Raw genomic sequence first — 117,751 nt, 5'->3', positions numbered from 1 at the left:
AGTAAGCCCCACTGTAGTCAATGGGGCTTACTCCCAGGACAGTGTGGCTAGGATGGCAGCCATGGCTGGGATGAGCGAGACTCTCCCACATCCTTCTCCAGGTTGCCTGGACGGGTCTCGCGCGCCCGGCCTCCCAAGGACAGACTGCCAAAGAAAGCCCTGCTGCTGTGCGGAGCTGGAAAAGGGTTGTGCGCATGGGAACAGGGGTGTTGCAGCACCCACACTGTGCACAGTGCCGGAGGGTGCGTCTCTGCATAGGGCCTTAATGTGCATCCTTGATGCATTCTCTGTCTTACAGGAAGCGCCCTACCTGGGCATGCGTAAGACTGGAACACATTTCTTGGCAAGCATCCACTTAAACGTACCCAAGGAGCAGTAATATGCACAATGCATCAGGCCTTTACTACAGTGGTTCCCAAAACTGGAGGTCAGGATTCACTGGCGGGTCGCGACCTGATTTTTGGTGGGTCATGCAACTGACAAGGTGGTAGCTGAACAAGGAAAATGAATTGAGCCCTATGGAAACGGAAAGGAGCAGCACAGGCATGTTTACTCACGAGTAGGAGAGCCTGCCTTGGAAGGGCAGGCCAAGGGGAATGCAAGCCACCAGAATGATCCCGATTCAAGGCACTCAGGTCCCAAGAAACTCTTGAGAAGAAAGTTCTCCCCCCCCCCCCCAGGCTGACGAGGAAAATGCACTGAGCCCTATGGAAAGCAAAACAGAGCACATGTACACATTTACACATTTACTCATGAGAGTAGGGGAACATGCTTTGGCTTCTTTTGAAGCCACCAGTCCACAAGGCCACTAGTCCAGAATGATCCCAATCTGACGAATGTGGAACTCAAGAAATGCTCCCAAAGATGCCTCCTTCACCATAGTGAAAAATGATAAAAACAGGCTTGAACAAAGCTAGGTAGGTCCCAATAGAGTGTCATTTTAAAAAGTGGGTCCTGGTGGTTTGGGAACCTCTGCTCTAGTACTTTGAGCTAGGAAGACCACATTTTGGCCCAGCGGGGCACTTGTGCCTTGTCCAGTGGTGTGGTAGGCAGAAATTCAGCCCGTGATGTTTTGTCCATGCAGGGTCTGATTATCTTGTAATTTTTTTTAACCATTCTTTTTATTGACATTTTCTGCTTGCCATGCAACTGGTACAGAAGCAATTGCAGGAAAAAGAAAAAGGTGACAATCCCAATCCTACACTGACTTCAGAGTTGGTTCAGCCATGAGGTGGACCAAAGCAGCTGTTACAAGCAGTGGGCTGGAAGAGATGGCAGACCAACGAGAGGTGCCCTGCACCCTACAGCTGCCACCTTCATCACGCACCCGGCCCCTTCACCATGTTCTCCAGTCCTCTTATTGCTGAGAGAAGGGGGGGCAGCAGCCCACCCCTTCCTCCATCACAGAGTGATGGTGGAGGCAGGAGTAGCAGGGGCCATGATGATCCTATTCTGATCACTCCCCTTGGAGAAAGTGTTCAGAATAGGCTGGACAGGTTGCCCCACCCCCTGACGTTTGCCTTCTCTGCATGGTCCACCCAGCCTTTTCGCCTGGAGTGGCACCCAGTGGGCACAAGTAGGCAGCAGTGGGAAAGGTAAGGGTCAGGACCACTGGGTTGTGTTGCCCTGCCCACTCCTGAGTCATTTGGCTCTTTCTTTAAACAGACTGGGAATTTTAGGATAGGAAGCTGCTGCTGTTTTGAGGGCTGAGACACCAGGACTTTACTACTTGATGTCCTTAGCAAATGCATGGAAAGAACTTTTATAGGCATGTTGAAAAAAGGCAGAGAGAAGAGAGGGTAGACCTTCTGAAAAGCAACAGATAAGTGTTTCTCATCAGATCTCTTGAATATGTGAGTTTTGTCCTCCAACTCATTGAATGCAGGGCACAAAATGATACGTGAAAATAATAGCAGGGAAACAGATTCCTGTGGTCCATAATTTACCACAATGTCCTGGGCTAGCCCTGTGAATGGAGGGGGTGCAAGGTCTCAGAAGGTGTTCATGCTGGATTGTGCCCAATGATGCGCAACTGTGGCTAAGATTGGGATTTACAGAGCCCAGCCCAGCATGGATCAAACTACATTTGCATCAAACAGGAGCCTCCCTCCTGGGGCAAATAGTTACTGCAAGGTTCCAACCTTGATTGGAGTTGTGGCAAGGGAAAGATCATCCAGATCACCCTCCCCTTGCAGTTCATAGCACATCAAAAGAAGTTAAGAATGTTTAAGTTAAGCATGTAACGTACTGGAGATCTGAGCCATACAGTTCCTCTGTGCAGTTATTGAGGAACAAAACAAGTTATTAAGGGCACAATCCTAAGCAGGTCTACTCAGAAGTAAGTCCTATTGTGTTCAATGGGACTTACTCCCAGGAAAGTGAGGTTAGGATTGCCCCTTTAGGAACAAAACAGTGTGCTGTGTGGCGATATGAAATTACCTTTCTCGTTGTCAGAGTTCTCCACATACAAATAATCTGGAAATATTGACCGTTCATGTGCGTGCATGTATATACACATGCGTGCACACAGACACTTTTCCATGTATTTTCAAGCCAAATAGCAGCCAAGGAATGGCAGCTGTTTCAGTACAAGACAGGAAGCATTTTTCTCCCCAAGGTATCATGAAGCCAAACAGAAGAAGCCTTCAGTTATGATAAAGGCTCATTATTTGGAAAGTCTTTTTTTTTTTCCTTCTGTTAGCAAAACATGAGGAACAAATGGCTGAACTTTTTGCAACGAGGAAACTCTTGCTCTTACTGTGTGAACTGCAGAGGATAACCAACAATCGATAGGCCTCTTTGGGGAATTTCTGAAGACCATTTTCAAGTGTTCTGAAAGGGGGCAGGGAGGGTTGTGGTGGTCATCTCTGGGGTCAGCTGTATTGAAACCAAGTAAGATGGCTGGCTGGGTGTAATGGTTAGCAATGCTGAGAGTATCCATCAGTCCTACATACAGCAAAGCCAAGGTGTGCTAATAACTTTACTACAACAAAGAAAGAACAGTCATTTCTACAAAGGTAGAAGCAACAAGACAGAACACAGAAGCTAAACAGAAATCTAATCAAAGTAGGAGAGAGCAATCCACAACTATTGACACTAGATCAGTGGTTCTCAAACCGGTGGGTCACGACCCACCAGTTTGTGTAACACTTCTCCCATCCCTTTAAGGGGTGGGGGAAGAGGAGGGAGGCAGCGATGCAATCCCCAGGATCGCATCGCTAAGGGGGGGTGAGGGGGGGTGCTTTGCACTTCAACAAGGCAGGGCTGCAGCAGGTGCGGGGAGCCCTGTTCAGCACTCTCCGAGGCTTGGAATGTTCGCTAAAAGCAGGTGCAAAGCACTTCCGTTTTGCAGGAGGTGCTTTGCACCCGCTTTTAGCAAATGTTCCAAGCCTTGGGGAGCACTGTGCAGGGCTACGCAGGGCTCCCCGCACCTCCTGCAGCCTGCTGCAGCCCTGCCTACATAACGTGAGTACAAAGCATCCCCCCTCGCCCCCCTTAGCAACACAATCCTGAGGATCGTGTCGCTGCCCTAGCCGCTCCCCCGCAAGAACTTACTGAGGGAGTAAAGCTCCCTCAGCGTTTGAGAACCTCTGCACTAGATAGTAAATTGGCGATTGTTCCCTCTCCCAGTAGAGATGAATACATATACCCACACACCTACTGTATAGGTCAGGCCTGTATGCTGTCACTCAACAGTAAGGACTATCTAGTACAGGGGTTCTCAAACTCCCACCCACTGTGACCCACCTATTCTGCAGGAGGCTGTTGTGACCCACCTAATTCTCTGGCACTGGGCCTCCACAGGCTTCAGAAGGCCTCCATGGGCCTATAGAAACAACCACAAGTTACTTTCATGAACTTGGAAGTGAACCAAAAGCAGGGATGTGCTGTGCTGGGGTAGCAGCTGAGGCAGAACTGCCCCATCATAATCAGTGGAAAAGCATTGCAGCCACCACACCCGTTTACCCCTGAGGAGGCTCAATGTACACCCAAGAAAGTGGGTGTACAGAGAGCCTCCTCAGGAGTAAGCAGGTGGGGCAGCTGCGATGCTTTTCCATGGACAACAATGGGGCATTTCTGCCTCACCTGCTGCCCCACACTACATGTCCCTGATCAGAGGTGACTTTCTGACTGTTTCTGGAGGCCTGTGGAGGCCAGTTGTGGTCTCTAATTGCATCTAGAGGGCTCCAATTTGTAGCCAACCAGACACAAAGGCAGATGGGAGGGACCAATCCAGGACGCACCAGACATCTGGTTGTGACCCACCAAGTGGTTCTCAACTCACAGTTTGAGAAACTCTGATCTGGCAGTTATGAAGCATGTAAGAAAGACTAACCAGACTGGATCATGGGGGTGCAGCTGTAGCACAATGGTAGAGTACATTCTTCTCATGCTGAAGGTCTGAACAAGAGGGGGGTAAAGGGGGTAATTTGTACCTGGGTCCAAGGTCAGAAAGGGGGCCCAGGAGACAAAGGAGGGGGCCCAGAAAGTTCCTGGGATCTGACATTTTCCAGTCTCACCCAGACTTACTGCCCGCATGGGATGCACATAGCACATGACAGCAACTACTGCCAGAAGCCATACGCACCAGGCCCAGGAATGTGTATTTCTTAACAGTGTCTCATCTGGGAGGAAGCTGGCCTGCGCTAGGAGCTCTTTGGCTTGTGCATCTGCTTGCCACGAAGGAGTGTAGAGGAGCTCAGGGACACAGCTGCTGCCCACCCCCACTGCCATCCCCCAGCCCGTTTCCCCCCTCCCTCTTTGGGAAGGGGCACAAAAGAAACTTTGTACCCCCTGATAAAGTTCCTCTCGGAGGCCCTGGTCTGAACCTTCAGCATGAAAAGTACGTGCTCTTCCATTATGCTACAGCCCCATCCCCATGATCCAATCTGGTCTCTAGTATCACCAGGTAGAGCTTGGAAAGTCTCCTATCGGATGCCCTGGAGAACTCCTACCAGTCAGTGTAAACAATACGGAGCTCAATGGCCCAGGAGCCTGACTCAGTAGAAGGCAGCCTCATATGTTCCACAGAGTGCTGCATTCCTCTTGCATTTATGTTTTCCTCCTGATAACAGGTGCTGTTTTTTCTTTGTAATTTCTGGCCATCATATTAGGAAAGTTTGCATGCCTGCTCCTTGGAGCTCACCCAGGTTTTGTAATACCCCTCTGCTGTTGCTGTTTTTTCAAGATCCAGGAGATTTCGCTGAGATTTTTGGTCTCTGAGCTACTGCATCTAAATACCCATAGGAGCTAGATGACTTTTTATGTGATATAGCTGGTCACTTTGGGGCAAGCTGGCCTGGCTACTCTGGTGCCCTTGACTGGGGACAAGATTGGGGACAAGAGGCAAGCTTTATGTCTCCCACCCACTTGCTTCTCCTTACCTGGTTCATCCAACCCCCAAAGCCATATCTCTACCTGCTGCCACCCCTGCAGTCAGGGTGACCCTCCCTCCTTCATGAATATTTGGTTCCTCTCCTAAGTACATAACAAGAACTGATTTTAAAGCTCAGAGTATAAGTATAAGGTGCTATCACACAATTGTGAAGTACAAAAGTTCAGTAATGGTTTGAATAAATAACTTTTGCAGCAGGGACCATCACAGTAAATGGACTTGCAGAGTTGCCCACTCTGCACACAGCGGCCATCTCTGAGTGGTGGTAGTAAAAGTGGTAATTTGCGGGGGGGGGGGGGTAGCTACCCTCATATACCATAGGAGCTAATTGGCTTAAACTTGCATTCCCTTCAACTAGCACTTCAAAGGTAGTATTGACCTCATCCTCCAACACCCTTGAAGAACAGGCTGTCTCTATTCCTTGTTCTTCCAGCCACTATTCACTACTGCTCTGCTATCTGTAACCCCATGATCATTCCCCTTCTCCATGGCATGGGTAAGTCTTCATGGTGTAGACAAAGCATTATTTAGGGCACAATCCTAACCAGGTCTACTCAGACGTAAGTCCTATTTTGTTCAATGGGGCTTACTCTCAGGAAAGTGTGATTAGGATTGCAGCCTTAGGGTGCAATCCTAACCCCTTATGTCAGTGCTTTCCAGCGCTGACATAAGGGCAATGCAGCTCTGAGGTAAGGGAACAAACATTCCCTTACTTTGAGGAGACCTCCGTGAGTGACACCCAACTGCAGGATGCAGCACACGTTCCATTGGCTGGAAAGTACTGACATAGGGGTTAGGATTGCACCCTTAGTTACATACTGCTCCAAGCACACTGTAAATCTGACTATACTCAAGGTCAAGCAACCCAAGACCTCCTGTCACCTGAAGCAGTATGTAAAATGCTTTCCTTCCTTACCTGAAGATGTGCCAACCTCTGCTTCTCCCACTCTAATGTTCTAGTTCAGCAGTCTCCCCCCTCTACATTTCCTCTTCCATTCTGTTTCCCACTCCCTTTTCCCATCCAAGCAGTGGAAAGAGGAGAAGGTGCAGCAGAGGCAAGAAGGTGGACAGAGAAGAGCACCCCCCCCCCCACCAATCCACTACCTGATGCAACAGCTTCACTTGGTCTCATAGATGGACCAGCCCTGATCATCCTATTAAAGCCATATATGCAACTGGGACAAAATGCGTACACCTGTGGGCCAGGCAAAAATGGGTTAAACTGAGTGTAATAGTAGCAGACGTTGTTTGGGTGGAACTGCAGAGCAGTTAGTTTGCAGGTGCAGTCTCCCTACTTGATTACCTGGCATCTCCAGTGAAAGGATCTTATGCCCAGGGGTGTGGGGGGAAAACATTTAAAACATATACTTCATTTTCAGTAAATGAATTTTTAAGGAAGGGGGACAGACGGACAGCAAACGGTATAATCTTAGCTACCACTGGATGGTATTTGTCTCCAGCATGAGCTACGGAACACTCTACGTCATCACTGGAAAGAAACCATATCTGTAGATGATCTGTCAAAGTCTGAAACGGATAAGATATTTCTGTTTTGCTTTCACTGATGCCAGTGTTTATAGATGCCCAATGTTTAGTGTAGTGATCTGTTGTTGGCTGTAGCATGTTTGTAATACAGCAAAAGAACAGTTTTCAAGCGTTGTGTGAGGCAAACTGCAATAATCTGTCATTTCTGAAGAATATACTTCCAAATTCCTCTACTGTGATGAATAGTCAGTGTGTGAGAAGAAAATGGCATTCATTACATCTTGGACAGCAATGATTATATATACTGTATATTGCTTGAACCATATTATTGGGACTTGGACTCCCCAGTGGTTTGCAAATCACAAGTCAGCAAAAATGCATAAAGCGGCCCTTTGTTTCATGTTTTTCCTAAATGCACTCTGGAGGGCCCCCCAAGTGGCATGACTCCATGTGGGGATATAGAGAGGCTCTAGCTCTTTGACCCAGTTCCCATCTTAATTGTACCCCTAACTGCAGAGGAGTGACCCCCCCCCACCTGAAATTGTGGAGCACTCCTGCCAGTCACAATACTGACCTAGATGACCTGATTCAGTATAAGGCAGCTGTATATCTTTAATAGTGGCAGACCAACCAGATGCTTTCGGCATGTTCAGCAATAGGGCCCTAACATAATTCGTTTTTGTTCCCAGCCTCATTCTGGATGAGAAACGGTATAACAATACCTTTGACAAGAGGGCTTCCACTCAACAGTGCCATTTACATTGTGGAGCCCCATCCTTCCTGTCTTTGGCTGTCACTCCAATGTTAGGAAAGAATTTGAGTTTCAAATAACCTTTATTCCTGATATGTTTAGAGCATGAATCTTGAATCTTTTTAACTTCTCATTGTGTTTAATCATCTGTCTGGGAGCCATGAGACTGTTACTTAATTAAATAAATTTCTTGGATAATTTCTTGAATACTGAAGCATTGAACATGGAGCTCTTTCTCCATTACATCACCAGTTTTGCTTTTCTATGGTTGATCCAGATTCAGCTCAGAGATCAAAAAAATGACAGCCAGCCATCTCCTCTTCCTTCCCTTCACAATGTACACTTTAGCCAGCCACAGGAACCCAACTCTACACACACACACACACACACACACACACACACATTGTAGGTTGTGTTTTTGTATTTTAAAAAAAACATATGGTTTAATTTAGCAAGAGTGATTTTGTAGATTATGGTTAAGTAGGTAATTAGGAAAAGATGCTGTTTCTAGGAAGAGAAGTCAAAGACAGCCAGCTTAGGAAAAGTGTAAAAGTTCCTTGATAAAGAATCTGTCACATGAAGAATATTCCTCACAGACCACTTTATTAAAACTAGGTTTTAATAAACTATCCTATTGTGACTAACTTGAATGGGTTGTTTAATATTGGAGCTAGCTATTTAGACCAATCCTGAATCACTCTCGTCATTTTCTTTTGACCAATATTGAATGTCTCAACATTTTCTTTATAGATGTTTCTTATAATATCCTGAGTTCAGTGGAGTAGCTTATTTATATGAAAATAGATGAGCCTGTCTTATACTGACCAGTGATCCTACTTTTCCAACTCTGATCAGTAACAGCTCTCCAGAATCTCAAGCAGAGTTCCCCTCCCCCAGCACTGCTTCTTGAGATCTAAGGTGGAAGATGCAGGGGTTCAACCACAGAGCTTTCTATATGGTGCTCTACCACCAAGCTATGTGCCTTACTCAAGTCTGCTTCATTACAGCTAATTGAGACCTCCCCTTCCATGGTCAGTTTTTCAGTCTCAATGTCCAGATAAGTAGCTGTGTTAGTTTGAGGCAGCAAACACAATGTGTCCGATGGCAACAAAAAGAAAAACAAATTTGTATAGCATAAGAACTGTTACCCTGCACATGCCCGATCTCGTCTGATCTCGGAAGCTAAGCAGGGTCAGGCCTGGTTAGTACTTGGATGGGAGACCTCCTGGGAATACTGGGTGCTGTAGGTTTATACCATAGTCTTTCGAGACTGAAGGTTGCCAACCATAGCATAAGAGCTTTTGAAATGAAATCCATGACATGAGATTCACAGTCGACAGTTGTACAAATGTGTCTGCATAGATAGATAGATAGATAGATATGCACACACACATATGCATACATAGGCATAGAGGGGAAAAATTGAAACCAGAGTGTAAGTTGGTAGAAAATGAAAGTGGTTCTGTGATTAGCTTAGAAGAGTACAAGATAAGCATTAATTATGACTGTTCTTGTCAATTATCACCATGCCTATTTTTGCAAATTTCTAAGTTTACCATAAGACTAAGAATCTATCTATCTATCTATCTATCTATCTATCTATCTATCTATCTATCTATCTATCTATCTATCTATCTATCTATATTATTTCACTTTGCGCATTGTCTGTCATACACAAAGGATTATGCTCCAATAAGTTTGCTATTCTTTTAGCCTCTTTGTGGTTTTTGCAGTCCCTCAGAAGTCCTGTTCATATGTCATTATACCTGAACACAGTGTCCATTTTACCGAGCTAATGTGAGTCCTCTGGCAAGCCCTGCCTCCATGCTGACATCCTTTGTAGCTCTTCCCCTCTCCCACTCTCCCCAAGGACAGCATTTGTCTGCAGAGGCAGACCTGGGGAAAGTTCCTCCCGGTGATGTAGACCTCTAGGAGTTGTAGATCATGGGGAGAAATTCTGTAGAAAAATGCTAACCCTGAAGAAAATGGGCAAGAGGGCTACCAAATAAATCAGTGGTGCTGAACCACATGCTCCTGTGTCCTATAACCATGGACATTGACCATGAGAATTACAATAATGTACAAAGACGGGTAGGATAATCCAGCCAGTGTTTCCAGACATCGCCTCTCGTGTTTTGCAGCGTACACCCTACATCTACACCTGGAAACCTGGTGACTCATGCATCATAATCACTGAAATATGCATGCTGATGGGAAGCTCCTTTTCTTCCATGTAGAATCTGTAGGTCTTATTGAACTGATTTTCCCATCCTAATAATTGTTGAAGCCAAGGTGTATAATGTGTCGGTAACGCTGGCTATTGCGGTTTTGTAACTAGTACCAGGAGAAAAGAAGTCTCTACATTTATATATATTTTTGAGTAATAAGATATTATGTACCCTCCATTAATAACATGATGTAATCTGCATAGAATCCCAGTCAGATCCATCTATAGTTTTCAGCACAATCAAGACAGACAGATTTGGTGTTTTCTGCTTTTACTCATCTGAGACAGACACTTGGAATGTTTTGGCACCTTCAGCAAAAATTGTTCTGTGAAAGGGACAGTTGGCAGGTAGAAATGTTTGCTCCTGTAGTTTATTACACCTCTGAGATGTGCTAATTTGAGCTAAGATTCTTTTGCATCTGTTTAACTGTAATATAAACAGAATGAAGCAGAAGAGAGCCTGCTTTTTGTGCCTGATGATGCAACAAGGGACAACTGTTGATGAGCCCAGGAGTTTTCCAGTCATCTGGTTTTAATCCTTAATGCTCTCTGAAGTGCTGAAGTCATTCTTGGCTATTTCCTCTTCAGCGGTTCCTTTCAAGGCACCAAATCAGAGATAGCGAAAATGGTAAGAAGAGCATCTTTGACACATTTTGACCTGTTGAGTGGTTTGGTCTGACTTGGAAGGATCATGTGAACAGTTCAACATGTTGCCAAATGATTACTCAACATGCAATGGTTTGTGATACAACAGGCAGCCCAATTCTGACTAGTGCTGGCTCAGTGGGGCCACACGATCTCATCCAGCACTTGTCAGGAGCAGACTGGAGGTCTCCTCAGGGTACGAGGATATCTTTCGCCTTACACACAGTAATGCCCCAGCCTGCTCTTGGGGATCTTCACCCGCTAAATAGTAAGCACATGTTTGAGCAACCTCATGTAAAGCTTGCAGGTCCATGACAGGGATTAGCATATGGCGGAGAGCTGCTCTGGTGATGCCGTCCCCCCTTCTGGGCCTGATCCATCCCCTGTTCTGTCCACGGATTGCACTGTTACTTATGTAAGTTTGAGTCCAATACAAATACAAGCCGTTTGGACATCTCTCCTGATAAAATGGGCATCCAATTTATAAGGACTGCTGTCAGATAGAGCCCAGAGAAGCAGCCAGGTGTTTCCCTAGTATGATTTATGTCTGGACAAGTTAACATTAAGAGGCGCTAGGCCAAGATATTCAGATCCAAAACTGCAATTACTGACCATTGGCTGACCTGTTAAAATGCCTTGCATACAGTAGAAATGCTTGCTTTTTACATTGAGAATGGCTGCCCAGGATCTGGTGCACTCAAAGAGGAAAGGGTGCAGATGAAATTTCCAGCTGGTATCTCTCCTTCCCTTCTGAAGGAAAGATGTTTTTCTTTGTGCTGGGAGAATTCATCTTTCATCACTGCATCATCACTGCTTTAGAAAGCTGCATGTACAGAATATTTCAAAAAACCCAGCCTATGCCTTTCATTGGCTGCTCTGAAACACTTTCATGCCATGCTTCTTGAATTAAGAAGAAGATTCAGTATACCTGCTGCTTGACTAATCCATTTTGCTTTAACATCACAAGAGGATGGGATACGCCACAAGATAAACTTTCCATAATTACTGGTCTACTGAGGACTCCAACATGTTGCAAAGGATTCTGGAGTACATTTGAGGGGGAAAAACTTAGTTGCATGTGGCACTCAGTGACAGGTCCATTGCATTGTGGACAATTGTGTCCCAGTCAAATGTGTCCCTGTTTTGGACCCTTGCATCTGTTTTTTTTTTTTTTTTTTTTTTGCATCCTGGACATTTGTGCCCCAACGTGTGTATTTAAAGTGCAAAGGTAGGGTTAGGGTTAGGGCTGGGATAAGAGGCTTAGGATATATAACATGGAGTTTGTTGCCCAGTTATAGTGGAATGCAAATGACTGGGACATACACAAAAAATCAAGTGCAAATATCCAGGGATGCCGGTGACTGGGACATATTGGACCAGGGCACAATTATGGACACAAATACCCTAGAACTGTGGCTCTCCTCCTGAGCTTCTCCATTGGCCCCACGTGAATTGAGAGTACAGTACAACCAAGAACACACTCAATACTTCTGTGGCTGTACACTGCAAAGGAAAAGTGATAGTGGTGGATAAACTGCAGTGATCCACAAATACAGGTGAAGAGGTAGCAAATAAGAAAAGAGTCTAGTATGCTCTCTCATAGGAATGATACATTTTAAAAAAAACTGTTGGGATCACAGGGAGGCAAATAGAGTGTTTTTCAAAGCAGTGCCAGACTATGCCTTATACCAGGGTGCAGAAGGTGAAGGGTTGGTTTTAACACGTGCAGAGCCAGCCAATTATTTATATCCTGAAGACTCTTCTCTGGTCAGCAGGTGCTAAAGTGTCACTAACAGCCCAATCCTATTAGCCCATAGCACACAGCCCCACTGAGAGAGCAGCACACTGCATGCTACGGTGGGGAAGTGGGTGACCAGATGCCCAGGAGAGGCAAATAAAATGCTTTTTTACTGACCTCCCCATAGGCTGCCTGGTGGCCAGTGGGTCTCCTTTGACCCAAGCCAGCTACATAGCTGGTGTAACTTCAAGGAGAGTTGGGGGTGACTTGTACTGGGAAATGCATGTGCTGCTGCCAAGATCCTCCATCCACCTGCTGAAATTCCCTCCTCTACACAATTGTTAAAGGTCCAGGAGCCCTGAACTTGAAAGGTTGGCCATCCCTGGTCTAGTTTGACCCATTGATAATATATTGAAGACATTTGGAAGCGGGCATTCCATCTTTTTCCCCTCTGTAATGTTTCCCATTCCTCCTTTTTGAGTCACTGCTTCCTGTTTTCTAATCTAATCCATTACAATTTTCTCTCTGACCAAAGCGTTCTCATTTTTCCTCCACCATTTCCTCACTTCAAACATCAATGTCCATAAAAGTTCTTTCCAATTGCATTCCTGATATTTGGCCAGAGCATAGCGGTCATTTTTCATGAAGTCTTTAATAACGACACTAATTCTTCACCCGCAACATCATTCAGGTTTTTTGTTTGTTTAAATTTGAAAATCCTGTAGTAAGACACAGGTGCACATCCTTTGAATACCTTTAAAGCCATGAGACTTATGCATGCATATTTTGTTGCAGGATCTGGATGCAATTCATAAGAACTGTTGCACATCTATATCCCACCGGAGTGCATGAAATATATATCTTATTAGTTTTCAGTGGAACTTAAGCTAAGCTGCCTATCTTTCCTGTGCCATTGATCTTCATACCAATATCAGCATAACAGTTATCTCATGTATAAGGGATTTGGTTTATTTCATAATGTTTTGCCTTCAAAATCTTTTTCTGTTTTCCAGTGGATCCACTGCTAGCCCAGTTCTTTCTTTTTTATGAGTTCTTCACATTCCATTCTCTGGAACAAGTCATCAGAGAGACACTTTTCCCACCTATTCCAGATCTTTAATGTTTCTTTTTCTTCTGGTTTCCTGGTGAACCATAACTCTTTTATTACCTACATATGTAAAGCTATTAAAAATACTGTTACATGCATTTCTTGGCATCAGCTTTAGAATGCTAGCTGATGAATCTAAAAGGAAAAAATGACATAGATTAGAATTGTCATAGGGACTAAAGACTTAATGAGGTTTTTAATATGAATGATTTCCAAATGTTTAATAGGGAGAGAATGCCACATGCTGACGTGACTTAGCACCAAGCTGCTCCCACTTTGTTAATGACAGTGACTGTTTCCTCAGGGCAGAGGGAAGCCTGCCATTTCTTTTTCACTCCTTCACTGCAGTCTCCAGAGCAATTTGGCAGAAGTGCTTCTGTTTCCTGTTGCAAGTGAGTTAATTAATCAGACTTTTAGGAAAATGACTCCTGCATGAATACTAAAGCTATGCGGTGCAGTGCTAACTGTATCCTGGAATAAGAAAGAAAATAAATGACCTACAGTGCAAGCCTACAGGTAGGCAAGTGTGTATGCAGTGTTTCTCAAACTGTGGGCCGAGACCCACTAGGTGGGTTGTGACCCAATTTCAGGTGGGTCTCTATTCATTTCAATATTTTATTTTTAATATATTAGACTTGATGTTACCATGGTATGTGACTGCATTTGGAGAAATGTTACAGTTCTGTGCTTTTAACAGGCTATTATGCATATTCTTTTATCAATGATAGTAAATGGGACTTACTTTTGGGTAAGTGTGGGTAGGATTGTAGCCTAGGATTGTTGAAAATTTTCCAGCTTGATGATGTCACTTTCAATCATGACATCATCAAGCGGGTGGTCATGATAGATTCTCATTCCTAAAAGTGGGTCCCAGTGCTAAATGTGTGAGAACCACCGGTGTATAGGATTACAGCCCAACACTGCAATCCTATGCATGCTTACTCAGAAATAAGTCTCTGTATTCCAAAGGACTTACTTCCAGATCAGTGTTTACAATATTGCAGCCTAGTGTTCCGATACTGGGCAAGTCAGCTGCATAGCTGTTTCTGGGGGCTAGCATTTTCACCATCAGCCAAGCCCATCTGCAACTCTTTCAGCCCCCTCCCTCTGAACGATGTCATCAACTGCCAGGGACTAGAAAATTCTGATACATTAACTTCTGATCATAGAGCTTTCATTTTAATTGTAAGCCACTTTGGAAGCCAATCATGACTGAAAAGTAGAGGTATCTGTAATATATACAAAAATACAATGTGCTCTGTAGGACTAGACCCCAAGCCTCCCTATTTCTTTCAAAGTAACAGCTATGGTTTAGAAGGGCCATGTCATGTTTTCTGTGGAAAGGGCTGGTCTGTTCACTCTGCATAACACCTCCCATATTTCTCTTGAGAAAATAATATGCAACATTTCATTTTCTCTTGGCACCAATATTAGCTTGAAATGTCAAGCTATGTTTGCCTAAGGGATGCTTGGGTAATATGGATTTGGTGTTCTGTTTCAAAAGGATTGTTGGTCTTTTTGCCCTCTCAGTGATCTAAACCACTTCAGACTTCGTCATTGTGCAGTTGGGCAGAGTGTCAACTTCTTAAAGGGGAATGGGTTTCTTGAAATACACTGCCAGTCTGCTGTATATTTACCCTCTGGACTTTGTCACATAAGTTCCATGACTTTGTTCACATAAGTTCTATGGAACATAAGTTCCGTGACTTTGATGGGATGGAGTGAAGTGGGGATGGGACATGGACTTTTACCTCCTACATAGTTCTTTCTGGCTACTTCTGAGCTGGACACTATCCTGCCTTGATTACAGAAATTGATTGATGGGACCCCGTGGCCTTGAATAGCTAAATAGCTTTAAAATAAAATAGCACAAGGAATGTAATTAGTCACAATTTCAGGAAACTAGAGCCTTTGGCATATTCGCACAAAAATCATTCAAAGTTTTTGTTCCCTGAATAAAAGTAGAAAGTGCTACAACTTTCCCCCATTAAATTTGAGAAATAATAGCATTTGAACATAAAATACATAATAGAAGATCCATGTAAAGACTATATGTGGAAAGTTCCAGGATCCCCTTCTGGATATGGTCCCCTTTGGGGAAAAGACCACTGACAAGAGTATTTTAACAAGTGATGTTAAGGATGTGCAACAAAAAGCAGCTTCAAGAAGGGAGATTTCCAGTGGAGAAAATAGTGCAGGAGGCAGAGGGTTAAACTTTCCCAGCACCATCGTCCAACTCTGGATCTACGTCTCTGCATCTGCTTCTAGTGAAGAAAGGAGTGGGGAATTCCAAGCACAGGATTCAAATTTGTCATTAAATTAATATTTCATTTGGCCCTTTGTTTCCAGTGCATCACTGTTAATACAATACAGAAATAATTGTTGATAATGCAATATGGGAATTGGAAGAAAAACACCATTTTTCTCTCCAGTGTGTTCCTTTCATTTTATTTACTGACTCAGAAAATGCAACTGCCAATTGAAAATATGACTGTGCAAGCTCCCTTAAGGCATTTATTTTTTTTAAAAAAACCAAACTTGTTTCTTCACTAATACATTGGTTGAGCAGGTAATATAGAGGCATAGCAGCAGCCAGTATACAGATAATATATCAGATCAGCCTTTCCCCTTTCTCAAATCCACCAGTTTTGGCCACAGGAAAATTCATATTGCTCACAACACACTTAACAGATCTGAGGGCATACCAAGCAAATATTTTCCAAACCCAAGACATGAGGGAGGGGTGTCTGGCAAACACAGCTGGGATCTCCTAATGCTTTTTGTTTGATGCTTCCAGTGGCCACAGCTGGCAGTAGAGCAACACTGAAGAACATGTGGGAAGTTATTTAGATTGTGCCCTATGGAGGTACAACCAAAATAATAATTAGTGTTTGCTTGCTAATTCAGTCTGAACTGTGTCCACCCTCACAGAGGCCAGAGAATCATCAGCTTCCCTGTGATGAGGAGGAGAGGCCAGTAAGACATTCCTCCTCCCCCCATAAGAACATACGAAGAACCCTGTTGGGTCATAAGAATATAAGAAGAGCCCTGCTGGAACAGGCTCAGGGCCCAACCAGTTCAGCTTCCTGTATCTCACAGTGGCCCACTAGATGCCTCAGGGAACATACAACACCACAAGATATTTGCATCTCGCTTCCACTCCCCTGCATCTGGCATTCTCTTTACCCTTGCACCCCTCAGCCAAGACACCAGACTGCACTTTCTGGTGTCTTAGTTGGGGGGGGGGGGTGCAAGGGTCAGGCCAAAGGCCCATCTAGTCCAGCTTTCTGTATCTCAGGGTGGCAACAGCGGTGCACTGAGCACTGCAGCACACTCACAGGGGCACCACCAGATGTCCCAATCGCCTCCTCCTACCAGTTCTTCTTGTGCTGCCATCTTGGATCTCACAAGATTTCACAAGATCCAAGATGGCAGTGCCTGGCTGAGCCAGGAGGAAGACACAATGCAGGAGCTTTGACCTCAAAAAGTTTGGGAGCCACTGGGATATAGGTATCTTGTTGTCTTGAGTACCCCCGAGGCATCTGGTGGGCTTCTCCGAGATACATGAAGCTGTGTTTGATGGGACATTGGCTCGATCCAGCAAGGCTTTTGTTATTTTCTTATGTTCTTAAGTCCATCACAGGTTGCAAGCCATGATAACAGTACGCAACTTCCAGGTTTTAGAGTTAGCCTTCTTTCTAGATGGAAGAGCCCGTCTATATTTTTTAAGGCATTTTTTTAAATGTATGAATTATTGTCTACATTTTTCAAAAGATGCTTTGAAAAGATAGGAATACCTTCATCATGTTATAATTAACCTCATCTAGTAGTGTGAAAGCTTTTCATCATAAATACATGCCGTAGTACTGTCTAGTTAATAACTTTCTATTTTTTTTTAGTCAGAAAAATATAGCATTTTATTACAAAGTATCACCTAACCCCATTTGCTGCTGAAGGGTCTTTCTGAAGGACTGTTTTAATTTGGTTGTTCTAAACTGGATCCATTAAAGGGAGACATAAGCCTGAAATGCATGCGTCTTTCACAGGATGTGATACAAACTGTTTCTTTGTATAATACTGTATTCGAGTGCGATATGACAGCGGAACTGGTTAGTAAATACAAACAATATGGGAATATGATGGAAGAGAGAGGAAGTAGACATAACAACAGAATTCTGTTCGTATGCATTTTCCAGAAGTCTAAGCGACCAAGAGACTTCCAATAAATTGATTAGAGGCTTTGTATGGTTCATAGGCACATGCAGGTGCAGGTTCATATGGTTCATTAGGCACATGCAGACAGCCATACAATTCTTCAGATGACACAAGTCTCATGTAATAATTTGATCCTGCAAGACTCTCATCATAAGATAGCTCTTGGATTGTTCCTCCACTTAATATGTTGTTGGCAACACGTATGAAAATGCGGCAAACAAAGGGTCCTTCCAGGACAACAATTGGACACTTGAATAAGTTAAGGCTACATTCAAACTAAATACATGGGTGCTAACCAGTGACATGTTTTTCCCTCCCACCTTGGCTCCCACTCTGTATTATCTGATGTGAGAAGCAGCAGTGAGCCATTTGAAATACCCGACCTCAGCTGCCATTTCTGGGTGGATGAGGTATTTTTCCTCTAGGGAACCCCTTAGGAGTAGCAATAGCAGCAGCCAATTGGGGCATAGCTGGGTCAACCGCCAGAGCTATAAAGGAGAGAAGGAGGCTACACTGATTCCATCCATGACTGGAGAAGAAGGGCCATCCCCACCCAGGATATTTGCAACTCTTGGCTGTATATGCTTTTTTTTTTGGTGGGGTAGACTATTTCCTCAGATCTGAAGTGAGCGAAGGGTTACCAGTGACAGAACAAACCCTATGACAGGGGTCAGCAACCTTCTTCCACATAAGGACCAGACATTGGGCCTGTCAATACTAAGAACACAGGCATATTTTGATATGCCATCCCTGCCCTCCTCCTGGGCCCAATCTCTCCCCCCGCCCAGAAACACCCCCTCTCTACCTATGGACCACTTTCTTCCCCCCTCTCCTTGCCCCTCAGTGCGCTCCTTACCTTTACCAGCAGTTATCAGGTGGGATACAGAGCCTGTGGGATGGTGCAGGCTTTCCTGCCAGTGCTGCTTACACACTGGGGGCCAAAAAGTGATATACGCTACTTTTACAGCACCCAGCACTGGTGCTGCAGCCACAGGCTATAGATGGTGTATAACCCTGTGTAGTAAGAGCATGTGCACCAGTGTACAAAATAAACAGCGTCCCCAGCAAAGACTTGAGTATAATATCAAAATATATCACCTGTGTGTATTATGTGCAAAATCTTGACCAAAACATGTTTGTCCATGTGCCTGATCTAGTACAATTCACATAAAGAAGAAATGCCATTTTAAAAGTGGATGCCTTATGTGCTTGCAGAATAAGCTTGAACATACATATAATTTTTGGCTTTGCTTAATGTGAAACACACACACACACACACACACACACACACACACACAGAAATCACATGAAAATTGAGAGCAGATGTTTCAGTGCAATAGTAGCTGGGATTATAGTGTTTAGGTTGTGCTTTCATGGAAAATACCCACAGCAGGTTTTGAAACATGCTTTATGTATAAAGTAATGTGGCTACCTGAAAAGGAAATTTATGTCTTGGGCTATTTTATTACAAGAGGTAACTCATGTTGTTAGACTGATTTCAGATGAGTCAGACTGAATTTACAGATGGTTTGGATTCAAGAATATTTTCCAGTAACTGATCATTTGTAATTGTCTATATCCTCTGGGTATGACCTTTTCACAAGTTTTAATTTTTTTTCTTATGGTTCACAGAAGCAGCTCCTATCTATGGAGATTATTTTACTTTTTCCATATGAACTGCTGAAGCTTTCCAGCCATTGAGAAATGGAAGATCTTTGCTCAACTTTGGAATCAATCAGAGGTTTGAAAGTGTATGAACAAGTCCAAAAGGATGCCAGCATGGTTAAACAACAGTATCAAGGAAGCCATATAAGGTCGCTAGATGACTGGAAATTTTGCCAGAATAAGGAATTTATTTATTTTTAATACAGAACATTTTAAAAGACTACGAATTCTGGCAAGACAAATGCAAGTTGGTTGTAAGGCAAACCTAGGAAGAATTGTGGAACACACAAAACCACCATTAAATACATCAGAGTAGAAAGCCAGCCAAAAAAAAGGTAGGATCATTAGATGATGAGAGTAGAAAAGGAATACGAAAAGAGGGCTGAGACTGCAGGGAGGCTAAATTAATTCTTTGCAAGATCCTGCACTATGGAAGATATTGCCCCTCTGCTCATCTGCTCCTATTATTCATAGAGGGCAGGTCAATCAACAGTTGTTACTTATGGCAACTAAAAGAAACTTCTGTGTTTAGAGGCTGTAAAACTGAATACCAAATTCTAAGGACAGATAAACATGAAAAGCTTTTGCTTTTATGCCCTATTTGTATATTTCCTGGGGCAACATGAGTGGCCACTTGGAAATAGACAGGAATGGGAAAATCCAGTTGAGTCTAGAGCCACTGCCCCCCTGCAACTAGACTCAAAAAAGAGTCATAACAGGGGCACTTACTGAGTCACCTTTTAGTGACTCTAAAGGACTCGAGTCGAGTTGCCCCTCCCTTTAAAAAGCCCATTGCAGAAAAAACAGGGCTGCTGCTGGGCTCAGTGTGTGTGTCAGAGTTCTCTATAACTACTCCCCTGCTGCCCTTCCCACAGGATGAGAGGGGGTGGGAAGGACTGCGTGAGAGCACGGACAGAAGTGGCAAGAGGGAGGAGAGCTTGCCATGACAACCCAATCCTTTGCAGCCCTACTCAGAAGTAGTCCCACTGTAGCTGGTCATTCAATGAAGCTTCCCCCGCCCACCAGCCATGCGTTGCAAAGCGTGATTGCTATGAACTCCCTCCCTTCTTCCTTGCCTTCTTCTCCTCCTTGCCAATCGTAAGGCAAGAACCTTCTTGGCTCCTCCTCCTGTCCTCCCTCAGCCAATGAAAATATCAGAATACCCATCCTTTGTCCAGTGATCATTCTTTCCTTTCTTCCTTCCTATCAGAGATAGGAAAAGAGAGCCCAGTCCCACCTTCCCCCATTCATTGCAAGAGGAAAGCATTAACCCTTCTCTACCACCTAGCTGGGACCTTCCTACTGCTCGCCTGGTTGGAATGCTGGCCCCACAAGGTTTTTCACGCTGCGAAAACAGTAGGCAAGCACACCCAGACACAGGCAGACTTGAGTCAGCATGTGCGGGGAAGAGTGCTGAGTCAGGGGGTCCCTGATGCGAGTGTTTTTCAGAGTCTTCCACGGGCCCAACCCACGAGTCAATGAGTCACCCCAAACCACACATTTTCGTGACTCGAGTTCCGAAACCTGGAAACAGAATACTAGATTAGACAGACCCTGCACTTGATTCAGCAAGTCTTGTATATTATTCAAATAAACAGCAGTCATGCACACTACAGGACAATGCCATCTGCTTGCTCTGTTGACCATGTGATTCAAAGCAAGAGCTCTCTGCATACTCACATAGGGACAGATGATCCAAGTCTCTCTTAATCATTTGGTTTTTACTGCCCAATCCTATCCACTGCCATGTTATAGCTTGCAGTCACTCCAATGGAGTACTGCATACTATGGGGGGGGGGGGAGTGATCAGACAGCTGCAGAACGTAAGTAAAAATTATTACTTTTCTTTTGCCTGTTAGGTAGCCCAGTTGCCTATGGGTTTCCTTGGACATGTCAGCCATTTTTCGGTTGTTCGAGGACAGAAAAGGGGCAGGGAGGTTTCCAATAGAGGGGATAAGATCTTGCATGTGCCTGTGCCACAAAATCCATCCTCCCCCTCCCCCTGCCCTCCCTCTGATCCTCCCACAAAATCTCCCTCCCCGCCCATAACACAGCCTCACCGCCATCTTACCAGTACTGATGGAGGTCTCTGTATCCCTTGCTGTACCCACCGTACCACTGCCTATTTGTGGCAGTGGCCCAGAAGTGCATGACAGTGGCCCAACTTTTGCATCACCACAACAGACCATGCATTGACAGAATGTGAGTTCCAGCAGCACAAGGCCCCAAGATTGGGACCAAAAACTACAAATATTAGAACCTGGGAATCAGAGGGTGTTTTGGTGAGCCACTCTTCCCATGTGAGTGTGCAGATTGGAACAGTCCACTGGGGAAGTGGGGCAGTGTGTAAATCCTTGCTTTAAATTTCCCAGTGGATGGACTGCCCAGACATATTGTTTGAATAGGACAATGGACAGTGAGACAGCACACAGCGGTATGTGGTCTTTGTCTGGACTAGCAGTGTATCAAAGAGACAATCCATTTATGTTATGCCAGTTTTAAAGAGGTTTTCAAAATGATAACTCAGTAGACATTAAAAAGCAGGGAATGACTCTGATTTTTTGCACTGCACAAGTAGGGTTATCAGATACAAAGTGAGACAGAAGGCCTATACATTTAAACATTGTATAGAAGAGGGGAGGAAACATTGTATAGAAGAGGCAGCTTTTAAAACCCTTCCCTGTTGAGTTGCACCTGCCAAAATTCCCTCTTTTATACAATGGTTAAAGGTACAGGCACTCTGTCCCACATAGTATCTGGTAACCCTATTCATAAACAGCTAGGCAGCATCAAATAAGCACTGAGCATTTCAGTCCTTTCATATATGTTCTTGGGATGATGAACAATTAAAAAATGATAGGCAATCCCAGGCACATCTCCCTTACCAACATCCTCCCCAACCATTACCACCCCATCCCTGCTTCTCTGCTCTCTAGTCTAGTGTCCTGCCTTTATCCACCCATGACTTAGAAGAATGGCTGTTTTGCCATTTGATTAGCAAAGTCATTAATCTTCTGGCAGCACCATCCATTGCATGCGTACACAGAGATAAGCCTGGAAAGCACTGACATAAGGGGTTAGGATTGCGCCCTAAGGCTGCAATCCTAACCACATTTTCCTGAGAGTAAGCCCCATTGAACAAAATAGGATTTAGGATTGTGCCCTAAATAATGCTTTGTCCACACCATGAAGACTTATCCATGCCATGGAGAAGGGGAATGATCATGGGGCTACAGATAGCAGAGCAGTAGTGAATAGTGGCTGGAAGAACAAGGAATAGGGACAGCCTGTTCTTCAAGGGTGTTGGAGGATGAGGTCAATACTAGCTTTGTAGTGCTAGTTGAAGGGAATGCAAGTTTGAGCCCATTAGCCCCTATGGTATATGAGGGTAGCTATATATTGCAGGGTTATTCCTAGCTCTCTTCCCTCCCCCCCTCCCCCAAAGTACCACTTTTACTACCGCCACTCAGAGATGGCCGCAGTGATTTTCCTTCTACCTGTATAGGAAAAAAATGCATATGCTGTCTTTATCCACTATACATGGGCTAGAGCTTCAGCTAGTGAAGAATATGGTGGCTTTATGGAGGGCTGAAGGAAACCATTCATGTTTGCATGGTTGCAGCTGCCTGAGAGAGGCTTGCAAAGTGCAAGAGTTGGCAGCCAGGATGATGACTGTACTGTGAAGGGAAACGTGGAGAAATGGAGGGTTCTAGGAGATTTTCTCATGAAACAATACTTGTAAAAACCTCATTGAAAAAAAAGATCAGCCTGCCTGCCTATGTAAACCACCTTGAGTCTATTGAGAAGGCTGTACACAAATGCTGTATAAATAAACCAGTCCTTGGTCAACATCGTTGGCTGCTGGTGTTTACCTATGTGAACTGGATCCAGTACTGCTGAGATGGTGCCTTTCCTCACTCATACAACTTTGAACCTGCAATCCTTACCTGAGAGTAAGCCCCATTGAATACAATAGGAATTACTTTTGAGTAGTCATGCCTAGGCTTGTTCAGTAAGAGATCCTGCTTAGTATAGTGTGTATACGGATAGCCTTCACAGTGGTGATCCAGGTTCTTTGGAGTTCTCTAGCAAGTAGATCCACTGGACAGTGGCATTACTAGGAGTTGCGTCACCCAGTGTGGGAGGCCAGCACGTCACCCCCAGATCACCCCCATCACCTCCTCCCATGCAGTGGGCGGGGCAACGACCTGGGTGGTGGATGTGGTGATACAAAATCTCCCTGCCCTCTATACCTTGGCTATACAAAGGTTTTTTGGCTATACCTTTTGATAGAACACAGATATTTCAACGTGGTTTTTTTCCATTGCATTCTGCATGAAATTACACATTGATTGGTATATAACATGATGGTATTATTCTTACAAACCATGATTTTAGTGATTTTGGTAACTAGTGGCGTAACCGCCCGCTTTGCACATCACCTGGTGTGGTCCGCACCCCTCTAGCAATGCCACTGCCACCGGAGCAGAAGCCCATCAGAACATGGAAGCTGCATGCAGAGTCATGCACTGCTGGACTGCTGGCAGGGAGGCTGGAGCCTTTCCCCATATGCCAGCGGTTCCGTGAAGAGCCACTGATACAGATAGGATGGCAGGGGAGATGGGACATGGTGGGGTAGAGTGGAACAGAGTGGTGGAGGGCAGAATGAAGATGGAATGGGGCGGGGAGGGTGGAATGGGGTGGCTATGGAGCAGGGGGAGGGCAGTTTGAGTCTGGGAAGGGAGTGGGTGTGGCATCAGCAGTAACTGCCAAATCCAAATCTCCTTCCTAGACCTGATCCCATCTGCAAACCCCCCCCCCCCTTTGCAGGATGCAGCATTAGCATTTGGTGTTGCTGCACTGGAGGGGGGAGGGAGGATAGAATTTGGCTGTGAGTTAGTGGCCACTTCCAGCCCACTGACATAACTTTCCATACATTCCACATTTCATGGAAGAAAAATGAAATGACAATGAAAGCATTAGAACCTGGACTGCAAAAAGTCATGCGGCATCCATAATATTTGTCATTGGCCGTCTTAGAAGAGCTTTCCGTTACATAATTTGCTAAATAGCACAATTCCCATAGCAACCAATGTGCAGCATTGCTTACTGCTCTCCTATATTGTGTACATTTTTGTTTTGAAGCAACCATCACAGAAACAATGTCTCCATGGTAGCACCCAGGTGGAGGAACACCCTGCCCAGGAGATCTATCCCATGTCCTCCTTGTTGTCTATTGGTTTTTGAAGACTTTCCTCTTTAGGCGCAGGCGTTTAATCTTGATTAAAGATAATTTCTGTTATTTAATGGATTTTTTTTAACCACTTGCTCCAGCTTTCTGTTTTGCTGGAATCGCCACTTTTCCCCCCCACAATTCTCCAATACCGACGGCACCAGCACTAACAGTCCTGACAGTAGCAGTGTTTTCCCATTTATAAACTTTTAAGTTTATTGATTTTAACTCTCATAAGAAATAAACCAACAAGAGTCTCCAGCACTAGAGCTGAGAACACATCTACGCTTATCTGTAAGTCCTATGAACTCAGTGGGATTTGTTTCCAAGTAATCTGCATGTGTTTTTTTTTCTTTTATTTTCTGAGTAATATTTTTCCAGTCTGCAAGGGACTGATTGGACTTTTAATTAAGCACCGCTTTTGTGAGAGAACCGTGGAGTTGCTGGTTTCTTAGATTACTCAAATTCAATTTCTTTCCCAGAAAGTGTCTCAGTATTTCCTTATATGTGTGATTTAATTCCCTTGCTTTCAACATGAATTAAGAGTCTGCCTGTCACATCCATGATGTTCTGCAGTATGTATTCTGCCTCCTCCCCCTCCCATGTGACAGGATAAGTGCAAATTGTAAAGCTAAATCATGATTTGAATAACATGCAGACTTGGTCACCTACAATAACCATGTATGATGAGGTCATTTCCAGTAAACTCTTGAAGTACATTAATGTAAAAACCATCTGGTTGATGTGCACTTGCGTTTGATTTAAACTTGGAAACCTCTGTCCAAAAGGGACTACACATATATTTGGAAGTTATACTGTATGCTCTTTTTGGAGGTTTGCACACAGTTGACTCATTAGACATCAAAAGCTGGGAATGTCTCAGACGTTTTGGTTCACATTATTTACAATTCCCACTCTGTGTAAAATATTTCCTAGGAAGGTCTATTCCATTTCCTACTGCGTGTACTACAAGGAGCCCAAACAATGTACTGCCAAGAGCTAAAGCGCTGCAAGACGAAGGGTCACTCAGAGAGTTCAAATGCAGCTCTTGCTTTATTGACACCATGGTTTGATGCCCTTGAAGCTCTGATTCTTCTTAGCGAACCCATGCTGGTCTGCCACAGACCATACACGGACCCTCAGTCTTAGGTTTTCAAGTCATTCGGATCCAGTTGTGGACTCAGCTTGACATTGCTTGAGTTGGCTGAAGACACTATAGTTCCGAAAGAAAAAAGAATATCAAATACCCACAGAAGACTTCATTTTGAACAGGGGTGTGCAAGATTTTGTTTCCCCCACGTTTTTGTTGTTTGAGCCTCCCTTTTGTATCATTCATTTATTTATGGCCAAATCCTATACCCGTGATCCGCCACCAGCACTCGTGTTCCAGTGGCAGAACATGCTTCCGGCTGTTGCAAATGATGTTCTGGAAGCGTGCCTAGTTGCACCCTTCTGGACTGCTGCTGATGAAGTAGCAGTTGCAACAGGAAGAAAGCTGGTGATAGTGGTGAGTCAGCAGGGTAGGGAGGGCTGGGGCAGGAGGGGGCAGCACCCAGTGTGAGTGACATGCACTGGCTGCTGTCCCCTCTGGAGTGAGCTAACAGGTCCCTTTGTCTCCTCAGACTTGCGCCAGCTAAGAAGCTAAAAAGCTGGTACAGGTCCAAGGAGATTCGTAGGTGGTTGAGGAGCAGTAAGGCAAAATATTTTCCCTTGAAGTAATATCAGTGCAGCCCATAGCTGCATACTCTGGCTGAGAAAACCATAGGTTTGGGCTGTTATTATACTTCAGGCGCAATCCAGAGGCACCCTTGGGCTGACGCAAGCCTCTGCGCCAGCTTCCTCTTCAACTCTTATGTCGGCCCAGCTGGGCCAACGCAAGGACAAAAGGTAGGCGGGGGGCATTCTGGGGTGGGGGGAGGGCGGGCGGTGGGTGGCCCTGGAGGTGGGTGGGTGGGGAGCGGGAGGCAGTGCTGGAATCCGGCAGTTATGCCGGATCCCAACCCCCGTTCCCGGGGAGAATGGAGTGGCTCCAAGGAGACCCATAGGGGCCAGCGGCCCTTACCCTGGGGTAAGGGGAAAAGTTTCCCCTTTCCTCTGCCTGAGCTGCTTATGGCCACAATCTTGCGCTGGATACAGTGCAAGCCTCTTGGCTTGCCTGTTCGAGCGCAGGATAGGATTGTGCACTTCCACTCTTTTCATCAGGATATCCTGCTTGGTTTCATGACAGAGGGGATAGGGGGAGCAAGACCAGCTCCAGATTTTCAGGGATTCCTTGCCAAACCGTTCTCCATGGGCTCCCTCTTACCTGGGTGGGCCCTGATTGAGTGGCTCTGCCACCACTGCATGAAGGCTATGGGCACAGAAGTGGTCTCAGAGAACGTCAGTAGGCCTTTTGGAAGCTCTGTGATATCAGTAGCTACCCAATAGCACTGACCCGATGCCAGTCCTGGGCCTTGCTTGCTCTCATATGAAGTCAGTGACCACTTGAGGCATCAGGGCTATGAAATGCTCTTCCCAGGAAGCCACATTAGCAACATCCCTTCAAGTAAAAACTATTGCATTTTGCTGGCCCTTTTAATCTCTTAATTAACAACTGCTTCATCTGGCACAGTGATTAGCTGTTTTTCAGAGGGTCTTTTAAGTTTTATTTTATTACTCTCTTATTTTTACTGGTTGATGCTCATTATTGAGTAGCAGAAAAGTATTCTATAAAGTTTTTGAATAAATAATTGATCTTTCAGGAAAGTTAAAGGCAGACAAATATTCACCTTAATTCTGAAGGAGCTGGCCTGCATCCTGCCCCAAACTGCACCAGACCTACCTGCTCCAGTGAGACACCTGGAAGCTGCTGTTGTGCACACAGAGCCTCCTGTGTGCCAACAGAAGTACACAATGGAAATGCCACTTTATGTTAAGGCCCTATAGCAGGGGTACTCAATACGTCGATCGTGATCTACGGTCGATCGTGAGGCAAAATGAGTCGATCGCAGGCTTCTCTCCCGTCCACGCATCCCTGGGAGTGAGCCCCGTCCTGGGAGTGAGCTCCCTGGGAGTGATGCATCCCTGGGAGTGAGCTCCTGTCCACGCATCCCTGGGAGTGAGCCCCGTTGACTCTACTGGGGCTGACTTACCTTTCCCCTGTTTTTGCACTGGTCTGTATAGAGATCTGCTCCCCCCCCCCCACACACACACACACACACTTGTATTGGAAGATCTGGTGAGGAGGTAGATGTGGTGTCAGCAGTGGCCCCTTTAAGGGTAAGGCCTGGGCATCCAGCAGAGTGTGCTGCACAGCTGCAGCCCCTTGAAGGCAATAGGGCCCTCAGGGATATAAGAGCACCTGAGGCAGGAAGGGCTCCACTTATTTATGTGAGTCAGCCTTTTCCTACACGAAGATCATTAAGTCCAAGTACCATTCCACCATGACTGATGAACATTTGGAAGTGTGCTTGAGGCTGGCTGTCAGCAGCTACTGTCCAGACTATGCATCCTTGGCTGATTCACTTCAGTGCAAGTCATCAAAGTAAACTCAAGTAATTACAAAAAATGTTTATAGTTAATTATGTTGTGTTGTGCAATATTGGCTCATGTGGTTATGCAAGGTACACCAACATACATTGTACACATAAATGTTATATGTTATGATGGCACGAACATTGTAAAAAAACTCTGGTAGATCTCTGGCCTTGCTGGGTTTCAAAGTAGCTCTCAAGCCAAAAAAGTGTGAGCACCCCTGCCCTATAGGTTTGTTCTGTAAGTCACCTAATCCCTGTTGAGTGGGGAGCTGCAGCACCTCCTTCTGGACTTCTGTCATTATAGCACTGCAGCACCATGAAAATCAGAGCAGAGGTGGTCTCTACTTGAAAGCTGCTTCAGTGGCCCAGGGAGTTGGGGACCTGGGCATTGCCACCCATCTTCCTGGTTCAGGATTCTCCACAACCTAAATGGCACTGTACAGGGAGACAAATCTTCAATCAAATAGCTGCATGGGTGACATCAACCACTAAAAATGGCTAAATGTAGCTGTAATAGTGGGAGGAAAGATATGTAAACTGAGACTCTTATTGCTTGATGAGTCTCATTAAATTGATACCTCATTCATGTGCCAAAGAGGTCACTCAATCCACAATCACATTGTACACATAAATGTTATATGTTATGATGGCACGAACATTGTAAAAAAACTCTGGTAGATCTCCGGCCTTGCTGGGTTTCAAAGTAGCTCTCGAGCCAAAAAAGTGTGAGCACCCCTGCCCTATAGGTTTGTTCTGTAAGTCACCTAATCCCTGTTGAGTGGGGAGCTGCAGCACCTCCTTCTGGACATCTGTCATTATAGCACTGCAGCACCATGAAAATCAGAGCAGAGGTGGTCTCTACTTGAAAGCTGCTTCAGTGGCCCAGGGAGTTGGGGACCTGGGCATTGCCACCCATCTTCCTGGTTCAGGATTCTCCACAACCTAAATGGCACTGTACAGGGAGACAAATCTTCAATCAACTAGCTGCATGGGTGACATCAACCACTAAAAATGGCTAAAAGTAGCTGTAATAGTGGGAGGAAAGATATGTAAACTGAGACTCTTATTGCTTGATGAGTCTCATTAAATTGATACCTCATTCATGTGCCAAAGAGGTCACTCAATCCACAATCATTGCTTTCACCAACCGATCATGCGAAGCAAAATTATACAAGTCAGTTTCTCACAGACTTTGTTCAGTTTTTATTGCCTCTGTGCCAACAGTGCCTGCCAGTCTTCATTATGCTTGTCAGGCAGAAGATCAAAACAAGCCTTTGGAGCTGGCCTGTATGTATTTTCTGTAACTTTCATCCTCTGAAATAAAGGACACAAAGTTTTTGAGGACTGTAGTGATCTATACCAAAAGCAAATATTTGGACTAAATTCATGATAATCTGACAGCGTAGCTTCTGGAAGTTGCTTTTGGGGTTCAAACCAGTTTGCAACAGCTTATAGTGAATCAGCATTTGTGTTGTAACTGACACTGGTCAATCAGTATTATTGGCAACCTTCAGTCTCGAAAGACTATGGTATCGCGCTCTGAAAGGTGGTTCTGGCACAGCGTCTAGTGTGGCTGAAAAGGCCAATCCGGGAGTGACAATCCCTTCCACACCAGGAGCAAGTGCAGTCTGTCCCTGGTCTGTCTCCCTGGCTATGGGCCTTCCTTCTTTGCCTCTTAGCCTCAGACTGTTGGCAAAGTGTCTCTTCAAACTGGGAAAGGCCATGCTGCACAGCCTGCCTCCAAGCGGGCCGCTCAGAGGCCAGGGTTTCCCACTTGTTGAGGTCCATCCCTAAGGCCTTCAGATCCCTCTTGCAGATGTCCTTGTATCGCAGCTGTGGTCTACCTGTAGGGCGCTTTCCTTGCACGAGTTCTCCATAGAGGAGATCCTTTGGGATCCGGCCATCATCCATTCTCACGACATGACCAAGCCAACGCAGGCGTCTCTGTTTCAGCAGTGAATACATGCTAGGGATTCCAGCACGTTCCAGGACTGTGTTGTTTGGAACTTTGTCCTGCCAGGTGATGCCGAGGATGCGTCGGAGGCAGCGCATGTGGAAAGCGCTCAGTTTCCTCTCCTGTTGTGGGCGAAGAGTCCATGACTCGCTGCAGTACAGAAGTGTACTCAGGACGCAAGCTCTGTAGACCTGGATCTTGGTATGTTCCGTCAGCTTCTTGTTGGACCAGACTCTCTTTGTGAGTCTGGAAAACGTGGTAGCTGCTTTACCGATGCGCCTGTTTAGCTCGGCATCGAGAGAATGAGTGTCGGAGATCGTTGAGCCAAGGTACACAAAGTCATGGACAACCTCCAGTTCATGCTCAGAGATTGTAATGCAGGGAGGTGAGTCCACATCCTGAACCATGACCTGTGTTTTCTTCAGGCTGATTGTCAGTCCAAAATCTTGGCAGGCCTTGCTAAAACGATCCATGAGCTGCTGGAGATCTCTGGCAGAGTGGGTAGTGACAGCTGCATCGTCGGCAAAGAGGAAGTCACGCAGACATTTCAGCTGGACTTTGGATTTTGCTCTCAGTCTGGAGAGGTTGAAGAGCTTTCCGTCTGATCTGGTCCGGAGATAGATGCCTTCTGTTGCAGTTCCAAAGGCCTGCTTCAGCAGGACAGCGAAGAAAATCCCAAACAAGGTTGGTGCAAGAACACAGCCCTGCTTCACTCCGCTTCGGATGTCAAAAGGGTCTGATGTGGAGCCATCGAAGACAATAGTGCCCTTCATGTCCTTGTGGAAGGATCTGATGATGCTGAGGAGCCTGGGTGGACATCCAATCTTGGGGAGAATCTTGAAGAGGCCGTCTCTGCTGACCAGGTCGAAAGCCTTTGTGAGATCTATGAAGGCTATAAAGAGTGGCTGTCGTTGTTCCCTGCATTTCTCCTGCAGTTGTCTAAGGGAGAATACCATATCAGTGGTGGACCTGTTGGCTCGGAATCCACACTGCGATTCTGGATAGACGCTCTCTGCAAGTACCTGGAGCCTCTTTAGTACAACTCGGGCAAACAGCTTTCCTACAACGCTAAGGAGAGAGATGCCGCGGTAGTTGTTGCAGTCACCCCTGTCACCTTTGTTCTTGTACAGCGTGATGATGTTTGCATCCCTCATGTCTTGAGGTACTCCACCTTCTCTCCAGCAGAGACAGAGGATTTCATGCAGCTCAGTGACGATGATCTCTTTGCAGCATTTTAGGACTTCAGCAGGGATGCTGTCTTTTCCAGGTGCCTTGCCAAAGGCAAGGGAGTCCAGGGCCACGTGAAGTTCTTCTAGGGTTGGTTCACTGTCAAGCTCTTCCAGCACAGGCAGGCACTCAATGTTGTTCAGTGCTTCTTCGGTGACTACATTTTCTCTGGAATATAGCTCAGAGTAGTGCTGCACCCAGCGTTCCATCTGCTGCGCCCGATCCTGGATGACCTCGCCTGTGGCAGACTTCAGAGGGGCAATTTTCTTCTGTGTTGGACCTAGGGCCTGCTTGATACCATCATACATCCCCTTGATGTTGCCCGTGTCAGCTGCTATCTGTATCTCGGAACAGAGCTGGAGCCAGTAGTCGTTAGCACATCTCCTGGCAGTCTGTTGGACTTTGCTGCGAGCAGTTCGGAGGACCTGCAGGTTGCGCTCACTGGGACAGGCCTTGTATGCTGCTTGAGCTCTCCTCTTTTCCTCAATGACTGGTGTCAACTCCTCAGAGTGGGCTTCAAACCAGTCTGCCGCCTTGTTGGTCTTCTTGCCGAATATGGACAAGGCGGTGTTGTAAACGGTATTCTTGAAATGTTCCCATCTGTTGGATGCGTTTGCGTCGGCCGGGCCTGGAAGAGATTCCTCAAGCGCTTGTGCAAATTCCTCCACTTTTCTCTGATCCCGGGTCTTGCTGGTATCAATGCGAGGTCTTCCTTCCTTTTTCGTGTGATACAGTCACTTTGTTTGCAGTTTCACTCTGCTGCACACCAGGGAGTGGTCAGTGTCGCAGGCAGCACCATGATAACTGCGTGTGATCTTGATGCTGGGAAGGCTGGAGCGTCTGGTGAGGATCAGGTCGAGCTGGTGCCAGTGCTTTGATCTTGGATGTCTCCAAGAGACTCTATGTTGGGGCTTTGTGTTGAAGAATGTGTTGCTGACACAGAGACCGTGATGACAGCAAAACTCTAGCAGGCGTTGGCCATTTTCGTTCATCCTCCCAGTGCCAAACTGACCTAAGCAAGTGGGCCATGAACTGTTATCAGCACCAACTCTAGCATTGAAATCGCCGAGGATGAACAATGGCTCTTTTACAGGGATTTTCTTGACAGTGGTGGCCAGGTCATCATAGAATTTGTCTTTGGCTTCTGCTGGAGACGACAGAGTCGGTGCATAAGCACTGATGCATAAGCATCAGTCAGTCAATCAGTATAGCACATGAAACATAATGAGTTGGTATAGCCTATCCATAGCTTACAAACAGGAATTTAGTTGAGCCAAAGCTCAGGTTTGGAACCTGCTCTTTGTAATGCCAGGAGGGTCTTGGGACATATCAACTAATACAGGGGTTTTGAAACTTGTGGGTCACAACCCACCAGCCTGGGAAGCCCTCTCTCTGCCCCATTATGGGGTGGGGGCAGAGGCAGCAACACAATCCCCAGGACCAGGCTGCTGCCAGGGAAAAGGGGGTTGGATTTTACACTTATCTAAAGCCAGTGCTGGCCTCCGGGGGGTGGGGGTGGTGGTGTGTGTGTGTGTGTGTGGGAAGCCCCACAGAGCCCTCTTCAGGACATCCCAAGACTCCAAATGTCTCAAAATCATGATCAAAACCCACTTCTGATTTCATAATTGAAAACTGGAAGTTGGTTCCAATCACTACTCTGAGACATTCTGAGGCTTGGAGAGCTCTGTGTTGCAGTGGCATAGCTAAGGGGGTGCAGGGGGTAGCAGTTGCACCAGGCATCAAGTTTTAGGGGCCAACAAGCTGAACTTGACACTAGTGACCAAAACTGTGAAAATGTTGTTATGTATGAATAATACCATCATGTTATATATCATTGAAATAGTAATTTAATGCAGAGTGCAATGCAACAAACAGCATTTGAATATCTGTATTCTATCAAAAGTTATGGCAAATTAACCAGAAAATGAAAATACAACTGCCTTGTGGAACAGAAAGTGGATTTTCTTAACTCCAAACTGACCTATGAGACTGATTGTTCTGAATGCCAATGAGATGTTATTATGATACAGAATGGAACCAATGACTTTTAATTTATTCACTTAAATTTGATTTTGTCATGTGGGGGGGGCTACAAAATCTTCTTTGACCCCAGGTAACAGATATATGCCTTAGCTATGCCACTGACTGGGGGAGGCAGCAGGGCAAGTGGGTGGTGAGCTGCTGGCGGGAGGAGGTGGGTTCCTCCCAATTTTCACTTTTTTAAAAGCCCGGATGTGATGTCACTTCCGGTTGTGACATCACTTCCAGGGCAATATTTGAACTTGGCACCGGGCTACACGATCATTAGCTACGCCACTGCTGGGTTGCTCCCCACACTGTCCCCCAGAGGCCAGTGCTGGTTTTAGGTAAGTGTAAAAACCTCCCTCATCCCTAGCAGCAGTGTGATCCTGGGGATTGCGTCGTTGCCTTTGCCCTCCCCTGCAACAAATTACCTCAGTTCGAAAACTCCTTAAGAGTTTGAGAATTGCTGAACTAATAATTCAAAAATATAAGAGTGCCTCTGACCATGCATAAAGTACCATTCCCCTTACCAGTGAGGGCTGCTTCACACAGGATGAAACTAGACATGATGTAACCATGTCATTGACTTGTGCTGGCTTTTCCCCTGTAAATAGCACACATGGGGGAAATTTGCATCAAGAATGTGGCAGGGGATCATAGGGGGATTTTAACCTGACCTCCCCAGTCCTGATCCACATTTCTTTGCCATTGGGTGCCAGTTAAATAAAAATAAATCAGGCATGCCAAGGATCCTTTTATTATATCAGTGAAGGGTTTTTCCGTATCTAGTGGCAACTGATGGTTAGTAAGGGAGCCCAGCGAGGAAGAATCAGGGGAACTTATTGTAGATGTCTCTCCTTTGATACAACTAAAAAGACATTCTGTTGCATATGATTAAAGTCAGTAGGATTTTAGAATCTCCTTGTGGTGTTATTTAACAGGGACAGGGAAAAGTGATGAATTTTTCTTGACCTGGCTGTTTAACTTTTCCCCATATCACCCCCTCCCCGCCCAATACACATCACAGCAATACATCTGATCAATGTCTAACAACATGACTATTCAGTACCATCTTTATTGCACTGAAGTTATGAACAAAGGCTAATCAAATACCCTTATAACACTTGTTTGATCATCAGCATTACTATTTATCTGACAGCATGTCCACTGGTTTTGATATCATACCTTTGTAATTTAAAGATATAGGGAACATAATTTAAGAACTACAGTATCGTATTTCTGTCCCTGAAATGAAACAGGAAAAGCAAAACGGTAGGCAGAGACCATAAGGAAGATAATGCTGAGACAAAAATGCAAACTTATTGAATATACCCAAAACCTAAAATGAACTACAAACAGATTGATTGCTCCCCCTGCTGTCTATCATGGAATATAGCATAGGTTAGCAAAATGAACAAAAGAACTACTTTGCATGCAGTAGTTACAATTTTGGATGCCCTTATTGTCAAAATATTTCTCCTTCTTTATTGTTAATTTGACAACTAGGTGTAACACAAGAAAGTGGAGTCAAAAATGGACGACAATGTAGGGTATCACTTAAGGCTATGAATCTTACTGCCCCTCCCATCCTCTATCTGCACTGCCAGAAATCATGTTCTGGTAGCACAGTGTGGTTTGCGTTGTTGCAAAACACACTGTTGTGCTATGAGGCTGCTGCAGACATTGGGTGGTGCAGTCTTGTGGTAGCAGCTCATCTGGTTCCCAAGTGGCAGTAAATTGGCATTGGGAATGGGCAGGGACAGGGAGGATCAGGGTGTGGATCAGGGCTGCTGGGAGATGTGTTGGGGCAGGCAGGGAGCAGTAATTGGTCACAAAGGCACCACCAATATTCTATGCCGCCTGCCCGGTTTGCCATGACCCTCTAGGTCCACTGGGATTTGCACCAACAAAGAGTCAACACAGATCTGGATAGATCCATAGGACAACAGGGGGTCTAGCTGGAGCCTAGGGAACAAAAGTTTCCTTAATTCGAAGAGGCCTCCTGATCATCCATTCCCCCCTACACCTAATGCAGTGGGGACCTGCATGGCATGCATGGCTGTATTGGTGCACATAGTGGGGAATAGGATTGGGGCATAAGTGTGGACTATGGACGCAAGTACCAAGAATTATAACACTAACTGCTAACACCTCTTTGTTACACTTTCCAATTACCAATATTGAGACTGCAGAAGCCAAATGAAAATGGCAGGAACTGGATAATAGTGTCTCCCTAATCATAACACATTGTATTTTTATAGGTGCAGAGGAGAATTAGAAATACAGCTAAATTAAAATGCTACTGAGGTTGCAATCCTAAACTACTTGCCTGGGAGGAACACCCATTTAACTACTAGTAGACAAGCATAAGGGTGTGCTGTAAGTTCAGCTATGCTTGCGACTTTAAACACAGGTCCCAAAACATCTTTAGAATTCTGGGGACACTATTATTATTAACAGTATTTATATACTGCTTTTCAACAAAACGTTCACAAAGCAGTTTACAGAGAAAATCAAATAACTAATGGCTCCCTGTCCCAAAAGGACTCACAATCTAAAAAGATGCAAAAGAATACCAGAAGACAGCCACTAGAAAAGACACTGCTGGGGTGAGGAGGGCCAGTTACTCTCCCTCTGCCAAATAAAAGAGCACCCACTTGAAAAAGTGCCTCTTACCCAGTTACTTGGAAAACTACTCTCCATGGACCTGCTCCTGCCTGGGCATTCTCCTAAGGTTCATGGTGGGCTTACTATGATGAATGAGGAGATGAAAGGAAATGAAATAACTCTCTTGGTTGAGTCAGTTCATCACCAACACAGACGGGGGGGGGGGGCAGAGGTGGTCTCAACAGCCCTCAGCAGCTGACCAGTAATGCCAACCTCTGATACTGGCACCTGGATTTTGGATCTCTTCATTGCTCCCCTCCAATTCATGTCTGTTGCCCTGCTTTGCAGCTTCACCTGCTGTTTCTGCCTACCACCATTGTTGCTATTCAACACTAGCAAGAGTGCTGGTATTTTGACTCAGTAGCACTTATGGCACATGCTCATATAGCACATCTGTATGATGGGTAGGAAGTGATCACAGAGATTATACACATTTAGGAGGCAGGATTGGCTGATGATTTTGCCAACACAAGTAGGGGTGGTGGTGGTATTTAAAAGCATTCCTGTAAAAATCATTTACCCCAAATTCCCTGTAGTGTCACTGAACATTTTGTGCAGAGACAGCCAAAGCAGTATAAGAGACTAGATTTGAGGGATGAAATGAAATGGGTGGCATGCGCTGTGGAAAGATCTCACACCCTGTGAAATGTTACACCCTATTACTCAATTTTGGTAATCATTCAGGGCCTGGAAAAAGTGGGCAAAAATGTTACCCTATTTATTGTGAGGGCAGGAAGCAATGCCCTGATTTGGAATGTCATCTCATAGTTCAATTTGATTGGCTCCATAGTGCTTTGATGTCATCTACTTGGTATCAAGAGCCCTGATTTGCTGGACCGCACAGGCAACCAGAAGAATCCTCTTTAAAAAAATGAATGTGTCAAAGCAGCAGTTGAAGAACATTTTTCCTGTGAAAAGAGCTTGGCCATTTCGCCCAAATGTTCAGGAGACCTCTGAACTAGCTCCTCTGAGCCACACACTCCTACTTCACTTGTGGAAGTTGACAAGCCACCATTTCATTGCTATTTGTATTCCCAGCTGAACCTGTTTTGATTATTCCTTTGGCTCTCCTTTGGCTTCCACACATAGTTGACCCTACAGCCAGCAATGAAAACAGGAGCCAGCAAGCCTCCTCCCATGACTCATTTAGTTCACTCTGTCTGGGTCTGGTTGAATCCGACAAGGCCCATGCTTCAGCACATTCCATTGGAGGTGCCCAACATCTTCCAGCAACAGCTCCCCTTCCCGCCCTTTTCAAACTGTTGGGACAGAGAAGGTCAAGCACCATCTTGTAACTGCAGCCTTACTAAGAAGGATAAAGGCAAAGTCCCGTTAAGCCCCCAAGATGTATGGCTGTAGGGAGGGTTCAGTGGGGACTGGGGATCATTCCCAAGGAGCAGGTACTCCACACCCCCAGCCTATCGAGCAACCAGGGGCATCTAGCTCTGGTTTCTTTACCTTGCCCATTGAAAGCCAAGTGCTATCTAAAATCCCGAAGTGGTCACAGAAGCTGTGGAGGCTAGGATCTCACCCTCAGGCAAAGCCAGAGGCCAAAAGGGCATGGGGTCTTTCGAAATCCAACTACATATGCCTGAGGCTCTCTAGGTTTGTTCTCCCCCTCACCCCCACATATCAATAATTGTGATATGTGATAATATCATACCAAGGCAAGAGAGGGATGGTCTAGAAGCACAGAGTTCCACTTCTTATGCTTCAGACACGGACAAGGAAGAGGGTGAGCTGGGGGAGGACAGCACCCTTGAGGGGATAACCCTTAGGTTATTCCCTTAACTTTCCCCTGGCTCCTTGGCAACAAAGTTCACGCCCTGAGCCTCAGTTTTTCTGACACTGTGGCAAGCATAGACCAGCAGGCAGCCTCTTCCAAGGCTCTTTTTCCTCAGGAACTAGCCCAGCCAGTGACCCTACCCTTCCCTGAGGCATTTCAGAAAGCAGTAGTGACAGAGTGGGCAAAACCTTCTAGACTCAGGCATACCACGTGCATCACATTCATATTGCTTTCCATTAAACTATTTAATCCAGGATTTGTTTAGGTAGTGGCACGATTCTTTTCTCCCTTCTAAGCTAGCAAACTGGCTGGACTAGACTAACCAGCGAACCAAATTCATAATTGGTTCATAGACAGGGAATGGAAGCTTCAGCTGGTCCATGAATGTTTCTTGGTTTTCCATGATTGGCTTCCCAACACAGTATCTTTTAACTACAAAATGATTTTCATTTAAAACTTGCAACTACAGGTATTTCATGCTACATGTGGAATAAGAGAAAAATATGCAGCTTCCATTCTGGAAAAAAAATTCCAATGTAAATCAATGGAAGTCAAATTATTTGCTGCCCAGTTCCATCCCCTCCTGCCATGAAATCAAGTACCATGCTCAATTCTCTTTCCTTACAGAGGATGCCAAGATCATATTCTAGCTCTTATCACTGCACATTCTTCATGCCAAGCAGTGGACAAACAATTCCAGAATTCTGAAAGCACTGACTTTACACAATGGGTTGCATCCATTGTACAATATCACAGCTTCCTGAACCTGTTTTATAGAAGTTCCCCAAGTCACCTGCCAAAGCTGTTGCTGAGGAATCTTTGACAACAGCATGAAATACAGTACAGAGGAAGGGGGGATATTTGGATACTGTGAGCAGAGCAACGCCCCTTCCAATTTCCAAGTATCTCTCCCTCCACATTCAACATATCCCATGACTAGAGGTTTTTGTTTTGAGTAAGATAGGTTTACAGTCCAAGTCTTACTGAATACAATGGGCTTACTTCTGAGTCAAATTAACAGTTTTCAAACACCTCAGTGGCATTGCTAACAGTCTCTCAGCAATAGCTTTCCAGAGGGGAGCTGTGCTCAGGGAGCTTCAAGCAGGGAGAAGATGGTAGCAAGAACTTGGTAGAATTTCTGTTCAAATTGCAGGTGGAGATATTTTAAGACGTTTGCCCATATAAAAATTCTCTTACCATCTGTAATAAATGCACTCAGTGGAGGAAAAATTAATATAGACCCTCTCCCTGATTTAGCAGTACTACATGCAGGGCTTTTGTTGCATAGTGGGGAGGAATCCAAAGAGTTTATTAAGTGAGAACACTACCCTTGCAGGAGCCTAGTGAAATTTTTGTCTTTCGTCCCCCTGAGCAGATGACTGGCATGCCATATGATAAACTGCTATTGAAACACTCCATTGACAATCCACCTCATGTGGTATGGGGGTGCACAGTAGTTCCAGAGAAAAAGCAAGTTTTGGATTTTTTAAAAACAGTAGAATAACAAAATGACCCATTCTTCCTTCCATGGGCAAAAAAATTAAGGTATTTCATATTCTAAATTTCCCATTAACCTGTATGTGATCACAAGACGCATAAAAGGCAAATTCTTTAATATATGAGCCAGGCTTATTAACTGAAATACATCACTCTTTTCTTCATTTTTTATTTTTATCCTGTACATCAAGTTCTGAAATTCTATTCACAATGTTATGCTCTTGTCAGTACACAACTGCACAATAGAAAAGTTAGGTTTATAATGGAAATGGCTCTGTTTGGTTTTTGTTTCAAACATTAAAAGATTACCAGTTAAAATTTTTCAGTTATAATCATGATATACAGATGGCTTCAGAAGAAAGCTTGGAGAACTGCCAAAGTATTTGTTGTTTAAGAGCAATTTCCTGGTCTCCCCAATTTCAGTTAAAAACAAAAACTTTCGCAGGCCTCTGGAAGCAACCAGAAGTCACTATCATGAACCCTGACGTGACTTTCCAGCTGCTTCTAGAGGTTGGGTGCAGTCTCTAATTGCTTCTGGAGTGCTCCAATTTGGAGCCAACCAGCTGCAAGGTGGGTGGGAGGACCCAACCCAGGACCTACTGGACATAAGGTCACAACTGAGAAATCCTGGTATAGCTTATTCTAAAACAAAGGAAACATGTTACTTAACCATAGAATGTTACCTTCTAAGTTTTTCTAATATTTAAAACTAAACCAAATGCAGTTAGTGTGCATAAAACTGATCAACCAAAATCTGCGCTAAAATACAGTCCTATGGGAATAACAGGTTGCTGTCCTCTCTCTTTTAGTAAAGTATGTTAATGAATCATGCAATGCTTACTTTCAAAAGACTTCCATTTACGGGATTAACAATTTAGTTTAGAACTTTGTTTGCCATAAGGGGAGATTGGTTCTGTTAATGCTAGATTCACACAATAATAAAAGTATAGTGCTCAGCACCACCCTTATGTTGAGCAAAGGATTATATACTGAACTTCCAAGTCAGCAGGCTTAGAATTCCAGCTGCAAATCTGGGCCAGAGCACAAGAACCATCCCACATATGTTTATTTCAAATAATCTCCACTAAGGATAATGGGACCTATTCTCCGATAAATGTACAAAAAATTGCAGTCTGTCCCTGATTTATAATATAATTTTTGTTCCAATTTATAGGACTTTTCTGCCAAAGTACTACTTTGAGGAGATGCAGCATAAACTTAGTCAGAGCTCTCCTGTTAGACGGGAATCTGCAGGAAAGAAGATGGAGAGGAGCAGAGCTTCTGGCAGAAACTATTACAAACCCTTGAATGAGATGAAATTTCACCATTTTCTTATTTCTTGCACAGATACACAATAAACTAGGTGAGAATTCAGGTACACAGCAGCTTAATGCTGTTTCCACTTAAATTTCTGGGCCGATCTTCACATCAGGTGAAATTAAGGGTAAAGATTTTTCTGGACTGTACACAGGCCACAAGGAAGAAGGATTTGTACACCATGAAAACAATTTTCTTGCTCCTAGAAGAACAGCATGTCTGGGAACATGCAAGGAAACTTCTCCAAAGCATGCCAGTCTTCAACATGCAGGGGAAGTTTTCATTAGGGAATGTTCAAATGCACAACCCCAGCTGCAGCTCAAGTGGTACAATGGGAACTTACAATTGTACCATTCCAGGCTGCAACTGGGGGTTGAGCGTTTGAATGTTCCCTTATGAAAACTTCCTTTACATCAACTTTTGTTGGTTTAAAGCTGCTCTAACACATAATGAAGCTACTTACAGTACCTTCAGCAGGTAACGGCAGATAGGCAGAGACTGGGATAGCTCCATAGTACTTATGGGCAGCCTAGTTGAACTTCTTAAAATAGGTTTTTTCTTTGGAATAATGAACCAACCATGACCCTTAAACCAACAGAAACATCTGCATAAAACATAACGGGGCTGTGCTGTAGGGCCAACACCTATCTGCCTTTAAAAAAAGAAAACAGCACAAAGTAGCTGTGAATTCCCATACAGAGAGGAAGGGGAGAAGAGAATGGTGCAGCAAGGAAGTATTTACCCTTTAAAGAACAACAAAGAAACCAAATCACCACACCTTTGAAGGCTGGCTTCAAAATCTGAACAGAGATCAAACAGTTGCAAAACTGGGTTATATACTAATATAAAAGAATTTTTTTTGTTGTTGTACTAGCTGGAGGGTGAATTGTGTTTTCCCAGCAACTATCATTTACTGCTTGAGCAATGGAGAATCAACCTAAAAACAAGACAACGGCAATCCTTTGGTTGCAGGAATTAAGACAATTTTACTAAAAAAAAAAAAGTCTGTACAAGTTTTTTTTATGAGTTCAGTGAGGTCTTTACCTTATAGATTAGAACATTCAGAAACACAGCTGTTAAAAGTGGCATAATAAAGAGCATTGGTGTTGGACAGGTAAGAACCTAGCCCCCTTTCACACCCGAGTCCTGTACATTAAGTGTCACAAGTTCTCTGCAAGGGTCACAAGTTCTTTGCAACTGGTCACTGTCATGTCATGCAGATCAAACAAGAATAGTAAGATTGCTGGTTCTGCTACTCTGCAAACTATGCAGTGGCTGGTGTAAAAAAACAAATTTTCCAAAGGGGACTAGTTGGGCTTAGTTTGTTGACTGACCTGCTTATGATCACTATGTCTGCAGTACCCCAGTCGGCCATTCACCCCATAATTAGCCATCCATAATTCATCATAATACTGGTATATCCCAACCAATATTTTCTGCACACATTTCTACAGTAGACCATAAGAGAAACTCTTCATCATGTAAGTGAATATCAGTGATAACTAGTGCATTTACATAGTTGTCCTGTTGCAGTAAAAACTCGTATTTTGCCACAATATTAATACAAACGAATGTCAGGTTTCACAACACAAACTGTTTACAAGTTTGTACATTAGCACTGTTTTCTGCTGTTTACAAGAACAGGAGAAATAGCACTTCAACCAAAAGTTCCAGACAGTCATTAGTCGAACTTTACCAAGTAGGCCAAACTGTTTAGCCACACCAAAAAAACTAGTACTGTAGTACCTTGTACTAAACCAAGTGCTTAACAATTAAACACAGATCAGTTAAAAATGCTCCTATTAACTGGAGGATAAACTAAGGACTTATTACCTTATAGACATACTTTCAGTTTGTACGCTATTCAGTATACTCTATTCCATTTTTGAATGTGGCATAGCACTGCCACTATGCAAGTAATTAAGGAAGAAAATAATTCAGCATAATGTTTCATATTTACGATTCCTTATTTGCATAGAAAGCTACACCCTGCACAATCAGTTCTGACCATTTTGGCCATTTGTCCTATGGACGATTTACCACGTTGGCATCATATCAGGAAACCACAATCTTCCCAGGTGCTTGGAAACTTCAGAATGAATTTGATCCAGATTGTAGTCATTATCTGGAATAAGCACTTCTTCCATAATGGATAACTGGGTAAGCCTGCCTCCACACATCTTTACAAACTCAATGAAGCCTCGACAGGTAACTTCGCATTCACCAAGTCCCATGGCAGTCAGATTTTTACAGCGTTCAGCAATACGAATGAGTTCATCATCGAGTGGTTGAAGGCCATTTGCGCAAACAACCAATTCAATGAGCCTTGGGCAGTTCATTCCAATACGGCCAAGCATAGCTTTGCTTACAGCACGGCCAAAGTAAAGATGTGTCACCGGAGTTTCCTCCCTGAAGAATGCATCAAATTCTTCCTCGTAAAGGAAAAAGTACATTACAATATTGACTTTGGGGGAATGTTTAACAAGTGCATCCCAGCTTTGCTTTTTGATGGTATGAAATTCAACCTGTCCAGGATTCTCACTTACAACATCTATACGGAGATGTTCAAGATTAACATGCTTCTCGCTTGAAAGAGCCAGCAGCAGTTCGTCACTTAGTAGGTAGTAATTAAGAGCAAGCTCCCTAAGGCCATGACACTGATCAGCAACACAAAGAATTCCTAGGAATTAAAAGAAACAAATTCAATACAATGAGCAGAAAATATATATTTTATGTTTTCTTCTCCCTTTCTACTATGGCAGAACACTATTTCCAATTCTAAGATCAAGAATCATCAGAAGCTCACACACTTGAACTATACTGAATCTAGATTTTGCCTGACTTCTGAGCCGCTTAAAAAGATTTTCAAATTAGAAACTTCTATTGTTTGGCTTGCATTTAAGCAACCATTATAGAGTGAGGTCTAAGATATTTAATAGGGCAGCAAATATCTTACTATACCAGGGGTGTCCAAAGTTTTTGGCAAGAGGGCCACATCATGTCTCTGATACTGTGTCGTTGGCCGGGGGAAAAGTAATTAATTTACATTTAAAATCTGAATAAATTTACGTAAGTTTACATAAATGAATATATTAAAGATGAATTTATACGACTGCATGAAGGTCTTCCAATAGCTCAAGGCGTATAGAAGGCCTTGCACAAAGCAAAACCAGCTTTTCCTTTGCTGCCACTACTGCATCACAGATGTGAAACAGTAAGCAGTGGAGGGAGCCCTCATTCAACAGCTCACGTGAGAGGTCAAACAGTCGCCCTCACACTGAGAGCAGTTGCGTTGGGCCAGTGTAGGCTCCAACAAATCTCTGGAGAGCAGAGGCTCATTGGAGAATGGGGGTTCCCTGAGGGCCGCACTGAGAGTCCTTGAGGGCCACAAGTGGCCCCAGGGCCGGGGTTTGGGCACCCCTGTACTATACCAACACTCTAGAACAGTGATTTTCAACCTTTTTCATCTCATGGCACACTGGCAAGGCAACAAATTGGTCATGGCACACCATCAGCTTTTTGACAATTGACAAGGCATACCATACTGCCAGTGGGGGGCTCACATCCCGAATGGCCCTGTTAATAAATGATCTTCCCCCAAATTCCTATGGCACGCCTGTGGACCACTCGTGGCACACTAGTGTGCCATGGCACAGTGGTTGAAAATGGCTGCTCTAGAAGCATCCCTTACCGAGCCAAATGAGATACAATGCTTTGCTGATGATGCAGCTCTTCCACTAAGGGACCAGCAAAGCAGCTAATAGCTTTGGGCTAGTTAAAGAATCTCAACAGCACCAAGAACAAAACTGAAAATTAAGACTAAAAACTCATAACATCAGATCCATATAGACCAGGCCATTAGAAAAAATTTTGTTTTAAAGCAACCCTGTATTTTCTTGTAGGCAAAAAAACTGAAACCGAATTTTTAAAAATGTAGAACTTTTCCCAACAGAAAGAAAAAAAATTGATAAACTAATTTCATAAACTTGGGGGGGGGGGGGGAAGCAAGCTAGATTAAGAAATAGCATGAAAGTTTTCTTTGGCAAGGTAACTCTGCAGGAACATTCAATTAAATAAAATGTCAATAAAAGTAATTCAGTATCAACTATTTCATTACATAAGTTCATTACGTGTTACAAGTCATAGTAGGCATGTGCAAGTTCTCAGTTTTAGAGGCAGGCTGCCTCTGATTGCCAGATGCAGGGGAGGGCACCGGGACGCAGGTTGTGACAGCTGCCTTGTGTGCTCCCTGAGGCATTTGGTGAGCCACTGTGAGATACAGGAAGCTGGACTAGATGGGCCTTTGGTCTGATCCAGTGGGGCTCTTCTTATAAGATGAAAGCTATAGTTAAGAACATATTTTCACTGTTTCAGATCTACTACTTACCAGCAGGCGACACATGAGGACAGCTACTCATTTTAAGCAGTTTTAAGGTATCACTATTGTTGGCAACAAGGACCTTCAAGGATGGATCATCTACTGGTGTATCTTCAATCTTGATGGAAGATAATGACTTGGAATTGACAAATACTACTGTCAGTGCTGATACAAAATGAGCCTATTCAGATAAACATGAAGGAAAACATGAAGGATTATGCATAATCCATTGCATTGAAAAATTATACATTAAAAATACCTGCTTCTCTACAAAGACCTGTGCCCAAAGTGACAAGAACATAGTATGTCTAAAAAAACCCAAACTATTAATTTTTACACATCTCTGGTTTGAGCAGACTTCATGCCACCTTGTTGAGTTAAAATCAAATAGTAGTAATGGCTATCCTAACCAGGAGAAAGACGGGACTGAAATATATTAAATTATTATTTTGGAGGCATCTATTTTAACAAGTAACTCATCCACAATCCTTAACACAGCAATTCACAAGTTCAGCATTTCCCATCACATTTATTCTTGGGTTTTGTGTAGATTACAGATAAGCTTGCATACACACAGGATGGTCTCTAGTCACTACGATTATTATGTATACTGGAACCTGACATGAGTTAATATTTTCATAAAGGTAGCATAGTCTGCCAATCTAAATTATTGGCTGAACATAATAAAGAGAACTTTGCCTCTCAACACATGGTAACAATAACACAAATTATAATATTTATTAGTTCCCGAACAGCTAACTAAGAATGTCACAATGTGCCACCAATTTCAGCTTCTTCTTCAGCTTCTGGAAACAGCACATTTTGGGAACATGCCTGCAAATGTATGTTTTTGCTGGAATATTCTGACAACAAATAATAGCACAAACATTTGTATTGCTACTATGTAAAGTGTTCCAAAACAAGCCAAAATCAGGTGCTTTTTCAAAAGAAAAATGTTTGAAAATAAAATACTTCAAGAACATTGCACAGACAAATGACCATGAAATGGATCTTACTGTCCTAGCATTCAAGTATTGCTAGTCACAAACAACCCACAGATTAAGCTTGTAGCAAACTATTATTATTTAAAATACCTAAAAACTTTAAATGCATGTCCATTTTATTGACTGAATATCCTGGATAAAATTGGCTTCTGCACTGTAGTCCTAGTACCTTCCTCACCCAAAACACCCCTAATTCCCCAAGAGATTTCACATTATTCCAAATTATACTAGAAATCTTCAATTTTGAAATCTTTATTATATGCTTAATATTATCTTGAAATCTTTATTATATGCTTAATGGACTGTCTTTTAGGTGACACTGCAAAAATGCAACTCAATTCATTTCCATGTATAACTTGAAATTCAGAAGATTACCTTGGAAATATTCATGAAGCTTGGCTTTGCAGTTGAAATCAAGCCAAGTGTCTTTATAGAACAATTTACCAGTTGAGAAAGAATGTCACATGCTGCTTCTGCAGATTCAGTACTACTGTCAACCTGGAAAAAAGTGTACAGCACTTCACTTGAAGTTATTGACACAATGTATATTATATAAATTGAAACCAATAAGTAGCACTAATACAAAGTGCTAGATGTGTTGTAGTTTCTTCTCTGCTCCATTACAGTCCTAAACAGACCTAAGAATGTGAGCAGGTTGAATCTTCTCGGGCAAATTTATCCAAAGTCTTCTCTAGAGATGTAATGAAAGTTTTCAGTAACACTTCACAGGGCACAATCGTAAACAGTTGCAGCACCTGTACTGAGCTCCAGTGCCAGGTGTTGCAAACGTAAAGCACATCTGTGGCACCCAGAGAGGAGGGGCTACCAGTGCTGGGCCAGCGACAGTTCACGTTGAACCTCAGTGCTGCTCACAAAACTGGCCGGTGCTCCAGCAGTACTGGCCAGAGGTAAGAAGTGTTGGAGGAAAGCAAGGAGTGGGCAGAATGGGGGTGGGGCAAGGAACTGGCAGAACAGAGCTAAACTCCTGAACTCCATGTCAGGCAGACAGCCCGATGAGGGGTCTCAAGTCTGTGCCAGCAGAGACTTGAGAAACCCCATTGTAGGGCTTTGCCTGGGGGAAGGCGACAAAAGTCTCCTTCCCCCAACGAGACCACAGGTGGCTGCCGCGGAGTTGCAGGATGCAGTAGTAGCCACTTTGCCACCACTGCACCCAGCGCCACCGCCGCCTTTAGAATCGGATTGCCCATCACTTAATTTATTATTATACAGTATTTATAAACCACATTCCCATAAAACAGTTCTCAAAGCGGTTTACAGACAAAATCAAGTAATTAAAGACTGCCTAAACCCATCTAGGTTATGACGACAAGGGAGCTTCTGAGCACTGAAGTCCATGTGATGGAAATGGGATTTTGTACTGAGTTTAAAAAAACAAATTTATTCCAAATTCTACATGGATAAAAGGACTAAAGGCAACCAGTGTTCATTCAAATTATATCAAAATTATCAAAGAAAGTGGCTCAGTTTAATGTTCAACTGTTGGTACTTTTATTCTTAATTCTTACACCTTAGTATACTCCTACAGCAACTTCAGTATTAACTATTTGAAGTATGTGGTTAACACTAGAAGATGCATTTGAAAGGATATTCTAATCAACTCTGTTATTAAATAAAAGTGACACAGAAAAGCAACACACATTTCTACTAGAAATTCCTACTGTCAAAAAAATAACACACTAGTATACATAGTTACAAACACTTGAGTGCATTTTACCAAATACATATTCTAAAATACTACTGTATACACATCAGTTAAATATTCTCAACTATTGAAAGTATTATATATAGCAACTATTGCTTCTTTGTGTTACTCAAACAAAACAGGATTTTTACCTTGAAGCTGACATATTGCAAGTGATTAGCGTGTCTTTTAATGATCTGCTGGATGAGATCTGGATGAGTAGACTTCAAGTAAGAAGTAGCAGGCTGATTAAGCTCAAATTCAAACTTTCTCCACAGATCAGGGATATGGAACACTTCATTCCATCTTCGGCAAACTGAAGATGCACGAGCACGATCAACAAGAGGTAGGAACTGAAAGATGTGCAAGACCACGTGGTGTGGGAGGCTTCCCCAGTCCATCAGAATATAGGGATAAGATGAATCAAATGCCGAATTATAGAACACCGTCTTCTGTTTTTTTGTTCTCTGTAGTGTTTGAAGAACTGGATTTTCGGATTTAACTGTCTGCCTGACCCTCTTCATACCGAGAGCAAAATGATTTCACGTACAAGAGTTTTGGGATGTGTACAAGCTACAAAGCTTTCTGTATGTTTTCAAGTGCAGTAGATCTCTAAAAGTGCGCAGAAGGACAAAAAACACAAGTTAGAATTCTAAAGTACCTATACCTATACTCTGTAAACAAAACCACTTTTTTTAAAATGAGTAGTATACGCTATAAATTTTAACAAGATAATTCAGATTATCCACCTGTAAAGTTGATGTAGGTATTTGACAGATTTAGATGTTAATATGGACACATGATACTTCTCAAACAATTTTGCGGTCTAATACTTAGAAATCTGAGCTTCCTTACTGTGACATTAATTTACACAATATATAAGATTACTCAATGTGGGTTAGTACTGCTCTGCATGCACTTTCTCTCTCACTCTCTCTGATGGCCATACCTTTGGGGCAGAGTAAAACCAAAACTCTACTTGATCAAAATCAGTAAATACTGTATGTTATTTACTGCTACCTTTAATTTTCATACAACCAAAAGTGAAAGGACAGGCACATAGCTTAGTAGCAGATCAAAAGCAGAGTATATAAGGTCTCAGGTTTAATCCCTAGCATCTCCAGTTCAAGTATCTCTGGTAGTAGCTCAGAGAAGACCTCTGAGAACCCAATCCTGAGCTCGGAGTGCCGGCCCTGTGCCAGCACTGAGTGTCGCAAATGTGCGGTAAGGCACACCCACGACAATCAGCAAGGGTCAGTGTTCAGGGTGAACAATACTGGGCTACATGGACCATGGTTAGCTGAACCATCAGGCGGTTTCAAGCTTGTGTTCAAGCTCCATGGTGCTGTAAACGCTTATTGTACTTCACTGATTTGCTCAGTGACATATCAAGTCATGTTTATGGACAATTTAGACAACCTTTTGTGCCTGGACTAGTACTTTGGCAGATTAAAAATTCAAACACACCATGAATATCTCCCCCTCCCCCCAAAAAAATCTGACTAGAGTTACATAAATTACAACTGCATATAAAACTACTCAGGGATAACAAAATAAGGGAAAATCCAGAACCATGGTTACTGATTTCATCTACTGTATTTCTTTTCTTGAAAGAATTAAAACCTAATCAAAATTTAGAAAAAAACTACAAGTTCATGTTCAAGGATATAACAGGACACCAGCAGCAGGTAACTGCAAGCCCCTGCTAACAACTCCTGTCAGTTTCAGAAAAAATATTGATTATATTTAATTTCTCTTGAGACTCTAGCCCTTTTCCAGTGTTATCAAATGTGCGAAAGGGAAAGGTAGCAAGATGACATGTACTTGACCTTCATGCATTTGATATGAAATCTGAAAAATACCCTGTGCATGTAGCTGTACAGAGGGAGGGTTTTTGCCATGCAGTTAGGAATGCTGAAAGAACAGAGTTTTCAACTGCATGGAAGAAACACCTTATGTACAGCTTTACATACTTTTTTTTAAAAAAAAATCAGACTTTACATTTGCCATATAGAGATTGGCTACATGCAATCTTGCTCCCCCATGTGTGTTCAAATTATATGCCACCAAAATCAAAGGCCAAAGTGAAAAATTTACAACAGTCTTGTATTGTACATGTCTACTCAGAAATAGTGATTATTGAATTCAATGTGACTTAATTCCAAGTAAATGTGTATAGAATTGCAGACATATCTGTCCCTCAAATGTTTATCTCTTCCTTTGAATCTTTTGAGGTTTATTGGAAAGACATTCTACAGAGTACAGATAATGTAATCCTATATTTATTATTTGCACTTTCAAAATTGAGGTAGCATAGAAAACTATCAAATCTGACATTCTTCCAAATGAATTACTTGGCACATGTGAGGCTGCTTTGGGCATTTGTTGATGGGGAAAGGAAAGGTGGATATAAATATTTATAATAGATAATTGCCCTCTCTTTCAACAGAATTTCCATTTATATGGTTTTTAAAACTTTGCAACACTGCACATATACTAACACCTGAAAGCTAAGCCCTTACAAATTGTAGTACCATTACAGTAAAAGACTTGCAAAGTTGGCTGAAAGAAGCTGGGTACTGCTTTTCCAATTACCAGATACAGCCCAGGCTAGATTTTAAATACCATATTTAAATCTACCAAAATACAATCCCTTCCCCCCTTTACATGAAGGTGGTGCAAAAACCCTTTGAAAATATATGCACTACTCAAGCAAAAAATTGATGAACAGGTGAACTGCCATATCTGCAAATGGTCACACTTCAACATGTGAAGGACAGCCCAATCCTATCCTGCGATGGAAAAGGCAGGCCACCAGGCCTGCATTGTATTCAGCACAGGGTAGGAGATGGCAGCTGTGCAACTCTGAGTAAGGGGATTTTATTTTCCCTTATGCCATGTAGTGTGGCAGCCACTTCAGGGGACTACTCGAGTCTGCACCAGTGAAATTGCTGGTGCAAATCCAAACAGCCTGATTTAACCCTGGGAGGCACGGGAGGAGGTTTAGGATCCAGCCTCAGTGCTGAGCCTTGTCCATTCATTGGCCTGCCATCCCCCCTGTTCTGCCCTACCACCACCTTTCCAAACCACCCGTGCTGGCCTCCCTAGGCCAGCGCAAACTTGCCAGGTCTGAGGCAGGATCTGACTCCTGCTGGTGTCCATCCTCACAGCAGCCTACCCAGTTCTTGAATCATTACAGACGTGCCTTATAGCACATTTGTGACACTCCTGGATCAACGTAAAGGACTTACACCAACCCATCAAGCGCTTTGGATGAAACTCAATCTCTTCCAAACTGGAACAATCATGGGCAGATTTAAATACTTGTAGCTTACATTTAATTCATACACCCCCTGAAACTGTATTTCTCACTAAAAGCTGAACAAATGTTGAAGATAAGGCTTAGATTTCATTTAAATTAACACTGCGGCAAACAACACAGAATAACTCTTCTGCTATATAAGAACTCAAGGTCTTTTTTTCCCTAAAGGTACCTGGATACCTTAAGGTTCCCCTTAAGGCAGGGTTTTTCAAACTGCAGTGTCATGACACCCCAGTCAGAGAGCCCTGGCCACTTTTCCCTTAAGGGGCAGTGGGGAGGCAGCAACGCAATCCCCATGATCGCGTCACTAAGGGGGCTGCAGGGACTGGGATGCACTCACCAGTCCCTGCAGCAGCCTGTTGGTGCTGCAGGGAGCCCTGCGCTACGTTCTGCAAAGCTCAACAGGTCTTAAAAAGTGAAAGCGCAGTGATCCCACTCCACTTCGTTTTGCAGAAGCAGAGCGTGATCACCCCACTTTCACTTTTTAAGTTGTGGGGCACTCTGCAAAAACTCGCACAGGGCTCCCCACACCCCCAACAGGCTGCTGCAGAGACTGGTGAGTGCATCCCAGTGCATCCTGGGGATCACATCATTGCCTCCCCCCCACCCCTGCAAGAACTTACTGCAGTTCAAACTCTCCCTGAGTGTTTAAAAACCACTGCCTTACGATATCCGATTGAAGAGGACTGTTTTTATTTTGTGGGAAAATTCAAAACCTTTTCATCAATGATTAAGACAGAACCGATTTGCAGATAGAAGGATTTAATGTTCAATTCTAGATAAAATTACTCACCTAGACTAGACATGAGCACAAACAAGATAACCTTGAACAGGTTATAGAAATTAGTTAGCAGCCAAGGAAGGTTTGCAATATAAGCATTAACTGCAGTAGGAATACAGCAAAACCACTGTATCCATGGATTTGTGACCTGTGGATTTCATTATCCGTGGGTCCCCAAACCTCAAGGCAATACTCACATGGACCCTATGGGAGATGTGCTCTCACTGACTGTGGAGGGTGTTCTGAGGGCTGGGGAGGTTTCTTGGCCCTCTGGAAGTCCTTAGAAGGCATTTGGAGGGCCAGAGAGGACATGCGTGTTCTCCCACACTCTCAGAACTCCCTCTGGAGGAGACAGGAGCACAGCTTGAGAAACAGACTAGACAGATATTTCATGTGATCTAGCAAGACTCTTCAGTTCCTGTGATTTCTAAAGCCTCATTTATTTTTCTTCTGCTGATCACAGTAAAGGGCTAAGAGCTGTTGTGACCAGTGAGATTTCACCTCCTGTTGTGAGAAATTCCGTTAAGCCCATGGATTGCGTCAAGGTTGGTCAGGTCAGAAACTGGCTACGGGCCAACCTATTGGGGATCCATCTGGCTATGCCAATCCTTGAGCCTCTCAGTAGTGACGTCAGTGATAAAACCCAATGCATAATCAGGTATGGGTAGGGACACCTCTAAGAGGCTAAACATTATTTAAAAGTTTAATTTGATAACCTCTATATGTGGTTGAAAAACAAAAATGGCAAGATCACTGTTAAATCATTTTTTTCAGAGAAACCCCATTATAAAAAAATTAGGGCCATTCAATTTTTGGATATTGCCAAAAAGAACAAAAGGAATTTTGGGACAGCACTATTCAATCATTACCTCCAAAGGGGTGTGTCTATACCCACCCCCATACCGTTCAGTTGCTTGCCAACAAGTTATGTTGCCAAAAATGCCACATTTAGCTAGACAACAGCACTCAGGGGCAGGAGACCTGAAAGCCTCCAACTGCTGAATCCTAATGTAAAAGACTCTACAATGATACAACGCAACTTATGTGTTCTTTACAATACCAAGCACACAGTTTGTGTTTCCTAGCAGTATACCAACAAGACTAAGAACATGTACACCAAGGCACACGCTCACAAAAGTACACAACAGGGTCATGACCTCTTGACGCATTAAAATGTCAAGTACCCAGGATGAACTATTTAGCATAAAATGTTGGGTGTCAGGGACTACTGTGAAATATTGCTTACTTAAAACTCAGAGAACTATAGCTTCTACTTTATTCTGAACAAATTTTGAACACAAGATATTTCATAAAAGTCAGTATGTTTCAAAACAGATTCAAACATACTTTCTTCATGTGACATCAACTATAGTCTAATCTCTACTTGTACAAGCCAAGTAGCCTTGAATTAGAGGTGCACATGTACACATACGTCCAGAGAATGTGGAAGTTCCTGTCTAACACAAGTACCTTTCTGGTGTCTGAACAGCCATCCCACTGATGAGTCATCCTGTCTGTGGGAATGAATTCCTTAATTTGAGAGCAGGGTGGGGTCCCAGGAGAATGATTGACCTGTGAAGTCATCCACCAAAGAAAACCAACCTGCCAAGTCTAAGAAACCCATACAAAGGACTGAGTTAAGTGTCAGAACTAAGCCTGATGTAAGAAAATCACTCCATGCTAGTGATCTGAAACTGAAAATACCCAGAACTTATTAACCTATGAAATATCACTTACCAACAAGTGACCATTAAGAACCTGCAAAAATATTATGGAGCTAGAATTTTGCCATAGAAGAATGTACCTGCAGTTGCTTAATATTAGTTCAAATAGCTTACAGAAATGGGATACTTTTACCCTTCACCAAACAACTATTTAATGCACTTGTACTATGCATACTACTACACGCAATATGTATGAGAAATAAATTTCATAAGAAAGGTCTTTTAAGAGATTGATGGAGGTTGAAGAGAATTCATTCCAATGCCTCTGACAGGTAGTACTGTAGACTGTAATCTCATCGAGGCCAGGTTCTGTTTTTTCTTAAATTATTTTTTAAAACATCGTTTATGTCAATGAAAATACAATATAAGCAAATTATATCACTACAAGTCTATAATAAACATTGTGTACCTGCAAAAAACAAAATTCCCCAATATACAAATGCATTTTGACATATACAAAAATTCAATTGACGTGACCAGCTGATGTGGCCACGTACTATTTATTTCTTCAAACTTATTTTGTTTTAATAATTATGTTCAGAAACTGGCTTTCAAGTAGTGCTTTTCTATGTACAAAGTAAGTGTTTCACAAAGCAGATGAGCCTTGTTTAGGATGAAGTCAGTAAACAGCCTAACACACCCATGCAATTTGCCACTGACCTTCCTGACTGGGCAAGTGTTGAGTGGTATACGCCCGCCTATCCCTTATTCCACTCCTAGTCTGAGCCTGACAGGTGCTTTTACATTGTGTTTCTCTCGTGGTGCCAGCGTTGTGGATTACATTTTAGTTTCCACTAAAATGAAACATCATGTGAAAGATTTTGCCATTGGGGACCTAACCCTTAGTGACCATCTACCTTTAATCTTGGTCCTTGACCTCCATTCTGGGAGTGTTCCATCACAAGCTGAGATGGATACAAATCCAGAGTGTAGGTATAAAATTGTGGCTAACAGTGCCCTTTCCCCAAATTTCCATCGTCTAAGTACGGAACCAGCAAGCAGAGATTTTTTATCGGCCATTCTACAGGATCCGGATCCCCTTGTTCAAATCAAATCCTTTGAAGGTTTTATTGGTCACGTTTTTAAGGTTTTGAGTACCAAGCCTAAGTTGGTTAAATCCTGTGGTGCATTTGACAAAAAGGATTGGTTTGACAGTGAATGTAGGAATCTTAAGGTGTGTATTAGGGCTTCTTATTTAGATTTTAGAAAGTACAATGACTCCGATTGTTTGGTTAAATACTCTATCCTTAAAAAACAACTTATTGACAGAGAAAAAGAAAAAGTTTATTTTAACTCAATGGAACAAGCTGCATCAAGCAATTCAACAACAAAATAATAAACAATTTTGGGCAGTTGTAGCAGGTTCGTGTAGATCAGAAACATACGACCCTGCTATTATTCCATCATCTACATGGGTTCAACACTTCACAGACATTTTTTATGATAAGAGCAAATCCCCAGACACCTACCCTGACTTCATCTCTGTGGATCTGCCTATCTGGCCTCCTGTGACCCTTGAGGAAATTAAAGAACTAATTATGCAATTGAAGCCAGGGAAGGCTGCAGGTCCAGATGAGATACCACCTGAGCTTTTAAAAGGCGATCCGGAATGGTGGGCCCAGTTACTTGCCCACATCTTTACAGTGATTGACAGTTCTGGCCTATTGCCTAATGTCTGGCTTACAGCGACAGTTATTCCTATCCATAAAAAGGGTGACCCTACCACACCAGGAAATTTTCGGCCCGTTAGTTTGCTTTCTGTAATAGGTAAGATTTATGTTAAATATCTATGCAATAAACTTACTCTCTGGGTTACTTCGCAAGGCATCTTAGGCCCCGAGCAATCTGGCTTCTGTCGGGGCAAATCAACTTTGGATAATTGCTTGATCCTATCTCATTTGGCCCATAAGCAGGTTAGGATATGCAAGGCTCGCCTTTATGTAGCCTTCCTTGATCTGAAAGGTGCCTTCGATTCTGTGGATAGGGAGCTTCTTTGGTCCAAGTTGGAAAACATGGGGATTGATAAAAGATTGTTGCTGCTGATTAGGTCCCTCCATCTAAATACTTCATGCCGGGTTAGACGCTCCTGGAGTGGGAATCTAACTCATTCCATCGCTATCAACAAAGGGGTCAAACAGGGCTGTGTCTTGGCCCCCATGCTTTTCAATCTGTTTCTAAACGACCTTGCCCCATCCCTGAAGGAAGTAGATAGCCATTGCCTGAAGCTTGGCGCAAGCCAAGTGCTGCTACTTCTGTATGCGGATGATGCAGTACTGATATCCCGTACTAGGATTGGCCTAAAACGTCTGCTGAATCGCACTGAAGAGTATCTTCTGTCCAACAAATTGCAAATCAATTATGCTAAATCTAAGATAATGATATTTGCCAATAGATGGAAGGCTTTTAAGTGGTCTTGTAATGGCAATAAAATGGAGCAGGTTAAGCATTTCAAGTACCTGGAAATCAACTTCCATTACAGGCTCACTTGGGATTTTCATGGTAAGGCAGTGCAGAACGCATCCAAACTGGCGTCCTCAGCTATTTCCCGTTTCTTTTTTACCTGCGGCAATGGTTATGTTCCAGCCGCTTTGGAGGCGTTTAAGGGAAAGATTCTTTCCCTGGTCCTTTATGGCTCTCCCATCTGGTATAAGGCTATTAACCAACCATTAGAACTCATTCAAGCCTCCTTTCTGCGGAAGATTTTGGGTTTATCAAGGTGCGTTCCCTACTCGGTTCTGTGTCTCGAGGTGGGGTTAATTCGGCTAAAGACGACTGCTTGGCTTAGATTACTGAAATTTTGGTTTAGGACTTCATTTAACCCTACCTCCTCTGGTCTAATGCTCCAATTATTGTCGGATTCAGTCCTGCCATTAGAGATCACTGATCTTCTAACCAAGCTCAAGTCAACAGGGCTGGACACTGCAGAGCTAGGCATGATTGGTTGTGATGCTGCTTACAGAATCGTCAAAGAAAGAATTCTTGACATTGAACAACAAGAGCTGTTTAGTGCCGCCAGAACCACATGCTCTCCACTCTATCTCCATGTTCCAATCAGTTTTGGGAAACTGGCCTCCTTCTTTTATCACCTGGAGTGCCCACAGGCTCGGAGAGCATTCACACTTGCAAGATGTAATGCTCTTCCATCAGCTGTGTTATCGGGCAGGTTCAGTGGTATTCCCTACTCGGAAAGGAAATGCAAGTGTGGTAGGGTTTGTATTGAGACCATAACACATACCCTTTTCTACTGCCCACTTCATGACATCTCACGCAAGAAATATCTAGGCCCTTTGCTAACTAGGATGCAGGGCTGGGAGGACTCAATCATGCTTCAGTCTCTCCTTTCCACATCTGACTCTGAGACCCTTGATAGGGTCGCTGTCTTTTTATCTGGGGTAATTGCCAGGCAGAGCTCTGGAACTCTGGGCAGTATGTGAGGAAAAGACTGATGTCTATGTTGTGTTGTCTTTGTATATTTTTGTTTTGTTTTGTTCCTTCTCTGTATTTTATGCCAATACTGTAACAAACATTGCCCTTGGGGTAGGGAAGGACCAGGGGAGACACCAACCCAGCCAGGACTCAACCCCCCTCCACCACCCTCAAGAGCAATGGTTATTTATTTTTTTGCTTACTCCAAGCCAGGTCCCAATATCATACATGCCCTGGTCAATTACTGCACCAAATGTTTTACATAAAAGATTTTTATTAAACTTAAGGGAGTTCAATTGCTCCATAAAAACACTTCCATATGCAACACAATAGCTTTAAAAACAAGAAAGATCTTAAAGAGGTTAAACTATACTTACAAATCTCAGTATTGCTTCCACTATCAAGCTATAAGCTTCCTTCCCCCTGCACTCTCCTTTCCAGGCACCCAACCCCAGGTTTTATTCCTTAGTTGTTAATACCCTACACCTGACCCAGCCCATTTTAAAGGGGAAGGGACTTGCCCCACCCCGTGACAAATACAATACACAATTGTAGCACTTCATTATATTCCCATAAGTTGAGAAACACAATCAGTCAGTCAGTCTTACTGACTGACTGATTATGTTTCTCAACTTATGGGAATATAATGAAGTGCTACAATTGTGTATATCTATCCTCTTCTCCAGAAGCAGGAGGGATGGAATGCACTCACATGCATCAGCACCAGACAAAGAAGATAATAGGATAATAAATGTAATCAACAAGTGATTGTTCCCTCAATACCTGTTTGCAAGCCCAGATCACCAGGTAGTTTCCATTACCTGACAAAGTTTAAACTTCAAGCACAAATTCTGTTGAATCAGTTTGCAACAAGAATGAAAATCAGAAGATTCAATAGCTCTGAGTTAGTGTCATGGTATACCAGCTTAGCAACACATAATGAACTAGTTTGAGAATTAATAGTCAGGTTGACCTCTCATCTTCACATGATTGTTTCTTACAGACTTGGCTAAAAGTGTCTGCATTTCTAGTTAGGCTGCTCAAACAGTTCAAATGATTCTTTGTGCAGATGATGATCTTAGCACGTTGTGAGAAATAAGACTTGCAGCGCAATCCTACGCATATTTACTCAGAAGTCCCACTGTGCTTGATGGAACTTACTCCGAGGAAAGTGTGCACAGGGTTGCAGCCTAAGAACTAGAACTCCTTCCTGCAAGGGATCAACAGAAGCAGCCTGGCTCAAAGAGCAGCTCTGATTATTATGCAGGGATTGGGTGAAGGTCAGGTATAACTAAATTGTCTCTCATCAGCTGAAGGCTAAAATACCTACTGAAATTAGCTCCTTTCTCCAAAATTCAAGAAAAGCCAAAATCCTCATTCTAGTTAGACCCTATTAAAGATATTTCAACTATAATGACTGATCACAAGGTAATTACAGTATTTTTTGCTGCAAGACTTGTTGCATTATTAGGTACCAGGCATTTGTAGCTTAAGTAACATAAATTAATTTTTTTAAAAAAAACACCAAAACGTTACATTTATATGATTTCATAACCGAAATTGACTTACGATCTTAAAACTTTTATACTTTTGAAATGCAAGGGTTACCATGGAGAGTTTTCTGCAGTCTATTTCCAAGGCTTACAACAGACCCAGCACACAGATGAAATGTAGCATACAGTAGTCTGTCAGAGACTGTATGGTCACTTTAACCCCCAACTGAAACTATATAATACATTTTTGGATCAGCATTTTCTTACCTAAAGAGCGTGTCCAAGTTATAGTTAATGCCAGATGAATGAACCGAGTTATCTGCGGCCATGGGGCAATCAACCACATCTGTCTGCTTGCACTTTTAGGCTAGGTAAAATATATATTCAAAAAATTTAACTTAGTTCGGCAAAACAGAATTTCAGAAAGAGTTTGTAAATATCCTGTAACGTGAAAAAATTTAACACTTAAAATGATTATGATGCTTTAAACTACCCAACCGCCCTGACAGATACAGAAGATGGCATGGCAAAGAAATCAATTTCTTTTGCACTGAGAAACAAAATTTAAGGAACAGAAAGGGTTTGAAGTTGTAGCCTTCAAGCTGTTCAACACTTTACTACTTGACCATTAAGCCTGATGGGCTACAGCTAAAATTTAGAAAAACATGTATATATCTCTTTATCTGGATAATTGTTCTCAGAAAATGCCACAGAATGTCAAAACTGTTTCTTTAAATTATGTGCCCCTCCCAAATTCAAAAAGCAGTTTGGAGATTTGATGCAACAAGTTGCATTCTATTTTCTGCAGAGAACTACTCAGTCATCAGAAGCTTTTTCTGCCTGCACTTACGCAAGGATGCAAACAGAAAGCATTTACCTTCTGCAGAGCACCTTGTCCAATATCAGGTCTTCTGGTAAATGGAAAGAATTTCTGCCAATGCAGCATTCCACAAAAAAGTTAGAGTACAACTCAAGATTTTTTGCAAGAAGTACTGCATACAGAAGCATTTTCTGCATACAGAAGCATTTCAAGCTTTCGCTATTTAGATGCCTGGAAAAACCTTATTGAAATACTCCCTTGCTCCCCGATTTTGTGCATTTTGCTAGTTAAAATGTTTAATACTAATTTTCTTTTATTGGATTTTTACTATTATCATTACTAAGAAGTAGAACTTACCCCTTTTTTGAATCTTTATGTCTTTTTGAGATTCAGTCAGTGATCTCTAAACTGCTATGATGGAACTCAGTAGGTACTGAACTTAAAACATGTTTGACATGTGTAGAATGGGCTTGATATCCCAATGTATGGCAAATTTGAAAGAATTCATGAACACAGAAAACAAAGGCTGCCATTTACAGATCAAATTGATATGTTGTAAACACACACCAAATAAAAGATCCTCTAGGTCCCTTATTTCATTAACTTCTATACTGTCATGATATAGTATAGCCCCAGATTATGAGAGGCGACACCTTGCCCTAATCCCTATGAATAATACTATAAAAAAGTTCTACTGAAACAATTACTAGCTCAAGAGAAGAACATAGGTCGTTCTATGGTAACATGTTACATTTGGACTTTTTGTAATACATATTCAATAGTATTCAACTGAATAATAGTTCAGCTATTCTCGACAAGATAAACTAGGCAACATTAAAAAGACTTTGTTTTCCAATAACCATTTAAAATCAAATCAGTATACTTGACAGGACCCAGCTATATTTAGAGCTAAATTACCCTTAAAATGACACAAATGTCTCAAACACAAAGTGACTGCTATGACGAATACATTAATAATGTAGTGACTACTCGTGCTGTATCGCAAAGCATATTGGTAACTGATATATGATATACTTGATATCTGATGATCAACTTGCAATTCAAATATAATTAAAAACTGGTATTCATACTGGTATAGTTTTGCAGGGTGATTCATACATGTACAATCTCTTGGGTCCTTTTTGTGCCCAGTTTACAAACAGGACAATCTACCCCAAATGTGAAAAAGTTTCCAATAGTTTACAACTATCTTCTGTAAACAAAATGAACAGCGAAGTGAAAGTGAAATAAAATGGACTCATATTCATTAATGAAACAAATTGTAAAATAGAAGAGCAAGCAAAAACAAGATTTTGCTCAGTTTATAGTCTGATGTATACTTATTAGAGAATAAGCCTCACTAAACAAAAGGGACTTGCTTCCCAGTAAATATGCTTAGAGTCAAGCTGCTTTGACTGGAAAAACTGGGAACTAACACACACACACCATTCCAATTTGCAGTTATAGAATATTCTTGCCAGCTCCCAAAGAAGTAAGCAAAGAATAAAACTGAGTATTACATATTTACAAAAATGTGTCCTGGGTTTAGTATCAACACTTAAAATTGCCTAACAGTGATAAACACCTGCCTCCATCCTACTTACAATATTCTACTTTATTTGCTGCTGCTACTAAAAAACAAAAATACTCACTGTGGTTTGTTCAATCTAGCTTTAAGCCCTCTTATTTGCAAAGGAGATTCCTAAACTGTTCATCTGACCCTTTCTTCTTCAACACCTGCCAAGGCAAGCAATAACCAAAAAGCCAGGTTAGCACTAAAGATTCACCCACAAAGATAAAAGGCACGTAGCTTGCCACAGCAGATACTCGCCAAGATGAGAGGCAGACAGGAGAAACCCACTTAAAAAGGTCTTGTGTTAATGTTCTGCCCAACATTGCATATGCACAACAGGGATCAAATGTGTGCACCTGTGGGCTGGACAGAAATGGGCTTAATTTTTTTTTTTTAACCTTTTCCCACCAATGAAAGAACTGAGAGCAGTACCAGGAACTGAAGCCTGCCCCACACCTGCTCACTACAGGTATGTCAATGGTTTTATTTAATGCCCTGCCCACCCCCACAACTGTTTATAAACACTACTGTGAAGCATGCGTGAAACACACTCCTGTACGTCAGCAGAAGATTTTCAGCTCAGAGTGAATTAGGGGCTGAGGGCTAATAATAGACAGAGTTTTCGGAGGTGCAGCTCCCTCCTCTTGCGGCATGAGCCACCCAGGGGGCTGAGGCCACCCTCCATAGGACTAGAGGCTCCTGTGCCTAGGCAGGCAGGCAGGCAGCCCCCACTGGCAAGCCTGAAATGGGCGGCTCCTGACCAGCCTGGGTAACTGGAGAAGGGGCTCTGCCTGTGGAAATGCTGCCTGCGCTCCTGAGCACAGCAGCCGTACCAGAGGAAGGATGGGGATGACGCCCACACCGCTCCTGCCCTGCCCCGCCCCACCTATGCCTGTCAGCCCACTGCCTCGCCCCAGCCTGCGGGTGAGGACCCGACGGGGGCAGCCCACTGCTCTCCTACACCGGTGGTCCCGAGCCCACCGCCTCTTCTTGCGCATGCGCAGACGCCTCGCTCCCCCCTCCCCCGCGTGCAGGCCTGTTCGTGTGGCGCAGTGAGCTGCAACGGCTTCTTTCTCTCTCGCCTCACCTCACGCTCTCACCGGCCGGCCTCGGCGGCTCGCCACCTTGGGAACGGGAGACCTTCGCAGACACCTCCGCCCCACGCAAGGCCCGGCCAAGTCGCCTCCCCGGCAGCGGACTGAAGACGAAGCAGGCGCCTCCTCACTGACACAGCTCTCCGTGTCCACCAGTACCTCGCTCCACCACGCATGCGTGGTGGGAGGACGCACACAGCCGTTGACCCAGATTCCGGCGCGTGCGCACCTCGCCCGCTTCCCCGCGGCCGTTGGAACATCGGAGTCACGTGACGCTCCGCCGCCATTTTGTGCCGAAGGGGTTCTGCTAGGGAGCCTAAGATGGGTGGAAGAAATCTGTCCCGTAGGCGCAGGGAGGACAGCAGCGGGGCTGAGGGGGAACGGCGCTGCTTCTTCTGTAGGAGGGGCTGGAGCGAGGGTTTGTGTTGAGGAGAGAGGCAGCCACAGGGCAGGGCTGTCGGGAAAGAAGTGGGTGGAGGCGGTGGCGTAGCTGGAGGGGGGCGTAGCGCCCAGGCTGGCAGGGAGCGGGCAAGCGGCCCCCCTCCAGCTACGCCACCAGGTAGAGGAGTCTGTGGTGGGAGCAGCCCAGAGGGGTGTCCCCCCCCAGGCAGAGCACTCTCACTGGGCAGTGGGCCCCACTAGCCTCAGTTGGTTTTGTGTAATTTAACTCTACCAACACTCAATTTTATTGGATGTCTCCTGGTTCTGGTATTCAGTCAGAGGGAAAAGAACTTTCTTCTATCCATATCCTGCGTAATTTTGTACGTCTCAATCATGTTTCCCCTCTCAGGCGCCTCTTTTCCAGACCAAAGAGCCCCAAACGCTGTAGTCTTTTCTCATAAGGGAGGTGCCCCAGCCCAATAATCATTCTGGTTGCTCTCTTCTGCATCTTTTCCATTTCCACTATATTTTTTTGAGATGTGGTGACCAGAAATGGACACAATACTCCAGGTGAGGCCTTACCATCGATTTGTACGATGGCATTATAATATTGGCCATTTTATTCTCAATAACTTTTCTAATGATCTCAAGCATAGAATTAGACCTCACCACCGCCACCCGTTGGATCAACATTTTCATCGAGCTGTCCTCCAGTACCCCAAGATCCCACTCCTGATCTGTCATAAACAGTTCAGAACCCATTAGCCTATGTTTGAAGTTTTGATTATTTGCCTCAATGTGCATTACTGTACGCTTACTTACATTGAAACGCTTCTGCCATTTTGCTGCCCATTCTTTCTGGAGAGATCTTTCTGGAGCTCCTCACAATCCCTTCTGGTCTTCACCACTTGGTAAAGTTTAGTGTCGTTCGCAAACTTGGCTTCTCTCTTCACAGAGATAGACAAATCTGGCATTGTGCTCAAAAGCTGGACTAAGGCAATAGTAGTACCCGTATACTGTATAAGAAAGGGGACCATAGACTTGCAGTTCTATCAGTTATACAGATCTGATAATTACAGATGTTTATTTTCCATAATAGGTAAATTATACGTGAAGCATCTGTTAAAAAAGCTCAATCAATGAATTGGGAGTCATGCAATACTGGGGGCTGAGCAAATTGGTTTCAGATCAGGTAACATGACATTAGATCTTTGCCTTATTTCATCTTGCTAATAGGTATGTAAAAGTAGCAAACACCAAGCTTCACATGGTCTTTTTGGACCTTGCGTTTGATTCAGTTGATAGAACAATACTTTCTTTACCTACACTGCTCTGGGCCAGGGTATATTAGAGATTGCCTACTCATACAATCCGGCTTGTCCTCTTAGGTTATTAGAGAAGACATTTATACAAGTACCGCCCCCCAGGGAGGTACGTGGGGCGGTAGCAAGAAATAGAGCCTTCTCAGTAGTGGCACCAACACTATGGAATTCCCTCCCACTTGATTTATGAACTGCTCCCTCTCTTGAAACTTTCTGGCGAGGCCTGAAGACTTTTCTTTTTAGACAAGCCTTCTGAGTTCATGACCTTTTTAACATCATTTTTTAAACATCTTTTACTACCTTTTAATATCTGATTACAGGCTTGGGTCTTTTTATAAACTGCTGTTTGCTCTTTTTACACTTTTTATCTGATTACTGTTTTTAAGATGTCTGTTGGAAATATGTTTTTATCTTGTTTTTTCAAGCATGTTTTTAATTGTGTTTTTAATCAGTGTTGTAAGTCGCCTTGGGTTCCTTTGGGGAGAAAGGCGGGATATAAATAAAGTAAATAAATAAATACTTTGGAATAAAATGCGCAATCTGGGTATAGATAAATGTTTACTTGCTCTCATAACGAACCTCTACTGTAACACAACCTATCAGAACAGATTCACTTTTGAGGGGAACTTAGCTGATGAGATTCCAATTAACAGGAGCATTAAACAAGGTTTGGTGTTAACCCCTACACTTTTCAATCTTTTAAAAAATGATTAGCCTCTTGTTTAGATGGGACAGAGAGACATCTGCCAAAACTTGGAGCTCATCAGGTTCCTTTACTACTTCATATGCAGATGATGCTATTGTCCCAGATGCATCTTGGTCTCAAACATTTGATCAGCAAGTGTGTGGAGTATCACTTAACAAACCACCTGAATAAATGCAAAATTATGGTTTTCGCCAAAAGCTGGAAACAATGCACTTGAGATTTTAAAGGTAACTATTGAGCAAGTGAAGCAATTCAAGTATTTAGGCATATACTTTTCTTATAAACTCACCTGGACTCTGCATCGCAAAATGGTTTTGAATTTGCTGGGGATGGTGGTATAGAGTATCACCTGTTTCCATTTTAGTAGAGGGAATGCTTATGTGTCAGCATCTTTTCAAGTGTTTAATATGGAAATCATATTGCAGATTTTGTACGGCATCACCATTTGGATGCAACGAACCACTCACTGGAACTGATTCAAGCTTCCTTCTTAAAGAAAATCTTAGCGTTACCGAGGTGTGTCTCCTATGCTGCTTTATACCTAGAAGTGGAACAATTCCTGATTGAGTTGAGGCGTGGTTAAGAGCAGCAAAATTCTGGTTAAGAGTATATTATAACTCGAACCAGGATAACCTCTTTACCTACTCCTAGATGACACAATAACCCCAGTAGGATCTACTGATTTTGTAAAGAAAATCAGATCGATTGGCATTGTGATTGACACGCTTGAGTTCAGTGTCCCAAACGGCCACATATCAAGTAATTAAAAGAAGACTTCTGGACATTCAAGCACAGGAATTTCACAGCGCTGTGAGCAAGTATTGCTTGCCATTGAACCTGTAGATCCTGATTAAGTGTGGCCAACCTGCACTATCTTTCCTTGTTAAAATGTCCACAAGAACGTAGGGCTTTTACTCTCTCTACAGATGTTATCCCATCTGTAGTATCATATGGCAGATTTGTTGGGAGACCTTTCAATGGGAGATGCTGTTCTTGGGAGCTGGGTGGAGTGGAGTCACTCCCTCACATGAGCCTTCATTGCCCATTCTGTTCAACTTTTTATAAGGAGTTTTGCCCTTACAAGTGGAACGATAGCCCTATCACATTCTGAAGAATACTCTGTCAGCAGATGATTGTGCCACAGTAGAGATTGTGGGGGTTTTCTTAAGACATCTAGTGAGGGACCATAGTCAAAGAAGCAGATCTTCCATCCACTGGGATATCTCATCGATTCTGTGCACAACTGTGTTATTTGACAGACGAATTGTGTTATTTGACAGACGAATTCTTTGACTTGGAGAATTGTTCTGTAACCTTACGTCCAGGAAGATATTGTGATGTACATATAAGTGAGCAAGACAATTAAGCGTGACTCTGGTATCTGAGACCTTAGATATGTTTTGAAGAGGCAGAGTGTTGAAAAACTTATTTCAGAAGTGGTGATGCTAACAGGTAGTGTGGCCAAAAGATGAAGAAACTTGTATAATTAGATAAACATCCTTCTCACAAGCATCCAAACCGCCTAATGCCATTTTGGGAAATGTAACATTGGAATCTCAAAGAAGGGAAAAAAGGAAGTCTATCTAACAGAACTGGCTGCAACTGGACAATTTCCAAGCACTCTCAAAAACGTAAGGTGACGTGTAGAACAATGACCATGTTAGCAGTACGTCTAGTGAATCGATTTCATAATCTCACATGCGCACATGTGTGTATGTGCCTTGGAAATAGGGTACAGAGAAATTCCTTGAATTGTTTAGGGCGAACTTAACTCATGTTATAGAGAGGTCAAATGCACAGCACAACTGCATAGAAGCAAAAGTTATCCTTTCTAAGAATCCTTTTAGCAAATCTCTTCTGCTTTAGCCTTCAACCCAACTGTTTCCCTACTTCCTGTCCATTTATCTAAAGCAGAGCAGTCCCACTTTGGGTAGCCGGGGGGGGGGGCACATGACCCTTGCATAACCTCCAGCTGTGCTGACCTGGAAGTTATTGGTGGTGACATGATGACATCACCACCAATTACTTCCGAGCCTGTGAAAGTGGTTTGGTAGACTCAGGACACAAGCAGCGGAGGCAGAAGTGGGTGCAGCAGGGTTTTTTGATCTCCCTGACACACCATTCCGGCTTTTTCTCCAAAGGAGAAGCTGAATGGTGCAGCAGGGAGACAGAAAAGCTCCTGAAGCAGGAGGAGGCAGGGCCCCGGGGGGTTGTGGCCAAGCTTTCAGGGGCTGCCAAAAAGGGCCTCACAGGCTGCATGCGGCTCATGGACCACGTGTTGGACCCCATGATCTCAAGCAAGGGTGTCAAACATAAGGCCCGGGCGCCAGATGTGGCCCGTGGAAGCTTTTTATCTGGCTCTCAGGCTGTTAGCTGCTGAGCAGTGCTGAGGTGTTACTGCTAAAAGGGCAGCCCCATGAAAACTAGGCTCTTCCATTTCTTGAAATATGATAAAGGTTTGTGTGTTTTCTCTTCTTCATTTGTAGTTAATGAATTCCTAAGTGTTTATTTTTGGTTATGAGTACATTAATGACATCACTTCCTGCCTAATGACATCATTTCCGGCCCTCAGCATGAATGCCATTTGGCTGTCGGTATGAAACAACTTTGACTCCCCTGTGCTAGGTATACTAAATTAGCCATTCTTGAGTGAGACATTGATAGTCTTGAGATCTGTTAATTCGTGTAAGCACTGAGAAGGTTGATTCACAAACTGCTGTGCTACATGTAAAAGTTCTTACTGCTGCTAACATACTGTTACAATCTTCAGAGGCACTCCTGTGTTCGTATATTTCACTGAAGTAGTTACAGTTTTCAATTTTGTTCATCTCAAGGAAATGTTTTACTACTTTCATTTCTTGAAATGGTAATATTGGAATTCTTTAGATAATTAAGCCTACCATTTTCACCATCTAAATTTTCTGCTGCAATGATTGCCTGAAGAATATCTTCATTATCTTGGAATCTTCTTTTATTTCAGCTAGCACTACATCCAGAATTTCAAAAAAGTCAGAAGCATACTTACTGTGGGTGTCACTACATGATGATTTTGTTACCTGTTGTTTCAGATGCCATATAATCATCAAGTAAGGAATTAAATTTTCTTTTCCTTGGTATTTTTACTTTGTCCTCGTTGACCAGTTTTGATGTTTCCTGCAGAATTGATTTCAAAGTCTCACAATCTTAAGTCTTCTAATGAACTTTCTGTAGCTTGTATTCTGTAGCTTGAATTATAGGCCTGCTCCAAGGAAATGTCAAGACTTTGGAGTCCCTCATCTACTGGAGAATTTCCAAAATATTTTTCATTACCACTAGACAAAATCAAAACTCTTGTTTCTGCATTATAAAATGGAGACCAATGCTAAGAACCACTTCTTCTCCAGCAAATATTTTTCCATTATTTATTGATATTAGTTCAAGAGTTTCTGACTTATGATTGTATTCTTCAAAAATTGTCCTATACACCTGAAGATGTCCTGACCATGTTCCAGCAGACGAGAGAGAGCTTTGCCTTCATATTCAGCAGCTACTATCCCACAGGACAAATAGTTGTATAATTCCATACAGTGCCCAAAAAATTCCCTCACCATTGGCACAACCTCAGCTACTTTAACTACAACTAACGGAAGCCTGTGGTTAACACAGTGGACATAAAGAATTTTTTCATTTTTTTTTTAAATTAATGCCTTTCTTGCCACTCATAACTGATGCTCCATTGTAAAGATTGTTAGGATTTAAACCATACCTTCCCAACGTATTGTGATGTCCATGATGGGACCCTTTCTTTCCCCTGGGGTTCTGGCTTTATTGGGGAAGGTGAATGTGGTGCAGATGACTTACCTCTTTTAGGGATGAACCACAGAGAACACTTGCTTGATTGAGAGAGGCGGTTTATTTGAGTAATTGCTTTTACATTCATGGAATCCCTTGTTGCACCACAAGGGGCCCAGCTCAAAGTCCATAAGTCCAATAGTCAACATGAGTTCTGATGTAGGTTGGTCCCTCTGCCCAGGTGGGGTTGCTGATGTTCTGTGATGCAGCTCGCATCTGCCTGGAGGCCTCCTGGTGGTTGGGGTTTGTGTCTTACGGGCTGGTGGAGTTCAGGTACACAGGTCTTCCCTTTCACTCCCTCAGTTGCAGAGCAAGGTGGTCCCCTGAGGTCACCGCACACCCAGGGGTATTGTTGCTGCCTTTTCTGGGTGTCTTCACCCCTCTCTCCTCCTTGCCTCTCCTGGGGCCAGGCTGTACACAGAGGGATGGCTTCTGCCCCTCCAAGATAACCTACAGGCCAAGTAGTGGGGTTACTGCAGCTTCACCTGGCCACCCTCCAGGAGCCCAAGCCCAAGGAAGAGTGACTTCACTTGCTGCCTGCTGGGTTTCATATGAACCCAGCAGCAAGCCCAGCTGTCCCCACCCTTTCCAGCCATGTGACCAGCCTGGGATCACGTGATATCTCTGGCCCTACTCCCAGGAATTCCTTCACCTGGGGGCTGGATTCAGGCCATACTTGTGTTGCCCCTACTCCCGAGGAGCCCCTTGTTCCCAAGTAGCCCCTTGCTCCCAAGTAGACTGGAATTGCCAGGGCTGGGCCTGGGCGACACATATCTAAAGTTGTGTTTGTAAATGTCTCAGCATCCAAAGCAGTTGTTGTCTATATGGACAGCATGAATTTGTAAATTTCACCATCTTTAGCAATTGCTAAATTTTCTCTTCAATTTTTGTCTTTTGTTCTGAGGCTTTAAGGCTCAGTGGCTTAATAACCTTATCCAATACCCTGGAAAAAAACTCCCTCTGGAAAGAGGTTTTTTCCCCCTTTATGTCAGTTTCCCTGCACTCTCCACATCTTCACCATTTGACCCCATGTAACCAGCCTCCTTAGGCTTTTTTAAGTCCTTTACTGAGGAATGGGCAACTCTGAATCTGAGGAGTCAGATTGGCCTGAACATTGTGAGGGAGAGCTGGAAGGGACGGGGCTCCTCAGTGCCTGAGGCTGCTTTCCCTTTTCCAACCTTGGTCTTAAAGTTGTTTAAGGAGAGTACACAGACCCTGCAAGGGTCAAGCCCTTGCACCACAGGAGAACGCGGGTCTGAGCCACAGCACGAAGGACAGGAGGAATAGGGGTTACAGCAGTACCACTGCTTGACCCCTTAAGCTTATTAGCACCTCTAGGCTCTTTGGAGGTGCTTGGTCTGAACAGGCTTGACTCTGAGGTGGCCTCAGAAGACATGTTGGCCTTTTTAAAAAAAAAAAAAAAATGTACATTACCACACTGAACAGCAGAAGAATAATCATTTGGCTGTCCACTGGACCATTTGTGAGGGGAAAACAGGCTGGGCAAAAACAGCGGGAAAACAAACCCCTTACTGGGTTACTCACTATATGTGAGGAAAATGTTGCCTGCTGAGATACAAAATGGCACCTGCTGAGCTAAAAAACAGAGCCGGTGCTTGTGAGCATTGGGCAGGCTCTGGGCACGCTGATGAAGAGTCTTGCCCGTTTGCCCCTGACACAGCAATAGTGCCTGGTGATCAAGGTGTCTGTCTCAAACCTGCCGCCACCTCAGAGAGGTGCAGACTAGGCACTGTGTGCCCAAACAGCTGAGGTAAAAATAGGGCGGCAAGAAATAGGGCCTTCTCAGTAGTGGCACCAACGCTATGGAATTCCCTTCCCCTTGACTTAAGAATGGCTCCCTCTCTTGAGACTTTTCGGCGAGGCCAGAAGACCCTTCTGTTTAAACAAGCCTTCTGAGTTCTCGGCCTTTTTAACATCTTTTCAACATCTTTTAATATTTTTTACAGGCCTGATTCTTTTATGATTTGCTGCTCTATGCTCTTTTACCTGACTGCTTTTTATCTAACTGCTTTTTTAATGATATGTGTTAATATGCTTTTATTTGTTTTAAATTATATTTTTAATCTGTTTTAACCTGTTGTAAGCCGCCTTGAGTCCCTTCGGGGACAAAGGCGGGGTAAAAATAAAATTATTATTATTAAAAAACAGAGCCAATGCTTGTGAGTATTGGGCAAACTCTGGGCACGCTGATGGAGAGTCCTGCCCAATTTTCCCCTGACACTGCAATAGTGCCTTGATTGACGGGTGTGCTTCTGTTCCTTAAACCTGCCACCACCTCAGAGAGGCACTGTCAGCTCAAACAGCTGAGGTAAAAAATGCCGCCCACTGAGGTAAAAAACAGAGCCGATACTTGTGAGCGGGCAGGCTCTGGGCGTTCATGGAGAGTCCCGCCTGATCGCCCCTGAACACTGCAATAGTGCCGGGTCGATCAAGGGGCCTGCCGCCGACCCCCAAACCTGCTGCCAACTCAGAGAGGCGCAGACTAGGTGCTGCCAGCCCAAGCAGCAAGTTCCCGCAGAGTGGGAGAAGCTAGTGCAAGCGCCACCTTCCCAAAGGGTGAGAAAAGCAGCAGTTAATGTTTCTGTGGTGAAGAGAGCTGGGATCTCCGCCGCATCTGTCAGGCAAAAACGCTCCTTTCTCTCTGAAACTCAACTGACCCAACCTCGCTGAGGAGGGGAGTTGAGACAGGCTGAAGAGAACCATTTTCCCTTCACTTTGAAATTGCTGAGGAGGAGCTCCAAAAGAGATGACCGAACTCCAGCGAGGCAGGGACAGTCTGGGGATTGGATCCCTGTGCTTGTGGAGCTCTGTCCGCCTTTTCGTTGGCCCTGCTTCCAGCAGCAGAAAGTGACAATCGCATTGGTGAGGAATGTCCAAGCCTCCACCAGGGAACAACAGATTTCATTATCCGCAGTTTTCAGTATCCACGGGAGGGGGCCAAGAATGGATCCCCTGTGGATTCTGAGGCCCCACTTGTGCATATTTTATCTGCACATATTCGTCCATAATTTTCTTTGTCCATTGCTATTTCTGCTTCTGTGTGGGAGGCAGATGATTACATTATGCATTGAGGCAGCCATGTTTAATACTTTCAAGGTCAACCAAAAGTTAAAACGTTGCGAATATGCTAGAAGGTAAAACACATGCTCCTGTGCATGCTGGGAGGAGAGTTACACATACCTCTAGCATGCAACTGGTGCTGCTCACTCTAACATATGCACCCCTAGAATTGTGGTTTTAACTGTTGTAGATTCTCTCCACAGTCCATGAAATAGAATTGAGTTTCCATATGTGTACACCCCCTCCACTTCTCTCTCTAGCTGAATGGGAAGTCTCACAGTTCCTATCCTGATTCTGCAACTGGAGCTGCAAACTCATCATAAATCAAATAGCAATTATAGAGCAATACCTCTATAAATCAAACAGCAATTGTTCTGACCAGTTGTTTTAGGGCCCAATCTTATCCCTACACCAATAAGCTGCAATGCAGCTTGAAGGAAACAAATGTTCCCCTACCCTGAAGAGGACTTCAGGATTTCTCCCCCCAGTAGAATGCATGCCCCATTGGCACTGCTGCATCAGTGGTGGAAAGTTGGATAGGATTAGGCCCCAAGTGTCCCCTGCTTCTTATTCCCCACCAGATGACTGCTTGGTGAGTTACAGCTTATTTTGCAAATCTATATGTATAGCTCTGGCTGATGCAAATACATACTTTTTGGACCCATAAGGTGCAGTAAGAAATAGCCTATACAACATCATATTATCTGCTCAAAGGAGCTGTTTGGTGGTGGTGAGGAGTACTTAGGTTCTTGTTCTCATCCCCTGAAATTGAAATCCTTAGTCTTATCATGATTAGACACTGCAGTTCTAATAGGTTTGAATTACCAGGGAGATACCGGGGCAAAAGCATTAATACCTCCAAAGTAGGTTAGTATGTCAAGATTCATGAAGGCTGGCTAGCAGTCTTATTAGTCACCAGCAGTTTGCAGGGTTTGTGACATGCAAGCTGCTTCATTAGAAAAAAAGTGGTTGTCAATTTAAAAAATATATTTTCAGATACCAAAAATACACATACAATATGAGTGCCTGTGTTTTCAATTCTCAGCCTTGAAGACAGGTTTTTGTGTGTGTTCCATTTATTAAAAAATACATTCAGGTTTTTCAAAAATGGGTCAACATGACCTATAAATACATTTATTCAGTCGTGCCATGTATTCATCCCTTTATTTAAAAACAGACAAATAAGGTGATAAAATAATCAGATGCCACCTACTGCTGAAGTGAAGCATGCTGGTAAATGATAAAAACATTAACACTTTATTGAACACAGAAATTTTGAACAGGCAACTTATTCAACTTTGACCTTGAGTTCAAAAACAGGAGAAGCTTGATTTGTCAGATATTTTTCTTGAGCTATTGACTAGATTCTGAGGGTCCAATCCTATCCAATTGTCAAATGCTGGTGCTGCTGTGCCTATGGTGTATGCACTGCTTCCTGTGTTGGGGAGGCAGTCACAGAGGCCTCCTCAAGGTATAGGAACATTTGTTCCCTTACCATGGGGCTGCATTGCAGCTGCCCCGGTGCTGAAAAGTTGGATAGGATTGGGCCCTCAATCATTACAAATCTCATTCCAATGAGTGCTGTCAATTCTTGTTATCTACTGGGGTTATTTTCCTGGACACTCAGTGGATACTGAATCATTGCTTCTGTGGGAAAAGTGGGGTTACTTTCGCACAGACCCTAGTTCAACCCTTTTCACTGGATTTGCTGGGACCTGGCCATGAGAATGGCCATGGCTAGCTGAGAACACGCAGCATGACTTAAGTTACACTTTTGTTCCCACGGGTAAGCCAGTCTGAGGGAGCAGAGTGTGCAGGTAATGAGGACTGACTGTTCACCTTGTGCTGGAAGCTAGTATAAAGAAATACCTTGCTGAAATTTCATCTTTCAGGGAGTTACCTCAGTGAGGTTTTGTATTACATACGCTTTGGAAGGATTCTAAAACATTTTTCTATCAAAACATCATTCAAATTATGTAATCAATCCTAACACTAAAAATGGAAATGCTGTCATTGCTCAGTCACTCAAACTTTACTGTTGTCATTTTCCCTTTTATTTTTTGAATATCTTTTGCCAGTTTCAGACTGGCTACTTGTGACATTGCAATTATAATGTGAGAAGAAGTCTTACACTGAAAAATACAATGTGCACTACTTTTCTAGCATAAAAAAAAAGAAATTCAATTTAAAACGGAAAGAAACAGGAATTCACAACTTTGTGACACTCCCAGGCTGGCCCAAGGGACTTGGGCCGGCCCAAGTCAGAGTTTGGATTGTAAGTAAGATGAGTGGAGTGCTTGAAAAGAGAAAATATCTATTCAGAACAGTGCTAGATCCAAGTGTCAGAATGAGAATGCCAATTATGCTAATTAGAGAGGGGACATTCCTTCATGCAACAATCGCAAAGGATATCCACAGCATCATCCTTTATACTCAAAAATTTGTTTTTAAGCCTGATGCCTTTTAAAAGGAATGTATCCTGTAGTGTGGAGAAAGTCAAATTTGGCAGCAGCAGCCACATGGAGTCCACCTTTTAAAGGAAGTCAGAGAGTAAAGCAGTGTCATTTCTCAAAAAAATAGAGGCTATATAGGACAGGAGTCAAACATAAGGCCCCTGGGCCAAATGCAGTCCCCGGAAGCAGTTTATCAGTCCCCCATTGTATTTGGGCTCTCGCAGCTTGATAATTGGGCTCTCCCATAATATGAACAAGATTTCCATTTTCTCTTCTGTCATTTGCAATTGATGAGTTCCTAAGTGAGAAAAAAGTGCTTATTTCTGGTCATCACCTGCTTAGTGATGTCACTTTCTGCTGAACAGTGTCACTTCCGGCCCTCAGTAGGCACGATGAATGCTATTTGGCCCTCTGTTCAAAATGAGTTTGACATCCCTGATACAGGAGCAACAATATTTACAGAAGTCTACAACATGTTATACAGCGAATTTTCAATGTATATGGTTCACTTCATTGTAGTGCTGAAATGTGGTCAGCTCTGGTGGAACACAGTAATCCAGTACCATAATAGCAGAAACAATTCATAAGAGCAAAGGAAGAGAAAATGGAGAAGGCAATCATACTTGATCCAAATACACCCACAAAGGAATGAAGATAAACAAGATGTAATTACCCAAATTGCAATTTGGCTATAACGTTTGGCTCGACATCTGCACTCTTGAAGAAGTGATTAAAGCATTTTCATTACTATAGAATCTTAACATTTCAACTGAAAAACAAGTGTCCTGACTATTCATATACCAATATACCATATACCAATAAACAATAAAGCAATAGAAAAGCTCACTAGAACAATAAAACCGATTGCCTTCTGTATGGGTTCCCCACCTTAAAACTGGCATTGAGCCTGTAGCATGGGGAAGATCACATGGCTCAAAGCCAATGCGCAGAGAACTCACGGGGAGGGGGGAGGGAATGCTGGTGCAGATGCACTTGAGATGTCATGAAGAAAGAGCCAAGAAAGTCAAAAATTCCTCTCTTGAAGGAAAATAGTCTGCAGATTGCAATTGAAGGAAGGTCATGGGAGATATGATGCTTCTTTGACCAGCACTGTAAAATGCTGATGTTTACTGTTATTAATCTTGTGGGAGAGAAAAACTTACTCCACCGTCATGATTGATTGGTTGCCAATCTCCATTGTAAAGGCATCACCTTTTCTTACTGGCCCAGATTTTGCTGTTAGAGGGCACAATCCTAACCAACTTTCCAGCACAGACATAAGGGCAATGCAACTCCGAGGTAAGGGAATAAACATTGCCTTACCTTGAGGAGGCCTCCGTGACTGCCCCCCAACTGCAGGATGCAGCACACGCCCCACTGGCACAACTATGCCAGTGCTGGAAAGTTGGTTAATATTGCTCCCAGTGTCCTGTAACTCTATTGGAAGGCTCACTGCTTATCTCTCCTTTCGCTTTCTCAGTGAGTAAATACATGCAGTGCAGCAGCACTATATTAGCTTAGTCTTTTCAGTATTAAAATGAACTGTTGCTCCTATCTTGCATAGTAGATCCTGCCCTAAGTTGACCAGCCATTGAGGGTATGTGTGTTTTGAAGTGATCTGGCCCTCTAAGCTCACCTTTCTATATATAAAAAAATTAGAATGTTTCAGCCTTATCCCATACTCCTGTGATCACAACTTCTTGATTGAAAACTTTTCTGGGGGCAGTTCATTTAACACAGAAAAGGTGCCCCCCCCCCAGTCTAGCTAACAGTCAAATTCACATCCTTTTATACTTCGGGTAACCTGGGACCAGAGGGGGCAGGACTCTGTGGTTGGAGATGATAGCCTCTTCCCCTGCTGGCATCATTAGGACCACTCCAGCTTTCACCTATCATCTGGATACTGAGAGATGTTTGTTCCATTGTAAGCAGAAGACATGGGTTATGGGATTGTCCACAGAGCCAAATGTTACAAATGAGCAGGATCTCTACCCAATGGCTCTCATATGACTGCTTTCTTGATTCTTTTTTGGACCCCCATACACAAAATAAAAATTAAAAAATAAGTCACAATACAAATGAGTTTAGAAAATTATTTGAAATAAAGAAGTAGTAATATTGACGTTCATTGATATTTATTATGAGTATTATGAACACATTATGGCATTACTATGGCATACATCAGTGGTGACCTTGATCCCTGTGGCTTTTGGCCAGGGTTCCTCATTACATCATCCCACTTCAATTACCCTCCAAATTGGGATGAGGGTATTATAATTATATGATATAGCAAAATAAAAATATAACAGTTGTTTAGTTGGTTAAAAAACAGTAGTTTTATTTACAAAAAAAATTTCTGAATAACCTTAAACACACATTACATTACACACAAAAAGTCCTAGTGAGATGGTGTCCCCCAGGTACTTACCCTGGGGTGGAGAGGTTGGGGGAAGGAGAAGAGGCTGGACAGGAGGGGCAAGGAGGTCTGTGAGGTGGGGGAGCCCTAGTGGGGCAGCGCTGCAGAGAAGCAACAGCCCTGATCGGGCAAGGGCTCCAGCGCAGCCAGCAGGCACTCTCCACTCGCCCATTGGGCGAGACGCCAGCTGAAGGTTCCTCCCTGCAGCCAAAATGTAGCCAGGTGTGGCTGCAGGGAGCCCCGACTGGCTTATGCTGGGGACTGAGATCTTGTGAGAGCCTGGAAGGGGCACAGCCAGGCAGGACAGCCGGCAGGCTCATTAGAAGCCCAGCCATGGAGGCAGAAGGTGGTACCTCCTGGAGCTCTGGACGGGCTTGGGAGGTCAGAGGCAGAGGCAGGGAAGAGCTCCCCAGAGCCTCCCTGCAGAGCAGCCACTCCCTGGGGGAAGGCAGGCAAGCCTCCCCTTTTGGCAGCAACTCCAGTGCAAGCTGCTCCAACCGCCCCTGGGAAGCTCCACCTTGTGGCTATCCAACAGAGCACAGCCACACTCGGAAGGCAGAACCCGAATGCCTCAGCACTAGAAGATACCCCAAGAGGTCGCTTAGACAGACCCTCAGGCCACAAAGGGAACATCAAAAAGGGCCACTAAGCCACGGCCAGGGTACTCCTCATCAGATAAGACCCACCGCTAAACATCTTGACTTCAACCCAGAGGCAAGTTAGGCCATTTCAGCCAGCAACTACGTCCCTCAGATTCTACAGAGAGAACCAGAGACCATGGGGAAGCACAGCAGGTTATCAGCCAGGGAGCAACCATCCGACTCACCTTGTAACCCAAGTTGTCACTGAAGAGCACCTGCAGGTCTGGGACGAGACCCAAAGGGTGTGACACACCTCCTGTTGAGAAGGACACATGGGGTGTATCCTGTGATGTAAACAGGACCACCACTGTTTCCAGATTAATTTAAAATCCTTAACGAGCTTAAACTGACCTTGCAAGCCACGTTTTGTCTCTGCTCACCTCTCTACGTGTCCCTTGTAGGCTAGGGTCATTTAGCATATCCAGGGCATCACTCTGCCCCTAAGATGGACAAGACAGATGGAAATGCCTATTTTTCTTTGCACAACTCCTCAGATCATGGTGTTATCTTTGAAATTGCCACATACAAATCAAAAATCAACATTGAAATAGAAATGTATTTTGATTTAATGACAGTAACCACAGAACAACCATTTTCACAGAGATAAGTAGTGGCATATGGGATTAAAACACTCAGGGCTTTCATACTTATCTCTGGGTATTTCTGTTCAGTTTGGCACCAAAACTCACGCAGTGACTGAGCCTGCAACCTCACTTGCAGTGTAATATCAGTTGACAAGTCAATGAGCTCCACTTTCTGTTTTGTGAAATGTGGAGGTGTCTCGGCATCAAAGGGATCTCTCACCCATTGCATTGGTTCAGCTTCATTCTCAGGAAAATACTTTTGGAGGTAAAGATGCAGTTGTGTCAAATACTGCACAATAACAGCTCTAAGAGCCTCCTTTGATACCATCTCATTTTCTTGCAGAAACTGATCCAATGAAGGGAAACATGTACAGTTGTCATTGCTTACACTACTTTTCCAGAGGATCAGTTTCTTCTTCTATCCAGCAACTTTATCTGAGAACTGCAAGATGTTAGTGTTGTAGCCTTGTGAGGATTTATTCAGTATATTTAGTTTCTTGAAATGACCACAAAGAAAAGGTGTTATAAAATCTGGATCAATAATCTTGTCAGCCAAACAGTATTCTTCGTCATGTAGATAGGAGTAGATTTCGTTCCTCACATCACACAGTCTATGCAGGGAGTTACCAAGAGACAGCCAGCGACAACTGCTGTAAAACAGGAAGCATGAGTGTTAAGCATCCATGTCATCATACGTCCTTGCAAAAAATCTTGCTTTCACTGGACTTATTTTAACAAATTTTACAACTGTAATGATGGTTTTTACAATATCATGCACTTCTCTGAAGTTTTCTGCTGCCAGTGCTTCCCTGTGTACTATGCAGTGTGTCCACACAGCATGAGTTGCTGTGGACCTTATTTGAACTTGAAGTCCTTGGTAGCATCCTGCCATTGAACGGTTCCCATTTGTACAAATGTCAACACATTTCTCCCTGTCAATATGATTCTGCACCATAAAATCATCCAGAAGCTCAAACAAGTTAGCACCAGTCGTTCTACCTTTCATTTCTTTAAAGAACAGCAAGTCCTGCACAAATAGTTTTTCATTAACAAACCTGGCATAACAAATAAAATGGGGGTCTTTGTTGTTGTCTGTTGAATCATCCAACTGGAGTGCAAACTCAGATGAGCTGGTCATTAATGTCTTCAGCCATATCCTCTATCCCCCAGCTTATTGTACTATTAGATGGAAGCGTTTTGAGCAGCTGTTTACCTGCATCTTCACCAAGCATGATTGCAACCATTTCCACAGCAGCAGGCAAAATCAGCTCCTCTGCAATCATTTAAGGTTTCTTGCACTGAGCAACACGATAGGCCACTTTATAGGAAGACAGGAAGGCATCAACATTATTTTGGTTTGTTTTGTGAAAAAGGGTTGCTATATTTTGGTTTCCTTAAGACTTCTTAAAAAAAAAAATCTCTTGGCTTTCCAACCACACTTGAGTGTAGAGTTTCAATACAATGCTTCAGTTTGTTTGGAAGCATTGATCCTGCAGCCCAAATTTTTAGATAGATCACACATTGAGGATGTTCCTCATTCTGAACCTGCACACATTTGAAGCCATAATCTAGATCAGCAGCTCCCAACATGCATACCTGTTGGCAGCCCATTTCCATAAATTGTACCCCTCATATTAGACCCGCAAGGCATTCTAATACAGACCTGACTTTCCCGCCATTATTCAATTCAAGTAGCCCAAAAGATCTTGGCAAGTACCCTTGGGGGTACACATACCCCAGATTGGGAACCACTGATCTAGATAGCTATTGTCGTATTTCCTGGTCTTGGCTTTTTGCTTCCTGCCCACTTTTTCCTCACAAGAACTGACATGACAAACTTGAAGAGGTTAAAAAGCAAGCACTTGTTCAAAGACTAATATTAAAATAAAGAATTGAATAATCATGTTACAGCTTTAAAACATAATTTAACATGTTGCTCAAGTCTTTAAGCCACAGATTAAAACACATTATAGGATCTAGTCCAAACATTTCACTTTCAGTTGTGGAAAGCATCTTAAGGGGTTGTAAATAATTTGTATCCTCTTGTCTGCCCACTGGTTACTGGCTTTAATTGCCAGCTCCTGTCTGAATTTTTTAAATCATACCAACACTCTTCACCTGTTCATCTTGTTATAAGTGAAACTTGGCCTTGTTTCTCTGTCTGAGCCAATAGGCTAACTGTTGCTGAGCAAAGTTGCTGAGCAAAGTAAACTATATGACCCCTGGAGACAAGCCCTGAGAGTTGGGAGGGGTTGAGCAGCAGGAGGACTGGAGTGCAAAAGGGCTATAGTGCCATCTGCAAAAACTGGAGGGCCATCTGCAAAAAAATGGTGCCATGTGCAGAGCCACTGAGGCTATAAAAGGAGGCTGCCTTAGCAAGAGCTCTGAGACCACAAGGGAAGCTCAACTGAAGGAGCGAGCTTGGAAGAGCTGCTGAGAGAAGCTGGAGAAGCAAGCAAGGTTTTATAAGTAAGTTAACTTACTCCTTTCCCTTTAGCCTCACAGATGTTTTTAAGTTCCTAATTATAGGCTCAATCACCCTGTCAGGGGTCAAACCTCTGCCTTACCTGACTGCAGGCCAGGGACAGAACCACTAAGCCACAGAACAGCCACTGCCTCACCAGGCAAGCCACAGGGCAGCCAAGTGGCAGAGGCAGCTACCACCGGAGAGGCGCAAAGCAAGTTAGGTTTGGGGCTTCATTAAGCCTGGAGAGGGAGGAAGAGGAGGAGCCAAGGGTGTGGCTGGGGAGGATAAAAACAGGTAAGCCTGTGATGACAGTTGGTTCTAGAGAGGGAAGGCAGGAGGCTGGAGTCCCTGCCTGAAGACCAAGGGCCTCAGGTCTTGCCTCCAGGGAGAAGGACAAGGATGCTGTGAACCCTCTCCCCCTGATTTGGTCTCAGGCTTCCCTTGCAGGGAACCCCAGCCCATCTAGTCCAGCTTCATGTATCTCACAGCAACCCACCAAATGTCCCAGGGAGCACACCAGATAACAAGAGACCTGCATCCTGCTGCTTCCCTTGCATCTGGCATTCTGACAGAGCCCATTTGTCTTAATGTTCACATCAAGACTTGACCAACCACCAAAGATATTGGGTAAACTCTTTAGTTAAAGTTTCTAGTGTGATGATAATATGTAGTTGCTATGTAAGTTTCTATGTAGTTTACATTTCTTCAGACACTGGCACACTCCTTTGACACCCATTGGGTAAATGCTATATAAGCATAAGGATTCTTGGCTATGCATTAAACAAGGTAGCCATAATACAGTAGTTTGCACAGGTGTTTCCCATGTAATTATTCCAGTAGTGCAACTAATGACTGGGCATGGCTACTACCCACTCCATCACCTTGCCCAAGAAAGGGTTATTAGCGACCACCTTATTATCCACCCTTTCTTTTTAAGATTCTACATTTAAATACCTCTGATCTGCAGTTGTGTTCACTTCTGATGAGGTTTATTATAATAAAGTATGAATCAAGAAGTGAATGGGAGACTATAAATAGGGCAGTTCCCAGCATCTCATGTCTATATAAGCAAATGGGTTTTGACTGAGCTGAATTTTTTACTGAGCTAGCCAGGGCAGCACAGCTGCAATTAGATAATGGAGGGTGTAATTGAAAGTGGCTTTAAAAACAGCCCAGCTAAAAATTTGCATCCACATCCTCATTGGTTTACTGCCAGCCAGCTTTTGCCCCCAGAAGATAACCCTAGTCTATTGGTAAAGAAAGTAATTTTAAATTTATTCAAGCATATATCGATCCATACCTGGACACTGCCAGTACTCAAGCTATTTTCCAAACTCTACTTGTTTTATTCTTTTCTTCTCGTATTTTAATCCTCTTTTTGCAATTTTAATAAACTGTCTTTATGGTTTTAAACCATTGCCTTCCTGTGGCTGATTTGAAACAGAGCTTCACTTTGGTCCTCCTAGGCCCTGGGCTACGGCCTAAAAGTCGACCATTTGACTGGGTGGAAAATTTGAGTATGGTCCATGGAGGTTACAAGTCTACTGATTTTGGCCTCAACATTAGGGCGTGTGGGAAATAAAGGAAAACAAGAGCACCAGGACATTCTTCCCCCCATTGCCATTCACCACAGGTGGTTGTGGTGGAATGTATGGCCATGGCTGCCAGGCACTCCACCCTCCTGGGGCTCAGATGGTACAGGAGGGCTTACCTGGGTAGTTGGTGGAAGGGTCTGGTGCACAGATGGACTTGGAGCCAAGAACATTGGTCTGCAGAGCCTGTTTAATCTCGTCAAGTTCTTTACATTCATGGGGGTCACATTACTTCATGGGCCTCTTAACATGAACAGTTGCGGCTTTAGCTTCCAGGCAGGCTCCTGGTCCTTTCACACTCCCCCACAGTTCGCCAGCGAGCATCCACGGCCAGGGCTCGGCTGAGGTTGCAGGTGGGGGGTCACTTGCTCTGGCCTGTTAGTGGGTCTTGTTGCTGGTGCCAGGGGCATCCAAAGGAACGGGTCTGGCCAACCTGGGCCCATCTGAACTGCTTGTGGGTTTTAGGGGCGAGCCCTGGGGGAACGGACCCCCTTCCCTGACCACCTGTGGCTGGGGTCAGGATCTCTCAAACCCCTTTCAGTTGAGGGAAAGACCAGTGAAGGATAGGGCTTTTGCCCTGGGTGGCCCCCTCCCCCATGCTGCAGCAGCTAAGGGGAGAAGCTACTCCTCCTCCACCTGCTGGGCCCCTTATGAGTCCAGCAGCCGGCCTGCCCAACCTGGCCATGTGATCGGCCCAAGATCGCACAAGATCTTGGGCCTCACTCCTGGGGACACCCTCGGCATGGGGGCTGGGTCCAGGCAGTACCCGCTACTTGCTGCCAAGAAGACCCGTACTTTCAGGGCCAGGCTTGGGGAACATGGAACTAGACAGGGTTTTTTATATGACAAAAGAGAAAAGGCAATTAAAGCAGAAATAGTACATTGTAAAGCTCCTTCTAGGGTTGATTCTAGCCAGCACCTATCTACAAAAACCTGTCATAGCTGCAGGTTGTAAAATATGACCTGTTTGGGAATTGTTTGAAGGAATTCCTCTTGCCTAATAAAGGAAAGTATGACAAATGTGAACAGTGCAATAAAGAGACACAATATTTGAGCCACTGTATTTTGTTTACTAAGGATACTTGTGAAGGAGTGTAATGAGAATGCTGCTTGACATGATAATTTTCATTGCATTATTTTAAATAATCCTAAGGCTGTACAAATGTTTATATGCAATAGCACTATTCAATTTTAAATCCAGATTTTATGTTCATTTTATTCTGGATGCATCTAATAAATGGAACATTTTGATTTTTGTCAGTGATTTAAATTGATCTTTCTCTTGGAAATTCGAGTTAATCCACCCACTAAGTGATGCAGTATGATTGTGGGTGAGGCATGGCTTCTGTAAGGGTAAGTCTTGCCTCACAAACCTTTTAGAATTCTTTGAAAAGGTCAACAGGCATGTGGATGCGTCTTCAGGCATGTGGATTTGCAGACGACACCAAACTTTTCCAAGTGGTGAAGACCAGAAGTGATTGTGAGGAGCTCCAGAAGGATCTCTCCAAACTGGCAGAATGGGCTGCAAAATGGCAGGTGCGTTTCAATGTAAGTAAGTGTAAAGTCATGCACATTGGGGCAAAAAATCAAAACTTCACATATAGGCTAATGGGTTCTGAGCTGTCTGTGACAGATCAGGAGAGAGATCTTAGGGTGGTGGTGGACAGGTTGATGGAATGTCAACCCAATGTCCGGCGGAAGTAAAGAAGGCCAATTCTATGCTTGGGATCATTAGAAAAGGTATTGGGAACAAAACGGCTAATATTATAATACTGTTGTACAAATCAATGGTAAGGCCACACCTCTAGTATTATGTCCAGTTCTGGTCGCCACATCTCAAAAAGGATATAGTGGAAATGGAAAAGGTGCAAAAGAGGGCAACTAAGATGATTGCTGGACTGGGGCACCTTCCTTATGAGGAAAGGCTATAGCGTTTGGGCCTCTTCAGCCTAGAAAAGAGACGCCTGAGGGGGGACATGATTGAGGCATACAAAATTATGCATGGGAAGGATAAAGTGGATAGAGAGATGCTCTTTACACTCTCACATAATACCAGAACCAGGGGACATCCACTAAAATTGAGTGTTGGGAAAGTTAGGACAGACAAAAGAAAATATTTCTTTACTCACCGTGTGGTTGGTCTGTGGAACTCCTTGCCACAGGATGTGGTGATGGCATCTGGCCTGGATGCCTTTAAAAGGGAATTGGACAAGTTTCTGAATACCTCCTGGTTTTAGAAATTGGCTATGTCAGATGCAAGGGAGGGTACCAGGATGCAGGTCTCTTGTTATCAGATGTGCTCCCTGGGGCATTTGGTGGGGCTGCTGTGAGTTACAGGAAGCTGGACTAGATGGGCCTATGACCTGATCCAGTGGGGCTGTTCTTATGAGGTTTGGGTAATAGCCCAACCTGTCTGGTTTGAGCCATTCCCAAAAGACTCTTCAGTGAAGACTTCAGGGTTTTCCAAAATTTCATTTTTGATATTAAAATTAGGTCCAGTTTCTGACCTGTGACTAGGTGAGACTCATAATAAAATCAACTTTGACTGCTGCTTCCCTGTCTCTGTTGGGCCTGTGAAGAATAACTGATTGTGGCAGCAAATAACCCCTATTTGACTTTTAAAGGAGAAGCAGTGCTATGATAGACCACAAGAGGGTAGTAATGCATTGATGTAAATAAGCACATTTTCATTGCTGGGAGGAAAAATGTTTTAGAAAAACTGGCTTCCTAATAGCCTCTGTAGCAAGAATGCAAAATTCTTTTGTTGCATACTGGAGCCAAAAGGCTTTGCCCAGATTTTGTCTTCTCCTATTCAGCTTCTGTATGTCAGTTCTTTGTGTCTTTGCTGTGGAATATGTAGAAGAGAGATCCATGCATGGACCAACCTTTTCAGGGGAGAGAGAGAGAGAGAGAGAGAGAGAGAACGAACCCACCCACGTCAAATAGAGGTGATGAGATGAAGTTTTAGGTCTTTTTAACAAATTGTAAATTAACAAGTTTCCAGGTCTGAGTGGCTTCCTCCCAAGGGTTCTCAAATGACAGATTGTCAATCCACTACCCAAAACATGTAACATTCTAAAAATATGCCTCTGTACCAGAGGATTAAGCTCCAGAACAGTGAGCTAGAACAAAACCTACTGAGGAAGAATCAGCAAGGGGGTTTGTAAAAGCAAGCCATGTTTCGCCAACCATTTGAAGTCCAGTGAGAATGTTAGCAAGCATGTGGATGGGGCTGATTCTGCAGAAGGATGCTTAGACTTTCAGAAGGCATTTGACAGTCCCACAGCAAAGGCCTCTTATTTACATTCAAGGAATATTTCAAGAAACTGTATTCACAATTTAAAGTATCTTATTTCTTTATTCGGAAGATTTCTATACTGCCTTTCCCCAGGCTACAAAGCCTGGTGCTCAAGGTGGTTTACAACATTAAAACACACGTAATAAAACATACATAAAACAATACTTAAAACCACAGTGGCCTAAAAACAAAAGATTAAAATATAAAAACATCAGGCAAACAGCAAAGTCCTCCAGATCCACCCAATACCCTTAAAATTTCCCCCATCCGACAGCCCAATCCTATCCACACTTACCTGGAAGTAAGCCCCATTGACAATTATCAGACTTACATCAGAGTGGACATGCATAGGATTGGGCTGCTACTTGCCTATTGTAAAATTCAATTTCATTGGCAGACAGATAAACAGAAGAGACAAAGCAAAATACAGACTCTCTGCTTAAGAAATAGGATCATTAGGGTGGGTGGGAAATATGGTTCTATATCTAGTTAGAATATAATGCAAAAATTTAGCCAGTTGGTTTATGACTAGCCTTCAGTAGAAGCTAGAAGCAAACGTAGGATTTCATCATCCCGTGCCCGCTATAGGGGTCTGATTCTATTATAAAATTCTGCCAATTATTTTCACATTTTCACTTGCAGTAGAGGTTGTTGGAGAAGAGTAACATAGTTTTAAAATGCTACTGTTTTGAGAAGATGTAAGGCCTTTTTTTACTGGTAGAGAAAGGAGGCTACTTAAATTTTCTATGTAAGAGGTGGAAAATCTCTGGCATCCTTGTAAGAAATAGCAAGGAGTTTATATAGTACTCGTACTTAAGAGTCTTCAGTATGCTTTACAAAAACAAAAAATGTATGTGTTTTTTACAACACACCTGTAAAGATAGGTCAGTGTTCTTGTCTTGTAAATGAGGGGCTTGCAATGAGTGACTTGCCCGTGGCTACCTATTGAGTTCTTTCCAGAGGCAAGAGGGACTTCCTGTTTTGTAGCTCAGGGTCTTTGCCAGTGTGCCATACCTGCTCATGGACTGCAGCTATGAAGTGCCAAAGACAACTAGATGTGATAAAAACACATCACACTTGTGTTGGAATGCAGCTCATGCTGTACAGGTATAAATCTGAGGCAGAGAGCACTGTCCTAAAGCAGAGAAATGGCAGGCAAACATGGGTCCTGAATGCTTTTCCTCCTCATTCATGTACCCCCCATGGGTCACTTATATGTCAGAGCGACTTCTGATTTCAGAGACTGGACAAGGGGGAAGACTTTATTATCCCCTACTCTTTGCAGTGTCTCTGCATGGAATGCAGTTTAACAGGTATTCATCTCTCTCTCCCCCTCCCAAGGGAGCTATTTATTTTCTCCTTGCATTGTCCAGCCCCAAAAGTGGTTTTTTTTGCAATGGTTTAAGTGCATTCAAACCTTGGGGTGCCCTCGTTTCGGGCCTCTTTTTGCTTTTGCCAAAGTGGCAGATGAAATGAAGGATGCTATGGCATCCTTGAGTCTGGCATGTTGTGGTCTGGTGACATCATGCAAGTGTCTTCTTGTTGCTCTGACTGAATTGGCACCATCGGTGCATAGCACCCACTGGGCATTGTGGGTATACCTCTCTGTGATTTGTGTGTGCCAGCAGTGTTGATATGGTTATTGGATTGCTCTGGGCTGGGCTTGGGTCTACCAATCTTTTGTGCTAGGAGCAGATAGGATTCCAACTACATTAAGGGTGCAATCCTAACCAACATCCCAGCACTGAGGTAAGGACAATGAAACTTTGAGATAAGGGAACAAACATTGCATTACCTTGAGGAGGCCTCTGTGACTGCCCCCCAACTGCAGCATGCAGCACATGCCCCATTGGCACAGCTATGCCAGTGCTGGAAAGTTGGTTAGGATTGCGCCCTAAGACAATGTAACTAAGCTGACAGTACAATGGAAGTATGGAATTGGCTGAACAGTGTAGTGCATTGACATACACATAAAGGTGGCTAGACCAGTGTTTCTCAAACTGTGGGTCAGGTCTGACTAGGTGGGTTGCGAGTCAATCTCAGGTGGGTCCCCATTCATTCCAATATTTTATTTTTAATAGACTTGATGCTACCATGATACATGACTGCTTTTGGGGAAATGTTACAGACCTGTACTTTTAACAAACTACTATATATATTCTTTTAACAATGATATCAATGGGACTTACTCCTGGGTAAGTGTGGGTAGGATTTCGGTCTAGGATTGTGAAAAATGTTCCTGCTTGATGATGTCTCTTCAGGTCATGACATCACTTCCGGTGGGTCCTGACATTTTCATTCTAAAAAGTGGGTCCCGGTGCTAAATGTGTGAGAACCACTGTAAAGGTTAGTCTGTCAAATCAGAAGATCTGGGTTCAGATCCCCATTCAGACATGACACGCACTGGGTGACCTTGAAAGGTCACTGCCTTCCATTCTACCTCACAGAGTTATTGTGGGCACAATCTAACCCACTTTCCAGTATTGACATAAGGGCAATGCAACTCCAAAGTAAGGGAACAAACATTCCCTAATTTTGAGGAGGCCTCCTTGATTGCCACCCAACTGCAGGGTGCAGCATGCGTCCTGTTGGCACAGCTATGCCAGTGCTGCAAAGTTGGTTAGGATTTGGGCCTGTGAGGAAGTATGGGATGGGGGAGACTGAACTGTGTACACAGCCTGAGTTTCTTGAAGGAGAGACAGGACAGAAATGTAGATCATGATGATAGAAAAATCATTGTTGTGCTCAATTAGTATTCATACTTAAGATTTATGGACTTGACAAAGCAAAATTAGCTGATTGGGTAATGACTCTGCATGTGATTTTAAAAGCTTATTTACATTTCCTTTGACCTCAAACACTGAACTTTCCTCTATTCTTCTACCCTTTGTTTATAAGATTAGCTTGATCATTATCTCTGTTTTGAGGATTGCCTCATAAACCTAGGATCTTATTTCTTTATACTTCTAATTATATTTGCAGACAAGAATACTCTTTTAATATCTTGGTTTTTATAGAACTTGAAATTACAGGCAAAAGATTGAAGTATAAAATTTCTCAAGGTCAAAAGGAACTTGCAAGCAAGTCTAGAGCAGCTGTACCTAACACGCAACCTGTTCTTGGCTATTGTTGGTGAGGCATTCCAAAGCTGGAGTGTTGCAGGTACAGAGGAGAGAGAGACAGTCAGGTGACAATAACTGGTTTATGATCCTAACAATATAGCATATCTCCTTTAAAGAAGATACCACAATATTCATTTCTACCTATAGGACTGTGGGGGCAGAATGGTACTTCATCCACATGTGTCTGTGGGTGGGGCTAACTTGCGATGCTCCCCCCTGCACACTTGGTTGAGTTACTCAATCAGAATTGGTTGTGCGCAAACAGACAGGTATGCCTTTTAGGGACCTGCAGGAAGAATGCAGTTCATATTTGAATGTCCCATACTACATATAAAAACAGTTAGTTAATAGTTGGTTAAATCTATATAAATTTTCTGGGTGTTAGAAAAATTGTATTGAAATCCAGAAATGGTAGATTTGCATTTCAAACATTCCCAAAAGAAGGATGCCCCATTCTGTTTCCCTCCCTATATGTCTTGTCTCATGAGCTTCTTTGATGCAGCTCTCCTCTTTTGAACTGCTTCCAAACTTATAATAATATTTTTAAAAAATTCTGCTGTTCTTAGCAAGGATTGAGGGCAATTGAGAAAAAACTTAACCAGTACAAATTACTTACTACAGTACTATGTAGTACAGTACTACAGTACAGGACTGATGTGGAAAACAGAAGACAGTCTTGCAAACAAGCCTTTAGAAATGGGCAGCCCAATCCTGAGCTGCCCAGGGCACCCAGGCTCGGTGGCACTGAGGAGGGCTGCCACTGAATCCAGCGCCTCCCGCATTAATGCGGGAGGCGCCTCAGGAGAAGGGGACATTCGTAAGCAGCCCTGCAATAAGGAAAAGGTGCTCGTGTAGGGTGCACAGCCCTACACGAGTGCCCTGGATCCTGCAGAGCGGAGCTCCGCGGATCCTCCTCCCTCCCTCCCCTGGCACGCCTCCCGCCTGCCCCCTGGCATGCCTCCCTCCACCCTCTCTCCCCCGCTGGACTCCCCCCTCCCCAGAATGCCTCTTCCCCACCCCCACCTACCATGCTGCTGCTCGGTGGTCCAGGAGACAGCTGAGCTGCAGGAGCTGGGCGACTGCTCTGCGCTAGCCCAGCACCAGCCAGTGCTGGTATAAATTGCAGTATACACTGTATACACTGCAGCCAGTGCAGTGTATACATACAGCACCAGCCAGTGCTGGGCTAGCATGGATGGGAGCCTGGCGGTGAGCCCCGTGAACATGCCTTATGGCATGTTTGTGAGTGTGCTTGGCGGCACAGAGGTGTGCCGCCGAGCTCAGGATTGGGCTCGGAGGCAACTAAAATTTTAACTAATTTGGTTGCCCAAACATACCAGTGTAAATCAGTTGTGACATATGGTCAGTCTTAAAAGTGGAGGGGGGAGGGGGGCACAGTGTGATTTTCAGCATACCATAGTTTTCTTGCCTGGGTAATTACTAACTCTCTACAGACAAAGACATGAGTGCCTATTTACAATCATGGTTTGAGGATATGGTGGTGGAGATAAAATCAGTTAACAATGAGAAGCTTCAAAACTTGAGGTCCAAATGAAATGCAGTGATGGCACTGCATGTACTGAATAATGTGCCAACATATCACACTGAGGATGGAAGGTTCTGACTGTAACATCAAAGAGGATGTACGAAGGAAGTCAGGGCTGCTGAAGGCTGGCACTGGGCCTGGGGCAAGATGCCTGGTTGCCCCCTCCCTGCTTCCTAAATTTGTTATATACTGTATAGTTTGTTTGTCATAGCCCAGGCCCCAGGGATTTTGCCCTCCCTGTCCCCACCAAGCCTAGAGAGAGTTAGTAGAACACCCCCCCTCCAACCTCACCTCTCTATGGCCCACCATTGCAGGGAAGACGTAAACTTATTAAACAAATATGCCTAACTCCACTACAATTAGCTTGCACTTTAAAAAGCTCCCAGTTTCCTTCACACAGTTTTTTTTTTTTGGGGGGGGGGAGGGGGCTTTTCAATCCTGAATTAATTACAGAAGTGTGTCAGTGAGAAATTATTTTATAAAATACTTTTGTTCACTGATCAGGACTACAGTAGTATATGCACTTACCTGGGAATAAACCCAATTGAACTCGGTAGAACTGACTTCTGAGTAAGCATTCAAAGGATTGCACTGTTAATCTGTTGTGGGATCTTATACAATATTTTTTTTTTTGTACTTCCTCTATGATAAAAATAAGCTTACTTGATACATGATAATAGAAAATGTAAACATTTGCAATAGAAACTCCCTGTCTTGAACAGATTTTGATATGGACCAGTTGGTCTCTTCCTTTCTCTGTTGGCACCCATCTTGCTAGCAGTGTGAATGTGAGCTTGAAGAGGATCCTCTAATTTGCTGTTTCTACTTGGTCTTGCTTCCAGAAGACAGGGCACCTTTGGCTGGAAGGATCCCTCCTCTTTAGGCGGCTGCTTCAGGTTGAGGAATGGTGAGCTTGAACAGGATTCTTTTCTAACGGTTTCTCCTGGCTGTTTCTACCTGGCAAAACATCTTTACCTGAAATTGCCTTTACAATCAGGCAGCAACTAATGTTGCTACTGTACTGAAGTGTCTCGTTGGAAGGTATTGATACTGCAGACTTACTAGTTTGGAATTTGAATTCATAGCAATTATTTTCTAGTTTCCACCCCACGCTTTCAACACTGTGTGTGTGTGTGTGTGTGTGTGTGTGTGTGTGTGGGGTTTCTTTTTTTGGTCTGCTGGCTGGTGCCCTTAAGCTGTGAGTGTGACAGGTGATTAATAGGCACAGATCTGGTAATGCTGGGGAGAAAGCTGTGGCATTTATTCTATACAGAGGGAGGTATCATCATTCTTTATTTACGGTCACAGACTCAACATTCATAAAACATTTAAAAACATTCATAAAACATTTTAAACAAAACTTTTATTAAAAAGCAGCAAGAATCTTGTTTTATGTTTGTGCTGAAAAAAGAAACTTGGCCACTGATTTGGTTATGGACTTATTCTTATAAGCTAAGATATATTTTAAATACCACGTCAGAGTCCTACCTGGGAGATTACACTTAATAGGGTTAATATATCTTGTACGCTCATCCTTGTAAAGATTACATATAAAAAGAACATGTTCCATGGTCTCTATTTCCATATTATTACAGGGACATAATCTATTTTCATATGGCACATTATTATAGCGTCCTTCCAAGACTGCAGATGGAAGACAATTAAATCTAGCTCTTGTAAAAATTTGCCGATATTTTGGGATAGTTAAATTGTCCAGATATCTAGCACTTTGATTAAATTCAAAATTCAAACCAAAGTGCAGTGGTGAGCAAGTCTTGCAGGCGCTTGACATGTCATGCTGAAAATCAATATCTTTAATCCATTTTTCCATAATGGACTTAAGTGTGTTAAACTCATAACCACAGACAGAATCCCCAAACAGGCCCAGGAAATGCAATTTGACAGAGAAAGTTTTAAACCAGGAGCTAGTGTAAACATCATTCTGTAACGCATATAAATATATTGCCGAAGCATAAGCATATAACACTTTTATCCAATACCTAAATGCATACACTGTAATGATGAAACACCTGCCTCAAGTCGTAATCTTGCCGCCGGGATGCATCTTGGTAGACCAAGATTAGATCTTAAAGGGAGGTAAAGAAATGTTAATAGAAGATATAGAGGGGCAGAGATAGTCGGATGATGAACTCTTCTTTCCTCTGCCTGGCCCTTCTTTTCTGGAGAGTTTGATTAGCTCACGGTTGCTCCTTCAATTGTGTATTTTGCTGCAAATGCAAGCTCACTTCAGGATAAAACGCTGATAATTCATGATTTCATTACTACAGAGAAGGTCAACCTGATGTGTTATGGCAGTATGGCTTACTGTCTTCAGGCACTCTTGGACTATAAGAATGATCAAGATGCTGTTTGCTCATGGTTCCAGCCAAAGTTCATCAGCTTGTTTGTTAACTTGCGCCAGGGGTTGTGCACCCTGTTATACTGTCTTTGTCAACTGGCCATATGATTCTGGGCACAATGCAAAATTTTGGTTTTTAATAAAGAAAAGCCCTGCATGACTTTGAATCTGGGTACTTGGGTCTGCCAGAGTGCATCTCCAGAGCCTCTCTCGTGGACTCCATCTTTACAAGAGAAACGATCAATAGTAACCTGCAATTGGGTTACCTTTGCTGTGGCACCCAGCCTATGGAACTCCCTGCCTTTTGGGATTAGAAAGGTCCCCTCTTTGTTGGTGTTGCATAGAAATTGAAAACTTTTGGTTCCAGCTAACTTTTAATTGAGTTTGATGTTGCTGCTGCTTAGTTTTTTGGATTTAGTTCTCTGTTTGTGTTTACCTTATCGATTTGTGTTTTGTTTTTTGGAAGCAAGCCACCTTCAGCTTCTCAAATGAGAAGGGAAGGCAGCTTCTATAAATTAAAAAAAAAAATCAGCTAGTCCAGACTACAGCAGCATAATTTTTTACAAGAAATAGGCAATGAGAACTATTTCCTGCGTTAGCTCCAGTACCTGCCTGTATGTTTTCCAAGCTAAATTCACAGTACTGTTTTTTTTTTTTACCTTTATATCTTTCTACATACTCTATCCGGAGTACCTTATGTTCATTAAAATGGCTTTGTCCCAAATAGATCAGCTCCACAGAAGGGGGTATATTGATATGATACTGAACCAGGAGATGGCAAATGCAGAGAGAGAGAGAGAGAGAGAGAGAGAGAGAGAGCACATTTATTCAGGGAACCTCCAAGAGATCCTGTGTAGCACTATGGCTAAAATACTGCCTTGGGCAAGCCACTCTCTCTCAGCCTTGCCTGTACAATTGTAATATGAAGATAATATTGGCCTGCCTTATATAATAATTGCACAATTATTACCTATGCATCAACAAACTGTACCTCAATAAATGATATGGAATAACAAAGTTGTGGGTTAGAGATAATCATGAGATTGCGAGTGACTTGATTCCAGAATCAGTTAAGCATCGGGTGCAAGAGATTAAGCAAGATGTTGTGGTTCCTTAGCACAAATTCGCCTCACCAGAATGAGAGACTGAGACTCAAATGAGAAAATCAATGCTTAAAGCATCAGTTGTGTTTCTAGCAGGGCAGGACACTAGCTTTGGTAATGATTGAAGTGCTCATAAATGTTCCTGGCATCAAGTCATTTCCTAGAGCATTCTAAAACTAAAAATAATAATCGTGGGCAACTGGTAGAAGCCCAGACCCCAGGAACACAATCAGTGCTTCAAGTGCTGTTGAAACTGCCACTGCCCAGACAGGCAGAGCAAAAGTAGGTAGACAAAACTCCTCCACAGCCACTCACCTACATACCCGTTCAAGATTGCTGATGGTGACCCAGCAAGTGGTTAACAACAAGGCTTCTCTCAAGTAATATATCAATTCTGCCCAGGCTTGAATACATGGCTTGATTCTCAGAAGTTTCCTCTTCTGGTGTCCACGCTCACTTTCCCCAGCTCACATTTCCAGAATGTTTTCTTTAACCCCCTTGCTCCTGGGAGCCCTGAGCTCACATCTGGTATTGCTGCTGTAGGACTACACACACCTCCAAGATGATCGCACAAAAAAATTTCCTATACTCTACATTTTTTTTGGAAAACAATATCAAGATCAGGATAAACATATATTTGCTTGCAACAATAAGAAAACTGCCTTAGGCTTTGTGTGCTGGAAGAGAACATTTTTTGTGCCATAAAAATGAAATCTTAGTCTTGGCTCTTAAATAGATCCACTAGTGTGATAAATGAAAAATAATAACTGTGTTTCTTAGAGAAAACCAAGATAAGGAAGCATATACCTTAGCAGAACACATCCTTTTGGCACAGTTGTTCTAGTTCAGTTTGAAGCTTGATGCCAATACTTGGCAACCTCAGTCAAATACCAGGACTCCTGTGCCTAGGGACCATCTATCATTGACACATGCTTTGAGCACAGGTTCAACTACATTGGTGGCTCCAGCCTCAGGCTCTGGCATTGACAGGGAAAGGGCTCACTGCCTAGACCTCCTCAAATCTTCAATTAGACCTAGTTAAATGTATTTGTATTTATAGTATTTGTTTTAAATAGGTCTTCCTAACACACACACACAAGTATGAGAGACTGCTGTATTGTACATAGAATCAGCAGTTTCTTACCACTCATGACCTTGCAAATCAACTTGCTCTCTAGACTCTTAGCAATTTCTTTCAAATAAACTCTTGAACTGGTATGTTCCTGATTGTGGCAAACTGCAGATTGACTGTACAAATTTGTCTAATTTGTTGTGCTGCTACCACAAATAGTATTGCTTCTTTTTAATACTTGCATAAGGAATTGTAACCTGCCATTTTCTCACGCTGTGGGCACCAGAGGCAGCTAACAAAAGGTACAAATATCTAGTCATAATAAAATATAAAAACAACCCTTAAAATAGTAAGCAATGAAGTCTTCAAAAGCAGCAATATAACAAACCTCAGAAACCAATGTATATATTGAACATTTGTCCTAGCTCTGAAAAAGAGAGCAAAGCAGATCCAAGTCATTCATGCCTGTGAAACAACTGATCTCGAGGGACTCTAGATAAAGTACTATACTGAACATAGTGGAGCAAGTTGTCAGTTGGTTCCCAGCTGCAAATTCACAGGCGTTGAATTCTGAATCTTTGTGCACGCGGCATCCAGGCCGTCTTAGTGCATTGTCTGAAAAAAGTGGGGCTGTGATAGCTTTTTTCAAGTTATTAAAATGGAGTTGCTGAGAAAAAAGCAATTATCTGAAAAAGTACCATTGTGAACATTGATTATTATAAACAAACTCCATAGCCATTTGGACATTAATTTCATAAATCTTGTTCAACCTGCTTTTTATCTATTAAGCCTCCTGTCTTGCATGAAGCAGTGATAGCACATGAATTCTCCTTCAGAAGGGGGAGCAGTTGGGGAAAGTACTATAAGTTCTTGGGCAAGAATTCTTGGGAAAGAACCACTCCCTGATGTGCAGCTTAGTGAGGAATGACTTGTTGGGGCAGAATTATAGCCCAATAAATAAGAGATCTAACTGCCAATCAAACATTTGCAAGTGCTATGGGAACATGGTGGCAATTATTTCTGGAGTGGCTTTTCAGAACAAACGGAATGTGCACATAAACCAAAGTCCTGGGCTGTGGATTTTGCAGACAGTTGCCTGGCTCAGGAAGACACTTGCTGGAAACAGGTGACTTCAGTGTCTTGCCCATGGAAAAAGGACCAGGAGCAGAAAGCAGGAAAATGGAACTTCTTAATTTTACCTTATTTCCCAATAAACAGGATTGAAAGATGTGTGCTAATCTGAAGTTCAGCACAATCACTGTCAGCTCTGATGGTAGCTTTCAAGGTTTACTGTTGCAGTGAGAAAGTGAAAAGTGCAGCGAGACAGGAGAAATGCTTTACATTTACAAGAACACAGCAGAGAGGGTCTATCACTGTACTCTATCACTGCGCTGTGAACTTTAGCAAGCACATATGATGTTGGAATCATCTAGCTTTCCATATTGGGGAAAAATTGTGTGTGGCACACCAATCGCCAATCATCCTGCACCAAATTGCAGGAATGTATCCGTAGTAGCATGTGTAATCTAATCTTAAGCAAATCCTTAAATGCAACTTCAGCAGCTGAGGCCTCCAAAACCAGGCTAAATGCATCAGTAGTGCACTAGTGCCCTGCTATATACCTGGTCTGGAAAAATGTCCCACTTCAAATCAAAGCAACTAGAAGTGGATAAGAGTCAGGCACCAACTGTGGATTGCATCTTTTCTGCCTGCTGCCTGCCATGAAGCAAATGTGTTCTGCAGTTCGACAGCAATGTGGATGTTCCAGTTTGTGTAGGGGGAAAAAGGGCAAGGAGAACAAATGTAGGCAGAGGCTATTGTTCTTTTGTGTCTTGATATAATAAATAATAATAATAATAATAAACAGTATTTATATACCGCTTTTCAACTAAATGTTCACAAAGCGGTTTACAGAGAAAAATCAAATAACTAATGGCTCCCATTATAAGCTTATAAGCCAACCATTTTTTATTCCAATGTCAAGAGATTCCTGTATGTGGCATTGTTTTACAGAGTTAAACTTGCTGATGAAGCAAGATGTGGCTGATTATGGAATTTTCCAAAAGGTCAGCTTCTCCTAAGCCAGCCAGTGGGGGGGGGGGGGCATTTTTCTAACAAACCATAGTTTGCCCTTTCCCCTCCAGGCCTGTGGGAGCTGATACTTCTTTGCGATCAGCCCATGCAAAGTGACCCCAGACTGGCCTGCTTACCTAGCAGGCATCCAACACCATAAAAATGAATAGACAAAACGTGTCAGACAATTCCAATCTTCTTGCTACTCTTTGCCTTCATACCCCTGGACTGCACTGCTTACTCCTGCTGCATTCTTTCTTCCAGTACTGCTCTTGACAATCTCCAGTCTGGAGATTTCATCCCCTGTGCTCCACTGAGATCACTTCCAGAAAAACCAAAAATTATCTCCTTACTGCCACATAGAAAGTTTTGTGCCCTAATCCTTCTTGACCTTTCTACTCCCTTCGATACAGTTGATCAAGGCCACCCTAATCATGAGGCCAACTGAAACATTTGCTTCCAGTGGCAGGTTTGGGGGAGCAGTACTGTAAGTGGGTGCTGATGGGTGCCACTCCTTTGTCTGCTTGCTGTCTGTTTCAGTGGCTCCCTGATCCTCTTCTCCCTCAGTGAGAGCAAGTGGGAAGAGGACTGGGTCAGCCACAGCCAACCTCTTCCACAATAGTAAAGCCTTCCCATGGGTCTCTCAGCAGCATCTGAAGTGTTTCAGACAAAACAAAATCAGACACATGAAGGTTTGCCTGGTGTGAAAATAACTGCCGAGGAAAAGGGATGGATATTATGATCCGTTTTCTACAACAAGCTGATCATTTGTGCAGCACTTCAGAGAGGAACATCAAATTAATCCTAAGAAAAGGAAACTCAGTAAATGCCATACATAGAATTATTATTATTATTATTATTATTATTAATTTATTATACTTTATTTTTACCCTGCCTTTCTCCCCAAAGGGACTCAAGGTGGCTTACAAACAAGGTTAAAACAAGTTAAAAACATAATTTAAATGCAGATGAAAATATATCATAAAAACAGTAGTCAGATAAACTAATCAGGTAAGAGCATAGGGCAACAAATTAGAAAAGGATCAGGCCTGTGAGCAGATGTTAAAAAATGTTAAGAGATGTTAAAAAGGCCAGGAACTCAGAAGGCTTGTCTAAGCAGAAGGGTCTTCAGGCCTCATCGGAAAGTAACAAGAGAGGGAGCCATTCTTAAGTCAAGGGGAAGGGAATTCCATAGCGTTGGTGCCACTACTGAGAAGGCTCGATTTCTTGCCGCTGCCCCACGTACCTTCCTAGGCGGCGGCACTTGTCAAAAGGCCTTCTCTGATGACCTAAGAGGACGAGCCGGATTGTATGGGAGTAGGCGATCTCTAAGATACCCTGGCCCAGAGCAGTATAGGGCTTTAAAGGTCAAAGCCAGCACCTTGAATTGGACCCGGAAATGAATGGGCAGCCAGTGCAGCCGCTGGAGAAGCGGACCGACAGAGTCAAACCGCCTACCTCCAGTAACCATGCGGGCCGCCGCATTCTGCACTAGTTGCAGTTTCTGAACCGTCTTCAGGGGCAGCCCCACATACTGCGCGTTACAATAATCTAGCTTCGATGTCACCGTGGCATGGATCACTGTGGCCAGTCTGCACGATCCAAGTATGGCTGCAGCTGGCGCACCAGCCGAAGCTGAGCAAAGGCCCCCCTGGCCACAGCCAGAATAGATGATGATGATGTCAGCTCAACAACCAAGATAAACATCCTGAATTTGTGTGCAGATTGAGAAGAAAGTTTCAGTGGGCCTTGCAGTGTATAGTGGGGTAACCACAGATGGCTTCAACCTAACACTAATGGGGGGGGTTGCTCTCTTGCATTTGGTCATGTTTGAGGCACTACAATTCACATTTTTCCTCTATATCTCTCTCTCTGTGTGTGTTTTATTTGCCTGCTGAAAAATTAAAAATGGTATGAAAAGACAACACAGGACAATCATTGTTCTTTTGTAAGAATTGCAATTTTATGGTTTGACAACATTGCTGAATATATAGTTGATGTGATAAATACAATAAATAGTAATACTTTAAGATGCATGTCTCCTGTTGTTCTGTTCTATAGATTGAAGAGTGTCTCTGACCTCTGTCAAATATTCGTGGATGTTTCCTGTAGAGTGCTCACAGTGTTCCTGACAACGTATGGACTATGAAAGAAAAAAAACATCATGGTATGCATTTTATAAAGCAAATTCAAATGAAAGATCTACAGCACACTGGGATTCAAGCTCTCTCTCCGCTCCCCCTTTTCTGCTATTAGCAGTAGAATAGCAGGGCAGAGTTTGAATTATCAGCCAGGAAGTTTCCAGTTCATAGCTTAGCTATGATTTCTCAAAGGGCAACACAGAAGTGCCTGTAAGTATGTAATGTGGTCTGGAGGGTTGTTTAAAATTGCAGCCATGGAAGTATGACAGGATGGGTGGTGTTAGGACTTTGTCCCCACCGCAGTTTTGGTTCCAACAGTGTCTTCCCCCCCCCCCATTCACTGCTTTAATCAGGAAAAAAGAGTACTTCTGTTGAAAACCAAAGAAACTTTTTTTCCTGCTTAAAATAGCATGCAGTAGGGACTGATCAGGAGTGAAAACAAACGGCAAAGCCCCTTCTCACTGTAGTTCCACTCGGTTTTGTAGTCCCACTGTTTGAAAATAGGTTACTGTGACTTTTGTATAAATCAACTCCATCCTCCAGTCCTAAATATACTTACTTTAGAGTAAACTCAGGTAACAATAGCCTGACTTTGTCAGCCTGGACTCCTACTTTGTCCACTGTGATGAGTTTTCTACACACTGTATAAATCACACACTTTATATAATGTTGGGACAGGATATTTTTATGAAGTAGAATGTAAGTAACCGAACACACACTTTGCCTCATTCACATACACAACATACATTAGAGACCATCTTGTTCCCTTTTTTTTTCATTGTAGTGCAGTGGTTTTCAACCTTTTTTGTCTCATAGCACACTGACAAGGGACTAAAATTGTCAAGGCACACCATCAGTTTTTTGACAATGTACAAGGCACACCATGCTGTTGATGGGAGGCCTACATCCCCCAAAGGCCCTATTAATAAATGACTTTACCCCAAACTCCCGCAGCACACCTGCAGACCATTCGCGACACACCAGTGTGCCATGGTACAGTGGTTGAAAATGGCTGTCGTAGTGTCTCAAAATTACTGAGAATATGCTTGAAATCTCAATGATGCCATCCATGTGCTTCCTTTGTGTAATTATGGAACTTTCTTCCCTTTGGAGCATGTTTCCATGCTGGTACATTTTTATTACTACTTTATCTGAACAAACTTTTGAGTGCAAGTGTTCAGAAAGTAGATATTTTGAGCTTTTTGTATTGTGTGTTTAGCAGTTTAATTGTGGGCTTTAGCAGTGTTTAAAAGGAATTTTTAATATGCTTATCATAGCTTGAAGAAATTGAGAGCATTGCCAGCTAGGATTAATCAATGCCTTGAATTATTATTAATATAATGTCATCATGCATGATTTCCTTTTCTAGTTATTTGGCCATACTATTAAACAGGGTAGAGTGATTCCCTACCCTGAAAGGCTTACAGCACAATCCTAACTTGAGCTGGAATAGGCAGGCCGGCGCTGTATTCAGCACAAGTTTGGGGCTGGCTGAGGCTTGACCTGAGGCAAGGGGGGAAAATTCCCCTTACTCCAGGGACAGCCGCAGCGACTCCAATGGGTCTGCTCAAATCTGTACCACCTGAAGAGGTGGCACAGTTTTTAGCAGAACGGAGCAGCCTGGAACCACTCCGCTCTCCCCAGGAACGGGGCTAGGATCCAGCATAACTGCTAGAACCTGGCTCCGCTCCCTACCTGCCCATCCACAGAACCACCTGCCCTCCTCCCATCTTGAAATGCCTCTTCCTCACCCTCCCCACAACCCCCACACTGGTCGAGCTCGGCTGGCACAAACTCAACTGCGGAGTTCGGACCTTACTTACTCCCACAGAGGCATCCAGCATAAATGTGCTTTATGGCACATTTGTGACCCTCCAAGGCTGGGGCAAGGAACTTGCATCTTTAGGATTGTGCTCTAAGATGTTAATACAAGGGAGATGACAGAGAAAGGGGGTCAAGGTGAGGTAAATAAGAGAAATGTACGTATTTAATTCAGTCACATAAACTTAGCTGCAGCAGGCAAGAGGATTATGGTGTAGTGTTAGTAGCAGTAACTATTTTAGCCCCCCCCCCACTTTCCTCCCCCCCCCCCGGAATGACACAGATGTACAACTACAGAAAAGGCTGAAGTGTGAAGAATCTAGCTGCTGCAGACTGATAATGTCAGGGTCACGTAGCAAAGGTGTTGGGTGGGAGGCAGAGGGATGCCGAAACTTTATAAATGTGTATTGTTTGTGATTAGGTGTGCAGGATTTGAGAGGATATTTCTCCCTGTATCCTTTGGTTAACCAAATAAACTGGTCTTTGGGATTCTCCACCCCTGGTGTGTTTGTTGGCAAAGCATGCCAAGCAACGAATCATCTGTTTGTCTCAGTCTTGAGTTAATAGTTTTGGTGTCCCTGTCGCTGGAGAGAGCATGAAACTTTTGGATAGTTGAGAGTAGTGGAAATGGAAGAGCAAAGGTCAAAGGAGTACAGCTGGATATGAGAACTGGGGCAAAGGGTGAGATAAGCCCATGGAAGACTGTGTAAGTAACAACAAAGTCTTTGTGTTGGGAGTGAATAGGGAACCAAGAAACAGGTTTAAGGGGAGGTGATGAGAATGCTGAATGGAGTAGAAGGAGCTAAAGTTTTTGCTGAGGGAATAGAAAGGAAAGGGGTGCATGGCTGCCACATTGTGGAGAAATGCCATAAAGGAAAGAGTAGTGTCGAAGGTAAAGCCATGAGTTTACTCTTGTTCTACCGGGTGGAGTGTAACATTGTCAATGGATATAAAGAGTGTATAAGGAGAGGAGTGATGGTTGGATGGAAAGATAATAAATTCATTCTTGGACTGAATGTGCATGAGACAACAATGAAGCATCCAGGATGAAATGTTGGAAATGTGGAGAGAGAAAGTTCAGGCATAGAAAAGTAGACCTGGGCATCATCAACATATGGGTGGTATTGAAGCTCAAGGTCCAATCCTAAGGGCTTCAGTGTCAGTGGTATGCTTGCACCACCAGTGCTGGGTGTTGCAAACATGCCATAAAGCATTTTTGCTGCTCCCTTGGAGTAAGGTGGATTCAGACCTGGAAGATCCAGGTTCAAATCCCCCCTCAGCCTTGAAGCTTCCTGGGTGACCTTGGGCCAGTCATTTTCTCTCAGCCTCACCTACCTCACAGGGTTGTTGTGAGGACAGAAAGAGGGGAGCAGCTGTGTACATCGCCCTGAGCTCCTTGGAGGAAGGGCGGTATAAAAATGTGAAAAATAAATAATAAATAAATAAGCGGCACTAACATGGAGACCTTTGCCATCCCGTCAGCTTCACTGAAGAAGCCCTGGCCACCGGTAGCAAAATAGTGAGTGCTGGTGGAGGGTGGCAGGAGTGCGGGGGGGGGGGAGGCATTCCATGGCTGGGGGAGGGTGGAATGGGAGAAGGGACCAGCCTGTGAGAGTGGGTGGAACCAGCGGATCCTATGCCCTGTGTCAGGGCCGCCTGCTTGTCTCTGACACAGATCAAAAGCTCGACATGGGGCTTCTCAAGTCTGCACCAGTTATTTAGCTGCTGGAGACTTAAGAAGCCCCATTGTGGAGACTGAGGCTTTACTCAGGGGAAGGGGATGAGCTTCTCTGACCTTGCAGGATATGACTGCGGCAATTTTGGTGCCACTGTAGCCTGTGGTGCCAAGAAACATGGGTTTGAGCTGCTGCCATGAAGCCATCCAGAGATGGTTTGTCATGAGAGCGACAGAGCCCTGAGGGAAATACAACAATAGTTGCCACTATCACACCAGGTTTTCCCTCTTTCATTAAAAAATAAAAACTCTGAGCTTTCATTTAAAAAAACCAATAAAAAAAACAAAAACATTTTTTTCTTTAAGAAACTGAGCACATGATGCCCTGTTACTATAGAGATAACGAAATTTCTATGAAGTCAGTTGTGGCTTTTGATTTGAATTTGGCCTTGACATGGGGATGTGTCTAAAGGAGATTAGTCATAACTAGGTACCACTGGCAAAAAATGGGACAAGTGAGTGGTGACTAACATAAATTTCATTAATTTCAATGGAAGCAACAACCAATTTTCTTTAATGCAGCACCTTTTGACCCTGATTGCTGATCAAAAACTGGAGATCAAGAGAGAAATAGCAACAATTTGAATTTTGATCCTGTTTGATTTTTCAGCACCCTTCATTGTTGTTTCTGTGAACATCTGTGGACTGTGTCAAGCTTTGTAATGTTTAGGAGCCAGGCAACTCAAGTAGCATATTTTTAGTAGCAAATTAGTCATCTGTTAAACTGTTCTATGCATACATTAAATGTGTATGAAGAAACTTACTGAGCATCTTCGTCTTTTAAATGTCACTTGCCAGGTTTTGATTCTGTCAATATGCCTAACACATGGGGAATCTGATGACTTGAAATTCTCTGTAATGTTTGCAAGTCCTTTGTCTAGGCATGACCATTTGCAGCCAGTCTGAAAGACAGTACAAGCATTTTAATATAGAAATAAACTGTAGATGTGGTTATACTTATAATAATGGCAGGTGTAAAAAGAAAATATAAATTAAGCAAGCACACACATACACAGTGCACAAATAACAGAAATATCTAGCATGCTTGTTTAACATAAACTGGCTTAAAAATATAATTCTGAATTTGAATTGGCCAAAATGGAAGGGGGAAAAATATCAAGCATATTCTTCTGAGAATCTAGTTTTAAAACAGTGGTCTAATGCTCCATCATACAGAGATGTACAGTTTGGTTATCTTATCCATCAATATCTGTTAGTCCTGTCTGATATCTTTGATATCTCTGTTAGTCCTGTTTGTAATCCTATCCAAAATTTACAACATCTGGATGTTAGAAATATTTTGCATAATCCAGAGAGAAGCTTCCCTTTGTGTCAAATGACAATTTTTGTAGCACCTTAAAAAGTGACCGAGTTGTTTCAGCATGTGCTTCCATATGATGCACTTCATCAGATGATTGAAGTGAAATCCTCAGTGAGCAAGCAGATATACACTCTTTCACATTCACACACACATTTATAAAGAAAGAAGGGGGAACAGAGGTGTACCAGATGGGGTCAATGGGCTATAGCAGGGGTGTCCAAAGTTTTTGGCAGGAGGGCCACATCAGCTCTCTGACACTGTGCCGGGGGCCGGGGGGGGGAAAGAATTAATTTACATTTAAAATTTGAATAAATTTACATAAGTTTACATAAATGAGTATATTAAAGATGAAGTTATATGAATGAATGAAGGTCTTGCAATAGTTCAAGGCCTATAAAAGGCCTTGCACAAAGCAAGGCCAGCCTTTCCTTCACTGCCACTGCTGCATCACAGATGTGTAAGAGCAAGCAGTGGAGGGAGTTCTCATCCCACAGCTCACATGAGAGGTCAAACAGTCGCCCTCACACTGAGAGAAGTTGCGTTGGACCAGTGCGGGCTTCAACAAATCTCCAGAGGGCCAGAGGCTCATTGGAGACTGGGGACTCCCTGAGGGCCGCATTGAGAGGCCTCGAGGGCCGCAAGTGGCCCCCGGGCCGGGGTTTGGGCACCCCTGGGCTATAGGATGTAAGAGGTGCGGTCAATGACTATTTTTATCATTATCTCTCTTCCACATTTATGACCTAAGATCTCATAATTTTTACCTCTTCTTGTGATTTCAAAGGAGCCAAATAATGATTTTCAGCATATAAGGTTAGAATTACAGGGCTTTTGTCAACATCTATCTGGGAGAAAAAGCTGATGAAACTGAATCCATCTGCTGTCAATATTTTGGTTGTCTGCGGGGTTACTTGGGCCTGCGCCAGCAAAATAACTGGCTCAGTTTCTATTTGCCTCATGTTGGGGTTTCAGGTCTGGGAAAAGGGGATGGGATATGGCAGGAGCCACTGCACTGACCCCGCCCATCCAGGGCCTGATCCAACTCTTCCATGCCCCTCTGCTGCCCAGCGCAGACTTGCCTGTTCCAGCATGCACTGGCCTTGCAGTGACACTGACAGGATGGTGCAGGCCTTCCCACTGGTACCAAGATCCCCTACTCTGTCACAACCAGCTTTATGGTACATTTACAGCACCAGCAGGAGTGCACACTCTGCTAGCACCAGTGGTGGATAGGATAATGCCGTAAACTATTCTGCGAACAACTTCACCTGCTACTGAGCAGTAACAGATAAGAAATATCTCCTATAGTAAAGAAAACATGTTCCACCCTTGCATGTACACTTCAAACATTTAGTAATAAAATAAAATGCGATCTAAATCAAACACTTCATCCTTCTAAACTTGAATAATTTTGAATGAAGAGTGAAATATTATCTTACCCACTTAGTAGGAAAACTCAAATTTTCCTGTAAAAGAAAAAAAAAGTAAATATTAAAAGTTAGTAGCACTGTTTTGTATGTAAAAATAATTTTTGAAGAAAGGCTAATTCACTTACTCTGGTCGTGCAAGCTGCAAGGTCATTTATCTAAAAGAAACATTGAAACAAGGTTGTATGTAGAGTTTAAATAAATTGAAAACCATTTTTAAAACAAATTTTGTCACTAATATGTATATACTTACTTCATTAAGTTCGGTTATTATTGTAATAAATTCTGAAAGCAGGCATTTTCCGTTGACCTGTACTGAGATCAAACAACAGAAGACTACATAAAGCAGCATAGTTGAGTTCATGTGCTATTCAAGTTGAAGCTGGCAAAATTACTAAAGAGGCTCCTTTTAAAGGAGATCTGCCCAAAATTCCCTTTCTAATTGGAAAGAGCTGATCACAAATTTTCACCTTTTTCAGAGCTAGAGTGCATTTTAGTGGAATTAAATACGGAACTGCATCATTTATTTTGTGGTTGCACAGGAAATTTAAAGATCTTTTTAGAAATGTGATTAATTTGACCAATATTGCATAAAGTCACTATAGGAAACAATGGTTATTGATTTTCTATGATTAATTTTTCTATTTTCCTAGAGCTCATAGATTCTTCCTTTTGTGATGACTGAAACTTTCCTTGACTACTGAAACAGCCTTGCATCTCCACTACTGCATTCTGAAGCTATTATGCTCCTTTTGATTCCAAGGTGTACCTCATTTCCTAATCTCACACATTTATCATTGGGAGGATGAGCAAGAAACCTTCGTGCTCTGACATTTCCACTTGGCAGAACGGTATCTTTTGATCTGTCTGAAACTTACAAGTGCCATCATGGGAAAGTTGGGTTAGATCTCTATCTTTAAACTTGATTGGCATGTACCAGTATGAACGCTGGTGTGAAATTGATATCAGATCTGAAAAAGTGCAGAGTTTTGATTAAACAGTCAACTTGAATTAGTGATAGTGAAGGTTGGCTCAAAATGAGAAATTTGCCAGTTCCTGTTCTCTGAAAGACACTTTCTTTTCAGACTCCATTTGCTTGGCTCTGCATCGTTTAGAACCTGTCTCCTTCATGTTACAGAAGTGGTCCTTTGCTTTTATGCACCATATTTTGTCCTGACATTTTGACTCCATCAAGCTGCTTTGAGTTAGAACATGCGCGGAGTGAGAAACATCTGAAAAATGAGTGACGAAATTCATAATCCTTGACTCTTTTTTGTCAGTCTTCCTGTCACTTTTTTTTTAAAGCTTCATTGTCACTCCTAGGATTGTTGTAAGATGGTCAACATTCCCCTCTTCCTGTCTTCTGCAAAGATCAGACACAAAGAAAAGAAGTGAAGGGCAGAACTGTAAGACTTTTCTGCCATGCCCAGATAGATGATCCTGGTGGGCCAGTTTGGAGACAGCTGATAAATGATTAACAGCCCAGTCCTACACTGAATGATGCCACAAGGTGCAGCAGAGCCAGAATGGCTACCACTGTATCCAGCAGCACTGCCAAGCTGCTGGAGTTCTCCTTAGGGAAAGGGGACTTTTGTCTCCTTCCCCCAAGGAAAGCCCAAGCCCTGCAGTGGGGCTTCTCAAGTCTCTGCCGGCTATTTTGCCAGCGCAGACTGGAGAACCTCCATGTTAAGCTTTTCAATCCACTATGGAGGACAGGCTATGGCGGAGCAGGGGTCTACCAATCTGACCCCCTTCCTGACCTGGTTCCTTCCTCCAGCCCGCCCTCCCCCTACCCTGAAATGCCTTCACCCATGCCAGAAGTCCTTACTGCTGCCCACAGCTCTTCCATTGCTTTGGGCATCGTCTGTCCAGTTCCGACTGGGCCGGTGCCGACATGTCCTCCTCTCTGGGTGTCACAGATGTGCCTTATGGCATGTTTGCAACACCCAGCACCACCCAGCACCCAGCACTAGAGGCCTATAGGATTGGGCCCTAAGGTAACCCCTACCCTCATTTTGATTTGAAGGTCTCTGACAGCTTACCACTAAACATAATTGTCCTAACCCACAGTGCACATAACTTCCAACAGTAAGAGGGGAAAAATGATAAAGGAGGAAGGCATGCTACAAGTGAAACTTGAAGGAGCAGGAGTGGTATCTGGGCTCAGTCAGGTCTGGCACTGACTGAGGGACCATCCCCATCAGATGGCTACCTCCTGACAAGCCCACCTCCTGAACCCTCAATACCAGTGGCAATGGTAGCAACCCATGCACCTTCAAAGAGCAGGGCCCAGTATAGAGTTTCCAGCAACCTGGTGCAACTTGGGGGGAGAGGGGTTGGACCTAGGTGATAGAAGTGGGTATATGCAATTTCAGCAAGCCAGGTCAAGAGACACCCTTTTCACTACTCCAGCCACCACCTTCAGTGCTGAGGGGTGGCACTGAATGAGCAATGTTTCCCAATCTGTGAGTCAGGACCCATCAGTGCATTACGATTTTTGGTGGGTCACAAAAAGTGCCCTCTGGCCTTGAAGTCCTATCTGCACATCTTGCTTTCCAGTTCAGCCCTCTGACTGTAACGGTTTAGGGGAACAGACCTTGGAAGTTTCTAAGGAGATCTAGGAAATGTCTACCCACACACTATATGTAAGATCTCTAGCAACCTTGGGAGCACAGGGTCCTGATTATTATTAATAATTTGATTAATATTAATAAATATTTATTTCTAGATCCTTTTTTTTGTTTAGTGGGTTGCGATAGATTGTCGATTTGAAAAGTGGGTCCTGGTTTGGGAAGCACTGGGCTAGAGGAAAGGCATGAGGTGAAGGCTTAAAACATATCTTTGGTGTTTTTATTTCATTAGCATTTCTATAGAAGGAAATGTATAGGTCAGGAAACTGGTTTCTCATCAGAGGATGCAGATCATAGTAATGTTAACTTTTCTTTGTTGTCTCGTGACTTCTCTTTCATCTTGTTTTTCACTTGTTTCTATAAAACCTTCAGATTCAGATTTCAGTGGCTGAGAGACTTCATAGGTGTCTGAAACAGATCCTAAAACAAACCACTTCAGCATCCTTCATAGTGGGTTAAATCTCTGTGGGTTAAATTACCAGGCTTGTGCAGCGATGTAATACTGGGGGTGTGCTATCGTCCTCCAGACCAGAAATCTGATGGGGACCTTGAAATGAGGAAACAGATCAGGGAGGTGACAAGGAAGGACAGGGTTGTAATCATGGGGGACTTCAATTATCCTCATATTGACTGGGTCAATTTGTGTTCTGGTCACGATAAGGAAACCGGATTTCTTGACGTGCTAAATGACTGTGGCTTAGATCAGCTAGTCACGGAGCCCACCAGAGGACAGGTGACTCTGGATTTAATTTTGTGCGGTACGCAGGACCTGGTTAGAGATGTAAACGTTACTGAGCCATTGGGGAACAGTGATCATGCTGCGATCCGTTTTGATGTGCACGTTGGGGGAAGAATACCAGGCAAATCTCTAACAAAAACTCTTGACTTCCGACGGGCGGACTTCCCTCAAATGAGGAGGCTGGTTAGAAGGAGGTTGAAAGGGAGGGTAAAAAGAGTCCAGTCTCTCCAGAGTGCATGGAGGCTGCTTTAAACAACAGTAATAGAGGCCCAGCAGAGGTGTATACCGCAAAGAAAGAAGGGTTCTACTAAATCCAGGAGAGTGCCCGCATGGCTAACCAGCCAAGTTAGAGAGGCTGTGAAGGGCAAGGAAGCTTCCTTCCGTAAATGGAAGTCTTGCCCTAATGAAGAGAATAAAAAGGAACATAAACTGTGGCAAAAGAAATGTAAGAAGGTGATAGGGGAGGCCAAGCGAGACTATGAGGAACGCATGGCCGGCAGCATTAAGGGGAATAATAAAAGCTTCTTCAAATATGTTAGAAGCAGGAAACCCACCAGAGAAGCGGTTGGCCCTCTGGATGGTGAGGGAGGGAAAGGGGAGATAAAAGGAGACTTAGAGATGGCAGAGAAATTAAATGAGTTCTTTGCATCTGTCTTCACGGCAGAAGACCTTGGGCAGATACCGCTGCCCAAACAGCCCCTCCTGACCGAGGAGTTAAGTCAGATAGAGGTTAAAAGAGAAGATGTTTCAGACCTCATTGATAAATTAAAGATCAATAAGTCACCGGGCCCTGATGGCATACACCCAAGGGTTATTAAGGAATTGAAGAATGAAGTTGCAGATCTCTTGACTAAGGTATGCAACTTGTCCCTCAAAACGGCCACGGTACCAGAAGATTGGAGGATAGCAAATGTCACGCCTATTTTTAAAAAGGGAAAGAGGGGGGACCCGGGAAACTATAGGCCGGTCAGCCTAACATCTATACCGTGTAAGATGGTGGAATGCCTCATCAAAGATAGGATCTCAAAACACATAGACGAACAGGCCTTGCTGAGGGAGAGTCAGCATGGCTTCTGTAAGGATAAGTCTTGCCTCACCAACCTTATAGAATTCTTTGAAAAGGTCAACAGGCATGTGGATGCGGGAGAACCCGTGGACATTATATATCTGGACTTTCAGAAGGCGTTTGACACGGTCCCTCACCAAAGGCTACTGAAAAAACTCCACAGTCAGGGAATTAGAGGACAGGTCCTCTCGTGGATTGAGAACTGGTTGGAGGCCAGGAAGCAGAGAGTGGGTGTCAATGGGCAATTTTCACAATGGAGAGAGGTGAAAAGCGGTGTGTCCCAAGGATCTGTCCTGGGACCGGTGCTTTTCAACCTCTTCATAAATGACCTGGAGACAGGGTTGAGCAGTGAAGTGGCTAAGTTTGCAGACGACACCAAACTTTTCCGAGTGGTAAAGACCAGAAGTGATTGTGAGGAGCTCCAGAAGGATCTCTCCAGACTGGCAGAATGGGCAGCAAAATGGCAGATGCGCTTCAATGTCAGTAAGTGTAAAGTCATGCACATTGGGGCAAAAAATCAAAACTTTAGATATAGGCTGATGGGTTCTGAGCTGTCTGTGACAGATCAGGAGAGAGATCTTGGGGTGGTGGTGGACAGGTCGATGAAAGTGTCGACCCAATGTGCGGCAGCAGTGAAGAAGGCCAATTCTATGCTTGGGATCATTAGGAAGGGTATTGAGAACAAAACGGTTAGTATTATAATGCCGTTGTACAAATCTATGGTAAGGCCACACCTGGAGTATTGTGTCCAGTTCTGGTCGCCGCATCTCAAAAAAGACATAGTGGAAATGGAAAAGGTGCAAAAGAGAGCGACTAAGATGATTACGGGGCTGGGGCACCTTCCTTATGAGGAAAGGCTACGGCGTTTGGGCCTCTTCAGCCTAGAAAAGAGATGCTTGAGGGGGGACATGATTGAGACATATAAAATTATGCAGGGGATGGACAGAGTGGATAGGGAGATGCTCTTTACACTCTCACATAATACCAGAACCAGGGGACATCCACTAAAATTGAGTGTTGGGCGGGTTAGGACAGACAAAAGAAAATATTTCTTTACTCAGCGCGTGGTCGGTCTGTGGAATTCCTTGCCACAGGATGTGGTGCTGGCGTCTAGCCTAGACGCCTTTAAAAGGGGATTGGATGAGTTTCTGGAGGAAAAATCCATTATGGGGTACAAGCCATGATGTGTATGCGCAACCTCCTGATTTTAGGAATGGGTTAAGTCAGAATGCCAGATGTAGGGGAGAGCACCAGGATGAGGTCTCTTGTTATCTGGTGTGCTCCCTGGGGCATTTGGTGGGCCGCTGTGAGATACAGGAAGCTGGACTAGATGGGCCTATGGCCTGATCCAGTGGGGCTGTTCTTATGTTCTTATGTTCATAGTGAGCCTCCTGTTGTTCCCCTTGGTGAGCCTAACTAGAAAACAAAATCAAGCGTCCCAAAGTATAGCTAAATAAGGCAGCAATCCTATATACATTTACATGGGCACAACCCCATTGAATTCAGAGAGATTTGCTTGTAAGTAAACATGCCTAGGAGCGCACTGCAGCAGTGGTAGTCCTGGCCACTGTGCCCCCCAGGGCGAGCCTGGATGAACTGACCCCTGGTCATGTGACCTCTGGAGGTGATCTGAAAGCCAGAGAGGACATGTGTGCCCTCAGAACGCCCCCAGATGAGGAAGCAGTGGGCATAGGTGGACCTTGGGGTGGCACAGTTGGCGGGTGGTGGCACCTTCCAGTCATATTGCCGGGGAGCACTTGTACCCGTTGACCCCTCTAGGTACGCCACTGCACTGCAGGGCTGCAATCTTATGCAGTAACTTGAAAAAAAGGTCACATGAAAAAAGATCACAAGTAATGTGTGCTTCTAGTCAATTTTGCTTTTTAGAGTTTTACAATCTGGGCTGTCTTCACTTCCAGAGGGTCTCCTGAGGCCCACAGAGGCCATGCGCAACCACCCATGGTCGCTGCATGCTTCAGTTTTATGATAAAACCAGAAGTTATGTTTTTAATGCCTTATAAGCAGAGACAGAAAATAAAATGATTTTATTTTTTCATGGATGGCAGTGTTATCCTAAAAAAGGGAGGGGCCTGAAAGCGGTGTTCTGTGTTTTTATTCCAAATTAATATTTTAATCAGTTTGAAAGCATTTTTATCAAGCGTAATCACTAGAGGCTGTCCAAAATTGTTTTATTTTTTCATGGTGGCAGTGTTACACTAAAAAAGGGGAGGCTGAAAGTGGTGTTATAGCGATGTTATGCATTTTGATTCCAAATTAATATTTTATTCCATTTTAAAGCATTTTAATCAAATGCAATCAGTGTCATATAGGTGGTATACAGGTTTTTATGCCTGTGGCTGTTAAGCAGGCATAGCCAAAGGAATAAAACAGTCAAAGAACACATCACACTTGCACACGCTCACACTTAAAGAGCACAACTGCATCATCAACTACTTGAATTAACCCATTCTTGCCCATTCCACAGGTGTATACATTTGATCTCTGTTATGTATATGCGATGTTGGGCAGCAATGGCTTAAACTTACAGGAGCCGTTTAAGATTTTCATGCTACTTGTATGAACAACTACAATGAACCCAACACTGCCAAACATAAACAAATTAAGACACGGTCAAATTAAAACATTGAGAAGATAGCAACTTGAACCAACAGAATTGAGCATAGCAGAGCTCCGAGGGAGTCAGGGGCTTAGAAATACAGTCAGAAGCACTAGGGATGATCCACACACACTCTTCAGCCACCTTAATAGGTACATGGCATTGTGATTTCATTAATTGAGCAGGATATCTCGTTGTATTGTTTTATAAGTCCAATTTCGCATTTTGGCGGTGTTATTTCACAACTGCCATTTTAGACTGCTGCTACTTACAAGGCTTTGGGAGGCTCAGGGAAGCCCTCCAGGGCCCTCTGGGGCTTCCCTGGACCTCCCAATGCCTTATAAGCCATTAAAAATGTCACATCTGGTTTTATCGGAAAACCAAAATTCATTTTTTTTTACCTGTTCAGCTATTCTGAGGCCCACAGCAGCTGTGGGCGGCCTCTGTAAGCTCCAGAAAACCCTCTAGAGGCGAGGAGAGCCCATCTCCCCCCCCCCGCCTCTGGAGGTTGGGGGCATTCCTTCATGCGAGATTCCAGAACCGAACCCCCATGGATACAGGGGTACCCCTCTACCTTATAATATAAAGGTTTTGTGTTTATTAACCTTGCATGTGAAACCTCCAGGTCTCATTATTGGCATAATTTCTTATAATATATAATGTGTTGGAAGCTGTGGTTAATTTTCTGTTCCGTGTAGTTAAGTAATATGTAAAAGCTAGAATGCACGTGCTGAAGATAATTCACTACTACAGGTTTCCATGTTATGTTGGATACCTTCAGTTTCAAAAATCCTGAAATGGTTCAGAAACTGATAGAAAATAGAAGATAATGTTGTGGTCTCCTGTAGTATTCTGAGCTTTAACAGAAAACTACTGCCCTAAAGCTGGGCACCTGGAACGTTAGGACAATGACACCTGGCTTCTCTGATGACCTGCAAGAAATAGACGACACATGCAAAACAGCTGTCATCGACATGGAGCTGAGCAGACTGCAGATGGACATCGTCGCCCTTCAAGAGACTAGGCTGCCAGATTTCGGATCTGTCAAGGAGAGAAATTTCTCATTTTTCTGGCAGGGAAAACCACCAAATGAAACCAGGGAACATGGCGTTGGCTTTGCGGTCAGAAATACCCTGCTGAAATCCATCATCCCACCTACTGTGGGAAGTGAAAGAATTTTGTCCCTGCAGTTCCAGTCATCAGCAGGACCTATCACTCTCATCAGTGCTTATGCACCGACTCTGTCGTCTCCAGCAGAAGCCAAAGACAAATTCTATGATGACCTGGCCACCACTGTCAAGAAAATCCCTGTAAAAGAGCCATTGTTCATCCTCGGCGATTTCAATGCTAGAGTTGGTGCTGATAACAGTTCATGGCCCACTTGCTTAGGTCAGTTTGGCACTGGGAGGATGAACGAAAATGGCCAACGCCTGCTAGAGTTTTGCTGTCATCACGGTCTCTGTGTCAGCAACACGTTTTTCAACACAAAGCCCCAACATAGAGTCTCTTGGAGACATCCAAGATCAAAGCACTGGCACCAGCTCGACCTGATCCTCACCAGATGCTCCAGCCTTCCCAGCATCAAGATCACACGCAGTTATCATGGTGCTGCCTGCGACACTGACCACTCCCTGGTGTGCAACAGAGTGAAACTGCAAACAAAGCGACTGTATCACACGAAAAAGGAAGGAAGACCTCGCATTGATACCAGCAAGACCCGGGATCAGAGAAAAGTGGAGGAATTTGCACAAGCACTTGAGGAATCTCTTCCAGGCCCGGCCGACGCAAACGCATCCAACAGATGGGAACATTTCAAGAATACCGTTTACAACACCGCCTTGTCCATATTCGGCAAAAAGACCAACAAGGCGGCAGACTGGTTTGAAGCCCACTCTGAGGAGTTGACACCAGTCATTGAGGAAAAGAGGAGAGCTCAAGCAGCATACAAGGCCTGTCCCAGTGAGCGCAACCTGCAGGTCCTCCGAACTGCTCGCAGCAAAGTCCAACAGACTGCCAGGAGATGTGCTAACGACTACTGGCTCCAGCTCTGTTCCGAGATACAGATAGCAGCTGACACGGGCAACATCAAGGGGATGTATGATGGTATCAAGCAGGCCCTAGGTCCAACACAGAAGAAAATTGCCCCTCTGAAGTATGCCACAGGCGAGGTCATCCAGGATCGGGCGCAGCAGATGGAACGCTGGGTGCAGCACTACTCTGAGCTATATTCCAGAGAAGATGTAGTCACCAAAGAAGCACTGAACAACATTGAGTGCCTGCCTGTGCTGGAAGAGCTTGACAGTGAACCAACCCTAGAAGAACTTCACATGGCCCTGGACTCCCTTGCCTTTGGCAAGGCACCTGGAAAAGACAGCATCCCTGCTGAAGTCCTAAAATGCTGCAAAGAGATCATCGTCACTGAGCTGCATGAAATCCTCTGTCTCTGCTGGAGAGAAGGTGGAGTACCTCAAGACATGAGGGATGCGAACATCATCACGCTGTACAAGAACAAAGGTGACAGGGGTGACTGCAACAACTACCGCGGCATCTCTCTCCTTAGCGTTGTAAGAAAGCTGTTTGCCCGAGTTGTACTAAAGAGGCTCCAGGTACTTGGAGAGAGCGTCTATCCAGAATCGCAGTGTGGATTCCGAGCCAACAGGTCCACCACTGATATGGTATTCTCCCTTAGACAACTGCAGGAGAAATGCAGGGAACAACGACAGCCACTCTTTATAGCCTTCATAGATCTCACAAAGGCTTTCGACCTGGTCAGCAGAGACGGCCTCTTCAAGATTCTCCCCAAGATTGGATGTCCACCCAGGCTCCTCAGCATCATCAGATCTTTCCACAAGGACATGAAGGGCACTGTTGTCTTCGATGGCTCCACATCAGACCCTTTTGACATCCGAAGCGGAGTGAAGCAGGGCTGTGTTCTTGTACCAACCTTGTTTGGGATTTTCTTCGCTGTCCTGCTGAAGCAGGCCTTTGGAACTGCAACGAAGGCATCTATCTCCGGACCAGATCAGACGGAAAGCTCTTCAACCTCTCCAGACTGAGAGCAAAATCCAAAGTCCAGCTGAAATGTCTGCGTGACTTCCTCTTTGCCGACGATGCAGCTGTCACTACCCACTCTGCCAAAGATCTCCAGCAGCTCATGGATCGTTTTAGCAAGGCCTGCCAAGATTTTGGACTGACAATCAGCCTGAAGAAAACACAGGTCATGGTTCAGGATGTGGACTCACCTCCCTGCATTACAATCTCTGAGCATGAACTGGAGGTTGTCCATGACTTTGTGTACCTTGGCTCAACGATCTCCGACACTCATTCTCTCGATACCGAGCTAAACAAGCGCATCGGTAAAGCAGCTACCACGTTTTCCAGACTCACAAAGAGAGTCTGGTCCAACAAGAAGCTGACGGAACATACCAAGATCCAGGTCTACAGAGCTTGCGTCCTGAGTACACTTCTGTACTGCAGCGAGTCATGGACTCTTCGCTCACAACAGGAGAGGAAACTGAGCGCTTTCCACATGCGCTGCCTCCGACGCATCCTCGGCATCACCTGGCAGGACAAAGTTCCAAACAACACAGTCCTGGAACGTGCTGGAATCCCTAGCATGTATTCACTGCTGAAACAGAGACGCCTGCGTTGGCTTGGTCATGTCGTGAGAATGGATGATGGCCGGATCCCAAAGGATCTCCTCTATGGAGAACTTGTGCAAGGAAAGCGCCCTACAGGTAGACCACAGCTGCGATACAAGGACATCTGCAAGAGGGATCTGAAGGCCTTAGGGATGGACCTCAACAAGTGGGAAACCCTCGCCTCTGAGCGGCCCGCTTGGAGGCAGGCTGTGCAGCATGGCCTTTCCCAGTTTGAAGAGACACTTTGCCAACAGTCTGAGGCTAAGAGGCAAAGAAGGAAGGCCCATAGCCAGGGAGACAGACCAGGGACAGACTGCACTTGCTCCCGGTGTGGAAGGGATTGTCACTCCCAGATTGGCCTTTTCAGCCACACTAGATGCTGTGCCAGAACCACCTTTCAGAGCGCGATACCATAGTCTTTCGAGACTGAAGGTTGCCAATACAAAAAACATGGATTGTACACAGGGCTAATGTTTATGGGCCCAATCCTATCCAACTTTCCAGCACCGGTGCAGCCGCAGTGCAGCCCTGAGGTAAGGGAACAAATGTTTCCATACCCTGAGGAGGCCTCCGTGACTGCCTTTCCACCACAAGATGCATTATATGCCTCATTGGCACAGCTGCATCAGCACTGAAAAATTGGATTGGAACCTAACGGCGCAATCCTATCCTGCGCTGGAACAGTCAAGCCAAGAGACTTGCGCTGTATCCAGCGCAGGATAGGGGCCAGAATCGGCTCAGCCAGAGGCAAGGGGAAACTTTTTCCCTTACCCCCGGATAAGGCGCCCTGACCCCTATGGGTCTCCTTGGACTTGCACCACCTCCTGAGGCAGTGCAAGTCTGAGGAGAGCAGAGTGTCTTCAAGCTGCTCCAAACTCCCTGGGAACGGGTTGCTGCCAGGTCCCAGCTCCACCTTCCAGTCCCCAACCTCCCGCCTCTGGGGTCGCCCACCGCCTGCCCTCCCCCTGCTCTGGAACACCTCCCTTCCACCTCCTCCCCGCCCACCCCAGAGCCTTACGTCAGTCCAGCTGGGCTGACACAGCGTTCACTGCCTCTGCTGGTGCAGAGGATTGTATTAGCCTCCTCAGGCCGGCACGCCTCTGCATGACGGCCTTGCCAACTTCCAAGGACAAGCAAATGTGCCTTACGGCAGCTCAGGATTGTGCTGTTAGTCTGCAAACATAAAAAACTGAACTTGACTTTCTACAGGCAAACCCCAAACCTTGATTTTAGTAACAGAAATCATGAAACTATGAACCATCTACTGTCAGCCCAATTGGAGCTCAGGATTGGGCTCTGAATAAGTTAACCACATGGTGGCACCAAGAAACACTGAAATGCCATAGTAACCTGGGAACTGTTCATAAACTTTGATCCCACAGCACTGGATCTCACTGCATGCACACAGGATTTTATCTTTATCTTTTAACTTCAGCAGATACAATCATCAGGACGAGTAAATGGGGGGCAATCATACTATGCTCTCACTCAGAGAATGAATGAAGAAAGTATGGGAGGTAATGATGAAGCAATTCTGAAAAATATGCTAAGTGCATATTTTCCTATCTACCATTTAGACTCTCCTGAGAAGAGAATTATTAAGCTGCTACAATAGCAGTACCATTTTTTATACTGAAATAATTGGACCATTTTCTTAATTTTTATACTTTTCTCTCTCATGAGTATTATAATATTTGTTCTTGTCTTCTGTTATTGTTCAAATATTCCCTAAATAAATAAACATACCCTAAATATCAAGGATGTTTAGAAAATACTGAAATGTTCAATGTTCCTAACGTACGTTTAATATTCAGGCTGTGAACAGGCTTGCAAACATAGGGCGCAATCCAGCCCTTGACTGACCCTGGGCGTGGCCAGGCAGTGGGCAGCCCTGAGAGTGGGCGGGCAGGTAGCGGGAGGTGGGGCTGGAATCTGGCTGCCCGTTCCCAGGAAGAACAGAGCGGCTTCAAGCTGCTCCGCTCTCCTCGGACTTGTGCCACCTCAAGAGATGGTGCAAGTCTGAGGAGACCCATAGGGGAAAGGGTGCCTTACCTGGAGGTAAGGGGAAAAGTTTCCCCTTGCCTCTGGCTGAGCTGCTTTTGACCCCTGTCCTGCGCTGGATACAATGCAAGCCTCCTGGCTTTCCTGTTCCAGCGCAGGGTAGCATTGCGCCCATACATGGGTAATATTAAGCTTGTGTCTGAGGGCCCAATCCTTTCCAATTTTCCAGTGCCGGTGCAGCCATGCCAACGGGGCGTGTGCTGCATCCTGTGGTGGGGAGGCAGTCGCAGAGGACTCCTCAAGATAAGAAAATGTTTGTTCCCTTACCTCAGGGCTGCATTGTGGCTGCACTGTGCTGGAAAGCTGGATAGGATTGGACCCTCAATTAGCACATTTGTTTTCTGATGTTATGTAGTCTGTTAACCGTGTTGCCACATTAAATATAAACTGGAGATGGCATAACTAAAAAAGATGGCAAAAGTGACAGCTAAAGACTCCTGCAGATTGGTCTCCAATGAATGACTGCAAAAGATGTCAGGGAAAAAAAAGCTGTTTTGAGTGTCCGTTTAAGAGTTTAAACCTATCAGTTAATGTTGCGTCACAGAAATATGCAAAACAAAAATCAGTTAATAATGGTTTGCGCACCCAGTTTTACGTAGCATATACTTTGGCAGTGTAGCTCCTCCCTGTTACAAACTCTACATTTCTAGGAAGGGGCACAGCTATTTCTAAGCAGAAAGCCAAACACATTACGCTGAACATATCCTTGACCTTTGTTATTTTTTTTTTTTTTGTCCTAATGAG

General features: G+C 43.7%; 1 protein-coding gene and 1 pseudogene across 1 annotated transcript; one reads left to right on the top strand and one right to left on the bottom strand.

The window, feature by feature from the left end:
* Positions 1-8,762: 8,762 nt before the first annotated feature.
* Positions 8,763-8,881, top strand: LOC136642456 (5S ribosomal RNA; annotated as a pseudogene).
* A 30,402-nt stretch (positions 8,882-39,283) lies between these two features.
* Positions 39,284-61,924, bottom strand: LOC136641715 (F-box/LRR-repeat protein 21-like). Its single transcript, XM_066617708.1, has 7 exons — positions 61,758-61,924; positions 60,750-60,834; positions 58,545-58,644; positions 47,684-48,143; positions 46,205-46,327; positions 44,835-45,006; positions 39,284-43,127 (listed from the first exon to the last, which is right to left on the bottom strand). Exons 4-7 carry the CDS (start codon positions 48,053-48,055, stop codon positions 42,484-42,486), a joined length of 1,311 nt encoding a protein of 436 aa, XP_066473805.1. The 5' UTR covers positions 48,056-48,143; positions 58,545-58,644; positions 60,750-60,834; positions 61,758-61,924; the 3' UTR covers positions 39,284-42,483.
* Positions 61,925-117,751: the final 55,827 nt, after the last annotated feature.

Source organism: Tiliqua scincoides, chromosome 2, assembly GCF_035046505.1.
Source record: "Tiliqua scincoides isolate rTilSci1 chromosome 2, rTilSci1.hap2, whole genome shotgun sequence".
Classification (NCBI taxonomy): domain Eukaryota; kingdom Metazoa; phylum Chordata; class Lepidosauria; order Squamata; family Scincidae; genus Tiliqua; species Tiliqua scincoides.
This window is presented reverse-complemented; position numbering and strand designations above follow the sequence as displayed.

What these genes read in the sequence shown, in the direction of transcription:
- LOC136641715 (XM_066617708.1), bottom strand. Translation starts at nt 48,055, where the DNA reads ATGAAGAGGGTCAGGCAGACAGTTAAATCCGAAAATCCAGTTCTTCAA. An exon ending in TGCAATATGTCAGCTTCAAG is followed by an intron (nt 46,328 to 47,683) that starts GTAAAAATCCTG and finishes ACTTTTTTCCAG; the next exon opens with GTTGACAGTAGTACTGAATC. An exon ending in TCCTCATGTGTCGCCTGCTG is followed by an intron (nt 43,128 to 44,834) that starts GTAAGTAGTAGA and finishes TTTAATTCCTAG; the next exon opens with GAATTCTTTGTGTTGCTGAT.